We start from the raw sequence: 140670 nt of genomic DNA, 5'->3' as shown, positions 1-140670 counted from the left end.
CAACAGTGGACAATTCTGCAAAATATATTAACAAGCCTTTCACGACACAAGCACACAGAAGCGTAAACAAGTTACAGGAACGCAAACTGTAATACAACAGTCATCTACTCTAGAAGCGTATATGTACAACTCTGAACTTTTCCTTATTGTACCCAATGAAAATAAGTGTGCAAGGTTGATTAAAAGTGTTTGAGGTGACCAGAACATGAGAGTGTCCTAACAGGGTGAGGAGACAAAGTAGCCAGTGGTGGTTGTAGTTCTGGCAGGGCCTGACGAGCTTGCACAGCTAACTGGTAATTTTGGGTAAGCTGCAGCGACAAGGCCAGTATCCTTCCTGTTTGACAGTTTCCAATTCTAAAACAGTTGGGTGCAGGCACTCAGCAGATGCAGCTTGCATGTCAACAAGACCCATTGACTAACTGGAATGTTATCCCAGCCTGAAGGATGCAGGGGATACTCCAGTAGTGGAATGGTTGGTTGTCTGGTTGTGAAGGAGAGTCTGTGAAAGGGCTGTCACCAACAGACCTGCCGTTAGATCTTTTTAACACTGAATTGACCTGTTTTTTTATATTAAATGTGGCAAAAAGTCCTGCAGGTCACGTCCTACTTATTCCTTCATATTCCTTTGGAAGCTGGGTAGGATGATCATTTGGTCGATATTAACTGTGGGTGGTTGGCTGTTATTATGGTCTGGGGCAGGCCCAGCAGGACATAAGGAGAGTGACAACTGGTGAGGAAGACCTCAGGTTAACTAGAGGTTACTTGGACCTGGGTTACTTGGACCTAAGTGTTATGAGGGACGTAGCATATCTTCACACACATATACACTGCCTTCAGAAAGTATTCATATCCCTTGACTTATTCCACATTTAGTTGTGTTAGATTTATTTTCTCACCCATTGTTTTCTCACCCAGATTTATTTTCTCACCCATGTTTTTTGATATTTTTGCAAATGTATTGAAAATGAAATGCAGAAAGATCTAATTTACATAAATACTCACACCTCTGAGTCAATACATATTAGAATCACCTTTGGCAGCGATTACAGCTGTGAGCCTTTCTGTGTAAGTCTCTGAGAGCTTTGTACACTTGGATTGTACAATATTTCCACATTATTCTTAAAAAATTATTCAAGCTCTGTCGAGTTGGTTGTTGATCATTGCTAGGCAGCTATTTTCAAGTCTTGCCATAGATTTTCAATCCCATTTAAGTCAAAACTGTAAATAGGCCACTCAGGAACATTCAATGTTGTCTTGGTAAGCAACTCCAGTGCATATTTGGCCTTGTGTTTTAGGTTATTGTCCTGCTGAAAGATGAATTCATCTCCCAGTGTCTGGTGGAAAGCAGACTGAATCAGGTTTTCCTCTAGGATTTTACATGTGCTTAGCTCCATTCTGTTATTTATTTTGTCCTGAAAACTACTCAGTCCTTAACGATTACAAGCATACCCATACCATGATGCAGTCACCACTATGCTTGAAAATATGGAAAGTCGTACTCAGTAATGTGTTGTACTGGATTTGCACCAAACATTACACTATTCAGGACATCTGGAAATAGGAGACAAAGGGCTGTAAGACATAGGTTTAATCCTAGACACATGAAAAGTGGGATGTATACAGAGGGTACGGGGCAACAAAAGACAATCAGCAGAGGGGCTAATAATCTTGGAGATGGGGAAAGGGACGATAAAACGGGGGGATGTTTGCAGGACTCCACCCGGAGGGGCAGATCTTGAGTGGACAGCCATACCCTCTGCCCAAGACAATAGCAGGGAGCCGGGGTCCGGTGGCGGTCCGCTTGTTGCCGATACCTGGAGGTAGTCTTGAGGCTCTCTTCCAGGCACGGCGACAGTGGCGGACAAACACCTGGGCAGAGGATATGCCAACCTCTTCCTCCAGGAAGAGCAAGGGGTGATAACCCAGGGAACACTCGAAAGGTGAGAGCCCGGTGGCAGAGCAGGGGAGGGTGTTGCGGGCGTATTCAACCCACACGAGTTGCTAGCTCCAGGTGGTGGGGTTGGCGGAGATAAGGCAGCGAAGAGTCGTCTCCAGGTCTTGATTGGCTCACTCCGACTGGCCGTTGGACTGAGGGTGGAACCCGGAGGACAGGCTGGCCGACGACCCAATGAGTGTGCAGAACACCTTCCAGAACCAGGATGAGAACTGGCACACCGATCTCGACAAACCATTTCTGTATGGACCTCGCTTTGTGCCCGGGGGCATTGTCATGCTGAAACAGGAAAGGGTCTTTCCCAAACTGTTGCCACAAAGTTGGAAGCACAGAATAGTCTAGATGTCACGCTCGTCGAAAGGAATGGACCAAGGCGCAGCGTGCTGAGCGTACATTTTAGTTTATTTAATGTCGCCAACAAAACAAGAAAATAACAAACGAACGTAAAGCTACGTAGTGCTCGCAGGCCACTACACATAGACAACTACCCACAATCACAGGTAGGAAAAAGGGCTGCCTAAGTATGATTCCCAATCAGAGACAACGATAGACAGCTGTCCCTGAATGAGAACCATACCCGGCCAAAACATAGAAATACAAAACATAGAAATAAAGAAACTAGAATGCCCACCCTAGTCACACCCTGGCTTAACCAAAATAGAGAATAAAAGCCTCTCTATGGCCAGGGCGTGACACTAGAATGTCATTGTATGCTGTAGCGCTAAGATTTCCTTTTACTGGAACTATGGGGCTTAGCCTGAACCATGAAAAACAGCCCCCGACCATTATTTCTCCGCCACCAAACTTTACAGTTGGCAGGTATGGGGCAGGTAGACCTCCCGGTCGCGGCCGGCTGCGACAGAGCCTGGCCTCGAGCCTTAGACCACTGCGCCACCCGGGAGGMCCTAGCTATAGAACCTTTTGAGGATCTGAGGACCCATGCCAAATCTTTTCAGTCTCCTGAGGTTTTGTCGTGCCCTCTTCACAACTGTCTTGGTGTGCTTGGACCATGTTAGTTTGTTGGTGATGTGGACATCAAGGAACTTGAAGCTCTCAACCTGCTCCATTTGAGCCCCATCAATGAGAATGGGGGTGTGCTTGGTCCTCTTTTTCCTGTAGTCCACAATCATCTCCTTTGTCTTGATCACATTAAGGCAGAGGTTGTTGTCCTGGCACCGCACGATCAGGTCTCTGACCTCCTCCCTATAGGCTGTCTCGTCATTGTCGGTGATCAGGCCTACCACTGTTGTGTCATCGGCAAACTTAATGATGGTGTTGGAGTCGTGCCTGGCAGTGCAGTCATGAATGAACAGGGAGTACAGGAGGGGACTGAGCACGCACCCCCGAGGAGCCCCTGTGTTGAGGATCAGCATGGCGGATGTGTTGTTACCTACCCTTACCACCTGGGGACGGCCCATCAGGAAGTCCAGGATCCATTTGCAGAGGGAGATGTTTAGTCCCAGGGTCCTTAGCTTAGTGATGAGCTTCGAGGGCACTATGGTGTTGAACGCTGAGCTRTAGTCAATGAATAGCATTCTCACATAGTTGTTCCTTTTTTCCAGGTAGGAAAGGGCAGTGTGGAGTGTAATAGAGATTGCATCATCTGTGGATCTGTTGAGGCGGTATGCAAATTGGAGTGGGTCTAGGGTTTCTGGGATAATGGTGTTGATGTGAGCCATGACCAGCCTTTCAAAGCACTTCATGGCTACAGACGTGAGTGCTACGGGTCGGTAGTCAATTAGGCAGGTTACCTTAGTGTTCTTGGGCACAGGCATTATGGTGGTCTGCTTAAAATATGTTGGTAGAGGTTGAAAATGTCAGTGAAGACACTTGCCTGTTGGCCAGCGTATGCTCGCAGTACACGTCCTGGTAATCCATCTGGCCCTGCGGCCTTGTGATTGCTGACCTGTTTAAAGGTCTTACTCACATTGGCTGCGGAGAGCGTGATCACACAGTCTTCCGGTGCTTCTGGTGCTCTCATGCATGTTTCAATGTTATTTGCCTCGAAGCGAGCATAGAAGTAGTTTAGCTCGTCTGGTAGGCTCGTGTCACTGGGCAGCTCTCGGCTGTGCTTCCCTTTGTAATGGTTTGTAATGGTTTGCAAATCCTGCCACATCCAACGAGCATCAGAGCCGGTGTAGTACGATTCAATCTTAGTCCTGTATTGAAGCTTTGCCTGTTTGATGGTTTGTGGGAGAGCATAGTGGGATTTCTTCCGGGTTAGAGTCCCGCTCCTTGAAAGCAGCAGCTCTAGCCTTTAGCTCAGTGCGGATGTTGCCTGTAATCCATGGCTTCTGTTAGGGGTATGTACGTACGGTCACTGTGGGGACGACGTAATCGATGCACTTATTGATGAAGTCAATGACTGATGTGGTGTACTCCTCAATGCCATCGGAGGAATCCCGGAACATATTCCAGTCTGTGCTAGCAAAACAATACTGTAGCTTAGCATCTGCTTCATCTGACCACTTTTTTATTGATCTAGTCACTGGTACTTCCTGCTTTATTTTGCTAGTAAGCAGGAATCAGGAGATAGAATTATGGTCAGATTTGCCAAATGGAGGGCGAGGGAGAGCTTTGTATGCGTCTCTGTGTGTGGAGTAAAGGTGCTCCAGAGTTTTTTCCCCTCTGGTTGCACATTTAACATGCTGATAGAAATTTGGTAAAACGGATTTAAGTTTCCCTGCATTAAAGTCCCCAGCTACTAGGAGCGCCGCCTCTGGGTGAGCATTTTCTTGTTTGCTTATGGCGGAATACAGCTCATTCAATGATGTCTTAGTGCCAGCCTCTGACTGTTGTGGTATGTAAACAGCTACGAAAAATACAGATGAAAACTCTCTAGGTAGATAGTGTGGTCTACAGCTTATCATGAGATACTTAACCACAGTAGAGCAAAAGCTCGAGACTTCCTTAGATATCGTACACCAGCTGTTATCTACAAAAATACATAGTCCACCGCCCCTTGTCTTACCAGACGCCGCTGTTCTATCCTGCCGGTACAGCGTATAACCAGCCAGCTGTATGTTGATAGTGTCGTCGTTCAGCCACAACTCGTGAAGCATAAGATATTACAGTTTTGAATGTCCCATTGGTAGTTTAATCTTCCGCGTAGCTCTATTTTTTATATCTATTTTATTGTCCAAAGATTGCCCGTTTGCTAGCAGAATGGAAGGAAGTGGGGTTTATTCGATCGCCTACGAATTCTCACAAAGCAGCCTGCCCTCCGGACCCTTTTTCTCCGCCTCCTCTTCACGCAAATCACCGGGATCTGGGCCTGTTCCTGAGAAAGCAGTATATCGTTTGCGTAGGGCTCGTCAGACTCGTTAAAGGAAAAAAAGGATTCTGCCAGTCCGTGGTGAGTATCACAGTCCTGATGTCCAGAAGTTATTTTCGGTCATAAGAGACGGTAGTGGCAACATTATGTACAAAGTAAGTAAAAAAATAAGTTACAATAAATGCAAATAAAATGAAAAAAAAAACACAATCGGTTGGGGGCACGTAAAACATCTGCCTTCTTCTCCGGCGCCATTTTAGCCTGTGCATTACAATGTAATGTGATGAGTGACGCAGAATGTAATGATCCTTTTTCTCACGACTGGTGTCTCTTTGTTGACAGGAGTAGACCTCCCACTCAGTTCCTCATCTCTCAGAGATGGCCAGGTCAAAAGTGTCTCTCAGGTGCTACTTTTTCTACACCTTCTCCTTGTGAAGCACAATGTCTCCTGCTATTGTTCATTATTTTCCCTAGTCTTTATGTCATGTAGAAGCCCATACCAAAAACCTATACAGTATATTAAACATAACCACTTCCCCACGCTCAATTGCTAGAGAGAGCCAGCTGGTGGACAAGATTGTACTGAACATTAATTGAACATGTTTCTTCCTTATGTCAGGCGCCCTCCAAAGGTAAGGACTGTTATGCCAACCTGACTCTGAAGGCCCCCAAGCTGGTGTCTGGCCGCAGCTCCCCACAGCCCCAGATTAAGTACTCTGACATAGTGAAACTACAGGGGCCACAGGAAGCGGAGAAGGTGACCATGGCCAACAACAACGCTGACTCAGTCTCTGTGCTCTCTGACCTGTATACCTCAGTGAAAATAGACCGCACCAAAACCCTGGACACAGTGGATGGCAATGACGGCTATGCCAACCATGTCTGAGAGATAAAATGTTGGTGACATGCTTTTCAATTTGTTATAGATTTTTTCTGTGTTTTTGGTTGGCAAGATTTGGAGATGATGACGCTGGTTGTCTAGCTGTTTCACCTCACAACCACAGAGTGTCGCTAATTGCCAGCTTTAGAAAAATATTTTTTCTTCCTAATATAAAAATCTGCAGAGCAGTGTGTGTGTGACAACTGTGTGGTTTAACTTCAGTTCCCGCAGACTTTACAACTTGTTGAGGCCCGTACTTACTTAATTAATTCCCTTAAACCTTAGTCTGAATTTCAGACTCCAACAAGAAGCCAGTAGGAGGTAAGAGGCTACATGCAAGCAGTGGTGTAAAGTACTTTGAAGTACTGCTTTAGTCGTTTTTTTGGGTATCTGTACGTTACTTTACTATTTATATTTTTGACAGCTTTTACTTTTAATCACTACATTCCTATAGAAAATAATGTACTTTCTACTCCATACATTTTCCCTGACACCCAAAAGTACTCGTTATATTTGAATGCTTAGCAGGACATGAAAATGGTCCAATTTACGCACTTATCAAGAGTACATTCCTACAGACTCTGATCGGGTGGACTCTAAACACAGATACTTCACGTGTAAATGTCTGAGTGTTGGAGTGTGCCCCTGGCTATCCGTAAAAAAAGATATATACAAAAACATTTTGGTGCCGTCTGGTTTGCGTAATATAAGGATTTTGAAATGATTTATACTTTTACTTTTACCTTTAATACTTAAGTATATGTTAGCAATTACATTTACTTTTGATACTTAAGTATATTTTAAACAACATACTTTTAGACTTCTACTCAAGTAGTATTTTACTTGGTGACTTTCACTTTTACTTGAGTCATTTTCTATTATGGTATCTTTACTTTTACTCAAGTACTGTATGACAATGGAGTACTTTTCCACCACTGCATGCAAGGTATTTGGAGGTGGATTATTTCCTCTATTTCCATCACACATTTTCAGATGCCTATTAGGGTAGAGTGTCTGTAACGGCAGCCTTCCTCCTCTTCATCTGAAGAGGAGGTGTAGCAGGGATCGGACCAAGACGCAGCGTAGCTCGTGTTCAACATGTTTAATTAAACAAAACTGTGAACACTTACACAATACAAAATAACAAATGTGGCAAACCGATACAGCCCTATCTGGTGCAGAGAAAACACAGAGACAGGAAACAACCACCCACAAATCCCCAACACAAAACAAGCCACCTATATATGATTCCCAATCAGGGACAACGATTGACAGCTGCCTCTGATTGAGAACCATATTAGGCCGAACACAGAAACAGACAAACTAGACACACAACATAGAATGCCCACCCAGCTCACGTCCTGACCAACACTAAAACAAGCACAACACACAAGAACTATGGTCAGAACGTGACAGTGTCTACCATGTTGTTTGCGGTTTTATAATCTCCAGATCCTGTCAAACATTAAGGTTAAACTGAACATGAAATTTAAGGAGATAAAATTGTGAAGGGCAATACATTTCTATATTTTTGAGATATTAATTAATGTGGTTTATGTCTAAATTGTTGATACCTCCTTTTGTCATAAATAAACAAACGGTATTTTAGATTTATTTAAGTTCTGTGCACATGTACTTTGTCAGTTCATTTGATGGTCGGATTCTCCTGCAAGGGTAATAATGCATCATAGACCTTTTGATATGTTCATGTTTAAACCCAAAGAATACTCCACCAGTGATTGTGAGTGACTAGGCTTTGAGATACAGGCATGAGGCTTTGCAAGTTGTAATCACTGTCTTAACAAAGTGTTTGTTATCATCACTATAATAAAAACTTGATCAGTTTGTCTGAAATGTATTTTCTATCTAGGGTTAATTACTGTACTACTTAAACCATGCTCAAGCTTTTAATTTAGAGGGTACCAGGGAATTAAATCCCTTGGTTTTTGAAGTAGGTTTTTTAGTTTGGTTGAAACTTTTATGAAAATGTTAACGATGCAATTGATTTCAAATTATTAACACATTTGGGTTATGAAGTGTTTCTAAGGACAAATTATTGGGATATTTGCAACCAACATTGGCAGCAAGATCATCTGGGTCAGTGAATTCAGTAGGTGAATTGAATATCCTCATTTAACATAATCATAATTTTTCATTGTTGAATTGGAAATCCAATGAATCTCCTAAACGGATTGAATTGAAATGAATACCAGACGTACACTATAGGTTCCCAAAATATTCACCCAGTATTTATTAGACCAGATGTATTATTCGCATAGATAACTGTTCATAGATATAGATGTACTATAATGTTCTGCTTTCTTGCAGACGTTGTGTTGTCCAGCATTTTATCTCAGTCAGGATGTCAGAGGAGTAATAATTCAGCGATAGTTGTTCATGAGAAAATACTTTATGGTCAAAATGGTAAATGAATAAACAAGAGATAACGATAATCGATTATACCATATTAAGGAATTATTAACATTTGTAAAACAATTTTTGCAGATTATGCAACTAATTTATATGTGAAAGCTGAAATGGTCTATTCATTCCTTTTCAGTAGACAGGCTTATCCAGGACAAATTACAGTAGTGAGTGCATACATTTTCATACTGGTCCCCCTTGGGAAATGAACCCACAACCCCRGCAATTCAAACACCATGCGCTGCCAACTGAGCCACATCATCACATCTCATCATCACAAACCACTTGATGTCTCAATGTACTCAATTACTGTATTGTGCGTTATTTTTCTTCATGGTGATGGAAAGTGTATAGGTACAAACCTAGATGACCAGCCTATGTACAATACAGTAATGCACATTTACTTTAAGGGGTTTGTAAGGATGGTAAATTAATACTGCACAAATAGTGGTTGTTTTCCATGTCATTAGATCAAGAAAAATATTTAATTTGATGTAGATGTTTTGTGTCTTTGCATATAACTTTCCACCTTTTGATTTAAATGTTTGAGGACAGGGTTTTGTTCTTTCTGAACACATTAGAATGACAATCACACCGAACGGGACAGGGCAACAACTCTTACAATTACAACTATTGAATCCTGCAAGATACTGTTCTTAATTATACAACTACCTTTTTTTGCCAAAGCAGAGATGCTGCAAAAATATTTTTGCCTGCGCCACAGACAATATCGGTCCGCTAATACTAGTAAAGGCCCAGTACACTACTTTTGTGAAAAAATATATATTAAAAGAAATATTTAAAAAATGTATTATTTTTCTTTTTAATTCAGATTTTTCAGGGGGTGCTGCAGCATCCTCAGCACCCCTACTTCCCGCGGCTGTGGTAAGTCCACAAAAATGAAAGTGGACAGAGAGTTCAAAATAGTTTGAAGTGATCCTGCTCTGTACTCTCTACCAAAGATAATGTGTAACGTGGATGGTATTGTGTCGAAGCTCTGGCTGAAATCAACATTGCGGACATAGTACAACGTTTTGACCACTTTGACCCTGTGTATCAGGAAACCAGTAATCCTCCATGGCTCTGTGCACAGAGCTCCTGTTAGATGGGACCAGCAGCATAGGGCTTCACACTAGACTGCTTTATCAAGTGCAAAAGCAACACCACTAATAAAAATAGTTTATTCCTAATATCTGGGGCCAGGGGGTTTCCTGACCACGTAACCTGACCAGGAACAACTCTGGGCTTTGTAATGGAAATTAAAAGATTCAACACGTGATCCCACGACCTTGAACAGAATTGAAAAACAGATTTGTAGTTAATAACGCAGTTTACTTTTTGAGGGCAATTATTATTTTATTATTCAACCAAGACAGTCCACTCAGCAACAATAATCCCTAACTATTGGTGGCAGGTAGCCTAGTGGCGTTAGAGCATTGGTCGCTGGTTTGAATACCCGAGTCGACAAGGTGAAGTATTTGTCTGTGTCTTTGAGCAAGGCATTTAACCCCAATTTGCTACAGCAGTGCTATGGCTGACCCTTTAAAACAACACATTTCACAACACCTATCCGGTGTATATGGCAATATATATATATCATATACTGTACTTGTTGCCTTGAAGTTTTCCAACAGAACATCTTGAGCCGGTCAGCATTAGGTACAGATGTAGGATCTTAATTTGAGCCAGTTTTCTACAGCAGGAAAATAAGCCGGCAGAAACAGGAAATGTTAATTATTATGTGGATTATAATTAATGGACATTTTTGTAGGGGTTGACACATTTTTTTGTGAGGGAAAATCAACTCTGAAATTTCCAAGTTGAAATGACAGACTTCAGAAGCCTTTTTAAACTGCTAATACACTACAAGTATTACATTTCCTGCATTGCAGGGATGATCTCCTGCCACAGGGTGATCAAATTAAGATCCTACATTTATATCACAATGCCGGTCATAAATAGCTGTTAATCATCCATTATAAACCAACCAATCTTTATTTTCAGGGACAGGGTAGCCTTTCCTTGATCCTTCAACCTGTTGCATTCTTAACATAAGCTGCTGGTGCTGATATAGAATTGTATGATTATTGAGGTGCTGATAAAATAGTAAACCCTAGATTAAGATTGCAAACAGGAGATTGAGACTGTAAAAGAGCCAACACAAAGTTGAAGGATTGTTACTACCTAACAAAGCTTTAGTCTCTCCCTCTTATAATGGATGTTTCTTCGTATCCCTTTTGTAGGGTTGTTCATTAAGCATAAAAYGTTTCCTTTGAGCTTCACTTTTTATAATTCATCATGAACTGAACTTGATAGATAGGTCTTGTTTAAAGCCAGACTGAGTTCCACTACAGTGAGATGTTAATGGTGTATGATCTCTTGTCAGTAATTGAAATCAAGTATTACCCTATGTGACCTCTGGTATTTAATTTGAGAACAAAATGTACAGTGTACACTGTAAATTGAGTCAACTTAAAAAATCTAGGCAACCAGCTAACGTACATTCCTGAGTTGTCTCAACACAATGCCAAAGTTGAGCTAACTAGAAATCGTAATGCAGCTGGTTGCCTTGATTTTTCAAGTTGACACTTTGGATTTCAAGTCCTCTCAACTTAACGATGCAAGCCCACCCGCTCAGCTGAACTATTTAAGATCAATGGGAAAAGATTGCGAATTCGGTGGGTAGCCCCAACCGGGACTCGAACCCAGAGCCAGTGACTACAACACCTTACCATTGCTCTATAGAATTACCACTATGGAAATTATTTGGCTATTGATGGCTGTTATATTTTTTATTTAGGATGGAACAAGTATGTTAATGTTGCATGAAGGCTGCGTTTACACAGGCATCTAAATTCTGAAAATGTTTCCACAAATTGGTATTTTGACCAATAACATCAGATCTTTTCACATCAGACTAGTGCTGAGCGATTAGTGTTTTTAGGGCTCGGTTTGGTTTTGGTTCTGTTGTAAAAAAATTATAACGGTTTTAAATTATTATATATATATATTTTTACATCAAATGCATTATGAAATATGACCTTGAAATGATTTTAGAGCTTTTTCATTGAAATTCCAAGCCAAATATTGAGGACATTAAATTGCCAAAACACTGAAAACATAACACTGTCTCTAACACTGAATAAAGCAATTAATAAGAGCCCCATGATCGTAGTTTACTGCCCATAAAGTCTTATCACTTATTAACCACCATCATTTATTTACATTACTTTACTTAAATGAAGGCGTTGCTTCTACACCTGCATTGCTTGCTGTTTGGGGTTTAAATACAATATTTCAGTTGTGTATATATATATTTTTTTTTTTAAATGTATGACTTTATTATTTAATTTCTTGATGTCGTCATGTTATCTCTTCTCAGACAGCAGACAGACAGTGAAAATGGTATCCCGTGATCATTGGGTTACCACAGTTGCCCATGCTGCAGAGCTGTCTGACGAAATCACTATTTTAGTAGTTCTTCAAAGTAGATAAGGCATACTTTCAAGTTTGCTACAACTATCAATCGGGTCTCGTCACTGTGTTGTACATTCCTCTCATATGGTCTGTGTGCAGGGCCGGGAAGAATAGGAGCAATGGATTCTGGTCATTGTAGTTAATTATCACATTTTCTGCGCTGAACTAGGTTGAATATTTTCCCATTGAAAACAACAACTCCCTACACCGTCCGACAGTTCGTTCTGGATTTTATGTAATCTTGTGCTTGAAACGGCTCGTTGAGCTCACAAAAAAATGAACTAAATGGAATTCAAGTAATTGAACCAACGTTTAATAATCTGGAAAATCAGCACTACATCCAACCTTTTTCAGAGCTGATCTGATTGGTCAAAAGACCAATTAGTGAAAAATATCAGAATTGGGCTGCCTATGTAAAGTCAGTCCTTTCTAGTTTTGACTAAAATAAAGTAAAAACAACTTGCAGAAAGGTACACTGGGTAATATGTTAAGGAAACACATGGTTTTAAGCTAACACAGTATTTTACATTACGGGTCTCAGCAAACTAAACTCTCTTGTGTGATCAGCTCAACTCTTGCAAAATTAACAAAACAAATAATTGTATAACAATTGGCAATAACAATAACAGGCCAAAATTAACAGCCGCTATTCCTTCTGTACACAACAAACATTAAAATCATTATTTTGTTAATTGATCAAAATGCCAATGAACTTGAAAGCTGGCAAGAATGTATAAGATGTCAATCCCATCTTCTCATGTCATATAAGAGAGAGTGATGAGCTAACACTGTATGTGCAACATTTTGCAGCGTCACACCTTCACATTCATTCCTCAGTACTGCTAACCCAGTGTCCCCATACAAGGCTGGAAGCCTGAAATGTGAGTTCAGACCTTGGTATTGTCCTAAATGTCCTTTATGCTGGGGGGGGCCTTGTGCACCCCCATGCTGGCAAAATCAGAGGGCACGTCAAAGAACAGCTCGTCGTCAAAGCAGAACTCGTCAGACGGCGTAGCGAGACAGGGCAACTTCAGTGCAAAGCCGGTCAGCACCCCACCGACAGCGGCTGCCCCGATGGTAGAGAAGATAGCTGCCACCTGGTAGACGGCTTGCTCCTTGGCGGTGCGCCCCAGCCCGGGCCTCAGCCCTGGGATCAGCTGCTGTAGCTCTAGGAGCTTTGGATCTCCCTCCATGGGTGCACGGTGGGCGAAGATCTGGTACATGCTGGGGCCATAGGTTTCTTCGTTGGCCATGAGGATGGCACAAATGCCAGCCGTGCAGGATATGAGGCCAGTGAGGCCGTGGAGATTGTGGATGCCACACTGGTCTTGGATCCTGAAGCGGCGGGCCAGGAACGGGGTGAGGTACCTGTATCCCATGAAGCAGGCGGTGCAGCCCATGATCCCAAGGGCGTAGGCGACTGCAGGGGAGATCATCATGTCCACAGAGGCCCCAACAGTCACACCACCCGCCAGAGTCACATTTTGAATGTCGGCCATGGTGAGCTTGCCTCTCTTGTTGAATACGGCAGATAAGGCGAAAGCGGTCATCGTTGAGGAGCTGAGGCCTATGAAGGTGTGCAGGACGGCCCTGTGCTGGTCATCACCCTTTAAGGTCAGAGCCGAGTTGAAAGAGGGCCAGAACACCCAGAGAAACAGGGTGCCCATCAACGACAGGATGTCTGACTGGTAACTGGTAATCTCCTTGACGTGGCCGTCATTCAGGCTAGGCCGATACAGCACAAATGTGACCCCCAACCCAAAGTAACAGGCAAACAGGTGAATGAGGATGGAGCCACCTGCGTCATTGATCTTTAGGTACTTCAGCACAGCCCACTCTGTCACGGCAAAGACAGGGACCTCTAGCAGGGCCATGACCAGCAGCTGCACCGGACTGGTCTTTCCCAGCACCGCCCCGAAGGAGATGAGCACCACGGCACAGGCAAACTCAGCATTGAGCAGGTTGATGACCCCAAGGTGGATCTTTCCATCAGAGTAGAACTGGAAGTAGCCCTGCATCAAGATGGCCCACTGGATGGTAAAGGTGGCTGTTAAGAAGTTGAAGACCATCCCGCTGAAGCCATAGAGCCGCAGGAAGGCCAGCAGGCAGCCGAAGCCGACAAAGATCATCACCTGCACATCCGCGAAGAAGGGATAGTCCCGATACAGGGAGTTGTCCATAGGGTTGGTCTCATTGTTCTGAAACTTGGCGTTGGCATTGTCGTCGTAGGTGACAAAGCCGGCAAAGAGACCAAGGAAAACCACTTCCATCAACAGTACCAGCACTGGCAACCGCACCCTGAGGCTAGTGGAGTTATTCATGGTGGAATGGACACCTCACATAGGCCAATTACTCCTGCATCCGCACGCTTTATAGTTCTGCTGCCAGATAAAGATTGGCATTTGGCAGAGAGCAGAAACGCACACCGTACAGCTACACAGGACTCCACATCTCTACCGCTGAAGACAGGGTTGTACTTTGGTCCCTCAAATTACCCGCAGTAACATTTTTATAATCCAGCACGTTCTACAGTTTCACAGAACAATGTGTACTGATGAAATGATTACGGATTCAGATAAAATACATTTTTAGGTTAGTAGCCATGCAGGGTCTATTTTGAATAAATAAGGGAAATGGTTTTTCAGAAGTTTTAAATGTTTTTTTTAACTTCCCGACTGTTTGTTACTGTATGCCTCAAATGAGTTTCTATTGTACTGGAAAAAGAACTGAGCTAATGAGCTTATGCCTCAAAGGTATTATAGTATTGAACACGTTTTTCAAAACAAAAGATGCTCAAACAATTGACTTTGCATAAAAAATAACAAATAATGTTTCAGTAATTCTATATCTTTAGAATTCCCTTTACAAAAAAAGATTGCAGTTTTGAAACTGTAGTAAAAGTGCAGTAACTGCAGTCGACTGTGGCATTATGGAGGCAATTATTGCAGTATAACTGCAGTGTACTGCAGTTGATGCAGTTATACTGCACTTTTACTGCAGTTACACTGCAAAATTACTGCAGTAAAAAAATAGTGTTATTTTGGACGCAGTATTTGCAGTATACTGCAGTTATACTGCAATCTATTTAGTGAAGTACAGCACAATATATTCAACAAAACAGTCCAAATCAAATGGAAAAAGGGTTCTACCTCTTCAAGAAAGCATGTATTATTGCAGTGGATGAGAATGTACCTTTGCTTTAGCCCCTATCAGTGAAATTGTGCTGGGTTGGTTAGCAAGTGGTTTTACAAACTTCTACAAATGTGCTGTTTCCAAGTTGTGTCCTTCATTTGTGTGAATATGTTGATATCTAGTGGGCATATATAGACATTACAGGAACTCGATCTTTACAACAGTGGTCCTGTGGCCTCATTTATAACAGTTGAGTAAATTTCACACTACATTTCTGAATGAGCATTAAATGAGCAAGAAACAAATCCACTCACCTTTTATGGTGAAAAAACACCCCTTTATTTGCTGAATCATTTGGAACTCTTGGCATGTCGTGGCACGGCATACAAAATACTAATTGTTGTTTAATAGTGTATATATTCTACAAGGTCCAATTAAATGATAGTTGCACATGGTAATTTGTTGCATAGGAGATCTGTGGCTAAATTGAGGGTGCCTACTGCGCTGGCTAATCCGATAGCTACAACCACTGTGCCTATAGCTTCCACGACCCCGGCCACAGCAAAGTTTGATGCTAGCCTATATGATATGTCAGAGTACAACCAATATTGTCTGAGAATAACAATATTGTCAGGCCAGGCTTATAGCCAATATGCTGCTATAATGTATTAAGCCTACTGCACAAACCTAATTCCTACAGAATTGTTTTTATTAGGTTAATGTTACAATTTTTAAGTCGTGTTTAAAATAATTCTGAGAGGTAGATCTCTGCTAGCTTTTGACTGTGAAAGTGATCTTCATGCCAAAAAGGTTGGTGACCACTCGTCTAAAGTTTTCAGGGAGGTGAGCACATTCTCCCCTCAAGTTCATAAAAAACAAAAATCGAACTTTTGCGTGAAAAATGGGCTGGCACATTTTCGGGTATATTTTGTACTACGCATGGTTTATAAATGAGGCCACAGGGGCCTTGTCTGGTCCTCCACAACTAAGTATTCAGACCCTTTACTCAGTACTTTGTTGAAGCACCTTTGGCAGTGATTACAGCCTCAAGTCTTCTTGGGTATGACACTACAAGCTTGGTACACCTGTACTTGGGGAGTTTCTCCCATTCTTCTCTGCAGATCCTCTCAAGCTCTGTCAGGTTGGACAGGGAGTGTCGCTACACAGCTATTTTCAAGTGTCTCCAGAGATGTTTGATCGGGTTCAAGTCCGGGCTCTGGCTGGGCCACTCAAGAACATTCAGAGACTTGTCCCGAAGCCACTCCTGTGTTGTCTTGGCTGTGTGCTTAGGGTCGTTGTCCTGTTGGAAGGTTAACCTTTGTCCCATTCTGAGGTCCTGAGCGCTCTGGAGCAGGTTTTTATCAATGATCTCTCTGTACTTTGCTCTGTTCATCTTTCCCTCGATCTTGACGAGTCTCCCAGTCCCTGCCTCTGAAAAACATCCACACAGCATGATGCGGCCACCACCAGGCTTCACCGTAGGGATGGTGTCAGGTTTCCTCCAGACGTAACGCTTGGCATTCAGGCCAAAGAGTTCAATCTGGATTTCATCAGACCAGAGAATGTTGTTCCTCATGGTCTGAGAGTCCTTTAGGTGCCTTTTGGCAAACTCCATGCGGGCTGTCATGTGCCTTTTACTGAGGAGTGGCTTCCGTCTGGCCACTTTACCATAAAGGCCTGATTGGTGGAGTGCTGCAGAGATTGTTGTCCTTCTGGAAGGCTCTCCCATCTCCACAGAGGAACTCTGGAGCTCTGTCAGAGTGACCATTGGGTTCTTGGTCACCTCCCTATCCAAGGCCTTCTCCCCCGATTGCTCAGTTTTGCCGGGCGGCCAGCACTATGAAGAGTGCCTCGACACAATCCTGTCTCGGAGATCTATGAACAATTCCCTCAACCTCATGGCTTGGTTTTTACTCTGACATGCACAGTCAACTACGGGACCTTATATAGACAGGTGTGTGCCTTTCCAAATAATGTCCAATCAATAGAATTTACCACAGGTGTACTCCAATCAAGTTGTAGAAACATCTCAATGATGATCAATGGAAACAGGATGCACCTGAGCTCAATTTTGAGTCTCATAGCAAAGGGTCTGAATACTTATGTAAATGTGATATTTCAGTTCTTTATTTTTAATACATTTGCAAACATTTCTAAAAACCTTTTTTTGCTTTGTCATTATGGGGTATTGTGTGTAGATTGATGATGGAAAACCCCTCAATTTAATCGATTTTAGAATAAGGCTGTAATGTAACAAAATATGGAAAAGGTCAAGGGATCTTGAATACTTTCTGAATGCACTGTATAGGCATATATACTGAACAAAAATACGAACACAACATGTAAAGTGTTAGTCCCATGTTTCATGAGCTGAAATAAAAGATCCCAGAATTGTTCCACACACACAAAAAACATATTTCTTTCAAATCTTGTGCACAAATTTGTTTACATCCCTGTTAGTGAGCATTTCATCCTTTACCAAGATAATCCATCCACCTGACAGGTGTGGCATATCTAGAAGCTGATTAAACAGCATGATCATTACACAGGTGCACCTTGTGCTGGGGACAATAAAAGGCCACTCTAAAATGTGCAGTTTTGTCACACAACAATGCCACAGATGTCTCAACTTTTGAGGGAGCATGCAATTGGCATGCTGACTGCACGAATGTCCACCAGAGCTGTTGCCAGAGAATTTAATGTTAAAATCGTTGAAATTGTTGCATGTTGCGTCTATATTTTTTTTCAGTATATATAAAAGGTTATTTTCCTTGGTTCTTTAAAGCAAGGCTACCCCAGGAGTGTGAGTGGGCTGAGGTTGCACTTAACTTGCCACTGATGACTCTCCAACCACTCTGTATAGGATCATGCACAGTCTGTTTTTTGGCTCGTGGGGAGGGGTTGGCATGTAGAAATAGGTCTACCGGCATGTTGCTTGTTAGATCCAAATGGCTCATACGCCTCATATTTAGTTGCCTAGATTTCTCCACGACTACGAAAGCTTATTTTGAAGTGTTGCGTAATTTCCAATCGTTGAAGCAAAACAAAATATAGKATTCACACCCCTGTAGATTATTAGATATGGGTATTATTCTGATGATGTAAACCTATGTCTCTGATAAAGCTGTGGCTTTCCTTGATCTAACCTTATAAAAATTATTAGGCTTAGTTAGCTATTTCATTTGGGATGAAATGTAGGCTACATTGAATGTTAATTTGAATTGAGCAAGCAGTATTGACATAAATAAATACAGTAAAAAACGACCTATGCATAATTAGCCTAAGCTTGTTATCAATAGAGCTTGCCAACTTGTAGTCCTAAAAACCGCAAATGAATCGGGGAAAAAAATATGGTTTGGGGATAAAAGCTCAAAATAAGGTCTGAGGTTAACACAGGTTTAGTAGATCTAATACGTTTTGTTCTATGAGATAATATCAGTCAGTTAACATGACCTTAATGAATTAAGAAGCCTTTTATGTGCTTTTAAAAAAGTACATACATGCTTCAAAATTCACAAAAAGTTACTTTAGCTAATTAATCTAAACGTATGATATCTCCTAAGCCTGTGTTTACCACAGGCCTTATTTTCGGATTTGATCCCAAAACTCTCCAGAAACGACATTGATTTTCCCATAGGCATTGTCCAGCAAACCATGGCTGAGTGCCTACAAAAATATGCCATTACTATTGCAGTGATGAAAGCCTCATGACGCTAACATTTTGGCTCTGTAAGTGACATTTATCTTCAATAGACTAATATTGTAGCTAGCTATGTATGCATCCTGCATTTTAATAGGTACAATTACTCAGACAATTGGAATAATGCTCCACATAACAGTGTTTGTATGTCGGTGTCACAGTCCTTCATATAAAAATAAATAAATAAAAATACCCATAATGCATTGCAATGCCAACGTAGGCAAATCTGCCACTGGCTAGTTGTCAACATGGCCACCAGTGTTTGCCATYCGCTAGCATAGCTCTTCGCAATGGGTGTCAATTAACTCCACGTATTTAGCAAAAAGCCATATCGAACTAGCTAAGCACGAGAGACGCTTTAAACACCGCGTTCTTTAGTTTCTACAATACCCAGCCTGGTAAGAGACTACGAGCTAGCAGTAGCATAGTCGTAGTTAACATCAGTTAGCTACAGTAACTGTTGGATCAGATACACTATCATACATAGTATAGACTATTGAATGACATTCAGCTTTCTAGTTGCAGTCAGTTCGTATTTTCGAATATTGTTTATTTAACAAGGTATGGCTTTCAAAGTCTGTCATTGGCGTCCTACGTTAGCCGCTTGGTAGTTAGCTAAGCTATACACGTTATTGCTTTGATGCCGGCTTGGTTGGTGATAACATAAGCAGCTAGGACGTGATTTATGTGTAAGATTGCTAATAATTACTCTCTTCAGTGTCAGTCAAAATGGCAAGCCCAAGGACCAGAAGAGTTTTGAAGGAAGTGAGAACCCAGGAGGAAAACAACGTGAGTAGCTAGCTAACGTTAGTTTGCTGTTTGACCAGTAACGTTGTAACTGACTTAGTCACGACTTGATTGCCCAAAGGGCCAAGGCTGAACTGACGTTAGGACCTTGTGGGTGAACAATCTCTGTTGAGATATTCAATGTGATAGTGTCCACATCCATGTTTTCAATATCGACATCAAATAGCGAGCCAACATTTTCCCCTCTTCTCAGCTTTGCTTTGAGTGTGGGGGCTTCAACCCTCAGTGGGTGAGTGTGACCTATGGGATCTGGATTTGTCTGGAATGTTCTGGCAAACACAGAGGCTTGGGAGTGCACCTTAGGTGAGTAACTTCCATGTTCCAAAAGGACGATTTTTCTGATTGTGCTGGTATTTATGCTTGCCTGCAGAGGCTCGTCTGTGCATGAATGTCAACCCTCTACTGTTGAATCTCTTATCCTGAATAAGTCATTGTTCAAGCCTTCAACCATGCCCTTCTAAGATGATGATTACCACTTATATTCTTTAACCCACCATACCCACCTAGTCATCCAAATGTCTTCTTATATATAAGATCCCATGCCTAGTTAAATAAAGTAAAATTTCCTGTCAAGTCGGYTTGGAAGTATTTAACCCCTAATGTGATCTCTGTACTGTAGCTTTGTGCGCTCTGTTACCATGGACAAGTGGAAGGACATTGAGCTGGAGAAGATGAAGGCGGGAGGGAACGGAAAGTTTCGAATGTTTCTGGAACTCCAAGATGATTACGATGCCACCTGGACCATGCAGGACAAATATAACAGCAGACCTGCTGCACTTTTCAGAGACAAGGTAAGGAAGCCTCCCTTTTGAGTCATTAATTTAATGGTCATGTACATAATAAAGTTGCCGGGGACACTCCAAATCAACATTTCTGAATTTCCAATGCTAATATCAAACAGTACATCTATAATGGTCTCACTCACTGAAATGCATGCCTCTTTATTCTATTGACAGGTTGCAACCATTGCAGAGGGGAAAGAGTGGTCTATTGAAACTTCCTCTGCCAAGGACTGGACTCCGCCTCAGGCTAAGACCGGACTTTCGTCGTCTCATCGGTAAGGGTGAAAAGAGTGTTATTTCATATAGCTAAAGTATTCAATTACTTGAATATTTTCAAAGTACCCATTTCCAATATTATCACATCCCATAATAATCTGTGGTTGGTTTTCCAATGTAGCTCAGGGGGCCCTGGCCAGAACTCGGGAAACCCTTCAGACAAGGTGTTTGAGGACTGGTTGAGTGACGATGTGAACTCTTATCAGAGGTGAGACCATTGTATCCATGCCATGCTTGTCTCTGAAGCAGATACACACGGGAAATGGTTGAGCGTGAAAAAACAGGCATCTTTGCAGTTCTTGACACCAACTGGTGCGCCTGGCACCTAGTACCATACCCCATTCAAAGGCACTTAAATCTTTTGTTGCCCATTCACCCTCTGAATGGCACACATAGTCTGTCTCAATTGTCTCAAGGCTTGAAAATCCTTCTTTAACCTCACTCCTCCCCTTCATTTACACTGATTGAAGTGGATTTAACAAGTGACATCAATAAGGGATCATAGGGGTCAGTCTGTCATGGAAAGAGCAGGTGTCCTTAATGTTTTATGTGTATACAGTGCATTCGGAAAGTATTCAGACCCCTTGACTTTTTCCACATTTTGTTACGTTAGACTTATTCTAAAATTAATTAAATAAAAAATTTTCATCAATCTACACACTATATATATATATATTTTTTGCCTATTTACCTAAGTATTCAAACCCTTTGCTATGAGACCTGAAATTGAGCTTAGGTTCATCCTGTTTCCATTGATCATCCTTGAGATGTTTGTACAACTTGATTGGAGTCCAACTGTGGTAAATTCAATTGATTGGACACAATCCTGTCCCCTGGGGAAGGGATGCCTGGTTATTCTTTAAGCGCTTTCCTCGCCATCTTAAATAAGCATGCCCCATTCAAAAATGTAGAACCAGGGACAGATATAGCCCTTGGTTCACTCCAGACCTGACTGCCCTTGACACCAGCACAAAAACATMTTTGGCGTTCTGCATTCGCATCGAATAGCCTCTGCGATATGCAACTTTTCAGGGAAGTTAGGAACCATTATACACAGGCAGTTAGGAAAGCAAAGGCTAGCTTTTTCAAACAGAAATTTGCATCCTGTAGCACAAACTCCAAAAAGTTCTGGGACACTGAAGTCCATGGAGAATAAGAGCACCTCCTCCCACTGCACCGAGGCTAGGAAACACTGTCACCACCGATAAATCCACGATGATTGAGAATTTCAATAAGCATTTTTCTACGGCTGGCCATGCTTTCCATCTGGCTACCCCTACCCCTGGTCAATGCCCTGCACCCCCCACAGCAACTTGCCCAAGCCTCCCCGATTTCTCCTTCACCCAAATCCAGATAGCTGATGTTCGGAAAGAGTTGCAAAATCTGGACCCCTACAAATCATCTGGGATAGACAATCTGGACCCTCTCTTTCTAAAATTATCCGCTGTAATTGTTGCAACCCCTATTACTAGCCTGTTCAACCTCTTTTGTATCGTCTGAGATCCCCAAAGATTGGAAAGCTGCCACGGTCATCCCCCTCTTCAGAGGGGGAGACACCCTGACCCAAACTGTTACAGACCTATATCTATCCTACCCTGCCTTTCTAAGGTCTTCGAAAGCCAAGTTAACAAACAGATCACTGACCATTTCGAATCCCACCGTACCTTCTCCGCTGTGCAATCCGGTTTCCGAGCCGGTCACGGGTGCACCTCAGCCACGCTCAAGGTACTAAACGATATCATAACCGCCATCGATAAAAGACAATACTGTGCAGCCGTATTCATCGACCTGGCCAAGGCTTTCGACTCTGTCAATCACCGCATTCTTATCTGCAGACTCAACAGCCTTGGTTTCTCAAATGACTGCCTCGCTTGGTTCACCAACTACTTCTCTGATAGAGTTCAGTGTGTCAAATTCGGTGGTCTGTTGTCCGGACCTCTGGCAGTCTCTATGGGGGTGCCACAGGGTTCAATTCTCGGASCGACTCTTTTCTCTATACATCAATGATGTTGCTCATGCTGCTGCTGATTCTCTGATCCACCTCTACGCAGACGACACCATTTTCTATACTTCTGGCTCTTCTTTGGACACTGTTAACTAACCTCCAGACGAGCTTCAATGCCATACAACACTCATTCCGTGGCCTCCAACTGCTCTTAAATGCAAGTAAAACTAATTGCATGCTCTTCAACCAACCGCTGCTCATCCCCATATTGTTATTTGCACCCCAATATCTCTACTTGCACATTCATCTTCTGCACATCTATCACTCCAGTGTTTAATTGCTAAATTGTAATTATTTCACCACTATAGCCTATTTAAATAAAGGTGAAATAAATAAAATAAAACACCTGTCTATACAAGGTCCCATAGTTGACAGTGCATGTCAGAGTAAAAGCAATGAGGTCGAAGGAATTGTCCCTAGAGCTCCTAGACAGGATTGTGTCGAGGCACAATCCTGTCCCCTGGGGAAGGGCACATTTTTTTTTTTTTACAATAATTCTGCAGGATTGAAGGTCCCCAAGAACACAGTGGCCTCCATCATTCTTAAATGGATAAGTTTGAATCCACCAAGACTCTTCCTGGAGCTGGCCGCCCGGCCAAACTGAGCAATCGGGGGAGAAGGGCCTTCGTCAGGGTGGTGACCAAGAACCCGATGGTCACYCCCGACAGAGCTCCAGAGTTCCTCTGTGGGGATGGGAGAACCTTCCAGAAGGACAACCATCTCTGCCTCACTCCACCAATCAGGCTTTTGTGGTAGAGTGGCCAGACAGAAGCCACTCCTCAGTAAAAGGCACATGACAGCCTGCTTGGAATTTGCTTAAATGAACCTAAAGGACTCTGGTCTGAGGAAATCAAGATTGAACTCTTTGGCCTGAATGCCAAGCGTCTCGTCTGGAGGAAACCAGGCACCGCTCATCACCTGGACAAWACCATCCCTACGGTGAAGCATGTTGGTGGCAACATCATGCTGTGGGGATGTTTTTCAGCGGCAGGGACTGGGAGACTAGTCAGGATCAAGGGAAAGATGAACAGAGCAAAGTACAGAGAGATCCACTCAGGACTGGGGCGAAGTTCACCTTCCAACAGGACAACGACCCTAAGCACACAGCCAAGACAATCCAGGAGTGGCTTCTGGACAAGTCTCTGAATGTTCTTGAATGGCCCAGCCAGAGCCTGGACTTGAACCCGATCGAACATCTCTGGAGAGACTTGAAAATAGCTGTGCAGCAACACTCCCCATCCAACCTGATAGAGCTTGAGAGGATCTGCAGAGAAGAATGGGAGAAACTCCATAAATACATGTTTATTTTTTTGTTGTTTCACCKTTATTTAACCAGGTAAGTTGTTGAGAACAAGTTCTCATTTACACCTGCGACCTGGCCAAGATAAAGCAACGCAGTGCGACACAAACAACAGAGTTACACATGGAATAAACAAGCATACAGTCAATAACACAATAGAAAAAAATAAAGTCTATATACAGTGTGTGCAAATGGTGTGAGGAGGTAAGGCAATAAATAGGCCATAGTAGTGAAGTAATTACAATTTAGCAAATTAGCACTGGAGTGATAGATGAGCAGATGGTGATGTGCAAGTAGAAATACTGGTGTGCAAAAGAGCAGAAAAGKAAATAAAAACAATATGGGGTTGAGGTAGGTAGATTGGGTGGGCTATTTACAGATGGGCTATGTACAGCTGCAGCGATCGGTTAGCTGCTCAGATAGCTGTTGTTTAAAGTTAGTGAGGGAAATATAAGTCTCCAGCTTCAGCGATTTTTGCAATTTGTTCCAGTCATTGGCAGCAGAGAACTGGAAGGAAAGGAGGCCAAAGTAGGTGTTGGTTTTGGGGATGACCAGTGAGATATACCTGCTGGAGCGCGTGCTACGGGTGGGTGTTGTTATCGTGACCAGTCAGCTGAGATAAGGCGGAGCTTTACCTAACATAGATGAYCTGGAGCGACGAATATGTAGCGAGGGCCAGCCGACTAGAGCATACAGGTCACAGTGGTTGGTGGTATAAGGGGCTTTGGTGACAAAACGGATGGCACTGTGGTAGACTGCATCCAGTTTGCTGAGTAGAGTATTGGAAGCTTTTCTGTAAATTACATCGTCGAGGATCGGTAGGATAGTCAGTTTTACGGGGGTATGTTTGGCGGCGTGAGTGAAGGAGGCTTTGTTGCGAAATAGGAAGCCGATTCTAGATTTAATTTTGGATTGGCGATGTTTAATATGAGTCTGGAAGGATAGTTTAGTGCCAAGCTTTTATCGTCAATACCCAAGAAGACTCGAGGCTGTAATTGCTGCAAACGGTGCTTCAACAAAGTACTTAGTTAAGGGTCTGAATACTTGTGTAAATGTCATATTTCAGTTTTTTTTTGTAATAAATTTGCAAAACACTTTAAAAACCTGTTTTTGCTTTGTCATTATGGGGTATTGTGTATAGGTTGGTGAGGGGGGGAAACTATGTAATCCTTTTTAGAATAAGGCTGTAACGTAACAAAATGTGGAAAAAGTCAAGGATTCTGAATTCTTTGCGAATGCGCTGTTAACATATTGTACCCAGAAAGCACAGTCTAAACTAAAAGTAAGATGCCACAGAGCACGTTTTACTATTGTTCAAAGATAACTTGAATCAGATTTTTCTCTTTATATATATTCTTAACCATAATTTTAACTAACAACTTTCAAGACTTTATCTGTAAATGCTCAACCAATGTATAGCACAGGGTCTTAATCCAAAAGTAAGATACCACAAAGTACACATTTGTACTTTTGCTTTAAGATCAATTTCATCCATATTTGTCATTTCTTTTTCTTTCCCGCTGGGACCACCCATATGCGTATGCATGATTGTAAGTCACGTTACATAAAAGCACTTCCTAAATGTAATTTATTATRTAGGTTTTTGCTCACCTTTTATGAAGACTTATAATTTATGCAAACATATCATTTCCCCTGTAGTGGTGGCGGTTATAGTGGGAATCAGGAGAACCGCTATGTTGGCTTTGGGAATACACCGACCCCAGAGAAGAARGAGGATGATGTCCTGAACAACGCTCTATCTTCCATTTACTCGGTACGGCAGTAATATGGCACAGCATCTGGGAATCTGCATGGCCCTGAAGTAAAGGGGGGTTCCCAAATGGCACCATATTCCCTATATTTGGGACACAGACATGGAGTTTAAGGTATCTGTCATTGGTGACTCGTGTGTCTATTTGGGACGCAGAGTTTAAGATATCTGCTGTGGTGAATTGTGTGTGAATTGTATGTTTTGTTTGATAGGGCTGGAGCAATTTCACAATCGGAGCAAGCAAAATTGCAGCAGTCGCCAAAGATAATGTAAGTATCTCCAAGGAAAGCTGTTATCCTGTCACAGAACTTAATTTCACTGTTTATTAATAGCTTTTTTTCCATCTTTTCACTGGAACAGACTGCAAAACTTGCAACCTCAGCAACTCTAAAGGTATGACTTTATTTTATTAAACAGTTAATTAGTACCCGATTGATTAGCACCATCAAGTTTTTTAAACTTTTAGTTACTATTAAGATATCGTAAAGTTTTTTTTTACTAGCATCATTTTGCAACTTACTGTACTGCTCTAAAAACGTGTATTTAGATTAGACATTTTATATGAATGTGTAGATACAAACTCTTAACCTTACAGGTCTGAGATGCCATTTAACAAAGTTGATAAAGATGTGATTGTGTGAATCCCTTTTTGATGAAAAAGCAAACCATTATTATGCTCATGCTCGCATGACACAAGTAATAAATATGTTTCAAAGTTTATTCGCCACATGCACAGGATACAATAAGTGTAAAGCAGTACAGGGAAATTCTTACCTTCAGAGCTCTTTCCAACAATGCAGTGATAATAATAATAACTACGATGAGAGTTAAAAAAACACGAGAATGCAAGAGTATGTTTAGGTCAGTGCCAGTACCTTTATTCAATGTGCAGGTTTACTGGAGTGGTTGAGGTGGGTTTATGCATAAATAAATCAACTTTCTTGAACTGCATTATTGATTTAAGGGCTTGTAAGTAAGCATTTCACAGTAAGGTCTACACCTGTTGTATTCAGCGCATGTGACAAATAAAATGTAATTTGATTTAGTATGATAAACAGTACCAGTTAAAAGTTTGGACACGTACTCATTCAAGGGTTTTTCTTTTATTCTTACTATTTTCTAAATTGTAGAGTTATAGTGAAGACATCAAAACTATGAAATAACACATGGAATCATGTAGTAACCCAAAGTGTTAAACAAATCAAAATATATTTTAGGTTCTTCAAAGTAGCCACCCTTTGCCTTGATGACAGCTTTGCACACTCTTGGCATTCTCTCAACCAGCTTCACCAAGAATGCTTTTCCAACAGTCTTGAAGGAGTTCAGCACTTTTTGGCTGCTTTTTCTTCACTCTGCGGTCCAACTCATCCCAAACCATCGCAATTGGGTTGAGGTCGGGGGATTGTGGAGGCCAGGTCATCTGATGCAGAACTTCATCACTCTCCTTTTTGGTCAAATAGGCCTTACACAGCCTGGAGGAGTGTTGGGTCATTGTCCTGTTGAAAAACAAATAGTCTGACATTAGCGCAAACCAGATGGGATTGGGTATTGCTGCAGAATGCTGTGGTTGCATTTGCTGGTTAAGTGTTCCTTGAATTCTAAGTATACCACTGACAGTGTCACCAGCAAAGTACCATCACACCACCACCTCCATGCTTCACGGTGGGAACCACACATGCGGAGGTCATCCGTTCACCTACGCTGCGTCTCACAAAGACATGGCGGTTGGGAGCAAAAATTTAAAATTTAGACAACAGATTTCCACCGGTCTAATGTTCGTTGATCGTGTTTCTTGGCCCAAGCAAGTCACTTCTTCTTATTGGTGTCCTTTAGTAGTGGTTTCTTTGCAGCAATTTGACCATGAAGGCCTGATTCACACAGTCTCCTCTGAACAGTTGATGTTGAGATGAGCCTGTTACTTGAACTCTGAAGCATTTATTTGGACTGCAATTTCTGAGGCTGGTAACTCTCTAATGAACTTATCCTCTGCGGCAGAGGTAACTCGGGGTCTTTCTTTCCTGTGGCGATCCTCATGAGAGCCAGTTTCATCATAGTGCTTGATGGTTTTTGCGACTGCACGTTTTTGCGACTGAAAGTACGCATTGACTGACCTTGATGTCTTTAAAGTTATGATGGACTGTCGTTTCTCTTTGCTTATTTAAGCTGTTCTTTCCTGCATTCCAGGTGAATACCTCATGAAGCTGGTTGAGAGAATGCCAAGAATATACAAAGCTGTCATCAAGGCAAAGGGTGGCTACTTTTGAAGAATCTCAAATATAAAATATATTTTGATTTTAATACTTTTTTGGGGGTGTTACTACATGATTCCATATGTGCTSTTTCATGGTTTTGATGTCWTCTACAATGAAGAAAATAKTAAAAATAAAGAACCCTGGAATGAGTAGGCGTGTCAACTTTTGACTGGTACTGTACATGTAAACAGGGCTGAAAAGTGACTGGTAGCAGATATATATATATATATATATATATATATATAAATAAATAAATTAAATGCACACACACTGAGTTTACAAAACATTAGGTACACCTTCCTAATATTGAGTTGAAAGTCGAAAGCGTTCCACAGGTATGCTGGCCCATACTGATTTCAATGCTTCGCACAGTTGTCAAGTTGCCTGGATGTCCTTTGGGTGGTGGACCATTCTTGATACACACGGGAAACGGTTGAGYGTGAAAAACCCAGCAGCGTTGCAGTTCTTGTCACAAACCGGTGCGCCTGGCACCAACTGCCATACCCCGTTCAAAGTCACTTAAATATTTTGTCTTGCCCTCTGAATGGCACACATACACAATCCATGTCTCAAGACTCTGTAACCTKTTTCCTCCCCTTCATCTAGCTACACTGATTTGAAGTGGATTTAACAAGTGACATCAAACAAAGGATCATAGCTTTCACCTGGTCAGTCTGTAATTGAAGGAGCAATTTGTATACTCAGTATAAATACTTATGGTAATATACTAATGGTAAAATATACTGTACATGTAAACAAGAGTAATAGCGATCAGTAGCAGGACAAATAGGTAAATACTAATGGTAATCGCGATCAATAATCAATGGACGGCAGCGTAATGGAGTAATAAATCTAATACAATAATAATTTTAGCAGTTGTCTGAGGGGGTAGAGACCCGTGGATGGACATATAGTCAGTGTGGATAGTCATGATGATCTGCTAAAGATAAATAGTTCTAGCCCCCTCTCTCAGGAAATACMAAGCTAGGGTCATTTATTTGAGTAAGACATTTTCATGTATTGGTTAAGAGGTTCAACCTCCTAATTCCATATGATGTACCCACAGAAAAATAATTATTCCAGATATAACGTAATTCTATGGATGCACCACTGTATGTGATTCCCTCTGCAGCAGAAACAGCAGTGCAAATGTTTAGCCTTCAGAGCTCATGGAACATAGATTTTCTTCCAAAGGTTTCCCTTTTTATTTTTGCTCATAAATGAACTGGACAAATAACTGACCTTATTCTGTGAACATTACTGTAGTTTAAACTGTTTGTCGCTTCTTTAACTTCCTTGCTTTCTCTGGACGTAGTTAAGGGGCTATAAGCCGCCCCCAGAGCCGGTAAAATCATTAACAAATGCATGCTCTTTGTCCATATACCTGCATCTCCCATTTTACTCATTGTTTTCATGAATGTATTCATTCCCACCCTAAGCTTGTCGGCTGGTCATCGGAGTCCTGTCTGAAAATGTATGTGAAAATGACCAGACCCACCACTGCAAAATGGTGGATAAGTACAGTTAGCCTAACCAGTAGTGTTACATTGAGCTTTTCTTGGCTGCAGACAGAAAAACATATATTTTGCAGCTGATKGATAATCTTAATGTCAAGGGTTGTAGTAGTTTAAAATTATTAATTAATATGAAGTTCTTRATCACTTTCACTTTAGTGGCTCCTTAAGACAATGGTTGAGAAACCATTCAAGGAGTGTGAACATTCCTGTCATTTACAAAGAAAGAAATCTTGGCATAATAATAAACATGATGACCACTTTTGTACTCACCAACCATAGGGTTATATATCCCCGCATGACCGTTCCATTGCTCAGTTCCCATTGAGGGTCAGCCCTCGCTGTGCTGACTGTGCTTGTTTAATGTCCTAGTGAATGGAATGACAGTTCCCTCGCCTGCCTCAGCTGCCTGCTACTCAGAAATTCAGTCAGTGTCTTGCAATGTCGTGAATGTCGAACTGTTCTGTTTAATTCACACATCTTCTCCCTGTCACTCCCGACTAGGCCACAGAGTTAGGACAGACATTAAATGAGAACGTTATCAAACCTACCCACGAAAAGGTAACTGTTTAAAGTTAGTTAATAGGCTAATATGCTTCATAAAACCAGCTTTACATTTGATTTGCATTGTCTCCTTTGGAATGTGTCTGCTCTAGTGACTGACTATAGTGTGCACTGTGCATGTGTAATAGCTAATTGCTTGATGTAGAAAAATTCAACATAGCTTCTTAAAATGGGTGTTTTCAAATCTATCTTGACTGAGACTAACAGAAATCACCTACTGTCTCATAAGTAGGCTAATCACCACATTATTGTCCTCAGTAAAATAAAATCTAAGACTAATCACTTTGCGCACAATAAAATGTGCAACTGTTCACAATCAGAAACATTGCCTGAGCTAGTCTGTGTGGTGATGTCCTGATTTACACACCCACCTCTTGATGCTGTGAGTTGTCTCCATTTCCATTAACGGTGATTTGGCTTGTCCAGGTAAAAGATGGCAAGTTGCTAGATGAAATGTCCGTCGGCATTGCTGGGCTGGCATCCAAGGTAGGAGAAGGCAGACCTCTGCCACACTGCAAACCTACAACCAGTCTCCTGAGTAAGGGTCGTGTGAAGCTATGCATTCATTAGGAATTAGCCTAAGTTTAGCAAGGCAAAATACGTTGGTGTAGTCATCGCACTGCTTACTCTGAAAAGGAGACTGGTTTGGGTGTGTTGATGTACATTTTGAAGATATTCATGCACTTTTTATCTCCCTTTTCTCTTGCTGCTATTGTTTTTCTGGTGGTGAGTACTGTGTAGATTGAATTGTACTTATATTAACTTGTACAACCTAATACAACCTTTACTTTGGTCAATGAACTATTGTGAATCTGATAAACATGATTTGTAAACTTGTTTTGGTGAGTGTTGTAGACTTTTTATCAACATTTCATGTCTATTGATGTTTTCTCAATTTTGTTTGACATGTGTTCCCTCTTCTCAGGTTCAGGATGCTGGTGCAAAAGGCTGGAAAGACATGACTGACTTCTTTGCTGGAAAGCCAGAGGACGGGTAAATCAAAATGATTAAATTAATCTGGAATTTGGCATAGTGATGTGTCAGTTGAGGGTCTTTATTTCTGAGATAACCGTCTCCCACAGGTCAGAAGAAGAGAGCTACCAGAACATGGACGCCACTGAAGGTTACCAGTTCAACTCCTCAGGCCCAGAACTAGGCCAGGCCCCTGCGCAGGACTTCTGGACGTCCTTTGGCAGCACCAGCTCCTCCAAGCCCAAGAAGTCCCCAAGCAGCGACAGTTGGACCAACGTCGATAACTCTGCCGCTGAGAAGAAGAGCTCCGACAGCTGGGACAACTGGGGCTCGAAGGCGGCATCCAACAACAAACACAGCACTGGAGACAGCTGGGAGGCCTGGGACAACAACTGGGACAACGCTGCTGGTGGAGAGGCCAAGGGCAAGAAAAGCCCCGCAGCCGCCCCCGCCAAACCTGCTGAGGAAACCTGGGACAATGCAGACTGGTAGAGGCCTCACTCACAATCCTCCCCAGCTCTTTCTCCCTTTTCCTCTACCTTCACTGCCTTCTCTCTTTCCTTCCTTCTCAGAGGCACTTTTACAGTTGCACAGTTCTGTCTCTGACCTAGGTTGAGTTCAATGCCAGTTCAGTATGTATTTATCACTCAATAACAACTAATTGAAATGGAATTGAGCTCAACGCACACTGAGTATTCCTGAATATTTACACATTTTAAAGGAAGGTTGCAGTCTATTTAATTTTGCTGGATGTGTATACATTTCTTTAATTAATTACAGGAGTTAAATCTAAATGTAAGCAGAGTCATAATCATCTCATGTCACATTTAAAGTTGTCTCCATATTAGAAGGCAAGGTGCCATCTTGGTTTTATGAGTCTATAGTCTGACATTTTAATACATCATCCTCAACTAAAGATGGCAGTAGTCACCTACTCAACCAGAGTTTTTAGAGTGAGAGGAGCCTGGTCTGTCAGTGGTTATCCCTTGAAAAACGGGGTTTCCACACTCAATTTATGCATAATGAAATTGACAAGGAACTGGAATCCAGTTTAGTGTGCTGTCGTGTAAAGCCAGCATCCCTTGCACCCCAACAGTGCGGTCTGTGTTGACTTAAACTTACGGTCAAAATGTTCTGTTGTGTGTCAATTTACGACTGCAGCTAACCTTGGTATGATGATGCTTAGCATTGTGCAATGGCGTTATATGTATAAAATGTAGCTGCTGGATTCATGTGACGCAAGTACAGTATTTTACCAATATTTTTTTCTTTCCATGCTCAGCCGTCTTCATTGAAACCTGAAGAGAAAGCTCTTATGAGTCGGTACGACTTGGTTATTTTGATGAGGAACAGGTGATAAGTACATTTAGGTTTTAATACAACCTAGTCTAAAAAGCGGTTGACAGTGTAAAAGTACTATTCCACCACCCAATCAGTGGTTGTCGATCGCATGGCATTAATCTCAGCAGCTAACTGTAATATAAATGATAATGTGTTAATTTAATGTGATAAGCTGTACAATTATTGTGTGTTGAGAACTGGACACATTCGTTTTTGGAGTAGGGACTGTAACTCTGACTTATGGTTCTCATTGCATGTAATACTGCCGAACCTGTGGGACCACCACAGCAACCTTCTGTGACCTCAGTGGGATCTAGTATAGTCTAGTTGCGTCTGTTGTCCTCAACACACACTCCCAAAAAAAAAGACGCTTTTTCATTAAGCTGATTTTTTTCAGTCTCCATGTCCGTGTTAAGTGTTGCATCCAAGTTTTCATGACTTTTCATGTTAAAACAGACAACGGGCAAAGAACACGTCTCAGGCCAGTCATGTAAGAATCTTTGATACGAATTTCAGTTTGATACGGACAGTTGCTTCTCAAGGAGTGAGGTTGAATACTGCCAATTTTGAAAGAGCTTTTCGCTGGACTTCTAAGATGAGTCCGATGTTTTACATTGACATGCAAATTTCAGCCATGTAATCCCTTGCCCTTGTTGTTCGATTTGACATGTTTTTGTGTTCGAATGCAGGGGTTAAATGGCCATTTGTGTCCTCTGAATTGCTGGCTTTTCCATAGTCATTTTTCACAGATTAGCCTAGTTCCTACTGTTTACTATCTCACCTTGTAATGTCTCCCGTTGGAACTCTCAATTTCACCCTTGTATCTATGTGAGAGAGTGGCGGTGCCTAGATTATTTTTTTCACTCATGAAAAAGAGGAGATGGCAAGGCTACTATTTCTTAATTGCACCAGATTGTTGGAATTTCCTTCACCTGGCTATTTTTCTGGTGGAACCACAGCAATACGGGCTGATGTGGCGTGGCTTGCATCGTCTTGTGTGAACGAGAAGTGCTTCTGCTAAATGAGAAACAAAGACTGTCTGAGTTGTTTTCTACACACCAGGATAACTAATGACTAACTGCAACGCTTGTGTAGTAGTGCATGTTTTGCGGTATTGCGCTCTCCCCACCCTCTATTTTAATGTTGTGTTACAAGCCTTAAAGAGCTGTCGTCATAGTCTATCTATTGATAAACCGGTGTCAGTTTGGTTTTAAGTGTGTGTTTGGGTTTGTGTTTTCCGTTATTAGATGGACAGCATGTATGATCAAATGATAAACTATGAACGTAAAACGAGGTGCGGCTGTTTACAGTTTACCTCCATATTTCTGATGCTCTATGACTTTTTGTACTATGACTAATCACACAGCCTGGATGGTGAACCAGCCTGATGGTGAACGTAGCAATTGGGCTGTCTCCACCAAGCTAAAATACACATTCTTACAGTCCCAATTTAGTTCTTTAAAAAAATATATTATTCATCAATGAATTCCAGTGTTTTAATCTAAAGGATGTTCAATGTTAGATATTATGTTTTATAGATCTAAAAGTCTCACAGTGGATCATTAGGTATAAATGTGTTATGTAACACTTGCAAATTAAAGAATCTTCTCATATTTTTTTTACCATTGATGGTAATGAAGACTTTTCAGCAGTGCGGTTTAGTGAAATATAGGCCTAACGCTGAAAAGTAAAGTAAACCATGTGCTTTTATGTCCATTCATGTTTTGACTGCCACATTGGAGATTGCCACCCACAATCTTTGTAGATATCATTGTTCAGTCAACAAATACTATTTTTTGATATTGTACTTGTTTGCCTAATGTAGCTATGGTTTGGAGATAAAAAAAAAAAGGTAATTTCTTTATTTTGAAAAACAGTATTTCTAAGTACAGTGGGCGTTGGTGAGTTGAGTTCCACTAACTTATCTAAACAAGTATTCAATATTGGTGATTGATTAAAGGGAATTTCCTCCAATGCTCTTGAATCTCATGTGAACCATTACTTACTTTAGGCTTGTCCCTTATAGTAATGTAATATGTATAATGTGTAAAATGTACAGTTATGGGTGTATGTACAGTGGCTTCAGTATGTATTCATACCCCTTGACTTATTCCACATTTTGTTTTACAGCCTGAATTGAAAATGKTTTAAATAGCTTTTTTCTCTCACCCATCTACACACAATACCCCATAATGAACAATTGAAAACATGTTTTTAGAATTTTTTTCAAATGTATTGAAAATGAAATACACTACGTGACCAAAAGTATGTTGACACCTGCTCGTCAAACATCTCATACCAAAATCATGGGCATTAATATGGAGTTGGTCCCCCTTAGCTGCTATAACATCCTCCACACTTCTGGGATGGCTTTCTACTAGATGTTGGAACATTGCTGTGGGTATTTACATCCATTCAGCCACAAGAGCATTAGTGAGGTCGGGCACTGATGTTGGGCGATTAGGCCTGGCTCGCAGTCAGCGTTTCAATTCATCCCAAAGGTGTTTGATGGGGTTGAGGTCAGGGCTCTGTKCAGGCCAGTCAAGTTCTTCCACACCGATCTCGACAAACCATTTCTGTATGGACCTCGCTTTGTGCACCAGGGCGTTGTCATGCTGAAACTGGAAAGGGCCTTCCAAAACTGTTGCCACGAAGTTGGAAGCACAGAATAGTCTAGAATGTCATTGTATACTGAAGCATTACGATCTCCCTTCCCTGGAACTAAGAGGCCTAGCCCGAACTAAGAGGCCTAGCCCGAACTATTAAAAAAACRGCCCCAGACCATTATTCCTCCTCAACCAAACTATACAGTTGGCACTATGCATTGGGGCAGGTAGTGTTCTCCTGTCATCCGCCAAACCCAGATTCGTTCCTTGGAATACCAGATGGTAAAGCRTGATTCGTCACTCCAGAGAACGCCTTTCCACAGACCATTATTACGAGCTACACACTTCAGCACTCGGTGGTCCCATTCTGTGAGCTTGTGTGGCCTATCACTTCGCGGCTGAGCCGTTGTTGCTCCTAGACGTTTCCACTTCACAATAACAGCACTTACAGTTGACCGGGGCAGATCTAGCAGAGCAGAAMATTTTATGAACTGATGTTGGAAAGGTGGCATCCTTGGACAGTGCAACGTTGAAAGTCACTAAGCTGTTCAGTAAGGCCAATGTTTGTCTATGGAGATTGCATGGCTGTGTTGAATTTTACACTTCAACAACCGGTGTGGCTAAAATAGCTGAATCCACTAATTTGAATGGGGTGTCCACATACTTTTGTGTATATATAGTACATGTAATTTCCATAAGTATTCACACCCCTGAGTCAATACTTTGTAGAAGCAACTTTGGCAGTGATTACATCTGTGAGTCTTTCTGGGTAATTCTATAATATTTGCACACACTGTCAATTTGGTTGTTGATCATTGATAGACAACCATGTTAAGGTCTTGCCATAGATTTTCAAGTAGATTTAAGTCAAAACTGTAACTCGGCCATATTCAGTGTCTTCTTGGTAAGCAACTCCAGTGTAGATTTGGCCTCGTGTTTTGTGTTTGTCCTGCTGAAAGGGGAATTAATCTCCCAGTGTCTGTTGGGAAGCAGACTGAACCATGTTTTCCTCTAGGATTTTGCCTGTGTTTAGCTCCATTCCATGTATTTTTTTTTTTATCCTAAAAAAACCCTCACCACTTAACAATAACAAGCATTCCCATAACATGATGCAGCCACCACTATGCTTGAAAATATGGAGAGGTACTCTGTTGTATGGGATTTGCCCTAAACACAACACAAGTTAATTGCTTTGCCACATTTTCTGCTGTATTACTTTAGTGCCTTGTTGAAAATAGGATGCATGTTTTGGAATATTTTTATTCTGTACAAGCTTCCTTTTCACTCTGAATTAGGTTAATATTGTGGAGTAACTACGATGTTGTTGATCCATCCTCAGTTTTCTCCCATCACAGCCCTAAACTCTTAACATTTATTTAATTTTTTTGTGTACTTTTTACCCCTTTTTCTCGACAATTTTGTGATATCCAATTGTTAGTCTTGTCCCATCGCTGGAACTCCCGTATGGACTCGGGAGAGGCGAAGGTCAAGAGCCATGCATCCTCAAAAACACGACCCGCCAAGCCGCACTGCTTCTTGACACGCTGCTCGCCTTACCCAGAAGCCAGCCACACCATTGTGTCGGAGGAAACACCGTACACCAGGCGACCGTGTCAATGTGCATGCGCCCGGCCCACCACAGGAGTCACTACAGCACGATGGGACAAGGATATCCCGGCCGGCCAAACCCTCCCCAAACCTGGACGACGCTGGGCCAATTGTGTGCCGCCTCATGGGTCTTCCGGTCGCGGCCGGCTGCAACACAGCCTGGTATCGAACCCTGATCTGTAGTGACGCCGCTAGTACTGCAATGCAGTGCCTTAGACCGCTGTGTCACTTGGGAGGCCTCTAACTTTAAAAAAAAATCACCATTGGCCTCATGGGGAAATCCCTGAGTAGTTTCCTTCCTCTCTGGCAACTGAGTTAGGAAGGATGCCTGTGTCTTTGTAATGACTGGTTGTATTGATACACCATCCAAAGTGTAATTAATAACTTCACCATGCTCAAAGGGATATTCACTGTCTGCTTTTTTTTTTTTTTTTACACCCATTTACCAATAGCTGCCCTTTGAGAGGCAACCTCCCTGGTCTTTGTTTAATTTGTTTGAAATTCAGTGCTTGRCAGAGATGAGGTAGTCATGAAAAAATGGTTAAACACTATTATTCCACACAGTGAGTCCATGTGACTTGTTAAGCACATTTTTACTCCTGAACTTATTTAGGCTTGCCATAACAAAGGGGCTGAATAGTTATTGACTCAAGATACTTCATTCAGCCTTTTAATTTCTAATTTCCAAAAAATCTAAAATCTAAAAACCTAATTCCACTTTGACATATGAGGTATTGTATCTAGGCCAGTGACACATCGCTATTGTATCCATTTTAAATCCAGGCTGTAAAACAACAATGTGGATAAAGTAAAGGGCTGTGAATACTTTCTGAAGGTACTGTATGTGCACTACCTGTTGTCTGAATGGAAAATAAAAACATGCATGTATGTTGTAAATGCTGTTTTAGATTCCCCCCTCTTTCCTTGGTAGATATCATATTTTTTGAATATGGTGTCATGAGATTAATTATACCATGTACATGTCACATTACGATATGTATTAAATGTTAATTGCATTGCCCTGCACATGCACTGATTAAAATCAAAATGTTGAATGTATGTAAAAGACAGGATTATTGTGCAGTAGGCATGGACGTATATTTTATGTCCCGCCTACGAGGCGTGGTGATGTATCGTATTACCACAGATGCTGCATTGGTGGAAGTATCAAACGGCGATCCGGTCCAGGCCATGGGGTAGGTAACCGCAGTTACATGAACTATTTACTATCAGTAAATTAACAGTTTTGAGTAATTATAGAATTTTGTCGTTATATTGTAATCACTGTTGCGCGCCTGCAGACCAAAAAGCACATCGGCAGTAGCCTAGTGAAAAATAGATGTTTGCGAAGGAACAAATCGCTCTCCTATGGAATATCGTGTGTAGGCTTTTTTTTCTCAGTGATGATTCACTCTTGAGACGAATAACGTTACGTTCTATAAATTCATACATTTAGGATTTTATTCACTTGGAGGGGATTTCAGTGTTGAAATATGAATTCCCAGAAGTTATATTAAGCGCTGGCTACAATTTAATTCAAGCTAGCTGTGTTTCTCAAATTAGTAAATGGATTTACATGCCTTGCCATCCGATGTGGCTCATTTACAGCCCCACTGCCTTCGGTAGCTAGTAAATTATCAACGCTCACTAGGCTACATGTGAGGTTATCATTGTTTATAAAATGATTATTAATATCTATTTCACAATTTGGCCAGGTTTCTGAAAATACAGCGTTGAGAACAGGAATGTCATTTTATTGCTATGCATCCTGGCTGCAGCCCATTCTGTCTTAATTACAATGGTCTTACAAGGTGGTGGTCAGCAGTAATTGATACATTGTTACAAATGTATCCAGCTGCCTTGTGTGACACACTGAAACCACCCTCATCTGTCTGTGAGGGGGACTCTTTGTCCCCATCATTCCACAGAAGGTCGATATTTGTCCTCCTGCAAGCTTGGGGACCTGTCACTCAGTAACCTATCAGATCAGGTACCTACCTACCTGTCATACTATGTCAAGAGCCAGGATCATGCATGGGTCCTGAAAACAAACGATTTAACTAATTTCCCTGTAACATAAGATAACTGTAACATTGCCACTCAGGATTTGCAGTTAGGGCCAGTACATGGTAGGCTATGGGGTCTTTAGGATCAGYTATCTGAAGTCTCTCCTAACTTTCCCAGATTAGGTAGGTCAGTGGTTGCTTGAGTAGCTGAGCTCCACAGCAGCATCACCAGCAGACAGTATTATCCCTTATTTTAGTCAGGATGCCTTTGAAAATGTGTATTTTGTCTTGCAGTTTTTACATTCCCACATCAATAAGAATTGCAAGACAGAATCCCTCTGTCTATAAAATAAGAAATTCAATACACTCAAATGATGTCAGTTAAAAGCGTTCTGCAAGATTGGTTTCAATCTGAGATGCAATTAAAAGAGTTTTAGAAGGAATGTCTGCATGAAAGCAGGTTGTCAGTATTTGACTGGTTATTAACATCAAGAAAAGGATAAAGGGAACTTCTCAAGGAAGGGATTTTATAGGGGTGGAGAAGCATTAAAGGTGGAATGTTTGACTATATTTTACAGTTCCTCTAATGATACTTTCCCACTGTTAGGCTTTGCACCAGTGTTTGACCCAAAGATGCCTTGACAGTTTGTCTGTCTTTACAGGGGAGCTGATGCCATGGTCTGAAACGTGAGATTGAGAGAGCGAGTGAGGTGCCCACTCAACGCTCCAACAGGTGAGGACGGTCGCCATATCTTGTTAAGATAAGACCCAGGATGAGAGGAGACAACAGAAACAACGGCACCCACTTAACAGTTAACGAGATTAGCATTGCCGACTTGAGAGATTTGCCTTTTGGCATTAGAGAAGAGCCCTGGCTGAGATTCCTCTTCAAATGTGTGGGGGAAAGTTGTGCTAGGATGGAAAAGGAGTAGGGCTTTTTGTTTTGAATTCACGTTGAACAAGATGGCTGTCCAGACAGCATAGTCCTCGTTATGGGCAGAGGGAGAAGCCTACTAAATTAAGAATGTCTCTCAGGCTTACTGGGCATCTGTTTTCAATTCCCTCCCTTATTGCCCAGGCACATAGGTCCTGACATGTACTGACTGTCTGATTCGCCTCCCCCAACCTAGACACACACACACGTACTGTCTCTCTTAATAACCTCTTAGCCTTGTCCTTCATGGACTCTGGTTTCTTAGTGGTGCTTAGTGGTTTTCCCCACCATTGTGGCTGTAAGCACATGGCCCTCTGTCAACTACTGGAATTCTGAGTTAGTATTCAGACGGTATCCTCACTATGCTGGACTTAGTCTTTCATGCCATGCATATTGTTCCCCATGTAGAATATTGACTCAGCTCTTAATTATTTCCTTAATTTAAAATTAAATGATAGAGATCAGTCATGTTTGCTTGCTTTGGTTCAAGAATTTCATTGATACCCTAGTATTTTAAGATTTTTGTAGAGCTAGTCAGTGAACTGAGAAAATTAACACCATTCTTGCCAGCTCGTGGTATACTCTGTATGTGTGTGTGTATATATACACACACACACAAAATTATGTGGACCCCTTCAAATGAGTGGATTTGGCTATTTCAGCCACACCCGTTGCTGACCGGTGTATAAAATTGAGCACACGGTGATGCAATCTTCATAGGCAAATATTGGCAGTAGAATGATCTTACTGAAGAGCTCAGTGACTTTCAACGTGGAGCTGCCGTATGATGCCACCTTTCCAAGTCAGTTAGTTGCATTTCTACCCTGCTAGTGCTGCCCGGTCAACTGTAAGTGCTGTTCTTGTGAAGTGGAAATGTCTAGAAGCAACGCCGGCACAATCGCGAAGTGGTAGRCCACACAAGCTCGCAGAAAGGGACAGCCGAGTGCTGAAGTGCGGAGCTCGTAATAATAGTCTGTCCTCGATTGCATCACTCACTACCGAGTTCCAAACTGCCTCTGGAAGCAACGTCAGCACAATAACTGTTTGTCGGGAGCGTCATGAAATGGGTTTCCATGGCCGAGCAGCCGCACACAAGCCTAAGATCACCATGTGCAATGCCAAGCGGTGGCTGTAATGTTGTATAGCTCGCCGCCATTGGACTCTGGAGCAGTGGAAACGTGTTCTCTGGAGTGATGAATCACGATTCACCATCTGGCAGTCCAAGGAACGAATCTGGGTTTGGCGGATGCCAGGAGAACGCTACCTGCCTGAATGCATCGTGCCAACTGTAAAGTTTGGTGGAGGAGGAATAATGGTCTGGGGCTGTTTTTCATGGTTCGGGCTAGACCCCTTAGTTCCAGTGAAGGGAAACCTCAGCGCTACAGCATACAATGGCATTCTAAACTCAGCAAAAAAAATAAACGTCTCCTTTTTCAGGACCCTGTCTTTCAAAGATAATTCGTAAAAATCCAAATAACTTCACAGATCTTCATTGTAAAGGGTTTTAACACTGTTTCCCATGCTTGTTCAATGAACCATAAACAATTAATGAACATGGACATGTGGAACGGTCGTTAAGACACTAACAGCTTACAGACCATAGGCTATTAAGGTCACAGTTATGAAAACTTAGGAGACTAAAGAGGCCTTTCTACTGACACTGAAAGATGAAAGATGCCCAGAGTCCCTGCTCATCTGCGTGAACGTGCCTTAGGCATGCTGCAAGGAGGTATGAGGAGAGGTGATGATGAGATGTGGCCAGGGCAATACATTGCAATGTCCGTACTGTGAGATGCCTAAGACAGCGCTACAGGGAGACAGGACGGACAGCTGATTGTCCTCGCAGTGGCAGACCACGTGTAACAACACCTGCACAGGATCGGTACATCCGAACATCACACCTGCGGGGCAGGTACAGGATGGCAACAACTGCCCTAGTTACACCAGGAACGCACAATCCCTCCATCAGTGCTCAGACTGTCCGCAATAGGCTGAGAGAGGCTGGACTGAGGGCTTGTAGGCCTGTTGTAAGGCAGGTCCTCACCAGATATCACCGGCAACAACGTCGCCTACGGGCACAAACCCATCGTCGCTGGACCAGACAGAACTGGCAAAAGTGCTCTTCACTGACGAGTCGCGGTTTTGTCTCACCAGGGTTGATGGTYGGATTTGCATTTATCATCGAAGGAATTAGCGTTTACACCGAGGCCTGTACTCTGGCGTGGGATCGATTTGGAGGTGGAGGGTCCTTCATGGTCTGGGGCGGTGTGTCACAGCAGGCAATCTTAACGCTGTGCGTTACAGGGAAGACATCCTCCTCCCTCATGTGGTAAACTTCCTGCAGGCTCATCCTGACATGACCCTCCAGCATGACAATGCCACCAGCCATACTGCTCATTCTGTGAGTGATTTCCTGCAAGACAGAAATGTCAGTGTTCTGCCATGGCCAGCGAAGAGCCCGGATCTCAATCCAATTAAGCACGTCTGGGACCTGTTGGATCRGAGGGCTAGGGCCATTCCCCCCAGAAATGTCCGGGAACTTGCAGGTGCCTTGGTGAAAGAGTRGGGTAACATCTCACAGCAAGAACTGGCAAATCTGGTGCAGTCCATGAGGAGGAGATGCACTGCAGTACTTAATGCAGCTGGTGGCCACACCAGATTGTTACTTTTGATTTTGACCCCATCTTTGTTCAGGGACACATTGTTCCATTTGTTCGTCACATGTCTGTGGAACTTGTTCAGTTTATGTCTGTTGTTGAATCTTATGTTCATACAAATATTTACACATGTTAAGTTTGAAAATAAACACAGTTGACAGTGAGGGGACGTTTCTTTCTTTGCTGAGTTCAGATGATTCTGTGCTTCCAACTTTGTGGCAACAGTTTGGGGAAGAGTCCATACAGATATGGTTTGTCGAGACCGGTTTGGAAGAACTTGACTGCCCTGCACAGAGCCCTGACCTCAACCCCATCGAACACCTTTGGGATGAATTGGAACGCTGAATGCGAGCCAGGCCTGATCGCCCAACATCACTTCCTGACCTTACTAATACTCTTGTGACTGAATGGAAGCAAGTCCCTACACCAATGTTTCAACATTTAGTTGAAAGCCTTCCCAGAAGAGTGGAACTTGCTATGGCAGCAAAGGGGGGGACCAACTCCGTATTAATGCCCATGATCCTGGAATGAGATGTTCGACGAGCAGGTGTCCACATACTTATGGCGATGTAGTGTATCAGAAGTCCATTCACAAAGTGGAGCTGACAGCTGCAGTAGCACTTGTACAGGACTCCACTAGTGCTGTGGCTCAAACTGTTATCGTGGAGGCTGCAGTCAGTGGTAGAGGTCTTCACAGGTCCAACTTCCAAAATGGACCTGGGGTTTTCCCACCCTGACCAGATATAAATAAATGTTTTGAATATAGACCCGTTCCGAACGGAACCGGGGACAACTAGACCCGTTCCGTATAGACCGTGTTGGATCCATACCCAGTCTGATCTGAGTGAGGGAAGCAGCAGAAAATGCCTTTTTTTGAGCTACTGATAACCAGACCTGAAAGCGCAAGAGGGAGAGAGGTGCCGCTCTAGCAGGCAGGGGAGCTGTCGTTCTGTGAATGTACTGTGAGCGAGTGGCGCAGGAAGGGAGAGACGAGAGACAGCAACCAATCAAGCGGACTCGCGCTATAGTAGACTAATAGCTGCTGTAACTCAGTTATTTATCATCCAATATTATTGCTCAGTACCTGTCTTGACTGCGTCAAACCGGGAAACGCTAGTTAAGCTAGGTATCGTTTGCTAGTTAGGCTAGTTGAGGCTGCAGTGCATGTGCTTTCTCATCCTACAGTTACACAACAACAACTCCATTCAAAATATTAAGTAGCCTGTAGCCTCTCCTTCTCCTTCTCCTTTAACTTTTAATTCCTTCATTGTAAWTCCATCTTCCATTGATTAGATATCTCCTAACTTTTGCCACACATGGAGGCTCTGACTGTAGCCTATTGCCGCTTTGAATTATAATTGGCCAACAACAAGCTAAACGCGCCACGCTCCACACTCATGAAAAAGCAAGAGCAGCGGCATAAATAATACAATTTCTCTTTCTACTGCAGCGGTCTCGTTCGAACCTGTACGGCCCTTCTGGACAAGTCAGTTAAAATTACACATACCCGAGACCCGTGACAATCAGATCCGACCCAGACCCATGACATTATTTAGAATTCTGGATCCGGTCCTGCGTTGGGTATTCGGGGACAGGTGGATCTGTGAAGACCTCTAGTCAGTGACCTTTGGACTAGGAATGGACGATTGTGTCCGAAATGGCACCCTGTTTCCTATGTAGTGCACTACTTTTGACCAGAGCTCCAAGAGGCCCTAGTTATTCCCATTTGGGACTGGGAATGGACTTCTCTTATTTATACCCCCAGACAATGGCAGCATTGTGGCCCAGATGATGTGTCATGGCAGGAGTTCCTGTCTGGCAAGGTTAAGTTAGCCATTACATGTGCCTTGTCTTCCGGTGTCTATTTTCATGTTGTTGTTGATGTTTGGCCACAAATGCACTGACGGTGTGGCACTGTGTCAAGAAAAACATGTCTGTGAAATGAAAAAAAAATTGAAATTACTTTTAGAATGAAACCCTCACAAAGAATCCCCAACGCTTTTGATGTGTTCTTATAAACCGTTTGTGTAATTGTATGCAGCAGTGAAACATGGTTCATCAGCATATGCTTTTGTGTATAACAGTGTGGTTAACTTTACAGGTCTGTTTTTCTTGCTGTTCTTTCATTTGTGGATGTGGTGGGTTATAGTGAAGTCAGAGTATCTGAATGTGCTCTGATGAGCTGTCCTGCACTTGCCAGTCTTGGACTAAATTCTACTCAGTATTTTTCTGCAGCTTTTTCACAGCCTGTTTAGGCAGCCTGTTGCACAATGCCCCATTCATCATTCCAAGCCAAGTCTCATCACTGATTGTTGTTTGACTTGGTGTTCTCATTTAGCTAAATTCTCCTATCCCGCCTACCAGGCAAGTCTCCTCATGTATGGATATTATTGCCTGATTTGAGAGCAGAGAAAATACTTTATCCAAAGGCAGTATTGAATTGGATCCAGCTTGTTATTAGAGGTGTTACGATTGGAATTACATTTTCCTCAAGAAAGTAAACGAGTGTTTTCACAGACCATTTAAGAGTTGATCATTAGGCTACTACTGCAGATGATGAATTTAACTTTGTCTTTGCAGTACAGGATATTTTCAGTAGAATCAATCGATAATCAACTGAAATGCTTGAATTTATTAGTTCATGGTCCCTGAAATTGTTTGCTGTGAAAATATCCGTATTGAAACTCATGTGTTCTCAGAGAACCAAGGCAAGCAAACAGACACTTTTAAACCCTGTCCACACACCATCTGATCCCCAGCCAGAGTCCGGGCCGGATTACTGAACAGGCACGCAAAGAAAACAATTCTGAAGTTTTGGGGGGCCCAGATAGCATATGATAGCAAAATGTGTACAATTGCAGGAAAGTAACTTTATAACTGCAATGTTTTTCATGGCAAAATGTGAACAAAAGCATGAACTGAGCTATATAACAGCCCCCGGAGACAGGAGAAGGAAAGCCCCTTACCCTTCTCTTCTCCCCCTACCGCCCAACACTCAACAAAAAATGTTGGTTACAGCTATTCGGCATCTGCCCAGTGCAGTGACAAGCACTGCTTGATTATGTGTTGTGTGGTTCCCCAGTAAAATGCCCTCTGTTGTCACTGATTTCTACTGCTTTGACGCGCACTCATCTGTCACACGACGCCAGCCGAGTGCAGAGCAAAGAATCCCTGTGGATTTAGAATAGGGAGGCTAGCAGGGGTATACCTGAGCTCCATGGTGCTGTTGTTATCTGCAGTAGATTGGGAAGCTGTGCTAAACCAACCCCAGCCCACGTACAGGTTCTAGGGCTCCTGAGTGGGAGGACTGAGCCCGCCAGAGATGTGGATGTATGAAACTTGCTGTTTCTCACTACCCCAGATTGTGTGTGTGTGTGACTGCATTCACATTTTCTGTAAAGAAATGCGCAGAAAGATTCTCAGTCCGTAGGCGTCTGAATACAATGTCGATGAATGAGAATGTTTAGATTTTTCTGGCAGCAACACCARAGAATACCACCCTATAGTGGAGTTAACATAGACCAGTGTTTCCCCTATATTCATTTAGCTGCAGCTTTTAAAGGAATAGTGCGATGTTTTGGCAATTCAAGCTCTTTTTTTGACTCATGGATACCATTGTTATGTCTTTGCATCAGTTTGCAGGAAGTTGCTAACTAGCATTAGCGCAATAACTGGACGTCTATGTGAACAGCTAGCATGCTGGATGTGGTCAGCAACAGGCGAGGGGGGGGTATTGTTTTGTAAAAATATTAAAATCACCAGGAATTCAGCAAAAAATTTGTTTGATTTAGTTAATCTGTTCACCTAGTATTCCCACGAATAAAAGAGCCATGTGATTGTGTCTCAATGCAATCAAGGTGTAAAATTATTACTTTMAAATACAATCTTTTTTTGAGTTTGGTGGTGGTCAATTTGAGTGTACAAATTATTATAACTGTTCCTGACCCCCGACCTTCCGCTCCATCAAAAATCGTCCCGTGGCTGAATCAGTTGCCTACCGCTGGTCTACAGGAACAGCTAGCATGCTAGCTTTTCCCATAAACTTCCAGTCATTGCGCTAACACTAGTTAGCAATGGCTCGCGAAACTACCTTCAACTTCATTCAAGTTGCACGCAGACAAAAATGGTATCCATGAGTTAGTGACTCTGTAAGTAGAAAAAATGCTTAATTGCCCAAATCTTGTACTATCCTTTTAAGATCAGTGACAAGTCACGATGTATATTTGTAGCAAACAGAGCGACCAGGGTGGTGAATGAGAGCCACAAGCACACAGCCATTGCTTTTTCCTCATCTCCCTATAGTGTAGTGGTGTGCATCCGTTATATTTCAGATGGTGTCAACATAGTTACATTTTCATGCATTTTGGAGTAGAATRTATTTTTCAAAAGTCACCAGAWGTGACCTTCTCAGTCGTTCTACAAAAACAAATCTCCCAGGATACATGTGCCCTGACCCCCGCAGGAAAGAGCACAAACCTCACCCCCCTCCCCTGCTGTCTTTGCCACCGCTGCTGAAAAAAATCCTAGAGGAAACTGCATCGAAAGACAGACAAAACGACGTGTGTTTTAACAAGACATGGGATGTTTTTCWTTGTCAAATCTGGTTGGTTTTAGTGCGTGTCTATTTCTGGCAGCAACAGAGCCTCTAGTTCAGGCTACAAGATGCATAATATCAGACTGTTTTCTACTCGGTGGTGCAGGGCTTTGATGTTGAAAACCCCTGGGCACTGATATTTAGAAGACTTTTTCTCCCCATCGTTGGGCTTGTCCATCAGGCTGTTAAAATGGCTCTTTTGAAGTGGGTGTAGGTAATAGCTAAACAAAGTGTGGCGCTACCTACCACGGGTAATACATCTGAGGATTTAATGGCATTGATAGCTGATACCTTAAGCCCCTGCAGCTGTAAAAGCTGTCCTGGGCCCATCTTTTTACCCTAACATGTYCTCTTAAAAACAACATTTTGTCATGTGGGGAAAGCTTTACCAAAGATGGGCTATGACAAACTGGACTGTAATGAGACTACATTGAATAGATGTTGTTGCTAAAATGTACATTTAAGAGAAGTGTACTTGTGTGACCTTGTGCCAATGATAAGGAACAGGCTTTTCTAGAATAAGACTTTTCGACAGGCGTCATGGTGTTTTTAAGCCACAATTGTCTTTTAGAGTGATTTAACTATGAAATGTAAAAATTGCTGTCAAACCTTCATACCAACATAACGTGATCATGGTGACATATGTAATAATGTAACATGGTGGCAGACATGGGATCCCTGTATCTAACAGTGTAACAGTAATAAAGTGCTCTCTTCTTCTCTGTGATGTCTGTCCTCCAGTGGCGTGTGAGAGGACAGCAGCCATGCCACCCCACTCTGACATCGTCAAGGTGGCCATCGAGTGGCCCGGCGCCAACGCCCAGCTCATCGAGATTGACCAGGTCAGTGCCCGTCTAAAACCCCCCCCCTAAAGGACAAGACATACCAACATGAACGTCGGTCATGCGCAGTAGAATACCTGCTTGGTATCGGCGAACGGTGTCGATTCAATGTGTAGAATCGTTGGGAAATTAACTGAAAAATGAGAGCTGATGTTCTGTGGTCAGAGGCGATAGGACGGCCAACCACTGTGCTCGGCTGCTTATTGTGTTGGTCTTGTCCTTAACAGCATCAATCCTCCACTCTGTCTACTCAACCAAACGTTTTATAGAAGTCTATTTTCCCTGTGCCAGCGACTTTAAACTCCAGAGACTCCATGTTAAATAATTGTAGGGAAAAGACAGCTACAGTATGTTTCTGCTCAGACCAGCATGAACTACTGAGCATGAACTTACCTTTGTTGGTAAGTCTAGCACATCTCTCGACTCTCAGCATATTTTTTACATTTTACATTTTACGTCATTTAGCAGACGCTCTTATCCAGAGCGACTTACAAATTGGAAAGTTCATACATATCATCCTGGTCCCCCCGTGGGGAATGAACCCACAACCCTGGCGTTTCAAGCGCCATGCTCTACCAACTGAGCCACACACAGCATGAACTGTAATGTATGTCGCCGGCAATGACATGAAACCAAATCCATCAACGTTTGTTTTCCACTGAATACCAAGCTAGGCAAGGAATGAGAGCCATTGTTGAAGTTACTTTAGGGCAGCGTTTCCCAAACTCGGTCCTGGGGACCAACAAGGGGTGCACGTTTTGGTTTCTGCCCTCGCACTACACAGCTGATTCAAATAATCAAAGCTTGAGTTCATTATTTGAATCAGCTGTGTAGTGCTAAGACMACCAAAACGTGCACCCCTTGGGGTCCACAGGATTGACTTTGTAAAGCTCTGMTATAGTGTCTTTTATGACCAATCGGCAACTTTCCTGTGATTCCAGTGGCTTTGCAGAGTTTGACTGGTTTTGTCTGTTGTGTGTTTGCAGAAGAAGCCTCTGTCCTCTATCATACGGGAGGTGTGTGATGGGTAAGCACCAGGTCCACACCCAGCTGTTTTTGCTCACGCTGGAGATGATGGCCGCACAATGTTTCCGACTGATTTATATATGTGTGTGATATGAGCACACACGTGAACGCACACACAGACACACACACACTGCGTTCACTTATGTAAGATTAGTGCTAGCTAGACAGACTTAGTTGGGGCCAAATGTATAGCAGGTCCATAATGAGAACACACAAAGGAACATTAGTAAGAGCCATTACACATGGACTGGATCACACATGAGTTTCATTACAATGACAGAATTCTTATTATAAAATGACTTTTTTAAGGGTCTATCTATATTCTATATTATAATATATTACCCTGTGTAGAAATGGAACAGTTTGTGCCTGTTGGCATACTGCAGAACGTTCTGCTCACAATACAAAAAATGTCATTTGAATGCTTTCTACATTCTTGCTCCATCATACCCATTGATTCACTATGCTATATTATCCGCACAAGTTTAGAATGCTATTGCATTCAAAGATGTTGGATATCATTCTTCAGATATTTCTACAATAACATACGAGGCATTTCAGTGTTATCTCCAGATACACATAAATGCTGCGGTACTCCACCTTTTGCTTGGCTCCCGAGTGGCGCTGCAGTCTAGGGCACTGCAGTCCCTGGTTCGAACCCAGGCTTAATCACATCTGGCCATGATTGGGAGTACCATAGGGCGGCGCACTATGGGTTTGGCCGGGGTAGTCCGTCATTGTAAATAAGAATTTGTTCTTAACCTACTTGCCTAGTTTTGTTGCGCTTACTCACATACCACTGCCAATAAACACACACCTCTAGCCAATACACTAAAGGAGGTCTAATGGGGTCCAGACTTGAACTTTTAATGTACTTATATAACCATTCTGACCCCCCCCCCCCCCGAGTGCCTCCTCTCATTGCCTTTCCATTTCCTCTCTTTTGTCTCCTGGTCCACCCTGTCTGTCTATGAATACTGAGACTTTTCCTAACTAGCTACTTCTCCTTATCCCTCTCTCTCCATCTCTCTCCAGTGCTTCCTCCTACTCTCTTGCTCTCCCTCTCGCATCTGAATGTATTTTTTCCCCTAACACTTAACGCCCACTGAATATCACCCTGTACAATCTTCTCCATCTGCTCCTCTTGCAAATAGAAATGCTCGAGGCTCCGATAATGACTTTTATTAACCTTATGCACATGGTATGTATTTTCTGTAGGGTGGAAAAACAAACGCACGTCATTATAGTAATAGGTCTTATTGAGAAATGTGTGGGTTTAGCTTCTGTCTCATGCCTTATGTTTAGGGAGGTCAGTGCGTTCTGGTATTAAGTGGAAAATTGGTGAATTCGGTCACCTACTTTTCAATAGATTTTGTGCGTGTGTGTGTCCACAGCTGGTCTCTGTCTGGCTCTGAGCAGTTTGCCCTGCGTTACGCTGACGGTCCTCAGCTCTACATCACTGAACAGGTGAGCCTCAACACCTTGGCAGAATTAATTACTACAATACACTACGTGGTTCCTTAGTTAATATGTTACTGTTAGTACACCACATGACCAAAAGTATGTGGACACATGTTCGTCGAACGTCCCATTACAAAATCATGGGCATTAATATGGAGTTGGTCCCCTCCTTTGCTGCTATAGCAGCCTCCAATCTTCTGGAAAGGCTTTCCACCAGATATTGGAACATTGCTGCAGGGACTTGCTTCCATTCAGCCACGAACATTAGTGATTAGTGCTGGCTCGCGGTCGGCGTTCAAATTCATCCCAAAGGTGTTTGATGGGGTTGAGGTYAGGGCTCTGTTCAGGCCAGTCAAGTTCTTCCACACTGATCTCGACAAACCATTTCTGTATGGACCTCGCTTTGTGCACGGGGGCCACTGTCATGCGAAAATATGGCCTTCCCCAAACTGTTTGCACAGAATTGTCTAGAATGTCATTGTAACCTGTAGCGCTAAGATTTTCCTTTACTGGAACTAAGGTGGCTAGCCCAAAACATAATCCTCCACCAAACTATACAGTTGGCACTATGCATTGGGGCAGGTAGCATTCTGGCATCCGCCAAACCCAGATTCGTCTGTCGGACTGCCAGATGATGAAGCGTGATTCATCATTCCAGAGAATGCGTTTCCACTGCCCTAGAGTCCAATGGTGGCGAGCTTTACACCACTCCAGCTGACGCTTGGTGATCTTAGGCCTGTGTGTGGGTGCTCGGCCATGGAAACCCATTTCATGAAGTTCCCGATAAACAGTTATTGTCCTGACTTTGCTTCCAGAGGCATTTTGGAAATTGGTAATGTGTGTTGCAACCGAGGACAAAAGATTTTATGCGTTTCAGCACTCAGCGGTCCATTTCTGTAAGCTTGTGTGGCCTACCACTTCGCGATTGTGCTGTTGTTGCTCCTAGACGTTTCCACTTCACTATAACAGTTGACCAGGGCAGAAATTTTATGAACTGACTTGTTGGAAAGGTGGCATCCTATGACAGTGCCACGTTGAAAGTCACTGAGCTCTTCAGTAAGGCCATTCTACAGACAATCTTTGTCTATGGAGATTGCATGGCTGTGTGCTCGATTTTTATACACCTGTCAGCACGGGTGTGGCTGAAATAGCCGAATCCACTTATTTTAAGAGGTGCCCACATACTTTTGTGTATATATAGTGTATGTCATATCACCAATATGAAGTTTTTGTTGTTGTTGCTACAGCATCATGCTGTGGTAGTAGCAATGTTCACCATCTTTCTTTCCAGAGCCGTAGTGAAATCAAGAATGGAACCATCCTTCGATTAGCCATATCTCCTGTGAGACACTTTCTCTTTTTGTACATGCAGTTATTTTCATTTTTTTGAAGTAAATGACCAGTATTTCTTAGGTATATTTTATTAACTCTATATAGTGACTGAAATGCTCATAGTTTCACCAATGATAAACAGGGAGAGGCTATACAGACACGCCTGGTGCCCAAAATTGATAACCTATGTCGCGCAGTGAGAGTTGAGTGTGGACTAATGGATTCGGTTCAGTCAGTCGTCCTGATGAGCCCTCCTCAGCTAGCTAGTTTATGCTTGTGGCTAGAAACTTCAGTGAGAATGTGAAACTTGTTTGGCGAAGTTGGGACTTGGGAGTGTTCAGAATGATTCCGTTTTTATCGGACTACAAAATCAACAAATGTGCTTTAGCTGCCTGTCACCCTTGCCTGATATTAGCTACACTATAGCTACTTCCCTAAAAATGAGTTACTGCAGAACAGCCAGAAGGTACCGACCCTACCTTTACGCTTGTGTACACTGAGCTGCACTGGGGTCGGAATGCAATCATGCTTACATTAAGACACCGTGGAGCCGGCGTGAGATATGGGTCGGAAAATGTACCTCAATTCAGGGATGGGATGTCAAATATAAAATGTATTTGCCACTGTACTCCACACTGCCGYATAGAGAAGATTGAAATACTGCTGCTTTTCCCGGAAAACTTCCCTTTTCGTCCTCATGCTAACTAGCAGTAGCCACCGCTGCCAATTTTGGAATGGCAGTGTCAGCCAAGCAGCTCCTTTGTTGTTTGTGACGTATCATTCCATTATGGCTGCTGTGGCTACTGGTAGCTAGCATGAGGATGCAAAGGGCAGTTTTCGGGAAAAACTTGCAGTATTTCAATCTTAGCAATGGAGCAGTGTAGATAATTGTAAAATTTTGGAGTACCGTGGTATATCCCATCCCAGCATTAAGGTACGTTTTTCAGACTCATATTGCGCGTTGGCTCCACGGTGTCTTCATGTAACCATGAATGCGTTCCGACCCCAGTGCAGCTCAGTTTAAACAAGCGTAAGGGTAGTGTCGGTATCTTCTGGTAGGCTTGGGTGGTATATTGTATACCGGGTTATTTGGGGAAAAAATTATTTAGACATTTTTGAATACATTTAAATATTTGTAGCTACTTTTTAACTTAATACCTGCAGTCAACTTGTGCAATACTTTAGGAGATAAAGCAGGTTGTGTTCTTCATTTCACCTGTCACATTATTTTACATTATGAATCTTACCRTAGTTTCTCAGAACAGTTGAGCCAGTCTGTTTGTAAATAGCACAACGGGAGACGGCGGAAGCTGGTGTGTCCATAGTGTTCTATACCGGTGACGCAACTGTTGCCCAGTGGGAAGCATTGCATTGGTCATTCACACAGGCTTGCGTTAGCTAATTGGCATGTCACGGTGACATCCAGATTCCAGATGGTGATCAATACTAAGTTATTTCTCCCTCGCCCATCAAAAATAAACATAACTTTCTTTTACAAGTTTTAACTAGTGCTGTTATTGTTGCCAGATAGCCAGCATAAACTAGCTAGCTGGAAAGGGCTTATCAGAACGACTGAACTGACTGAACTGAATCCATTAGTTTCCACTCTGCTCTCAGCTGAGTGACATGTCATCAAGTTGGACACCCGACGTATCCGTATAGCTTCTCCCTAATAAACAGATCAAAAACATGGCAGCTGCTTTCGACTAACCCTATTGCTGAGTTATACGTTTCGGTCGCTGCCTACATGTATCAAGCTAATGTAGTCGTTGAGGTGAACCAGGTTTAAAGAAAAGTCAATAATGGCCACCATTGCCTTGCCTGACCCCCCCCACTCCCACCCACAATAGGCCCGTGCAGCACGGCAGCTCCTGGACAGGATCCAGTCTCATGGCATAGACGCCCGCCTGGAGGCCCTGAAGGAGCTGGCCAAGCTGTCAGCTGACCCCACCTTTGCCACCGAGTTCATCAACATGGAGGGCATCGGGACCCTGGCGCGCCTGGTGGAGAGCGGCACCCAGTGAGTCTCATACAGTGTATGGTGAACTGCCACAAGACACTGATCTTGGGTCAGTTATGCATTTTCCCCACTAATGATTAAGGTAAGAATTGGGCGAGGGGAAGCTGATCCTAGATCTCTACCTACGGGGAAACTTCACTCCGGAGCAAGTCTCATTATAAAGTCATAGGTCTCGTACAGACAGACAAACCATGGGTCTACTGTTGGGTACATACCACACCACAGCCATAGACATCAATGTGTACGTGTTTAAAGGTAGCTCAGCCCTTGGGCTACTTCTACTGGCTACTAGAAGCCTTTCTGGATATGGTTGCTGTAGGCTAACACTGATTGCCCTATACTGATACCTTGCTGTTTGTGGCTGCAGTTGTCTTGTTTCTTTTCCCCTTCAGTTGGTGAATGTTGTCCTCTGACTCTGTCTCCTCTCTCCTCATCAGCTTTGGGGAGATGCTGGCCTTCACTCTCACTGCCTTCCTGGAGCTGATGGACCATGGAATAGTGTCCTGGGACCTCATCTCTCTGTCTTTCATCAAACAGGTCAGATTCCATACCTGCCTCAACTAAACAGTTCAGGCTGCATCTATAGGAAATGCTATTCCCTATACAGTGCACAACTTTTGACCAGGGTGCATAGAGCTCTGGTTAAAAGTAGTGCACTTCATAGGGAATATGGTGCCAGTTCGTACGCAGACACACTCAACGTAACACTTGTCATATAAGGAAGCCACTGTCAGATTCCTACACCATCCACAATGGAAGTAAGACGCAATGTATTTCTGACTTATTTTGATGGAACTTGGCCCTATACAGTATGTGAACTATCTTTCTCAGTTTAAACACTGGTAAATGAGTTTGGGTGGGTTCAGTAGTTTGAGGCCTATCTCGAATCCTCCCCCATGTTTTTTAAAATCTTTTCTTTTATTACTTGACCTACAACCCCTCACTGGTTGCCAGAACTGAGTGGGTTGCGGTTACCTAGCAACCCCCCATGTTATTTGGAGCTCTTTCAGCTGAATTGTCTGTGAAGTTTTCACCCTGATGAAGTCCTCTGAAGTGCTGCACAGCAACAAGCACTGTAGAATTTAGATACCTAGTTTTCTATAGGCTGTACATTAATGCACAAGTTTGGATMTTTTTTTATATTTTTTGGCAACTATGTCATTTGATAGACCTACTTTTCAAGTCCTAGTCTCGAGTTTTCAAATCTACCTCCATAAACCAAGTTGTAATCAAGAAGACCCTAGATTTATGTGTCCATTTTAATGGAGTATTTCCCTCCTCTCCTGTCTGGTCAGATTGCGGGCTACGTGAACCAGCCGATGGTGGACGTGTCAATCCTGCAGCGCTCTCTGGCCATCCTGGAGAGCATGGTCCTCAACAGCCACAGCCTCTACCACCGGGTGGCGCAGGATATCACTGTTGGACAGCTCATCGGACACCTGCAAGTGTGAGCACACACACACGCACTGGGGCCTCCCACATACAGCTATGTGGGGGATGTAGTCTAAGTTAGTGTGTAGAAATGTAGTGGCGTAACTTACTAATGTCGGTGGAATCAAACGTAGATGACGAGCCTTGCCTTGCTACGCAACCTTGTGATTATGACTAAGCTTAGAAGTGTAGAACCCCAGACTAATACTATCTGAGTACTGTATTAATACATTTAACCAGTTGCTACTTTAGTTTTTGTAACCATGTGAGAATTCCTAGAACCAGATGCTTCTAACTGGTGTTGCTGTGTCTGATGTGCCTTTTTAGATCCAATCAGGAGATCCAGACATATGCCATCGCACTCATTAACGCCCTCTTCCTCAAGGCACCGGAGGATAGACGGCAGGTCAGTACAGTACCTGCTCAGCAATACACCGAAAGGGTACCCTTGCAATATACACTACATGGCCAAAAGTATATGGACACTAGGGCTCTTACGGTGACCATATTACCGCCACTCCGGCCGTCAAGAGTCATGACTGCAGTCAAATTCCACTTGACCGTTTAGTCATGGTAATTAGGCTTCTCCAAGCTCTGATGCTGCTGATGGTTATTAGTAGCCTATCAAACATGCTAACTGCCTGGTACTCAGCTCTCTATAGTCCCTCTAATCACGCTGACATCGATGCAAATGTAATCAAAAATCTAATTTAACACTTCATGAGAGCCCATGAGCTCATGTTGTGCAACATTTCTGTAGGCTATGCAATTGCGTGAGAAAACAGAGTGATGGCCTCTACTAAAAAGAGGATCCCATCAGATTTCTATAGACTAGACCTACTATATTTATTTCTCAACTTTTCTAATATTAAGCACATTGCTTCTCTTTACAACAGGAGTATAGCCAACCTGCCTGGCATGAAAATTAACCACGGAAAAAGCGTCCTCCATTCGCTATTTAAGTGCACAGATGACGTATTTTTTTTCCACTGCCCCAGTTTCGAAACAGGTTCATGATAATGGTCCATTCTAAATTTAAAACAAATTTCACACACATATTATTTAGTATATGTAAAGACAATTTTGATTTAAGAATATTGTGATGGGTGACAATATTAGCCTATCACTTTGTGAATGATATATTATCACTTGTGAATCATGCCCAGCTGTTGCGCATGCTTTTTTTGGGCGACTTTTCCCAAATCAAAGTCACACACCTCATATAGCCTAGCCCATAGGCCTACAGTGCCTTCGGGAAGTATTCAGACCCCTTGACTTTTTCAACATTTTGTTGAGTTACAGCATTATTCTAAACTGGATTTAAAAAAATCCTAAGCAATCTACACACAATACCCCATAATAACAGCGAAACAGGTTTTTAGAAATTTTAGCAAATTTATAAAAAATAAAAAGCAGAAACCTTATTTACATAAGTATTCAGACCCTTTGCTACGAGACTCGAAATTGAGCTCAGGTGCATCCTGTTTCCATTGATCATCCTTGAGCTGTTTCTACAACTTGATTGGAGTCCACCTGTGGTAAATTCAATTGATTGGACATGATTTGGAAAAGCACACACCTGTCTATATAAGGTCACACAGTTGACAGTGCATGTCAGAGCAAAAGGGGTCGAAGGAATTGTCCGTATAGCTCCGAGACAGGATTGTGTCGAGGCACAGATCTGGGGAAGAGTACCAAAACATTTCTGCAGCATTGAAGGTCCCCAAGAACACAGTGGCCTTCATCATTCTTAAATGGAAGAAGTTTGGAACCAGCAAGACTTCCTAGAGCTGGCCGCCCGGCCAAACTGAGCAATCGGGGGAGAACAGCTTTGGTCAGGGAGGTGACCAAGAACCTGATGGTCACTCTGACAGAGATCTAGAGTTCATCTGTGGAGATGGGAGAAACTTCCAGAAGACAACCATCTCTGCAGCACTCCACCAATCAGGTCTTTATGGTAGAGTGGCCTGACGGAGTTGGAGTTTGCCAAAAGGCACCTAAAGCCTCTCAGACCATGAGAAACAAGATTCTCTGGTCTGATGAAACCAAGATTGAACTCTTTGGCCAGAATGCCAAGCGTCACTTCTGGAGGAAACCTGGCACCATTCCTACGGTGAAGCATGGTGGTGGTGGCAGCATCATGCTGTTGGGATGTTTTTCAGAGGCTGGTACTTCCAATATCTGAATTGAAAGCATTAGTGAGTTCGGAACTGATGTTTTACGCGATTCAGCACTCGACGGTCCTGTTCTGTGAGCTAGTGTGGCCTACCACTTTGCGGCTGAGCCTTAGTTGCTCCTAGACGTATCCAGCACTTACAGTTGACCGGGGAAGCTCTAGAAGGGCAGAAATTTGACGAACTGACTTGTTCGAAAGGTGGCATCCTATGACGGTGCCATGTTGAAAGTCACAGAGCGCTTCAGTAATGCGTTTGTCTATGGAGATTGCATGGCGCTGTGCTCGATTTTATATACCTGTCAGTAACGGGTGTGGCTGAAGTAGCCAAATCCACTAATTTGAAGGGGTGTTCACATACGTTTCTGTATATATAGTGTATTTACACTGAACCATGGTCACACATACATGCATAACACCTACAGTGCCTTCAGAAAGTATTCACACCCCTTAACTTTTTCCACATTTTGTTAAATTGAGATTTTTGTCACTGGCCTACACACAATACCCCATAATGTCTAAATGTTTACAAATCAATTACTAATGAAAATCTTGAGTCAAGTATTTCATCCCTTTGTTTATGGCAAGCCTAGGTAAGTTCAGGAGTAAAAATGTGCATAATAAGTTGCATGGACTCACTCTGTGTGATATTAGTGTTCAACATTMTTTTTGAAAGACTACCTCATCTATGTACCCCACACATACAATTATATATAATGTCAAGCAGTGAATTTCAACCACAAAGACCAGGGAGGTTTTCCAATGCCTTGCTAAGAAGGGAATAKATTGGTAGATGGGTAAAAAAACAAAAGCAGACAGTGAATATCCCTTTGAGAATGATGAAGTTATTAATTACACTTTGGATGGTGTACCAATACACCCAGTCACTACAAAGATACAGGAATCCTTCCTAACTCAGTTTGCCAGAGAGGAAGGAAACATCTCAGGGATTTCACTATTAGGCCAATGGTGACTTTAAAACAGAGTTTAATGGCTGTGATAGGAGAAAACTGAGGATGGTTCAACAAAATTGTAGTTACTCCACAATACAAACCTAATTGACAGAGTGAAAATAAGGAAGCCTGTACAGAATACAAATATTCCAAAACATGCATCCTTTTGGCAACAAGTCACTAAAGTAATACTGCAAAAATGTGGCAAAGCAATTACGTTTTTGTCCTGAATACAATGTGTTATGTTTGGGCCAAATCCAATACAACACATTACTGAGTACCACTCTCCATACAGTGGGGCAAAAAAGTATTTAGTCATCCACCAATTGTGCAAGTTCTCCCACTTAAAAAGATGAGAGAGGCCTGTAATTTTCATTATAGGTACACTTCAACTATGACAGACAAAATGAGGGGAAAAAATCCAGAAAATCACATTGTAGGATTTTTAATGAATTTATTTGCAAATTATGGTGGAAAATAAACTTTTGTTATTGACCAAATACTTATCTCAATACTTTGTTATATACCCTTTGTTGGCAATGACAGAGGTCAAACGTTTTCTGTAAGTCTTCACAAGGTTTTCACACACTGTTGCTGGTATTTTGGCCCATTCCTCCATGCAGATCTCCTCTAGAGCAGTGATGTTTTGGGGCTGTTGCTGGGCAACACGGACTTTCAACTCCCTCCAAAGATTTTGTATGGGGTTGAGATCTGGAGACTGGCTAGGCCACTCCAGGACCTTGAAATGCTTCTTACGAAGCCACTCCTTCGTTGCCGGGGCGGTGTGTTTGGGATCATTGTCATGCTGAAAGACCCAGCCACGTTTCATCTTCAATGCCTTGCTGATGAAGGAGGTTTTCACTCAAAATCTCACGATACATGACCCCATTCATTCTGTCCTTTACACGATCAGTCGTCCTGGTCCCTTTGCAGATAAACCAGCCCCAAAGCATGATGTTTCCACCACCCATGCTTCACAGTAGGTATGGTGTTCTTTGGATGCAACTCAGCATTCTTTGTCCTCCAAACACGACGAGTTGAGTTTTTACCAAAAAGTTATATTTTGGTTTCATCTGACCATTGACATTCTCCCAATCTTCTTCTGGATCATCCAAATGCTCTCTAGCAAACTTCAGACGGCCTGGACATGTACTGGCTTAAGCAGGGGGACACGTCTCTGGCACTGCAAATCAAATCAAATTTTATTAGTCACATACACATGGTTAGCAGATGTTAATGCGAGTGTAGCGAATGCTTGTGCTTCTAGTTCCAACAATGCAGTAATAACCAACAGTAATCTAACCTAACAATTCCACAACTACTACTTACACACACACACACAAGTGTAAAGGGATAAAGAATATGTACATAAAGATATATGAATGAGTGGTGTACAGAACGGCATGGCAGATGCAGTAGATGGTATAGAAGTACGGTATATACATATGAGATGAGTACTGTAGGGTATGTAAACATAAAGTGGCATAGTTTAAAGGTGGCTAGTGGTACATGTATTACATAAAGATGGCAAGATGCAGTAGATGATATAGAGTACAGTTATATACATATGAGATGGGTATGGTAGGGTATGTAAACATTGTATTAAGTGGCATTGTTTAAAGTGGCTAGTGGTACATTTTGACATAATTTCCATCAATTCCCATTTTTAAAGTGGCTGGAGTTGAAGTCAGTATTGTTGGCAGCGGCCGCTAAATGTTAGTGGTGCTGTTTAACAGTCTGATGGCCTTGAGATAGAAGCTGTTTTCAGTCTCTCGGTCCCTGCTTTGATGCACCTGTACTGACCTCGCCTTCTGGATATAGCGGGTAGCAGGATTGAGTCCCTGGCGGCGTAGTGTGTTACTGATGGTAGGCTTTGTTACTTTGGTCCAGCTCTCTGCAGGTCATTCACTAGGTCCCCCCGTGTGGTTTCTGGATTTTGCTCACCGTTCTTGTGATCATTTTGACCCCACGGGTGTGAGATCTTGCGTGGAGCCCCAGACCGGGGAGATTATCAGTGGTCTTGTATGTCTTCCATTTCCTAATAATTGCTCCCACAGTTGATTTCTTCAAACCAAGCTGCTTACCTATTGCAGATTCAGTCTTCCCAGCCTGGTGCAGGTCTACAATTTTGTTTCTGGTGTCCTTTGACAGCTTTTGCCATAGTGGAGTTTGGAGTGTGACTGTTTGAGGTTGTGACAGGTGTCTTTTATACTGATAAACAGTTCAAACAGGTGCCATTAATACAGGTAACGAGTGGAGGACAGCGAGCCTCTTAAAGAAGAAGTTACAGGTCTGTGAGAGCCAGAAATCTTGCTTGTTTGTAGGTGACAAATACTTATTTTCCACCATAATTTGCTAATAAATTTCATTAAAAATCCTACAATGTGATTTTCTGGATTTTCTTTTTCTCATTTTGTCTGTCATAGTTGAAGTGTACCTATGATGAAAATTACAGCCCTCTCTCATCTTTTTAAGTGGGAGAACTTGCACAAATGGTTGTTGACTAAATACTTTTTTTGCCCCACTATTTTCAAGCGTAGGTGGCTGCATCATGTTATGGGTATGTTTGTAATTGTTAAGGACTGGGGAGTTTTTCAAGATAAAAAATAAACTCTGGTGCTAAGCACAGGSAAAATCCTAGCGGAAAACCTGGTTCAGTCTGCTTTCCACCAGACATTAAGAGATAAATGTACTTTTCAGCAGGACAATAACCTAAAACAAGGTTTCCCAAAGTCGTTCCTGTGCAGTCCCTAAGACGACCAGCCCTGAGAGGGTGGAGAGGAGGATTTCATGCTTCATGGTGTCAGTCTGAGCTCTGTCATTTAACCTCTAGAGCAGGGTTCCAGCCCGCTGGCCCAATTTTATTTGGCCCCCAAATGTTTTGAGCAAAAACCAAGTATTATAAAAATATATATATAATATTTTTTATAATTCTAGTTTACGTTGTTGGACATAAACTCTAAAATCATCAAGAAATCAGCTCAAAGTGATTAGGAAATCTGTTCCCAAGTATTCCCATTAATAGAGGCAAAGGCCTATGTGATCGTATCCAAATGTTATCAAGGTTTGAAATTATTCTGTTTTTGTCATGCTATATCTGTTTGGGATTCTTGAGGTCAATTTGCAGTATGCGAATTATTTATGACTATGTTCCGGCTCCCCCGCAATCCGCTCAAGGACAACGCTGTGTCATGTCACATACTGTACTGTTGTGCTCTGCGTCGCCATGCCATATCGTGCTGTACTTTACTGTACCATGCTGTTACTGTGCATGCTGTATCTCGTGAACCATGTATAAGTGTGCATTATTTGTTTCCATTGCCATCACCGGGAACCCCTCCTCCCAATCCACCCCCCCTCAGGAAGAGCATAATAACCCCCTGGACCAGCGGCTCACTGTAAGTACACATCATCCCACAATCCTTTGCTCCACCCTCTCCGCCCCCTCTTCTCTCTGATCCATAGAGAACCATGGGCTGCCACCCTCATAGTTCAATCCACTCAGATGAAGTCAGTGGGGAAGAATACAGTATGCAATCTTGTCATAGTAACTCTGAGTCCCTCTAGTGGTAGCAGCTGCGTTCGGCACTATTAGACATGTCTCACTGGTGATGACGTCTGATGATGTGACCCCCCCACACACACATACACACACAAAATACATATGGAATTGTAACAGTTATCAACCCATTCAGGGCCAAGTGATATGACTGTGAGCCTTTCCTCAAATTAGCCTTTTGATATTGTTGTCTGGTAGTAAGCTTATTGCCTACCTGTTTCCATACTGGCCTTGCTTTTGAGGCTCACTGTATTTGTCTATATCTCCCTCTCAGGAGATGGCGAGCACCCTGGCCCAGAAACACCTGCGATCCATCATCCTCAATGTGAGTTTCGGGGAAAGCCTGAGTGTACTTGTCTTGGATAACCAGTCACAACCAATCAGCCCTTCATAATAACATGATGCTTTCTAAACAGTACAGATGGATAGCTTCTACTGCTCCTAATATGTGTGTCATCTCTCGCAGCACGTTATCCGAGGCAACAGACCAATCAAAGCCGAGATGGCGCACCAGCTCTACGTGCTGCAGGTTCTGACCTTTAACCTTCTGGAGGAACGCATGATGACCAAGATGGATCCCAGCGACCAGGTAAAACGACCAGAAGCAGTTTTTCTTTTTGTATTCCCTGAGTCTTTTACCTCAACCCTTCTGACCCTCATATCATTTGATGTTTTTAAGTTTTGCGCTCCTCCATTTTCAGGCCCAGAGGGACATCATTTTCGAGCTGCGCAGGATTGCGTTTGACGGGGAGAACGACCCCAGTGGCACTGAGAAGAGAAAGGCCATGTACACCAAGGACTACAAGATGCTGGGCTTCACTGTGAGTCCAGCTAGTGGGTTGCTTTCATCTGTATAACTGCTCTCTAGAGAAGTTGTTTGGGTCGGAGAGTGAGTGGATGTGTTAAAATGGTTGTTTGGGGTCATAAAGGGATTGTTATGGGTCTGTCTGTGTCATTGACTCTCCTGTCGGTTGTTTCTCCAGAACCATGTGAACCCTGCCATGGACTTCACGCAGACCCCTCCAGGGATGCTGGCCCTGGACAACATGCTCTACCTGGCCAAGCTGCACCAGGACACCTACATCAGGGTGAGTGTGTGTGTGTGCCATTTTTAAGACCGAGCCTGTACCACACTCCAGTGAAGGTTTTCTATGGCAAAAATATTTTTCTGTACAAATAAAATGTTATATTTCAAATGGTAGCACTTGAGTCTTCCCCGAGTGTGACCATATGTGTGTGTCACTCACATCAGATTGTTCTGGAGAACAGCAGCCGYGAGGACAAACACGAGTGTCCTTTCGGTCGCTGTGCCATTGAGCTCACCCGTATGCTGTGTGAGATACTACAAGTGGGAGAATTGCGTGAGTACACTTCTCGCAGATGGACACCACACATTACGACGGCTTTAAGGCTGACGTGGCATTCAAGGAAGCCTTCATCTYTTTAGGGCTTTTCCAAGCTAATCAGAATGGCCAACCTCATTTTTATTATACATGTATCCTCAGAGAGATAACTGATGTATAATTTTTCAAGACAACCTCATGCGTTAAAGTAAGTTTTCGACGGTGTGTGTGTTCCTTCTCTCCAGCCAACGAGGGCTGCAACGACTACCACCCCATGTTCTTTACTCACGACCGGGCGTGGGAGGAGTTCTTCTGCGTCTGCATCCAACTGCTCAACAAGACCTGGAAGGAGATGAGGGCCACGGCTGAGGACTTCAACAAGGTCAGAGTTCATCCACCAGAGTCTGTTGACCACTTGGTTACTTAGGCCATTGATTACTCCTATCCATCCCACTTTGTTTATCTGGTTGACTCTGGTTGATAAAGAAAAGCTGATAACTCTCATGGCTTAGATGTAATAAATGTAACAAGTACCTACGTTTCGACAGCTAAGCTGCCTTCATTTATCAGGGTTTTCACTAAATGTTTGACTCTGGTTGGCCAGGTGATGCAGGTGGTTCGGGAGCAGATCACCCGGGCTCTGGCCATGAAGCCCTCGTCCCTGGACCATCTTAAGGGTAAACTGCGAGGCCTCAGCTACTCTGAGATCCTGCGTCTGCGCCAGTCGGAGAGGATGAGCCAGGACGACTTCCAGTCACCACCCATTATGTCAGTCCCACATCCACGTTAACTGTTTGACTTTGTCCATCAGATTAGTCTGCCTCTGTGTTTGGGTTTAACCCCTCATGTCAGTATTTTAGCCTCTCTTCAGACTTAATTTCCAAAGTTTCATGGTACTGTATGACAGGATTGGGGTCAATTCCATTTAAATTTGGGAAGGAAACTACGGAGCCCCTTAGGGGTCAAGGTGGAGAAAAAAACTGCCAGGCTAATCCATTCCCTTGTTTTTTTAAATCTATTCCTTCGGATTCTATATTCGTTCCTTCAGTTTTTTTTAATAAGTTACTCCTATTCCTGATTTGTTCAGCTCTAGGCCTAAAAACATCATTCTCATAAGGCGATGCAAAAAATTATCTGTGAACGGATACAAAAACAGAGGGACAGGATTAGCCTGGATGTTTTTTTACTTTCTCCACCATGACCACTAACGGGGCTCTGTGGGACACTGAAATTCCAATTCCACTTTTTTTCTCATTGAAAAGCATTCAGGAAAATTGGAATTTYAGTTTACTTTCTGAATTGACTGAATTGAAATGGAGCTGACTYCCACCCTGCTCTATGAACAATATAGGTTAGTTAGAGTGTGTGTTTTGTTTGCTGTTCAATGCTAACAGACCTAATGTATGTGAGTTTTGTGTTGCAGTGAGCTACGTGAGAGGATTCAGCCAGAGATCCTGGAGCTGATCAAGCAGCAGAGGCTCAACCGCCTGTGTGAGGGAAGCTGCTTCCGCAAGCTGGGCAACCGCCGCAGACAAGGTGGGCACAAACACTTAAATAAACAAGGTGATAGGAGCAAGAGCAGTGTGCGGGTTTTCTTTTAAAAAGCATTATTCCTACGCACCTGCAACAAGATACTTTTTTGAATATTTGCTGAGCACTACCTTTCTGCCGTCATCTTTTGTCCTCCTCAGAGAAGTTCTGGTTCTGCCGTCTGTCTCTGAACCACAAGGTGCTGCACTATGGAGATCTGGACGAGTCTCCCCAGGGGGAAGTGCCCCTTGAGCTGCTCACCGACAAGAGTGAGTCTCCTGGCTGCAACTCTGTGTCTCCCCCCACTCACTCAGCGTTGGGGTCACCCGTGACCTGTGCACTCGTGACTATTTGAGATTCTAGTGAGGTTGCCTATCAAAAGGCAAAAGCTAATCAGGTGAAGTCTCATAGCACATGGAGAGGCATCAGCTCTGAGCTGATGTTGCACAGATTCACTTGTCGTCTGGAGGGCAGACGATCCAGTCAAGTGTTACGACTGACACTGACTGATCCACATCACACCTAGGTCAGTGGAACTGTGCAGTGGTTGACTTAGATAAATGCCTGTTCATCTAGTCTTAATTTCCTGCTCTTTGTCATCTTCCCCTGCAGTCCCCGTGTCTGATATCAAGTCTGTGGTGACTGGGAAGGACTGCCCCCACATGAAGGAGAAGAGTGCACTGAAACAAAACAAGGTAGGCTACTGTGGCGTCCTATCAGCAGAGGGCATCCCAAATGGCAACCTATTCCCTATATACTGCACTACTTGGATATAGGGTGCAATTTGGGACATAGACCTGTTGGCGTGATGTCTGTTAGCATGACTGATATGTAGCTACGAGCCCTACCTCTTCTTCAGCTCAATGGTTATGGAGTATCTAGGGAGTTTCTCACTCCTCCGTCCTCTCCTCGACTCCTCCGTCCTCTCCTACGTGACCTGGAAACCAATAAGTGGTCGCCATATGTATGAGAGTGTCAGTTCGTTAATACGCCAACGGAGGACTTTGCTCCTCTTCTCGATTGCAATCTCCAGCAGAGGATACTCCGGTGTATCCTACTGCGGGAAGACTTTTGAAATCTGCCACCTCCCCTTTGAAACAGCTGTTTTCTCGGATGAGAAAAGCATGTACACATTTAAAAGCTATATGTAACAGTGTTGTTTCCGTCCCACTCCTTGCCCCGGCCTGTAACCAGGAACCCTCTGAACACATCAACAACTGCCGTCCATGAAGCATCGGTACTATTCACTCCACAAAAGCCACGGCCCTTGCAGAGCAAGTGAAACAACTACTCCAAGGTCTCAGAGCAAGTGACGTCGCTGATTGAAACGCTACTAGTGCACTCTGCTAACTAGCGAGCCATTTCACACCGGTTACATATACGCTACTTATCCTTTTATCTATAAAATAGCACAACTAGCTACATTTAATTTTATATCTCTTTACACATGTTTTGGGATTCCACCTCCTGTAAACGTCATTTGTCTGCTAAGGGAGTCTCATTTCATACAAGGCCATTTGTTTTCACGTTTCTTCACCTCCTCTCCTCGATTACCTTTTTCCAAAAGGAGGCGAGGAGAGGACAGAGAGGAGGCGAGGAAATCCAATTGAGATTCTCCACATCATCCTAGTGCACTGTATGATGTTTATATTAGAGGTTTGGACATGAGGTGTGCTCTCTTGTTTGGGTAGGAGGTTTTAGAGCTGGCCTTCTCCGTCCTGTACGATCCTGATGAGAACCTCAACTTTGTGGCCCCCAACAAATATGAGGTGAATGGCATGATTAACTCCTTAGAATGAATAACTCTGAAGACATGATCTGCGTTGTATGTGAGGGCATACCGCAAATGTACTGTATGTTATCTGACCCGTGCTCTCTCTCTGCTTTGTGTGTTGTGTGCGTGCATGCGCCTGCCTGCACTGAGCAGTACTGTGTCTGGACTGATGGACTGTGTGCGTTGCTGGGCCGAGAGATGGGCAGTGACCTCACCCGCAGCGACCTGGACACGCTCATCTCCATGGAGATGAAGCTCCGCCTCTTGGACCTGGAAAACATCGCCATACCTGAAGCCCCTCCCCCTGTGCCAAAAGAGCCCAGCACTTACAACTTCACCTACAACTACGGCTGAGGGGTGTGTTTAAGGCTGGTTTGTGAGAGAGAGCTGGGCCGTATGTGTGTCGGTGTGTTTGTGGGGCACGGTTGCGTGTGTGTATTTGTGTGTAATAAGACGAAGAAAACCACTCATCCCCTAGCCACTTAATCTTGAACACAACATCACTTGTCTGATGCTCTGAAATCCAACTGCCCACAAATAATCCAGGCAGGCTACGTAACACTAGACAACAAAATGTTCCATTGTATTTTTTTTTGTTTTAAATCGCCGTTATGGTACAAGCTTGACACCAACCTGAAAGTTAATATTTTGTTTCGTAACTCATCACTTCATGGCCTTATCAACTTTTTTTGTTAAATAAGCTCTGTGTGTTTTGAATAGTTACAGCTGAGCCCCACTATTGCTTCATGCATCGTCATAACAACAGAACCAGATCTGTTTGAACTGACACATCACGGCCCAGGGTCTTTTCCAAGGTGTTGTATTCTAGTCACTGCCCGTGTCTGCTCATCCTCTAATTCAGTACTAATCAATATTATTGATGTTTGTTATGCAGAATCTGATTATATTTTTGTAAATGACTGTGAACTCCGTCTCAGCTTTGAAGAGAAGGAACATGAACTTTCTAGCAACCTACTAATTTGAATTAAAAAATGGTGGTTTAGGGCACAAAAGATTGAGCTAGGTATTAAACTGACAGAGGTATCAGAGAAAGCAGTAAGCCATTTGTAGGCTTATCACATATTTGTCTTCTATAATTATTATACTTTGCACAGTCAAACTCAGTTGCCAAATGGTGATCTGTATGTGGAGACATTTAACACTAAACAAAATGGAGCTTTCACCACGCAAGCACTCTGAAGTCACATATTCTCTGGAATTATTAGGTTAGGAGATGGCCAAAATGCCTCGTAACATGAATCCTCAATGGTCAAGGTGTCAAATATTGGATAATGTGTTTTTGTTGTATCTTGCACTGCTAATGAAAGTAACAAGAAATGTGCTCAGTATATGCTATTGGAGTTTGGTTACACTGTACGTAAATTAATAGGATTCAGTGGTCTTGTATTGCAAGTTATTTGTAAAAAGGGTTCTACCTTTGTAAAGGGGTTCTGATATTTGATGTCCCATTGTTCATAGTACACAATCTGAAAGGGATGTTATGTCAAAGACATCACTGTCAAAAGCTTGTAGCTGCTTAGAGAATTCTACAAAATGCCACATTGAACAAAGTCGGGTTGCTAATGGATACCCCAACAGTAGGGAGACTTCTGAAGAGGCTTAAGCATTAGGTACTCTTTAACATGACTTGCTAAACCATGACCGTGTTCAGGCTAGTGCTGGTAGTGAATGACATGTTAGTCATGAAATACATTTACAGTTGAAGTCGGAAGTTTACATACACTTAGGTTGGAGTCAACCACTCCACACATTTCTTGTTAACTAACTATAGTTTTGGCAAGTCGGTTAGGACATCTACTTTGTGCATTACACAAGTAATTTTCCCAACTATTGTTTACAGGCAGATTATTTCACTGTATCACAAATCCAGTGGGTCAGAAGTCTACATACACTAAGTTGACTGTGCCTTTAAACAGCTTGGGAAATTCCAGAAAATGTCATGGCTTTAGAAGCTTCTGATAGGCTAATTGACATCATTTGAATCAATTGGAGGTGTACCTGTGGATGTATTTCAAGGCCTACCTTCAAACTCAGTGCCTCTTTGCTTGACATCATGGGGAAATCAAAACAATTCAGCCAAGACCTCAGGAAAAAAAATGGTAGACCTCCAAGTCTGGTTCATACTTGGGAACAATTTCCAAACGCACGTGAGGGTACCACGTTCATCTGCACAAACAATAGTACGCAAGTATAAACACCATGGGACCATGCAGCCATCATACCTCTCTCTTAGAGATGAACGTACTTTGGTGCGAAAAGTGCAAATCAATCCCAGAACAACAGCAAAGGACCTTGTGAAGATGCTGGAGGAAACCAGTACAAAAGTATCTATATCCATAGTAAAACGAGTCCTATATCGACATAACCTGAAAGGCCGCTCAGCAAGGAAGAAGCCACTGCTCCAAAACCTGTCTCTTATACACATCTAGATGTGTATAAGAGACAGAGACAAGATTGTACTTTTTGGAGAAATGTCCTCTGGTCTGATGAAACAAAAATGGAACTGTTTGGCAATAATGACCATCGTTATGTTCGGAAGAAAAATGGGGAGGCTTGCAAGCGGAAGAACACCATCCCAACCGTGAAGCACGGGGGTGGCAGCATCATGTTGTGGGGGTGCTTTGCTACWGGAGGGACTGGTGCACTTCACAAAATAGATGGCATCATGAGGAGGGAAGTTATGTGGATATATTGAAGCAACATCTCAAGACATTAGTCAGGAAGTTAAAGCTTGATCGTAAATGGGTCTTCCAAATGGACAATGACCCCAAGCATACTTCCAAAGTTGTGGCAAAATGGCTTAAGGACAACAAAGTCAAKGTATTGGAGTGGCCATCACAAAGCCATGACCTCAATCCTATAGAAAATGTTTGGGCAGAACTGAAAAAGCGTGTGTGAGCAAGGAGGCCTACAAACTTGACTCAATTACACCAGCTCTGTCAGGAGGAATGGGCCAAAATTCACCTAACTTATTGTGGGAAGCGTGTGGAAGACTACCTGAAACATTTGACCCAAGTTAAACAATTTATAGGCAATGCTACCAAATATTAATTGAGTGTATGTAAACTTCTGACCCACTGGGAATGTGATGAAAGAAATAAAAGCTGAAATAAATCATTCTCTCTACTATTATGACATTTCACATTCTTAAAATAAAGTGGTGATCCTAACTGACCTAAGACAATTTTTACTAGGATTAAACGTCAGGAATTGTGAAAAACTGAGTTTAAATGTATTTGGCTAAGGTGTATGTCAACTTCTGACTTCAACTGTACATATGGTATTCATATATAAATCATTGTCTGTATATATTGTGTTGCCTTACTAAAAAAAATGTATTTTGTTTTGTGTGAATAAATATGTTAAACTGGTATGGTATGTTTGTTCTGGAAAAGAGGGTTTTGAAATGACTTTTCACACGTTTACATTATCTTCATGCAACCACRTTTATTGTAGTACACATTTGTGTTGTAGCCCTGGACAAACATACCTCATTCAGCTCATTGAGGGCTTGTTGACAAGTTTAATCAGGTGTGCTTGTCAAGGGTTATAATAAAAAGGTGTACTGTTGGGGGTACTCGATGAGCAGGGTTGGGAAACACTACTATAGGATCTATTGAACAAAGCTCTAGTCTGTTGTGTAAAGCCTCATTTTAACACGGTTGTCTTTGTGGTGGTGACTGTCCCGGTCAAATGTAAATGTATTGGAGCAACAACGGCTCAGCCGCAAAGTGGTAGGCCACACAAGCTCATAGAAACGGGACTGCTGAGTTCTAAATCGTGTAGCGTGTAAAAATTGTCCTCGGTTGCAACACTCACTACTGAGTTACAAACTGCCTTTGGAAGCAATGTCAGCACAATAACTGTTCGTTGGGAGCTTCATGAAATGGGTTTCTATGGYCGAGCACTCAAGCTTAAGTTGACCATGTGCAATGCCAGGGGTTGGCTAGAATGGTGTAAAGCTCGCCGCCAATGGACTCTGGAGCAGTGGAAACGCGCTCTATGGAGTAATGAATCACACTTCACCATCTGACAGTCCAACGGACGAATCTGAGTTTGGCGGATGCCAGGAGAACAGTACCTGCCCGAATGCATAGTGCCATCAGTAAAGTTTGGTGGAGGAGGATAATGGTCTGGGGCTTTTTTTCATCGTTAGTTCCAGTGATGGAAAATCTTAAAACTACAGGATACAATGACCTTTTAGATGATTCTGTTCTTCCGACTTTGTGGAACAAAACAAGGTCGATACCCTGTGCACAAAACAAGGTCGATACAAAAATGGTTTGTGGAAGAACTTGACTGGCCTGCACAGAGCCCTGACCTCAACCCGATYGAACACCTTTGGGATGAATTGGAACGCCATCTCTGAGCCAGGCTTAATCGCCCAACATCGGTGTCTGACCTCACTAATGCTCTTGTGGCTGAATGGAAGCAAGTCCCCACATATAGTGGAAAGCCTTCCCAGAAGAGTGGAGGCTTTATAGCAGCAAAGTTGGTACCAACTCCATATTATTACCAATGACTTTGTAATGAGATGTTCAACGAGCAGTTGTCCACATACTTTTGGTAATGTAGTGTAGGGCCGACAGGCCAGGAAGATAGGTCCGGCCGGCTGGCCAGGTAGGTAACCTACCTGTCTTACCGGACCTACCTATCTGACCGGCTGGCCGACCAGACCCAACTATCTGTCTGGCCGGACCTAGTTATCTGGCCGGACCTAGTTATCTGGCCGGACCTAGTTATCTGGCCGGTTGGCCGGACCTAGTTATCTGGCCGGACCTACCTATCTGACTGGCAGGCCGACCGGACCCAACTATCTGTCTGGCCGGACCTAGCTATCTGCGTAGGTAGGTTCGGCCGGCTGGCAAGACAGCTATCTGGCCAGCCGGCAGGCCGGACCGTGTTCTCTGCCCAGCCGTTTGGAATTAGCCAGGTCCGGCAGGCAAAATAGCTATCTTACCGGCCGGCCTGCCGAACCTAGCTATGTGGCTTACATTTCTGACCGTCTGGCCGACCGGAACTAGCTATCTGGTTGGCAGGCCGACTGGACCTACCTATCTGGCCGGCCGTCTGGACCTATATATGTGGCCGGCAGACACAATGCCACAGATGTCTCAAGTTTTGAGGGAGTGTGTAATTGGCATGCTGACTGCAGCAATGTCCACCAGAGCTGTTGCCAGAGAATGACGTTTTAGAGAAATTGGCAATATGTCCAACCGGCCTCACAACCGCGGACCACGTGTTTGGTGTTGTGTGGGCGAGTGGTTTGCTGATGTCAATGTTGTGAACAGAGTGCCCCATGGTGGTAGTGGGGTTATGGTATGGGTAGGCATAAGCTACGGACAATGAACACAACTGCATTTTATCGATGGCAATTAGAATGCACAGCGACACCGTGTTGAGATCCTGAGGTCCATTGTCATACCATTCATCCGCCACCATCACCTCATGTATCAGCATGATAATACACAGCCCCATGTCGCAAGGATCTGTAAACAATTCCTGAAAGCTGAAAATGTCCCAGTTCTTCAATGGCCTGCATACTCACCAGACATGTAACCCATTGAGCACGTTTGGAATGCTCTGGATCAACCTGTAAAACAGTGTTTTCCAGTTCCCGCCAATATCCAGCAACTTCGCACAGCCACTGAAAAGGAATGGGGCAACATTCCACAGGCCACAATCAACAGTCTGATCAACTCTATGCGAAGGAGATGTGTTACGCTACACTCCAGATACTGACAGGTTCTGATCCACGCCACTACTTAAAAAATAAAAAAAAGGTATCTGTGACCAACAGATGCATAACTGTATTCTCAGTCATGTGAAATCCATAGATTAGGGCCAAATTAATGTATTACTCATTACCCCCACCAATTTATGCTGGGTGTAATAACTGCCGCGGTTGATGCTTTTTGCCTACTCKGARATTACGATATGAAACGTTGATTTGAACCTTGAACCGCCCCTCTGATTCATATCCCGTGACTTCTGATGATAGTTCTCGATTATATCGACTGATTGGGTCTGTATGTGGTAGGAATTACAACCCTTGTTGAAAAGGGCAGTGGCTTCGGCTAACCTCGTATAAAAAATATTTAAAAAAGACGGGTTCCAGCAGCGTCCTTGCTCTGTACGTCAACATCACCTGTAGCGTATTCATTACGCCGATTCTGTTGGAAAATGTTTTTTAACAGAAGCAAACTAAACGAAACGTGGAGGGACTTACCAAAAACGGTCGTCTTGTTATGTTTGCTTCCGTTTGGTTCTTAAACGCTAAACCATAGACAGTACTCTGTAAGTAAACGGTTTCCGTAATGAATATGCCCCTGCTCGACAGCAATCAGCGCGGGCACCTTCACCAAAGCATCGAATCACAGAGTTTCTAAACCCAGAGGCGCAACATTACGAGACTTCCGGGAATGCTGGCTAAACAGACGAGACGGGAAGTCAAGTGAACAATTATTATTTAGTTTTTAATTTTCTCTAAATCTAAAGGCACAACTTAGATTCGAGCCAATGTTTTAAGTAGTCGAACATGGTATTACCCCAATCTTGTGAAAGTAACAAACGGACACGTTTTCATTTTCGTCAAAAACTACTTGATATCGAAAGATTTCCGTTGATTTGACGGCCTGYACATGCGGAGTTCGGTGCTAGACGACCGTTAGTCCCGATTACATGTTGATACGCATGAGCCTTGCTATCCAACGTCGCCATGACATCGCCTACAAGTGTGATCGGGGAATTMTATTGGAGAAGCAGTTTTAGCCTGYCTTCATACTGTACCGTCTTTGATCAAATTAATTGTCCGGCAAAAGCATAACGTAGCTAGCTGGCTAGCTAAAATGTATCTCTCTAAATTATTACGTTGTTAATTATGTGAGTAATCAAATGTTTGCAATTGGCTATACTTTGCGATAAAATAACCAATAGCTGAATGACGTCGATAACTGATCTATTTAGCTAGCTAGGCTAGCTTGGTATTGGTAACATTTGTCATGTACAGCTAATCAGTTTGTTGGAGAAAGAAAATGATATCTATCCAATAGTATAATCTACGATGACGAGAAGATTGTAGTGTGGAAACCATGAAAAGATCTAGAAGTGTTGGTGCGTCTTCACCTTTGAATGGGATTGGGAAACAAGGTAACGTTATTCTAACGTCATGGACATTCATAGGTTTTTCGTTTAGCTAGCTAGTTAACGTTAGCTAGCTGTTAGCTAGTTACCCAATTAGTTGAGAGGATGTGACGAATGTGTCTGGCTAGCTAACTAGTTGTCATGTCATGACGCATGTTTGCAAACTTGTTTTAACTAGATTAGCTAGCTAATGTTTACGTTAACAGCTGGAAAACGAAATGCATTAACGTTAGCTAACAACACACCATTGACTGGTAGTTACCCAGGCATTATTTGACATGGTCTCCTTAAATCTTTCACCAATCACCGGAACAGTACTAGGAACGTATAAGAGAACGGGGTTATACTACAGGCTTCCTTAAAATACATAGCTAAATTAACTGTAATAAATATTTAATACTCCTGAGAGCACACAAGTATTGCCAGTTTGTGTGGCACAGTGACATCAATATCCAGCAAAGGCACAGTGCAGGGGGACTGTCAAAAGGTCATGAATTGGGCTAGCCAGGTACTAACGTTACATTACATGATGGTTGTAACTCCCCAACCCAGTGGTTAATTTACTGAAGTACTCCCTCACACTTCAGTCAGCTGGGTGTTTTCAGTTCAGTTTTGTCAGGTATGTACTTGCTTGTCTGATGCAGTGTTTCCTAAACAAAATGTTTTATTTTATTTTAAGAACTCAGTACGGCTTTCAACTTATTCTTGAAAGTTTTAATAGTAGAATGCACAAGGTGCAATTTCGAAATTGGGTAGTGCATCATCAGTTTTCCTCTTGTCATGTTAGTCATTGCCAGTGGTGGGAAAAGTACCCAATTATCAAGTGAAAGTCACCCAGAAAAATACTACTTTAGTAAAAGTCAAAAAGTATTTGGTTTTAAAAATCTACTTGAGTATCAAAAGTGAAAGTATAAATCATTTCAAATTCCTGATATTAAGCAAACCACACAGCACCATTTTCTTGTTTTTATGTATTTTTTTTTTTACAGATAGCCAGGGGTTATCTCCAACACTCAGACATAATTAAGCATTTGTGTTTAGTGAGTGTCTTATATATGTTATAATAAGCACATCAGACTGATTTTTTTTTTACAGATAGCCAGGGGCACACTACAACACGCAGACATGATTTACAAACAAAGCATTTGTGTTTAGTGGGTCCTACAGATCAGAGGCAGTAGACATGACCAGGGATGTTGTCTTGATAAGTGAGTGAATTGGACCGATTCCTGTCCTGCTAAGCATTGAAAATGTAACTAGTACTTTTGGGTGTCAGGGAAAATGTATGGAGTAAAAAGCACATTATTTTTCTTTAGGAATGTAGTGGAGAAAAAGTAAAAGCTGTCAAATGTAAATAGTAAAGTACAGATAGCTAAAGAAACTACTTAAGTAGTACTTTATTTTTACTTAAGTACTTTACACCACTGGTCATTGCATACCTTAGAGAGCTATTTATAACTTTTCAGAAATGTCCAGATCAACTAGCCCATGTCAGCTAACGTTTTTTAGCCTATACATTTTGTTGTAATGTTTGAGTCACTCAAATATCACATAAATAACCAATAAATATGACAATGTGTAGAATTGCACGAAAATTWGCTTTTAACCTACAAAATGTTCTCTACGTCAACAAGAGGGTTGTGAACAGTGCTTGTGCCTATAGAAATAGACGTGGCGTGGGGGGGTTCGGGATGTTCCCCAATGCTGGAAGGGGGGCCTGAGTAAAAAAGTTTGGGAACCCCAGGTCTGATGGATACTTTGCCTGTCGCCTTCTGAGTTTAGCTATCTCAGGAGGATGTTCTGGCTAATGGCCACTGTGCTACTGTAACTGCTGTGAGTTGAGACCTCACCTGAACCGTTGTCATGTGGTAAGATGGGGACTCCCGGAGGAAGAGGAAGTTGGCGGAGATCTCTCAGGCCCTGAACGTGACGCCAGTTGACGTGGCAGTGCTGAGGAGGATGGCCATCAGCGAGGGGGGGCTGCTCACTGATGAGATCCGCTGTAAAGTGTGGCCACGGCTGCTCAACGTGCCCACCGACATCCTGCCTGAGAAACCAGGTGAGCTGCCTGGTCATTGACAGACCAGGGATGCCACTAAGGCTACAAAGGGTAATAGTCCTGTATCAAGCGTAGGGGCATGTATTGGGGTCTGAGCTTAATTGACAGCAGATTTTGTCACTTGAGTTAGTCATTGCTGAACCTGATAGTTTCATAAATTACAGAAGAGTCCACATCCCCACTGCAATTGCCTATATATCTTCCATGCGCCCAACAACAGTTGGTGGTTAACAGTAGTAATGCACCGATATKACATTTTTGGCCAATACAGATATCCAATATTTTCCTTGCCAAAAAAACCAATACCGATATTTTGAATTTGTGTCCTTTTAAGCATTCTTTCACAGTTAAATAATTACCACACACACATGGATGCAGCGGTCTAAGGCACTGCATCTCTGTGCAAGAGGCTCCACTACAGTCCCTGGTTCGAATCCAGGCTGTATCACATCCGGCTGTGATTGGGAGTCCCATAGGACGGTGCACAATTGGCCCAGCGTTATTCGGGTTTGGCCGGGGTAGACCGTCATTGTAAATAAGAATTTGTTCTTAACTGACTTGCCTAAATAGGTTACACACACACACCACACCACACTGACCAAAAAGTTATTTTGTTGGCATTTACATATGTCCCCATTACCAGTAAAACATAATCAAATCCTATTTCTTTCACTTGCTGTGCTGTTTCGTTGTTCAGTCGTTTCATTCTCAACCAGGATTTCTATGGAACGCCGTTTGGGTCTTTTCGTGTCTTAAGATATACTATTTAACACTTTGACGTGTCGATTAAGCTTGTTGACCAATCAGGACCTGAATATGACTGCACGTCATATAATAATTTAACGCGTTGGTACATTTTTTACGTCATGTACCACTCACTCGTATTTCATAACAATTCATTGTTGTATGCTATGATGCTGGTAAAGTTGTCTMGTGCACCTACAGTGCTGGTCATTACATTTTTTTTGTTGTTGCTGAAACTGAAAACTTCCTCTTTCAAATGACTGCTCGACTTGTTGACTGCTCGATCCACGCAGCAGACATTGTGGGCTAAGTTAGGAATGCTGTGTTGCACGTTTAGCTCCAAATTTTACGTGGCGTCATTACGTCATGTACCTACGTTTATATAGGTATGTACGTCAGCTTTGACATCGGTTTTGCACATCGGTGTTAAACTAGACATCGKCCGATACCGATGTTGACATTTTTAGCTAATATCGGGCTGATTCCGATATGTTCACCCGATCTATCGTGCATCCCTAGTTAAGTGTGACCTGATCTCTCTCTCTCTTCTCCAGAGGAAGTAGAGCGGGAGAATAATAAGGACTATAACCAGGTGCTKTTGGATGTCCAGCGTTCCCTGCGAMGATTCCCTCCTGGTGAGTGACACAGGTCTTAGAATAGCACTAAATCATGTGAGGCAGTGGTGTGGTTTGTCATCATTGTCTGATCTGCCTGCTTCCCGCTTGAATTTGACTTGTGTGATGTAGGCCTACAGACTACGCAACCCTGTCAGTTTGTATTTGTTTCTTTTGGAGAGTGTCCTAGATGTCTGTATGTTACTGCTTTTATTTATTAAAGCAGCAGAAAGTCCCAAAATGGAGAAAGCATAATCTGATTACTGGGTGCTTTGGAATTCATTGGAATTCTGCCATGCTTGTGTTTCACTGGCCAAGAATTCAGGACAACCKTTTTGCATGCGAAAGTTTGGTCATTGTGTCAGGAAGGGTGTGACCGTCTTCTTTTCCAGTTGTATACTACAGAAGCCTAATTTRGGAGCTGCCTGCATAACTCAAGTCTCCTGTTGACATCAGTGCATAAGATACACAAAGGCCAAGTTATACATGCTTTTCCCTAGTTAGGATTTGGCCCATAATGAGGAAATCAGCTGGGCCTTTTGACTTGTGACCTTTTTGACTTTTGACTCATCTCCCTGTGTAGGCATGCCAGACGAGCAGCGTGAGGGCCTYCAGGAGGAGCTGATTGACATCATCCTGCGGGTGCTGGGAAGGAACACTCAGCTGCACTACTACCAGGGCTACCATGACATCGTGGTCACCTTCCTGCTGGTGCTGGGCGAGCGGCTTGCTACTGCTCTGGTGGAGAAACTCTCCACGCACCACCTCAGGTGGGTCTCTGTCTCTCTAGGTGCTCCCCTCCCATAGGAGCTTGGCTTTCAAAGGGGTTTTAAGTAGACGGGAAGCCATGTAGAAAAGAGAACGTAGCCAGTTACAATACAAGATCAGCACATCCTGTTAGTTTCAGCATTTTATACTGTGTGCAGGTTTAAATAATTGTAAACTGCGCACAGTTGGCTAGATGAGTCATCCTATACAGTTGCTGGTGGAGACGAGGCAAGTCTCGAAGCATTTAATTTAACAATACGCAGTGCCACTTTCTATTTTTATGATTTGACAGACTGTCTTGTTGATTATCTCTTATGGCTGCAGCCCGACACCGTACACTTATGACAACATCCAGCTAAGTGCAGGGCGCGAAATTCAAAATCTATTTTTTTTTTTAAATATTTAACTTTCACACATTAACAAGTCCAATACAGCATATTAAAGGTACACATCTTGTGAATCAAGCCAACATGTCCGATTTTTAAAATGTTTTACAGGGAAGACAAAAAATGTAAATCTATTAGCTAACCACGTTAGCAAAAGACACCACTTTTTTTACTCCATCAGTTTTTTACTCCATCAGTAGCTATCACAAATTCGACCAAATAAAGATATATATAGCCACTAACCAAGAAACAAACTTCATAAGATGACAGTCTGATAACATATTATTGTATAGCATATGTTTTTTAGAAAAATGTGCATATTTCAGGTATAAATCATAAATTACATTTCAGCTACAATCAGAAATTGCACCGAAAGCAGCCATAACATTTACAGACACCAACGTCAAATACCTAATTACTCATCATAAAACATTTCTGAAAAATACATACTGGTGCAGCAATTGAAAGACAGGCATCTTGTGATTCCAGACAATATTTCCGATTTATTAAATGTTTTACAGCGAAAACAAAATGTAGCGCTATATTAGCATAGCCACAATAGCCAGAAACACTTGGAAACACCACGACCAGTTCACATGCACGACAGATATATGAAATAACATCATAAATTGGGTCTTACTTTTGCTGATCTTTCATCAGATGTTGATCAAGGTGTCCTTTGTCCAGATGGTTCGTTGTTTGGATTCAGAATGGCAACTTTCCCTCTTCATTTAGCATGGGCACTAGTCGAGTGGCACGGATCTCTCCAACGTAAAAAAAAGTCAGAACGGAACACGGCAAAACTCCCGAAAAAAATCAAATCTGATTAAACTATATTGAAAAAAACATACATTACGATGATATGGTCACATTTATCAAATAAAATCCGAGCCGGAGATAGTTGTCGTCCGAAACGGCAGCAAAACAGAACGCAATCTCACTTCCAAGTCGCGCGCTTCAGAGTTCCGGAAGTGGACGGTCACGTCAAGAAAAGCTTTTTATTCCACCTCAGAACAAGTATGAACACAAAATTTCTTCTCTCACATCCTCTTGACACCCAGAGGAAGGCGTATGAAGTGTACGTAGGGTCCTACGTATCATGACCATGTATAGGCAGAACGTTGAAGAGAGCATAGATTTCTGACATTCTACTTCCTGGTCAGGGAAAGTGCTGCCAAATGACTTCTGTTCCACTCAGAGAAAGAATTCAAACGGTTTTAGAAACTAGAGATTGTTTTCTATCCAATAGTAATAATAATATGCATATTGACGAGCAGAGATGAGTACGAGGCCGTTGAAATGGGCACCTTTTATCTGGCTACTCAATACTTCCCTGCAGCCATAACAGGTTTTAACTGATTCTGGTTCAGTTTGTCAAGTGTAGCCAGTTTGTCTCTTCTGTTCCTTTACTGCAGGGACTTTATGGACCCCACCATGGACAACACTAAACACATCCTTAACTATCTGATGCCAATCATCGAGAGGGTCAATCCAGAGGTGCATGACTTCATGCAGCAGTAAGCATCTTTTCTCTTGTTCTGTTAGTACAATCAGTAATTTGTTCAAATAACTAATGAGCACAACTAATGTAGCTATAATACCAATAATTTGACGTATTGCTAAATGGGTGTCACTACGTTTTGTGTCCTCAGGGCGGAGGTGGGCACCATCTTTGCCCTTAGCTGGCTCATCACCTGGTTTGGCCATGTCCTGTCAGATTTCCGACACGTCGTGCGGTTGTATGACTTCTTCCTGGCCTGCCATCCCCTGATGCCAATCTACTTTGCTGCTGTGGTGAGTGTTCTTTTTGGGACTAAAGTAGAGCATTTTTCTAAGTGTCTCCAAACATAACCCTCTTTTTCCTTTTGTCAGTTGACATGGATCTGATATTTAGAAATGTGCCTTTAGCCATCCTTAGAGTTCAAATGTGCCTCACAACTAGTGTTTTATAAAAATATATATATTTTTTTTTTCCAGCAGCAAAGAGCTTAGCTGACCACTTATGCTGTGTTCTTTTCTTCGGACAATGTCYTCTAAGTTGCCGTAGAAGTTTGATAACATTTTATTGAATTCAATAGATGTTGTTAACTGTTGTTAGCCGTTTGGTCGGTGTCTGTTCCAGATTGTGCAGTACCGGGAGGATGAGGTGTTGGACTGTGAGTGTGACATGGCATCGGTGCACCACCTCCTGTCCCAGATCCCCCARGACCTGCCCTACGAGACGCTCATCAGCCGCGCAGGAGACCTCTTTGTCCAGTTCCCCCCCTCCGAGCTGGCCAGGGAGGCTGCCCAGCAGTACAGTCAACAGTAAGCCTGCCTCCTTTCTCGCTTGTCTCTGTCACGTAGTCTCTCCCATGGATTCTCTCTCGCCCGCCCCCACTAGATCCTCTACCTCCTCCTACATCTCCTTTCCACAAGCCTCTTTTTCTGTCTTTCCCCCTTTCTTTTTCTCTCTTTCTTTCCCTCCTCCTCTTTTTACCTGCTGTTGCGAGTCGAATTCCCTCATTAACACTGAGATGAGAGAGTGTAATCTGACAGAATAACCTTCATCTCCCTTGACAGGTGAACTGTGCGCTAATAACCTGACACTGAGCTAATTCTGTCTACTCCTTCACACTAGCCTGTACGACTATTATCATGTACTTATTTCCAGCGTATTTAAACAATAACACAGGAATTTGAACATGTACATGTGTCTTTCTATAAATAATGGGGCCAATGTGTGACATTGGGATAAACATTTCTATATAGTTTGAAACTAAACTAAAATACATTTTATGCAGTTCCAAATGTGTACTTTGAGGAATAAATGTGAATATATGCAAATTGGCCCAYAACTCCAGCTATACAACAACATAGGTCTAGGACTATACATCCTTTAAGCCGGGTTCATTTATATAATTGTACATATAGGGCCTAATATAGAACSCTCCCTCCCCCAAAAGCATGCAAAAAGTAGGCCATAACCACTTTAGAAATAATGAATTCTTTAGGCCTTGCTTAGGCATTGATATTCAATTATTCCGTTCTAAAATATGAGAATAATGTGGACATTGCATGACTACATAGATTGGAGTAAGACTGGCGACTTTTCTGTTTCCTGTGTGGCAGACGCAGGCAYACATAAAGCCATGTGTAGCATTAATCTCACCATTTGAATCTCACCATCCCTCTTTTTATAAAGAGAAAGCCACCAAAAACCAGGTTGCTTTTTTTTWATGGAAGGATTTGTATGGAAAGCCAAGTTGAAGCCAACATTAGATGTTGTTGTCCTCATAATAACCGCACATGGTTTTACCTCAACAGAGTAGAGTAACACCCTTCAATTAAAGTAGCGGGAAACAAACAAAAGTGGCCACATCTCTCACAAAAACGGATAAAAATGAAATCACAGATAATTATAAGGGAGCATGAGAATTTATCAATTGACTACAATAATTACAAGGACTTTTCAACCACCACATGTTTAAGGTAGGCCTATACCAGTACTTGAATTTCTGAGCTCCAARTTCAAGTAGGCTCCTTGTATTGTTTAACATTGCAGGTRTAACATGGAAGCCAAAATGTATTTATMATGTTGTTTAATTGAAAAACAGAAAKGAAAACRCTGCACACTGCTGCTCATGCTCCATGGTGATATTTATCTACAACAACGTTTCGACCCTTAGGTCTTCATCAGGCATTGTTGTAGATAAATATCACTTGGGAGCATAAGCAGCAGTGTGCAGCGTTTTCCTTTCTGGTTTCCATGAGTTTGCCTACAACTCCAGCACCTGCGGAAACTACCTGGATGTGCTTATGTTCTTCAGCTTTTGTTCATGTTATTTCATTACCAGATCATATTGTCAAATAAGCCCACTAGGCTATGTCATTTGTTGCCATATATATCCAGAATAATTATTAGGAATAGCGTTGGGTGTTGCGCAATAGTCTATCCTACACAAYTGCGCACACAGACTGTGTCCAATCATGAACTCGTTACCGTGACGCATTCTCTGTTTAAATCTAACGAGATCCTGCTGTAAATCAAACCGACGACAACCGGTGATCAACAACAATTCACTCGGGATATTCGATCCAACGTGGATCCAGRCACAACTGTCTTCACCAGCGTAACGAATGAGAGACAAATATTCTTGACATTCCTTGCGAACACTTGGGCTGTTTTAATCGCATGCGCTATCACAACAGCTTTTTGTCACTTGACTATCATTCTGAAAATTCCTTCCTGGATCAGATGATGTGTGAAAATATCGCTGCGTAATTAAACAGCTCGACACCAAATACGCATCCAACAAGTATTATGCATAATTATTGAAGAACCACGGTGTTGATTTAGGTTTTAAGTATAAAGGTAAGGTGACTCTCGGTTAGAAGCATTAGTTTTTTGCAATCGCATACATTATTTTGGATTTGTGTGCCCATAAAAACTGTTTTCACGCCGTAACATAAGGAGACACAAAATGTTACACTGTGGCGTGGTAGGAAGGCCCGGAAAATCATTAAGACTCCAACCACCCACCGCCATAGACTATTCTCTCTGCTTCCGTATGGCAAAAGGTACCGGTGAATCAAGTCTGGCAACAACAGGCTCTTGAACAGCTTATACAAGCATTAATATTGATAAATAGCTACATGGACTAATTCATTTAACTTTGTATTTTTATTTGTGCACTGTCTCTGTGCACACTCACGGGGCCCTACACACTTCCACACACACTTCATCTGTTCACTCACACTTAATATGCACAATTTAATTTCTACTGACCCTACACACGCACACTCACTCGCATACAAACTGCTGCTACTCTGTTTATCATATATCCTGTTGTCTAGTCACCTTACCCCTATACATATCTGCCTCCATCACTCCAGTGTCCCTACACATTGTAAATATGATATTGAAACTGACCCTGTATATAGTATGCTTGCTTACTTATTGTGCTCTTCATATTTCTTGTTTTTTCCCCCTAGTATTACATTGTTATTGATTATTGCATTGTTGGGTTTTGAGTTTGAAAGAAAGGTATTTCACTGTACTTATGCATGTGACATTAACTTGAAATGGAAAATTCTGAGATCTCCATACAAAAAAATCAAGTTCAATGTCTAATTTAACTGTTTCATGCATAATATATTATATAACGACAACTTACATTGCCATAAATGCAAGGACCGACAAGTTATGTTTTATGTCATACAATTTTGGAGAAATCCGTCAACACAAACCATGAGAAAGGGTTAAAACAGGTTTTAAATCAACTCTTGAATTTAGTTGAATATAGCTATGTTCCCCCCTTATATCTTAATATAAAGACATGAAAAAAAATTGGCAGATTATTATCAATTACTTCTCAACAGCTGTAACAAGTTGTCCAGCTTAGGAAATCCTCACGGGTATCTTAGTTTATAGGAAATACACACATACCCCAAGCRAAGGTTCTGTATATTTAGGAAAATACATGTCCTTCCTTCTGATGTTTGTTCTCCTAAGCTATACCACTAGTATGGGAGACCAATAGAACTAGTTTGTACTCGAACTCGTTTGTACACGGTTAGCCCCAAACAGCCATGAAATCATGCAAATTCCTCTGCGCTGTCCCAGCAGTAGCTGCCTGGTGTTAATAACATTGTCCTCTGTCTCCTCCTTCATATTAGCCTGTAGGTCTGTTATCATGTACTTATCAGCATATTAAGCAATGACTCTTGAATTTGAACATGGCTGTAGCCGCCTGGTATTAATAACATCGCCATCTGTCTCTCAGGATGGCGCCCTCCACCTTTAAAGACTTTGATCTGACCCCGGAGCAGCAGAGGCCGGACACGGTGCTGCGGAGGCGGCGGAGAGAGAAGCAAGCGCTGAAGGGAGCTGCTGCAGGTGCTATGGTGGCGACCGCCCAACCCACCGCGGCTCGGCGCTTCGTCCGACTAGCYGTCATGGGGCTCACTGTGGCCCTGGGGGCAGCCGCCCTAACCCTGGTCAACACGGCCCTAGAGTGGGTGCCCAAACTGGACCTACACCTCTTCCCCTGAGAGAGAGAGAGAGAGAAGGGGACTTGTAGGCGAGCGAAGGGGACTTGTAGGCGAGCGAAGGGGACTTGTAGGCGAGCGAAGGGGACTTGTAGGCGAGCGAAGGGGACTTGTAGGCGAGCGAAGGGGACTTGTAGGCGAGCGAAGGGGACTTGTAGGCGAGCGAAGGGGACTTGTAGGCGAGCGAAGGGGACTTGTAGGCGAGCGAAGGGGACTTGTAGGCGAGCGAAGGGGACTGACGGCCATTACAGCAGAAGACATCCACGGGAAGGAGAGAGAATAGAGATCTTTGTAAAGAGAATATGGAGTTCTTTTCCACATTTTAATATGAAGGACGTGAATGGGACAGAGACTTGACTGTCGACGTTGTATTTAATTTATATTTGTTAATAAAATAACCGAATGGTGATAAATGTTGTGCTGAGAGAGATTAAACTATTAGCAGTGATGGCAAGCGACAACTTGTAGCAAAGACAGGTTTCCTAGGTTGAAGAGTTGTCACCGGGGTCGAAACTGCTGCCAATGAAGAGCGTGTGTAAGAGTGTGGATGTGTCTGAAATGGCTCCCTATGTAGTGCACTGTATAGGGAATAGGGTTTCATTTTAGACAGTCTGCGATCAGGTTCAGGGGTGAGTTAAATGTCCCTCTGAACCTCACATGGGCCATGTTGGCACAAGGACAGAGATCCCGCTAGCCCGCCACTGGTATGGTACCCCCCCGGCAGATCATCAAGTTGAATCCTCTGCCTTCAACACATCATGTCCCGCTTCCTTTCATTCTGTACCGAGACCAAATACACATGTCTTAGTCCCGTCTTTGTATGTATAGCACTTAATTTTCTAAAGCATCATTATTATTGTTAAGTAAGTTATAGGAAATATACATTTTGTACAAACACACCCATGTTTAACATTATATCAAATTAAAGGAATCCATTTGAGTCTTCTGACCTTATGGATGACAATTTGCAATAGTTACTTTCCACAGCATGCCTAAATTAGGTTAGGTTTGGAATGGGTTAGCTTTGTGATCTGTGACAAAGCACCGATAGCACTCCCAGACATCCCATGAGCCTTGGCTTGATCCCATGCTTTTATTGCACAATATTGATGTCCTATTACATTGTTTGCACACCCTATCCTCACATTTCAACCAAACTCACCAAATGGCCTGGTCGTAGAAATGACAAGTTTTTTTGCACATTTAATTTTAAGAAATGTTGCTTGAGCTTATTGACTACAGTTGACATGATTTGAATGTGTCGCATTGGACCTACTAAAATTTGTTCAACAGAGATACATGAGTAGAATCATGTGTAGTCGACTCGATTGTGACACGCAGATACTCAGCGGTGCCTATTGACTCCCATCGGTGTTAGCCATGGATGGTTTTCATTGCACTGAAATAGCCTCATTCTGTATCATTGCAATGGTTTTTATCAGCCTTTTATGTTGAATTGTTATATTTGTCATGAGAATAAAAAATATATTAAAAAAAGATCAATGCAAACTGCATAGGTTGAGTGGACATATTTGTTTAGTTCCTATGTATTTATCGCTACATATAGAGTATTTCATTAAGGTGAATGCAGTAGTGAAAAAATTAAGGAAACGTTGAAAATCACCAGTCTATTTAAGGTTTCTACCATCTTTGTTTACGCTAAGGGCTAAAAATTACTCAAAGCAGCAGACAGACAACACAAACCTTCAAGCAGTAAGAGTTAAACCCCTTTATTCTGGATCATTCATCAAGAAAAGTTGTGTTCTTTTCCCTAAAGTAAATAATGCTTTACATTCGCCAAACAAAATAGTAATTGTGCCCTGCAATGGTATCATCCTTCGAAAAAGTAGCTAATGAACATAGCTAAGACTTGCATTATACTGCACTGTATGCAGTGTTAAAACAAGAAATTGGCTACGCTGAACAGATCGGTTTAGTTGTAGTCATCAATGATGAAAAAGTATGGATGGCTTCTGCTGGGAGTGTTCAAAAAAACACTTCCAATAAGGCTGGAGGAGTGGTCAAACCAAACTACAGAAGAATTGTGATTGTCCATTACCGCCTTTGATAGCTTACAAAATCTAACAGAACCAATGAATATGTTAAATATCCCTTCATTACAGTTGTACATGCTCAGTCCAAAGGAAAGTAAATAGTTATCCCCATTACAAGGTTACAATATGTATCTGTTTTACARTATCTCTAGTGTTAATGCTTTTAAGGTCATGACTAGAACCTTACTGCTGATGAGAAGTTAAACAATTAGCCAACATTATATTTATTTTATACATGAAAGACAATATTCAATATTCTTCCAGTGTCTAAGACTCTTGCCATTTAACAAAACAGAAACGTGCATCTCAAAGAAAACAATAAGCGTCTTGAATTTATATCACAACCCTGTTTTGTTTAAATGGAGTGTCTCCTGTCAGATATAGGTGGTTATACGCCTCTAACATAATATTTAACAATTGTCCTACATGTAGAGAGCAAAACATTTATATAAATCTTCTAACTAGGTAATAAAATGTGTGTTACACCAACGTCAATTGAACCATCAATTAAACACCGCCCAGGGATAATTTGTGTTCAAAGTAATATAAAAGGCCTTTGGAAGTAAGACTAGCCAGTGTCTTCACAAAGGACTGAATAACTTGAGATCCATGTGCAGAACTAAAGTTTTTACCCAAATCACCCCTTAACATCAGTGCATGATTTTTTTCAGGGTAGTCCAGGTTAGGATTACTGAGAGAAAAATAGTCTCCTTGCCTCACAGGACACTGAGTGTGCCCCGATATGGACTACCCATCCAGCACCATGTTGAGATGGAGTGGGGCCCCTCAGTGGCAGTTCTGGCAGTTAGGGTGGCAACGCGCCCCATCGAATCGACATCCACAGCCTCCTGAGTTGTCCCCAGAACCCTGCAGAGAGGCATCAGATATGTAAGGAATAATCAACGAGTTCCAAGATGCACTAGCGGAGTGGAACTGACCAACACAAAGTTGCATTATTTTCCAGAGAACGCATTGAGCCCCGAGTTGATTATCCCTCATACCATGGCTATAATTTAACACATTAGTCACTAGAAATGAGTTTGTTTACAAGAGTGTGACAGTAGTTGCCTTGGTAACCAAACAACAGACTTGCTAGTTTAGCTAACTAAACCATCAATCAATTAAATGTATTTATAAAGCCATTTTTACATCAGCTGATGACAACGTGCTGTATAGAAACCCAGCCTAAAACCCCAAACGGCAAGCAATGCAGGTGTCCTAGCTTGCTATTATGAAAATTGAATTCAACAATGCCAATAATGTTTTCAATTATACTTTTGCTTTCAAAAGCAGCTCAAACATAGAACATGTAGGAACGAACTATAGCCATTGAATTCTACTGCGCAAATATACCGTGCATTATGGGGAAATAATGCRCGCTCTAGAATGCCCTTCAAGCCAATCAGAAATGAGTATTCAACAATGCCATGGTACAAACTTTTCAATACACTCAGTTCTACAGGATATGCAAAGCCTTATAGTACTGTACCATGTATTTAACACCAAAGCAGTACTGGATTGAGGTAGGTCAGTTAATAATATATATTTTTTGTATTATCACTATATTAAAATCTGATGGATTCTATCTGACCTGAGATATCTGAATGACTTAATAAAGAGTATAGCATTCAAACTGGGCATGGTAACTTTCAAATCTTTTGGTGACCATAGTGATATACTGCAGTGCTTTCGGAAAGTGTTCAGACCCCTTGACTTTTTCAAAATGTTGTTACGTTACARCCTTATTCTAAAATAGATTAAAGAAAAAGAAATTCAGCAATCTACACAGAATATACCATAATGACAAAGCGAAAACTGTTTTTTAGACATTTTTGCAAGTATACAAATTATTTTTTAAACCTTGAATGACTGGTACTGTAAGTATTCAGACCCTTTGCTATAAAAGTTGAAATTGAGCTCAGGTGCATCCTGTTTCCATTGATCATCCTTGATGTTTCTACAACTTGATTAGAGTCCACCTGTGGTAAATTCAATTGATTGGACATGATTTGGAAAGACACACACCTGTCTATATAAGGTCCAACAGTTGACAGTGCATGTCAGAGCAAAAACAAGCCATGAGGTCGAAGGAATTGTCCGTATAGCKCCGAGATAGGATTGAGTCGAGGCACAGATCTAGTGAAGGGTACCAAAACATTTCTGCAGCATTGAAGGTCCCCAAGAACACAGTGGCCTCCATCATTATTAAATGGAAAAAGTTTGGAAACAACATGACTCTTCCTCGAGCTGGCCGCCCGGCCAAACTGAGCGATCGGGGGAGAAGGGCCTTGGTCAGCGAGGTGACCAAGAACCCAATGGTCACTCTGACAGAGCTCTAGAGTTCCTCTGTGGAGATGGGAGAACCTTCAGGCCTTTATGCAGTGGTGTAAAGTACTTAAGTAAAAATACTTTCAAGTACTACTTCAGTAGTTTTTTTGGGTATCTGTACTTTACTATTTATGTTTTTTACAACTTATACTTCACTACATTCCTAAAGAAAATWATGTACTTTTTACTCCATACTCCATTTTCCCTGAAGAACTTCTTACRTTTTGAATGCTTAGCAGGACAGAAAAATGGTCCAATTCACACACTTATCAAGAGAACATCCCCGGTCATCCCTACTGCCTCTGATCTGGTGGACTCACTAAACACAAATGCTTAATTATGTCTGAGTGTTGGAGATAGCCTGTCTATCTGTAAAAAAAAAAGACATAAAAACAAGAAAATGGTGCTGTGTGGTTTGCTTAATATCAGAAATTAGAAATTATTTATACTTTTACTTTTGATACTTAAGTTAAGTAGATTTAAAACCAAATATTTTTAGACTTTTACTCAAGTAGTATTTTACTGGGTGACTTCCACTTTTACTTGAGTCATTTTCTATTAAGGTATTGTTACTTTTACTCAAGTATAACAATTGGGTACTTTTTCCACCACTGCATTTATGGTAGAGTGGTTAGACGGAAGCCACTCCTCAGTAAAAGGCACATGACAGCCCGCTTGGAGTTTGCCAAAAGGCACCTAAAGACTCTCGGACCATGAGAAACAAGATTCTCTGGTCTGATGAAACCATGATTGAACTCTTTGGTATGAATGCCAAGCACCACGTCTGGAGAAAACCTGGCACCATCCCTACGGTGAAGCATGGTGGTGGCAGCATCATGCTGTGGGGATGTTTTTCAGCGGCAGGGACTGGGTGACTAGTCAGGATAGGGTAGTAATGGCGCTGGAGGAGATGGCTTCTGTTTTATGGGCTCTTAACCAACTGCGCTATTTTGTTAGTTTTTTCGCATTGTTTGTAACTTATTTTGTACATAATGTTGCTGCTACCATCTCTTATGACTGAAAAGAGCTTCTGGACCCTAGAACAGCGATTACTCACCTTGAACTGGACAAATAATTCTTCTTTAATGAGTCGGACGAGAGGGATTTACTCCAGACACCCGACGAGGCCCTCATCCMCGTCATTCGCGGGAGAAAAAGATGGAGATATCGCGGAAGGAGATCGGGGTGCCTTGTAAGGATCCGGCGACGAGTGGCTAATCTGCCWTTGMCATCGGTACTATTGGCCAACGTACAATCGCTGGATAATAAAGTGAACGAACTACAAGCACGTATATCCTACCAACGAGACATTAAAAACGGTAATATCTTATGTTTCACCGAGTCGCGGCTGAACGATGACATGAATAACATACAGCTGGCGGGTTACACACTGTATCGGCAGGATAGAACAGCAGCCTCTGGTAAGACAAGGGGTGACGGTCTATGTATATTTGTGAACAACAGCTGGAAAACGATATCTAAGGAAGTCTTGAGGTTTTGCTCACCTGAGGTAGAGTATCTCATGATAAGCTGTAGACCACGCCATCTACCAAGAGAGTTTTCATCTATATTCTTTGTAGCTGTCTATTTACCACCACAAACCAATGTTGGCACTAAGACCGCACTCAATGAGCTGTATTCCGCCATAAGCAAACAGGAAAACGCTCATCCAGGGAAACGTAAATCCATTTTCACCTCATTTCTACCAGCATGTTAAATGTGCATCCAGAGAGAAAAAACTCTAGACCACCTTTACTCCACACACAGAGACGTGTACAAAGCTCTCCCTCGCCCTCCATTTGGCAAATCTGACCATAATTCTATCCCCCTTATTCCTGTTTACAAGCAAAAACTAAAGYAGGAAGCACCAGTGACTAGGTCAATAAATAAGTGGTCAGATGAAGCAGATGCTAAGCTACAGGACTGTTTTGCTAGCACAGACTGGAATATGTAATGGGATTCTTCCGATGGCATTGAGGAGTACACCACATCAGTCAATGGCTTCATCAATAAGTGCATCGATGACGTTGAACCCCCACAGTGACTGTACGTACATACCCCAACCAGAAGYCATGGATTACAGGCAACATCCGCACTGAGCTAAAGGGTAGAACTGACGCTTTCAAGGAGCGGGACTCTAATCCGGAAGCTTATAAGAAATCTTGCTATCCCCTCCGACGAACCATCAAACAGGCAAAGCTTCAATACAGGACTAAGATCGAATTGTCCTACACCGGCTCAGACGCTCGTCGGATGTGGCAGGGCTTGCAAACTATTACAGACTACAAAGGGAAGCACAGCCACGAGCTGCCCAGTGACACAAGCCCACCAGATGAGCTAAGTTATTTCTATGCTCGCTTCGAGGCAAGTAACACTGAAACCTGTATGAGAGCATCAGCTGTTCCGGATGACTGTGTGATCACGCTCTCCGTAGCCGATGTGAGTAAGACCTAAACAGGTCAACATTCACAAGGCCGCAGGGCCAGACGGATTACAGGACATGTGAATGAGCATGCGCTGACCAACTGGCAAGTGTCTTCACTGACATTTTCAACCTCTCCCTGTCTGAGTCTGTAATACCAACATGTTTCAAGCAGACCACCATAGTCCCTGTGCCCAAGAACACTAAGGTAACCTAACTAAATGACTACTGACCCGTAGCACTCACGTTTGTAGCCATGAAGTGCTTTGAAAGGCTGGTCATGGCTCACATCAACACCATTAACYCAGAAACCCTAGWCCCACTCCAATTTCCATACGGCCCMAACAGATCCACAGATGATGCAATCTCTATTGCACTCCACACTGCCTTTCACACCTGGACAAAAGCAACATCTATGTGAGAATTCTATTAATTGACTACAGCTCAGCGTTCAACACCATAGTGCCCTCTAAGCTCATCACTAAGCTAAAGACCCTGGGACTAAACACCTCCCTCTGCAACTGGATCCTGGACTTCCTGACGGGCTGCCCCCAGGTGGTAAGGGTAGGTAACAACACATCTGCCATGCTGAGTGTGTGCTCAGTCCCCTCCTGTACTCCCTGTTCACTCATGACTGCACGGCCAGGTACAACTCCAACACCATCATTAAGTTTGCCGATTACACAACAGTGGTAGGCCTGATCACCGACAACCACAATACATTGTATAGGGAGGAGATCAGAGASCTGGCCGTGTGGTGCCAGGACAACAACCTCTCCCTCAACGTAATCAAGAMAAATGAGATGATTGTGGACTACAGGAAAAGGAGGACCGAGCACACCCCCATTCTCATCGACCGGGCTGTAGTTGAACAGGTTGAGAGTTTCAAGTTCCTTGGCGTCCACATCACCAACAAACKAACAYGGTCCAAGCACACCAAGACAGTCGATGAAGAGGGCACGRCAAAACCTATTCCCCTCAGTAGTCTGAAAAGATTTGGCATGGKTCCTCAGATCCTCAAAAGGTTATACAGCTGCACCATCGAGAGCATCCTGACTGGTTGCATCACTGCCTGATATKGCAACTGCTCGGCCTCCGACCGCAAGGCACTACAGAGGGTAGTGCGTACAGCCCAGTACATCACTGGGGTCAAGCTTCCTGCCATCCAGGACCTCTATACCAGGCTGTGTCAAAGGAAGGCCCTAAAAATTGTCAAAGACTCCAGCCACCCAAGTCATAGACTGTTCTCTCCATACCGCACGGCAAGCGGTACCAGAGCTTCAAGTCTAGGTCCAAGAGGCTTCTAAACAGCTTCCAAGCCATAAGACTCCTGAACATCTAATCAAATGGCTACCCAGACTATTTGCATTGCCCCCCCCCCCCCCCCCCTATTTTACGCTGCTGTTACTCTCTGTTTATTATCTATGCATAGTCACTTTAATAACTCTACCTACATGTACATATTACCTCAATTACCTCGACTAACCGGTGCCCCAGCACATTGACTCTGTACTGGTAACCCCTGTATATAGCCTCACTATTGTTATTTTACTGCTGCTCTTTAATTATTTGTTACTTTTATTTCTTATTTTTTGGGGTATTTTTCTTAACTGCATTGTTGGTTAAGGGCTTGTAAGTAAGCATTTCACTGTAAGGTCTACACCTGTTGTATTCGGCGCATGCGACAAATACAATCTGATTTGATTTGAATGAGGGAAAGATGAATGAAGCAAAGTACAGAGATTCTTGATGAAAACCGGCTCCAGAGCACTCAGGATCTCATACTGGGGCAAAGGTTCATCTTCCAACAGGACAACGACCCTAAGCACACAGCCAAGACAACTCAGGAGTGRCTTWGGGACAAGTCTCTGAATGTCTTTGAGTGGCCCAGCCAGAGTGGCCCGGACTTGAACCTGATCGARCATCTCTGGAGAAACCTGAAAATAGCTGTGCAGSGACGCTCCCGATCCAACCTGACATAGCTTGAGAGGATCTGCAAAGAATGAGAGAAACTCCCCAAATACAGGTGTGCCAAACTTGTAGCGTCATACGCAAGAAGACTCAAGGCTGTAATCGCTGCCGAAGKTGCTTCAACAAAGTACTGAGTAAAGGGTCTGAATACTTATGTAAATGTGATATTTCCATTTTTWGTTTTTTATAAATTAGCAAAAATGTCTAACATCCTGTTTTTGCTTTGTCATTATTGGGTAATGTGTGTAGATTGATGAGGGGGAAAAAAYTATTTAATCAATTTTAGAATAAGGCTGTAACCTAACAAAATCTGGAAAAAGTCAAGGGGTCTGAATACTTTCCGAAGGCACAGCCCTTCAAATTAGTGGTTTTGGCTATTTCAGCCACACCTGTTGCTGACAGGTGTATAAAATCAAGCACACAKCCATGCAATACACAAACAATGGCAGTAGAATGGCCTTGCATGCTGACCATACCGGCCGCGTCRCGTGAGCGATGCAAAATAAATTTACACAKCCATGTTATTCAATCATTGCACCCACACTGCTCGCGCGTGCCAACGCGTGTCTGCGTTGCCAGACGCTAAAATAAAAGTTGATTMTATTTGTGACGCAGAACGCGCTGCAAGTCCTGCCTCTCCCATCTCCTCGTTGGTTTTTAGAAGCATATAYCCACRTGCCATCTTCTCATTGGTTTTTAGGAACATATACCCACGGGGGTGATTGAAAGATGAACTGAGGTCGGTTGTGGTARTGCACCTTATTATGAAAGTTAGTTGCCAAAAGCCATATAGTCCAAAGAAGAAAAATAATCCTGGAAGTAGGAGAGATGACTAAAAACGATTCAGTTGACTGTTTTATGTGTAGATKAATTGTCTGAGTAGAGGACCTTGTGCATTTCAGGTAAAATAACAACTCAATGTTTATATCCCAGGACAAATTAGCTAGCAACAGCAAGCTAGCTAGCTAAATTGCCATAAATGTTTAATGCTTTTCGACCTGTCCCCAAATTAATATAATTGGTTCAGAGTTTGTTTTGATATTTCAACCTGCATGTCGTGATCACCTTTGATGTGTGGGGACAAAATCAATTTGCGCACGTTGGCGCACGCACGCATGCGTCCGGTTTGGGCATGGTGTAACTGAAGAGCTCAGTGACTTTCAACATGGCACCGTCATTGGATGCCACCTTTCCAACAAATCAGTTCGTTAAATTTCTGCCCCGCTAGAGCACTATAAATGCTGTTATTGTGAAATAGAAACGTCTAGGAGCAATAAAGGCTTTGCCATGAAGTGGTAGGCCACACAAGCTTACAGAACGGGACCGGCGAGTGCTGAAGCGCGTAAAAATCGTCTGTCCTCGGTTGCAACACTCACTACYGAGTTCCAAACTGCCTCTGGAAGCAATGTTAGTACAAGAACTGTTCGTCGGAAGCTTCATGAAATGAGTTTCCATGGCTGAGCAGCTGCACACAAGCCTAAGATCACCATGCGCAATGCCAAGCATCGGCAGGAGTGGTGTCTAGCTCACCGCCATTGGACTCTGGAGCAGTGGAAACACGTTCTCTGGAGTGATGAAACACACTTCACCATCAGTCCGACAGACAAATCTGGGTTTGGCGGATGCCAGGAGAATTCTACCTGCCCCAATGCATAGTGCTAACTGTAAAGTTTGGTTGAGGAGGAACAATGGTCTGGGGCTGTTTTTCATGGTTCGGGCTAGGTCCATTAGTTCCAGTGAAGGGAAATTTTAACACTATAGCATACAATGACAATCTAGACGATTCTGTGCTTCCAACATTGTGGAACAGTTTKGGGAAGGCCCTTTTTTGTTTCAGCATGACAATGCCCACGTGCACAAAGCGAGGTCAAGCCCATCAAACACCTTTGGGATGAATTAGAACGCAGACTGCGAGCCAGGCCTAATCGCCCAACATCAACGCCCGACCTCACTAATGCTCGTGGCTGAATGGAAGCAAGTCCMCGCAACAATGTTCCGACATCTAGTGGAAAGCCTTCCCAGAAGAGTGGAGGCTGTTATGGAAGCAAAGGGGGGACCAACTCCATATTAATGAGATGTTCGACGAGCAGGTATCCACATACTTTTGGTCATGTAGTGTATGTTTGAAATGGAGCCATAGGGTAGGTCTAAGAAGAATGGTCTAGCACGGCGAGGTATTAGAGTGGGGAGGAAGTARCTGTAAGAGTACAGTTCGGTTTAACTGAAGGGCAAATCAAACGAAACGCCAACGAGTGTTTACAAGCTGGAATTAGAATGCATGGTAGTGAATGACAGAAATCAGACGGGCCGCGAGCGTCGATGCCGTCAAAATCGTCATGCGCTTCAAATTAGAAAGCAAATATATTTTCCTCGCGTCGAACGAGCAACGCTCATTCGTGTTTCGTTTGATTTGGCCTTAACTGTCTTACGTTTGGTCCCCAGCGAGCCTGCTTGGTGACCCAGCAGATCTCCGTCTTACACATCAGGCAGCAGATCCAATCACAGCCATCCTTCTTCTGAACTATGACCTTACACTTAGGACAGTGCATGGCCTCCCCGTTCTGCAGTAAGGACTATCGAAGAAGACAACACGAGCTCCAGGTTAGGTTTACCCATAGATATCATATCACAGTGCAGTCGTATAATAACCCAATAGTGGGTTTAATCAAGATTAGGTATACCTGTAGACTTCACATATGGTTTCGGTAGTGTAATAGGCTGACAGTATGTGTAATCTAAACCCATAAGCTTCATATTTCAGTTCAAAACTATAATAGGCCAMTACTATGTTTCACCCCCAAAAAACAGACTTCAAATAGCAGTTCAGTAGTGTAGTATGTCATGTTCAATCCAAGACAGTGCTATATCACTGAAAGGGAATACTATCTGCCTGTTACCACATTACCTCCAGCATCTGTGTGGTCTGTTTGGCAGCAACGTCGTTCTCAGCTCTGATCCGGAGATCATCTTGATACTCCTTGCAGTTCATGTCTTTGTGGATGGCCTTAAAAAGAGGTTGACAAAAAGGTTGTTGGCCAAGCACCTATTGTTATCGTCATAATTTATTTTAGCATTCAAGGGGGGACAAAGGAGGAAGAGTAAGAGAGAGAAAGTTGACATACCTTGCAGAGGAGGCAGTTGGTCTCTTTGCAGAGCTCACAAATAAACTCATTGACTTCGTCCTCAAAGATGCACCAGCCAGCGCAGTCGGGCGTTTTGCAGTGGTAGCTGTTCTCACTCCGCGTCTCAGCAATACTGAGCCTCAGCTCTAGAAGCTTCTGGTGCTCCTCCTGAGAGAGAAGCTAAAGAGACAAAGAACAGGACACTGTAGGGTACAATGGAATGGATTAAATATATGTTATGGTGATGAATATCTTTCACAAAAATCATCTTTGGGTCTTTGAAAAGCACTATATAAATGCCATGTATTATTTGTATTATTTATTATTATTATAAGCACCCTACATAAATGATACAAGGCATTATCATCACTTGATACAGAGAGCTATAGTGAGATAGCCTGGGTACAGTTCTGTTTTTCCTTTAGCCAACAAAGCATAAACTGACTGGCTGCCAGGCTAATGGCGAGAGCACCAGCAGGACTCACAGATTGGATCTCCCTGTCCTGCAGCTTACGATCACAGCTGTAGTCTTCATCCCCATAAGGGCAGGTCACCTCTGGATCCATGCTATTCACTATGGTTCCTTTAAGACACTCCCTGTTTAGAGAAAACACGCAAATAAGAAGGCATTTAACCTGTATATGTCTCAAATTATTTAATTATTTAGATGGTYGTTTTTTATTTATTATAGATAAAACATTTATGGGAACATCTCTAATATTGATACAAGGTCAGTAAGTATTTAATTTCTATATTATTAATAGCAGTGGAGCGACAGTGATCTACTCCAGAGAGTACCAGCCAGGGCTGTGTCTCAATAGTTGTAGCTTTGTTTCCTCGTGCATGAGGATGTGCATGTATACATATTCTCTGCTATCTACTTTGTTTTAATTATTATTTTGGGTATAGGGGATGGTCCCTTGTTTTTTTTCAAGCGTTCACAGAGGGTTTAAGTAAAATATATTTTGCTGAAGGGAGGGCCGTCCATTTTCATTTCAGAGAGGTCCGATTTTCTCCATGTAACCCCTATTATAAATAATGTTTACTCCCTTACTTAGATGTAGCCAAGATGTGTTATACCTGCAGAAAACATGCAGGCACTCCCGCAGTGTGGCTCCCTCCCCTGGCGGAATGGAGCAGAGGCAAATAGGACAGTCCAGCTCCTCTGTGTTGGGGACGAGGCTGTGGGCGTCTGTTTCCACCAGACTCAAGAAATTCCTCTCCCGCTCTTCCTCCAATGCCTTCATCGTCTCACAGCAACAGAGCGGTAAAATTAAGGGAACGCTGTCTTTCTCATTTAATAAGGTGGCTACACACATTAGAACAGTCATACCAAGTGTATTTTTAKCTATATGTAATTATGACATGATTGTCACGAAAATCTGAGTAACACGTGTATATCACATATCTTGCAACTCATATCTTGTTTAAAGCATACCTGCTGGTACTGTAGATTGGCAATCTCCTCTAGCTGGAGTCTCTGGACCTCCTGCTCATCAGGCTGGTAAACCTCAGGTACTTTATAATCTTCTGGTCTTTCAGACCCACACATCTCACAGCCCGGCCTCGTTGGCTTGTTAGCATAGGTGCAYACAGAGCATGACCAACCCACCTAGTTGTCCCCACACACATATGCAAGCACACATTATTGTAGAAACGGGCATGGTTATCGTATATGTATACAATGAGTCATTGCACAGTTTGCATTATAATCTTACCTGAGGCTTTGGTTGCAGAGGAGGAGGTGCTGGGTGTTTAGTTTTGGGAGGTGGGGTTGGTCCAGTTGCTCCCCTGGCCAGTAGAGGACTCAATGACTCAATGATACCTATACCATGATGGCAACAAGTCAAAATAAAAAACATGGCYGTCTATAATGGGGGGAAATATTTTAAGGTATAGGTTGGTGTAAGTGTGCATGTGTGTGTCACAAGCTGATATGTTGACAACCTGTGCCTTGCTCAGTATACTAGGTTCTTATTGGAAGACTAAACAGTGCTGTATGACAGAGTATCCTTACTGTCTAGCCGACGGTGTTCCTCCTCCTGGTTCACTTGCTCCCGGCTGAGGTTGGCAGCCTGGGCAGACTTGATGTACAGGTAGGCTTGGTCTCCATTCTTCCTTACCCCATGGCTGTACAGAGTTTTAGAGTCCCATGCCAGACGCTTACCGATCACCCAGCTTTGCAGAGATGGATGAAATCCATAGTCAGTATTGATCTGTAGAGAGAAATTCAAGAATGCATGGGGTCTCGGTCTCTACTTTTTTTCACTGCAAATATGTGTGTTCAAGATAATGAGTAAATATCAGAGCTGTTGGTGAAAATGGGTTGCAACAACTATTTATTTTACCTTTTCTTTCAGATCTGAAATGGTCATGTCAAGTGTTACCAACAAAGTAACCGGAATATAGTTTTCTGACTGTGCATCCCCGACTCCCACCTTCAACCTGCAGCAAAGTAACCAATAGAGGTAACCKGGTCTGAATTTCTCAGCACTAAAACAACACAGTTACAAAGGTGTTACAATTKATTAAAGCTGCAATATGTCACTTTTTGGGCCAACCAACCAAATTTACATAGAAATTGGGGTTATAGATGTGTCATTCTCATTGAAAGCAAGTATAAGAAGTTCTATGTGCACTATTTCTATGCTTCACGTGCTCTTCGTATTTCCATCTTTTACTTTCGGTTTGGTACACCAGCTTCAAACAGCTTAAAATGCAATAATTTYGTTTATGGAAAATATATTTCATAGCGGTTTGAATGGTACAATGATTCTCTACACTCTACTTGTTTGTTTTAACTATTAGAATTGTAGCAACCAGGAAATGGTGGCGCGATTTCTGCATAGTGCATCTTTACGTTTTTCAAGGTAGTGAGCGATAAAGAGTAAAGTAAGTAATCCACAATCGCTTGTACCTAATAGCTTGTTACAGCCTAATTACATGTTGATTATTCCACTTGCGTTTATTCTGTTATAGGCTAATCCTATGTAATTAATGTAAAGTATGACCCAACAGAATACTACTAAATGATTCCACCTACTGAATAGAGTCTTGGGAGTAAGCCTTGCGGGAGATCATGACAGATACTGGTACACACAACTCTGCCAGCTGCTCTGAACACCTTTTGGCTTCCTCTTTGTCACCACAGCTGATGGCCTCACTCAACAACTGGGCTAGCTCCTCCGCTGCAATAGAAAAATGACATTTTCATCAATGCACAGAACACTCGATACTCAATTAAACTTGGTCAAAATTAGACCAGATATTGTACGTTTCACGTTCATATGATGTCATACTATCATTGCTCTTTGGCCGTTTATTGACCTGCCCATTTAGACATGATCAGGAAATCGGATAGGAGACTATTATGAAAACTCTTTATTCTTACCCTCTATTAAGTTGCTTGTGAAGACCTCAGGAGATGTCATAGTTAGACCTATTTTAAGAAATGACAAGAATAAGAAAGTAATGATGCAGAGAAGAATAACACACAGTGAAAAACAACATCATGTGAAACGGAAACGTTCACTTTGACAGCACTCTATCCCATAAGGAAGACCATTACTATTAATATTGTAYTGTATGCTAAACGACATGTGATACTTTACCCATAAGTATCCAGAGGCTACCAAAATTGAGAGGGAAATTTGCATAGAATGGGTCACACACAGCACAGAGTGAAGGTGGTAAAAGGCGCTCGAGCTTCAAGTTGATAAAACTGCAAATGGGTTTCTCACCTGATCAGCGGGCAGTTACGTAATAGGGCTATCAGGCTTCTTCATAGAGTTTCCTCATCTGTTGACAATTAACTTAYCTTTCTCTTGCCTCAAAATTTTACGTAATTATAGAACTTGAAACCACTTCTYTTTACGTGTAGCTACTTCATTATCAAGATTAGAAGGCTAGCTGAATGAAAAGGGAAACGAAACTTAGCTAGCTATATTCAGGAAGTACGTTTTTAAAGGATTAATTTGCATATTGCAATTTATGACATATCAGTACTGTACATAGATAGTGATGAGAGACTGCCGTTTCATAACATCCAGATAGACCAATATGTATTTTAATAATTTATGATTTGATATTTGCTTTTTGTGTGTTAACTTTAATGCAAGTGTAAGTCTACTATAAATGGACGAAGAGGGGGTGTTATTATAATACGTCATTGCATGTTTATATGGCCCCATGGCGCCCCCTCGAGGCAAAATGCGCTAAAAGAGGAAGGGCTTGTAGGGAAGAAGGAAGTGCAGTTACACTGAGGAAGGATCAAAACAACCAAATTGTTTTGCTGTTTTAATAGACAAATTCAGGTGCATATCGAATGCGAAAGGCTTCGAGAAGCCTGGGATTTCTCTTTAAGTTCTGATACAAAAGCTGGGATGAAGATTTTTGTATCTAATTTCAGTTTATTTAATGGCAGGTATTGGAAATTTCACAGTAAAAAGGAAGACATTTTTATCAGAAATATAAGTGCCTTAAGCCATCGACAAAGGTATTTACATCATCCGTAAATGAATCGTGCAATATTGAATTTAAAGTGTGTGATTGAAATTGGTTACTTTGGTGTTGAATTAAGCGAGCGCAAGATACACCGAACTGTTTTGCGCGCGCGAGCTGAGGATCTTCATTCTCCACGGCCCGTTGTCTCGGAGGTATTAAATGCAAGGCAAGCTTTGTTGCAGGATTAGCAAAATGGCTAGCTCCATTAGCTAGGCAGCTTGATAGGCCTGAAAAGTTTATGCGTTCGCTGTTTTTTTGAACGACACATTTGACCGAGTTTTTTTGTTGTGGGCCAGTGCATAGCTAATTGTTAGCCTAACTAAATTAGTACGACCATTGTTGAATATCTAACTAAAGTGTACAAAGCAAGACAGGGGTGTAAAGACAAGTGTAATTTTGTTTATCAGAATTGATGACCTGCCCTCCTGGTGGTGACAAATAGCAGTGTGGTATTCAAGCCTAGGTGCTAAACAGGGGATGAGTGCATTTTAAACAATTTATATTTTGCATAAGAAAACAAACTCAAGATGAAACTCTTGGAAAATTCAAGTTTTGAAGCCATAAACACCAGACTCACCATTGAAATGGGGGACTGTCAGATAATAGGAAGGTAAGTTCTCAACACTTCAGTAGTGCCACCAACCCATTTGGTATGTAGACCTAGAAATGGGAAAACATTTGCACAGAATTTAACAGACCTAACACAACTTAACTTTGTTACACAGGAAGTCGATTTTCACAACCACATCATTTGCTTAAGTAGATGCATGATGTGATGAACCGTTCTTTGTTTTGCACTGTGTCTTTCCTCAGGATCGAAAGCTACTCTTGCAAGATGGCAGGCGAGGATAAGCAGATGTTCAAACAGTTCTGCCAGGAGGGACTGCCTCATGTCCTGGAAGCCCTGTCCCCTCCACAGTCCTCAGGAATCAGCCCCAGCAAGTAAGACTACAGATCTGCAGAAAAACATTGTTTTGAGGTCAAGAAGCAGCAGTAGTAGTAGTATGCAAATCAGAGAGCTAAATGAACAGCTCTTTCACTGAGGTGATTCGGTTCCAGACGTTCACCGAAAAGATCCCTTCAAAAAGAGCCGTTCGTTCGCGAACGACCCATCACTAGTTGTTATCAGACCTCATGCTCCGATACCGCCTGCCTGACGGTAAGGGAGAGAASAGCTTGTGTATGGGGTCCTTGATGATGTTGCGTGCCTTCCTCAGGCACCGTTTCGAGTAGATGTCCTGGATGGGTGGGAGCACGGTCCCAGTGATTTACTGGGCCGTCTTCACCACCCGGTCAGGATGCTCTCGATGGTGCAGCGGTAGTATTTGGAGAGGCCCCGGGGCAGCATGCTGATTTTCTTCAGCCGCCTTAGGAAGTAGAGATCTATTCAGTACTTGGGAGAAATGGTCAGTGTTTTTCAGATAAATGTAACTAATGCATGTAGAGTTCACACACACTTTAAAGTAGATGTATAATATAGTGATTAGAGGTCGACCGATTATGATTTTTCAATGCCGATACCGATTATTGGAGGACCAAAAAAAGCCGATACCGATAATCRGMCGATATAGAAAATAAATAATAATAATACATTTATTTTTGTAATAATGACAATTACAACAATACTGAATGAACACTTATTTTAACTTAATATAATACATCAATTTAATCAATTTAGCCTCAAATAAATAATGAAACATGTTCAATTTGGTTTAAATAATGCAAAAACAAAGTGTTGGAGAAGAAAGTAAAAGTGCAATATGTGCCATGTAAGAAAGCTAACGTTTAAGTTCCTTGCTCAGAACATGAGAACATATGAAAGCTGGTGGTTCCTTTTAACATGAGTCTTCAATATTCCCAGGTAAGAAGTTTTAGGTTGTAGTCATTATAGGAATTATAGGACTATTTCTCTCTATACCATTTGTATTTCATATACCTTTGACTGTTGGATGTTCTTATAGGCACTTTAGTATTGCCAGTGTAACAGTATAGCTTCCATCCCTCTCCTTGCCGCTACCTGGGCTCGAACCAGGAACACAACGACAACAGCCACCCTCGAAGCAGCGTTACCCATGCAGAGCAAGGGGAACAACTACTCCAAGTCTCAGAGCGAGTGACGTTTGAATCGCTATTAGCGCGCACCCTGCTAACTAGCTAGCCATTTCACATCGGTTACACCAGCCTAATCTCGGGAGTTGATAGGCTTGAAGTCATAAACAGCGCAATGCTTGAAGCATTGCGAAGAGCTGCTGGCAAAACGCACGAAAGTGCTGTTTCAATGAATGCTTACGAGCCTGCTGGTGCCTACCATCACTCAGTCAGACTGCTCTATCAAATCATAGACTTAATTATAACATAATAACACACAGAAATAAGAGCCTTAATATGGGCGAATCCGGAAACTATCATCTCGAAAACAAAACGTTTATTCTTTCAGTGAAATACGGAACCGTTCCGTATTTTATCTAACGGGTGGCATCCATAAGTCAAAATATTCCTGTTACATTGCACAACCTTCAATGTTATGTCATAATTACGTAAAATTCTGGCAAATTAGTTCGCAATGAGCCAGGCGGCCCAAACTGTTGCATATACTCTGACTCTGCGTGCAATGAACGCAAGAGAAGTGACACAATTTCACCTGGTTAATATTGCCTGCGAACCTGGATTTCTTTTAGCTAAATATGCAGGTTTAAAAATATATACTTCTGTGTATTGATTTTAAGAAAGGCATTGATGTTTATGCTTAGGTACACGTTGGAGCAACGACAGTCCTTTTTCGYGAATGCGCACTGCATCGATTATATGCAACGCAGAACACTCKAGATAAACTAGTAATATCATCAACCATGTGTAGTTATAACTAGTGATTATGATTGATTGATTGTTTTTTATAAGATACATTTAATGCTAGCTAGCAACTTACCTTGGTTTCTTACTGCATTCGCGTAACAGGCGGGCTCCTTGTGAGGCAGGTGGTTAGAGCGTTGGACTAGTTAACCGTAAGGTTGCAAGATTCAATCCCTGAGCTGACAAGGTACAAATCTGTCATTCTGCCCCTGAACAAGGCAGTTAACCCCCCGTTCCTAGGCCGTCATTGAAAATAAGAATGTGTTCTTAACTGACTTGCCTAGTTAAATAAAGGTGTAAAAAAATAAATCTGCGTCCAAAATTACCGACTTCCAATTGTTATGAAAACTTGAAATCGGCCCTAATTAATCGGCCATTCCGATTAATCGGTCGACCTCTAATAGTGATAGTGAATTGAATGTGTTTAGTCATTACACTTCTATCTKTATTCTGTAATGCTCATGSCCTGGTCACTTGAAGACCTAGAAGAATCCATTAGTTCCTGTCAAGCAGACAGTTGAAATGACAAGTATTCACAAGTGTGCACTGAACATCTTCATRACACTAACTAGGGTGTGGTTTTGTGCTGTGGTTTTAGGTTGAGCCAGAGTCAGAGTGGAGACGAGGGGGAGGGGCCTCTCTCTGACAAGTGCAGCAGGAAGACCCTCTTCTACCTGATTGCCACCCTCAACGAATCCTTCCGCCCCGACTATGACTTCAGCCGCACCAAGAGCCACGACTTCAGCAGAGAGCCCAGCATAAACTGGGTGAGGATTTAATATCTCCTACCTACACAACTGTGCCCTGTACCTGCCTCACGTTGCTGGTAGGAATTGCTTACACCAGAACCAGCGTATTCTGATGGTTTTGCGTCGTGGCTTTCACTACACAGTAGCTGGAGTTGATTGGGCTTGACGTGCCGAGGCAGCTTGTACACGACCCAAAGCCTGTCTGGTCTCATGTGGTATGAGACTGTAATCCATTACCTGGAGGACAAAAGGCTTGGGAAGGGGACTAACAGATCAACTCCAAAATGAAAAGTACAACACACTGTGCTTGAATCTATTAGTTGATGTCTAGACATGGTCAGTGTTGGCTAAATCCTAACAGGGCCTGATATACACGAAAGTTCTGTGTTTGTATGGCATTATTAACGCAGTGTATGATGTTAGGTGTTCAATGCGGTGAACAGCAGTCTGTCGGCGGCGGCTGGGGAGGAGTACAGTCGGCTACAGCCCCAGCTGTGGGAGGCCATCGACACAGAGATCTGCCTGTCGGAGTGTGACATCTACAGGTGAGCAATGCCATTTTTTCTTAAAGGTAGAGAGGGTATGTGTGGTAGATAGCGGGTATTTGTGGTCTGGAGTTTGCAGCGCTATCACTACACCAGACTCCGGCACGAGCACCGCCACCTTTAAACATATGCGAGGAGACATACCGGTAACTGACAAAATAAAGGAAACACCAACATAGTGTCTTAATAGGGCATTGTGCCACCACGAGGCAGAACAGCTTCAAAACACCTTTGCATAGATTCTACAAGTGTCTGGAACTCTATTGGAGGGATGCCACATCATTCTTCCACAAGAAATTCCAAATTTTGTTGTTTTGTTGATGGTGGTAKAAAACACTGTCTCAAGCGCCGCTCCAGAGTCTCCCATAAGTGGTCAATTGGGTTGAGATCTGGTGACTGAGACAGACACCCTTTAAACCCCCTATGCTCCTTTGAGACCCCTCTGTCAAAGTCACTGAGGTCTTTTCTTCTAGCAATGGTAGCCAAAATAATGGGCAACTGGGCATTTTTATACATCAACTTAAGCATGATGGGATGTTAATTCCTTAATTAACTCAGGAACCACACCTGTGTGGAAGCACCTGCTTTCAAAAATACTTTGTATAGTCATTTACTCAAGGGTTTGCTTTATTTTGGTAGTTACCTGTACATGTCATTTGTAAACCAGAATGTAAAGGCCATTTTGTTTTGGATGTTGCAGCTACAACCCAGACCTGGACTCTGACCCGTATGGAGAGGTGGGCAACATGTGGTCCTTCAACTACTTCTTCTACAACACGAGGCTGAAGAGGATCGTCTTCTTCACATGCCGCTCGGTCAGGTAAGACTGAAGACTGCAAAACACATCATTATTACAGTTTTGTGCTCTGTATTGAAAGTCCTAMATTTTAATCATCTTGATTGATGTGCACAGTTCTTTGGGGTTGTATTAAAAATGGACTAATTAACAAAATATGAATGTATTATTTTTGAGTGACCATTACCTTTAACTTCTCATGTCCATTTGACGTGACAGTTGTCTGGGTATGGTATTCTTTTATCTGAGTGGAAATCATCTGTTTACGATCTGAACGTGGTTGGTCAAAGACAATATAACTGCATACTGGCAATACGATCAACAAAATAAATACTTATCTTTTGCTCAAAGGTCAATGCATGGATAAATATCGTTGGCAGTCAGTCAACATAGCCAAAGAACCAGGGAAGGGATAGAAATTAAGCTAGCCCGCTAGCCTGAGGCTAGTACTTTTCAGACTGGGCTGTTAGAAACTAACCCGGCAGTGATATTTTGTCTTTTCAAACATCGCATGGCACAGATTTTGGACCCGAATGTTACCTGGACCATTAGAAATCTGTCTACTACTCCGACTGGCGAATGCCCAAAATACTTCTATTCCATCCCTGAAAGAATTTCTTATACATTGAAATGGTCTGTGGTGAGCAACATTTGATTTTGTCTCCGCGTGTTAGTTTATTCATGGCCCCACGGGACTCTGGCATTGGCAACGAACTGGACCTGGAGCTGGATGAAGATTGTTATGATGAGAACATGGATGAAGAGAGGTGAGGAGGACACACTGCCTGCATTCTTCACAGAAAGGTTTCCCCAAATAGAAAATGTGATTGGTATGGAAAACATAGAGAATGAAACTGTTTTACAGTCTTTATGTTGAATTASTACTGTTCGTGGATGCATCGTTTGGGGCGGTCTAATCTTCTAATCTGAACCATGTATTTCTTCTCTCGGTAGGTATGGTGCCCTGTGTGCCCAGTGACGCGCCAGTCCCATTCTCATGCAGGAGCAGACAGCATACTTGGATGTCTGTCTGTACCCACGTCGCCACCATTTYTCTTACAATCTTAAACTTATTCGGGTTGGGATTTTATTTCAATTTTTTTCTAATTCATTTGTTTGGTGGACCTCATGTTTTACTGAAGTCAGACTGTGAGCTTGGAGCTCTGTTACTCGGTTACTTTACTTTGTGTCTCGTTTTAGTTTTCCATTGCTATGTTCTCATTACCTTGTTTATCAGAAGCAAAAGCTTTTATGTTTGGCGTGTGTTGTTTGACCTGGTATTGGAGCAAGTTCTGGCACTCATTAATTTGCAACATATTTCACATTCTCTATGCTGTTGTTGGTAAACACAATTTGTGATTTTTATGATCATGTTCTGTTTTTCAAGCTTTACCGTTCCAAAGTGTGGGCTGTTGTAGAACCAAATTGACTCAACTTAGGTTTAGGACCATTCTCAGACTGCATGCTTGAGGGCATGTTTGAACACAAGGGGGCATACTCAACTTAGCTGATGGAAAACTCACATACCAGCTTGAATTAGTCTGCCTCTTGGATATGTTATGCCTTCCATACCAATGCTACTCAAACCTACAATGTTTTTATTTATTTAGCGACAGGACTCAGTGCAGTCTATAGTTTTATTGGTCAAGCCAGCAAATACAGTTCTTCTGCATCGCTGTTCCAAAAGTACTCCAGAATCTAGTTCTGATTCTCAATTCTATGATGTTTTAAGGACAAGTGTGACGTGTGAATTCTCACACCAAATACAAACTCTGCCTGTAGAGTGTACTGTTTGAACCTAATTTACATATCTTGTATTTTAATAACTTTAAAAGTATTTTTAGGTATTGCTTTAGTTGAATAGTTTTTAGTTTGTCTGAAGAGTTTATGATAGCAGAAGTCTAGCTATAGAGCCGTTTTCATTTAGTCCAACTGTTGCCCTCCCACCGTGTGTGGTGTTTTGAAATGTCATTTTAGACTTTTATAGTTTCAAAACAAATCTAGCCGTGATGCCTATCGTCCAACTTTCCTTATCAAATGACGCATGATGGAAATGTACTTAATATAGAATAATGCATTTGTGATTAATGGGAGGACTGAAGGCTACCTATTTAGGGCTAGTAGTGTGAGTGGTTGGTTAGCTGGATATCGATCCTCACAGCTACTGTATCAGTATTGTGTTTGTCCTACTGAATACCAGCTGGACAGTGTTACTGTAACAGATGTAGGATATTAATTTGATCACCCTGTTGCAGGTGAACTTTCCTGCAATGCAGGACATTTTAAACTTGTAGTGTACTTAAGGTTTAAAAAGTAATTTCCACGTTGAAATTTTAGACTGGATTTTCCCTTACAAAACATGTCAATTAATTATAATTCACATTTCCTGTTGCTGCAGAATTATTTTCCTGCTGGAGCAAACGGGTTCAAATTAAGATCCTACATCTGTATGTGGCATAAKTCTTGCTCTTGGCTGTTTTTGTTCAAGTAAAATGTGACAAAGACTCGTCCTTTGTACTTCGGGTACATAATAGTAGAAATATACAGGTGGGTATTCTAAAGTTGCATCCAGTCCCTTCTATGTGATGTATATCTATCTGCCTCTAGTGTAGAACATGCTCCCTAGAGATGTTACCGCAAACCTGTCCTGAATTTACTCAGATATTGATTTCAAATGTCAACAACATCCAAAGTGATCAGTGTATTAGCTTTAGACATACATACTTTGTGCAGGTAGATATGGATACAGTACATATTTCCTTGTTGATTGTCTTATTCTTTGTCTACTTAACAGAGGCTTTAGACGTACTGTACATTACCAGTCAAAAGTTTGGACACACCTGCTCATTCAAGGGTTTTTCTTTATTTTTACTATTTTCTACATTGTAGAATAATAGTGAAGACATCAAAACTATGAAATAGCACATGTGAAACCATGTAGAAACCAACAAAGTGTTAAACAAATCAAAATATATTTKAGATTCTTCAAAGTAGCCACCCATTGCCTTGAKGCCGCTTGGCCATCGCTCATCCATATATTTATATGTTCATATTCTTATTCCATCCCTTTACATTTGTGTGTATGAAGTAGTTGTTGTGGAATTGTTAGATTACTTGTTAGATATTACTGCACTGTTGGCACTAGAAGCACAAGCATTTCGCTACACTCACATTAACATCTGCTAGCCATGTGTATGCGACCAATAAAATGTTATTTGAATTTGAAGACAGCTTTGCACACACTTGGCATTCTCTCAACCATCTTCATGGGGTAGTCACCTGGAATGCATTTCAATTAACAGGTGTGCCTTGTTAAAAGTACATTTGTGGAATTTCTTTCCTTATTGTGTTTGAGCCAATCAGTTGTGTTGTGACAAGGTAGGGGCGGTATACAGAAGATAGCCCTATTTGGTAAAAGACCAAGTCCATGTGATGGCAAGAACAGCTCAAATAAGCAAAGAGATACAACAGTCCATCATGACTTTAAGACATGAAGGTACGTCAATCCGGAACATTTCAAGTACTTTGAAAGTTTCTTCGAGTGCAGTTGCCAAAACCATCAAGCACTATGATGATGAAACAGGCTCTCGTGAGGACCGCCACAGGAAAGGAAGACCCAGAGTTACCTCTGTTGCACCTCAGATTGCAGCCCAAATAAATGCTTCACAGAGTTCAAGTAACAGACACATCTCAATATCAACTGTTCAGAGCAGACTGAGTGAATCAGGCCTTCATGGCCGAATTGCTGCAAAGAAACCACTACTAAAGGACATTAAATAATAAGAGACTTGCTTGGGTCAACAAACACGAGCAATGGACATTAGAYRGGTGGAAATCTGTCCTTTGGTCTGATGAGTCCACATTCAAGATTTTTGGTTCCAACTGCTGTGTCTTTGTGAGATGCAGAATAGGTGAACAGATGGTCTCTGCATGTGTGGTTCCCACTGTGAAACATGGAGGAGGTAGGTGTGGGGTGCTTTGCTGGTGACACTGTTGGTGATTTATTTAGAATTCAAGGCACACTTAACCAGCATGGCTACCACAACATTCTGCAGCGATACCCAATCCCATCTGGTTTGCGCTTAGTCCCACTATCATTTGTTTTTCAACAGGACAATGGCCCAACACACCTCCAGGCTGTGTAAGGGCTATTTGACCAAGAAGGAGAGTGATGGTGCTGCATCAGATAACCTGGCCTCCACAATCACCTGACCTCAACCCAATTGAGATGGTTTGGGATGAGTTGGACCGCAGAGTGAAGGAAAAGCAACCAACAAGTGCTCAGCATATGTGGGAACTCCTTTAAGACAGTTGGAAAAGCATTCCTCATGAAGCTAGTTGAGAGAATGCCAAGAGTGTGCAAAGCTATCATCAAGGCAAAGGGTGGCTACTTTTGAAGAATCTCAAATATATTTAGATTTGTTTAACACTTTTTTTGGTTACTACATGATACCATATGTTATTTCATATTTTTTATGTCTTAACTATTATTCTACAATGTAGAAAATAGTAAAAATAAAGAAAAACCCTTGTAGCTGTTTCCAAACGTTTGACTGGTACTGTACATGTCACTGTTGATTTGTTGTGATCAGTTTGGCCCATGTGTGGTAACCAGGTGGTTGTCATGGTAAGGACAGGCAAGCTTTTTTTCTGACTTTCTGATGATATGGTCCAATTACRTACTAAGAAGCAAGATAATATTATTGCTAAAGAAGGCTAATGCTTTTGTATCAGAGCCACATTTATTTTAGTCTGTGTTAAAGACCAGGATATATTATCTGTCAAAACATTTGGTTTTAAATTCCCATCGCAAGGTTGACCTATTTAATACATTGCAGATGAGTTGAATTTTCTTTCTGGCACCTTTTAAAGACCTCATACTTGTTTTTTYTCTCAACTTGTATCATTTGTCACCAACTCACCATGTACAACAAAGGTCTTGACTAAAACATGTTTTTATAACACTGATTTAAATAATGTAGATGTGTTATTCTCTTGACAAACTCAGGTGAGTGTTTTTCTTTCAAAATCGGTGTAATCCAACCAGTACAAGACTTGGAATGAGGCTAGGTAGTGCATCATTACTATTGTCAGCCATAGCAGAAACCCGACAATCTTTACTATTAAGTATGAATTGGTCATAACCTCGGTCCTTGCACGTTACATCCTGGTATTAGTCCAAGCTGAATCAAGGCGTGCTTATAGTTAAATAATTTCTTGATTCCTGCAATAATTTTTCTGACCCTGAAAATAGAGATTGTGTAATGAAGTGTTACAACCATCTCTGACAAAGTTTGGTCTTATCGCAAAAAAAGCTGATTTGCAAACAGTCAGTTCAAGGATTTATTTTTACTGGCAACAAATACTTGTTCACAAAAGTACATCCACCAAACCAACATCAGAAAAAGTGTGTACTTTTCTTACAAAAAAGTATTTACAAAGTCACAATAAGAGCTGTGGCTTAGTGTAGGATCTTAGATCTATTTAGGGTCAGCGAACTGCATGCAGGCATCATCACGAATAACACACAGTACTGTGTAATGTATGTGATGCCTTTGTTTCTTCAGGTCAACAGATACTAACACGATTTCACCATTACATGGGTATTCAAGATGTTTAAAGTACACTACAGCACTGTATTCTTCAGGATCTAACCCACTGCACTATATACTTCTACAGACATTAACTCACACCTGAGGTAATGACTACACTTGTCTAGGGATCTAGGACACCATGCTAACTCTGACATACGTTTGTCAGAAAACATACAAACCGAGGCGAACGATTACTGAATCACAGATGACTAAAACTATCGGCACACCATGAGTGATGTGATGATTGAGGGTAGCCTAGTGCTGCGTTCATAACCAAGTGGGAAGGTGGTAATTACCAGTTRTCAAGTTGTAAATGCTGAGTTGGGTAATGTCCAACAAGTTGTCAACAACTAAAAGCACAGCTATCATGCTTGTGAACAAAGTGTTCAAAAACTATATTAATAGATTGCTTTTTATAAATGTTTTGTTGCATTTAACTGCTGAAAATGCAGTTAAAGATAATTTCCTTAGTAGGTGACCTCAGATCAGCATGTAAGAGAAGTCTGAACTCCGGGGTGATAGACGAGTTTCCCACTAGTAATTACCAGTTGGAGGGGCGTTCAAGTGGATTTTYCCCAGTCGTATGTGGTAAATACCACCTTTCCACTTGGTTATGAATGCAGCCTTAGTCTTTGGTAAAGCAAAACTCAACTCCTGATAGGGATATAGGGAGGTGGACTAAACGTAAACTGTGGTTATGAAAACAAGGCACTTCAACGGTTGGTAGGATCCACCGGTCACTGAAATATATAAACAGTAGGCCTACATAAAAAGGCACAAAACGTGCATCAAGTATTCCAGGATTTCATCAAGTTCGGAGGTATCAGGTATCAATCCTGTCAGATATAGATCTTCAATTTAGTGTTCCCAACAGAGTTGCTCAACAAAAAAAGTAAAATTACTGCTTTTTGTGAGGGGGAATACAGCTCGACAGACTGCTTCTATAGGGCATGTTATCTGAAGACTTTTCACCTGCTCTTCCCAGTGAGTCAACAAAACATTTATTGGTTAAAGCACAAAAGTTGGGTAGCTTTTGAAAAGCACCTTTCTTGATGTTACACTGCAGTGTGGGACTAACTGCATTGGACCCTACCTCAGAGGTAGGTGTACACGTTGCCAGGAGATACAGTATTTGGTAGTTACTGCTTTGTTGTCTGCAATGCCAACAGATGCTTCGACACAGAACTATGTTATACATTTGGTAACACTTCAGATTAACGGCCATGCATAACATGTTCATAACTTCTTCAAAAGCACAACTTCAACATATATACATGCTAATGTCTAACAGCAGGTTAACAACGCTGCAGTTATAGACATTTGCAATGCCTTATGACTATGATATGTTTCTTAAATGTCACCAAACATTTCAGGTAGGGAGAAAAAAACCTGCATTACCAGTATTTCCTATATGGAGATTATGCCGCTGTACTTGCATCAGTAGGACAAAGTGGACGATGAAGGACAGAGGATATTTAACATTTTTATTCTAGAAACACATGTCGTCGGTGTAGCTGGGGACCACTTGGTCAGTGTAGTTCCTAGGATTGAGGTGCGTGTTGGGAGGTGTTGTGTTGTTGGAACAGTTCAGCCACGGGTGGAACAACAGCTCCGCGGCCTCCAGTCTCTCTGAGGGAGCTTTTCGCAGCATGCAGCACACCAGCGACTTGGCCTGCACTGAGAGTGACTCTGGCACTGTGAATGCCCCCCGGCGGATCTTACTGAAGAGCGCAGCAGGCTCCACGTCTTGGAAAGGGTAACGTCCCACCACCATGGTGTACAGCACCACACCCAGGCTCCACACGTCGGCAGCCTTCCCTGAGTAGGAGTGGCGCGAGTTGAGGATCTCAGGGCCCACGTAGGCTGGGCAGCCGTGCTTGTCMGTCAGAGAGTCATCGTCCCCATGGAGCAGACATGAGTCTTCCAGGTTCTGAAGAACAAGCTTGGTCCTAAGGAAAACCAGAGAGAGGTTGAGTCATCATAGTAATCAAACCCCCATGTTGTCTGCTTTGTGTGATTTACAGGTGGTGCACTGGGTCATATGCATGCATAATACAGTGGCTTACATAACTGCCAGGAATAACACTGGAGTTTACAGGGTTGGAGAAATTGCAGTCCTATATGACAGTTATGATGGCATGATTAAGGCATTATGAAGATCTTTAGAGTCATTTTAACAGTTACCCAACTAAAGGGCTTTCTTTAGCAGTGACATAATGGAAGTGAACATAGTCCACATATGCCTGGCCGTCTAAACATTCAGATGATGAATTTGGGCCAGGTCTCAGTCACTACTGTAAGGCAATCTAACCTGCAAACAGATGATCATGTTCCTCAGCTAAAACTCGATTAAGTTAAGAAAAGTGTCAACTACTAACCTCTGCTGGTCCACAAAGACAAACTTGCGCAGCTTGAGGTCACGCAGGACAACACCGTGCTCGTGACAGTGGGCCACCGCCGCTGCCATCTGGCCGAAGAGACGGACCGCCTCCTCCTCCTGGAGCCGCTTGCACGTGCGCACGTAAGAGTGCATGTCACCGTAGTTATGCTGAAAGAAGACGTAGACGCTGCGCTCGCCCATCACCACCTCTGCGATGCGGCAGATGTTGTCGTGGGGCAGTAGGCGGGCGTAGGGGGCGATGAGCTCCTGGTACCGCCTCATAGAAAACACCTGGTAGAGGACATGGGGTAGAGTTAGGTTACAGTTCATAAGTTCATGGTCAAATTACAGACTGGACTACAGTACAGCTATGCATATTCTTTATCGCCTGAGGATAATGTACCCTTTCGAGTGTCAAAGAACACCATGTGTTCCTGTGSATATGACAAATAAGCTGAACTTGAACGGCACAAAAGGGATGTGTGTGCATAGGTCGATTTCAGGCACAGTATCAAGCAAGTACCGACAGTTGGGCGACTTCATTAAGCAAACAGTCACACCACTCTATCTGGTCATGTAGCTACAATACATACCTTGCAGGTGTACTCCTGCTCTGTGACCCTATGGATGGCCCTGTAAGTCTCTGTTCCCTCTGTGGGTTCAAGGAGGACGTAGGGCCCGATGCAGGACACACAGTGGTGGTCGGAGCCCACGGGACCCGGGCTGTGTCTCAGGGGCCTCAGGCATGGGGCCAGGCCGGGGGATGAGGGTGACAGGCTCAGTCGAGGACGCTTGCATTTTAGGGCCTCTGTGTAGTCCTGGGGGTCATCCAGCTCCAGCCGCTTCAGCCGCAGGGGACGAGTAGGCGCAGGGGCGRGAGAGATGTTCACACTCATCTGAAAGAGTCGCATGGGTTGTTTTAGTGGGTTTCATTGCAATATGTGTAGGACGTGCCTGAACCACATGGTAACCTGTAGGGCTATCCTAGTGGGTTGTATGATTCGTGTTTGATTGGATATGCTGATAACCACATTTCAAATGCACAGTGAAATAACTACCTATAAAAACTTACTGTGTGCAAATACTGTATTTTTTATTGCACATACAAAGCATAATTTACAATTTGGGGAACTTGGAGGAGACATGAATCATATCCACCATTAAACAGTGCTAAATAACAGGCTAAAAGTTATTGGATGACACCATGGAGCCTTGACTGATGAGCAATGTTGTCTGTCATATGCATTACTCAAATTACTGACGGTTTCTTTCGAAATGTGGCTAGTGAGTCAGTCATTCTCAGCCAGCCAAATGAAAAAAAAAGTTAAATACATGGACGACGTCATGATAAAAGTGACGTCAGGCTTCCCTTAGCTTGCGCCAAGGCCTGAAGTTTTACAAGTAAAATAACTATGATAAAGTTACATTATAACTAGAAGAGGTCACATGGGGGTCATGTTATAAGTCGAAATAAATATTTGTTGAACCAGGTAAAACTGGTCAGACCGGCGAGCAATTCTGAGAAATAGAGCGACCTCGGGATATTTCACTGAGCGCCGAAGAGTGGAAGGGAGAGTTGCACCATCACTTTCTAAAAGTTTAACATTGTTGTTTCACGACAACATACAAGTAAAAAATGTATGCATTTTCAATACATGTCGGGACTGCAAGCAACCCCTTCAACTGTATGATAAAAATATGGATACTGAGGTAGGGTGAAAATTGTGAACAAGTTCTTACCTTGGCAGTGGAAGACAAAGGGGTCAGCTTTCCAGAACAGAACAATGGTATGGTAACTCCAGCTTTTGGTGTAGTGTTTTGCTTGTCAAGAAACTCGAAATGTGCAGTAAACGTAGCAAAACCCTTGCTGTGTAGAGGAAACCAAATAATTTTGAGAGCTTCGGACAAAATACGTTTTTCTTCCTTCTAAAAGAAAGTGGTTCAAGGGAGTCTAACGTATTTACAGTTGCATGTGCAAATTATGTAACCATAAAATACGAGTTCAAATTAGCTTTCGTCGTTTGTTGTGCGGGATGTCTGTTCACATATCCAAAGCAAAATATGTATTAAAGTCCTTGACAAATTGAATAGGTTATTTTGCTTTGAAGAGAGGCGGCAACACTGGTGTCTACTGTTGTTGGTACAGATGCCTTTGTTCCATTCCCGGTGTGTAGCGACTTGTGTATCCAGTGTTTTCCTTGCGAAAAAGCCAGARGCTTTTAGTAAAAAACCAGCAAAACTTTCTATAAATAGAGAAAATACACGTTTAAAGACTCTTGCACAATAATGAAGAAAGAGCGCCTACTTGTCCGAAGTAGTTATGGAAACTCGTGGACGCGTCCAGATAAATAATTGGTCATAGGGAAGAGTAAGCTACACGTCCCCTATTTGGTCAATTGCATAGTAAACCTTTAATTTCCAAATGGAGTCCCTAAAAAGTAGATTTCTAATCAGACGTGCCCCCACCGACTGATTGAGAATGGACTGGACAGCACATTGGCTTCAAATATCCTTTCTGTTACAGCAGTGAAGTTGGTGATGCGCGACTGAGCATGATTGCAACATCGTAGCTCCACCCCCTGGTCTGACGACATCAGCGAGGGAACATCGCAATAGTCACCCAGGCAGTTTACATCTATTGAATGGAACAAAAATAATCTTGCAATTTAAATCTGAAATTACAAGGTGTGCTGCAAGTCATTGATCATAAAGTAATTATGTTACACAATCCAGTTGAGGTGGAATACATCCAAATGTGCACTGACCAAATGAATTCAAAACGATTTAGTCTACATGCAAGAGTTGCATATATATATTTTTCTTATTTTTTTCCCAAAAGGACATTGGGCATGTTATTTAATAATATAAAACAAATTGTCACTATAAACCCAACCATATGTTGGACAGGGATTGCCACACCCCTGCTATGACTCAATAGCAATGATTGTATTGCACCATTCTTCACGATGCATGCTCTCTGGATGGCATGCACATGGGGATGGGTTAATATTAATCATGTATGTAAACCATGGATTGCTGATGCTATGTATTGACCAATGACAGGCTTTGAAGCCACTGGTCGGCCATATTGGCACTCCTCAGAGAAGCAGACCTAAATAGAAATTAATGGAATTCTACAGTATTTCAATTAAATGTTTCAAGGACAAAATGTATTTAAATATGTTTTGTTGTAGTGGGGACAGTAACATTAGTACATAAAAAAATATATACTTTAAGGAAAAGCTATATATTTTTTTTAATTATTAATATATATATTGTTTTAGGTTTAGCTCACATAATATCATTTAAAAGTATGCATTAAGGTGTCTGTAATAGCATAAAAGTGGCAAAAACAAATGTAGAAATTAAATAAATGCATTTCTATAGCTTCCAAAATATTTTTTTACACCTGCCAAGATGGAGGCGCGGTGGCTTCAAAACAGATGGCCCTGTCAAGTCATCTTGTGTATATGTAAATCATTGGTTATTTTGGGTTAGAAAATATCTGTTTGATTGTTGTGGAAAAGTAGAGAAACTATGGAAAAGTAGAGAAATTGACTTTGAAAGTAGAAGTGTGTTGTCCTCACCATCTATGTTCAACACATTGCAAGTATCAGAAAAAAAGTGCCTAACATTGATTACAAAGCTAAACAAATTCAGTAGCCTGGAAATAAAGTGGGCAAGGATCAAAAAACTTTTATCCGGCTATTGATACAACTTACGGCATGTGTCACATACACACGTATGTATGCCTCACTAACACACACGTAGAGGACAGTTTCACATTATTAATGTCAATGAAACACATGGATCATTAGTCCTGCATAGGTAGCGTTTAATGGCCTGAGCTTGTGCTTGAGTTGCACAATGTTCCCTTCAAAGTCATGTCTTTGTGTGACCAAAGATAGGATGTAATGCTTCATTACTGGTGTTGTCCTGAGCTGAGTCAGATGGTGTGTGTTTGTGTGTGGTCTCATTTGACTATGCTTTTGGGTTCCAACAGTCCTCACAAGGATAGTAATTCAAGGAAAATTTGTGGGGACATTTTGCTGGCACCCTAAATAAAAAGTTACATTTTAGGGTTAGGGTTACAATTAAGGTTGCAATTAGGGTTAGGGGTTAAGATTAGGGTTAGGTTAAGGATTAGGGTCAGGGTTTAGGAAATATATGATTTTGAATGGGAATAAATTATTTTGAATGGGAATAAAGTTTTGGTCCCCACTTGGGTAGTAAAACCACCCCGTGTGTGGGTGAGSGAAGTGTCCTGTGCCTGTGCTGTGATCACTCCTAGTCAGACCTATGAGTGTGAGATCATCCTTGCCTTAATATTGAAGCATTTCAGTCGCACACACAGCGTTGCATGACTGGTAGAGACATTGCCTGAGGCTACAGCCATGAAATTGTCACGCGTCGCAATGTAACTTGGCAGCACTAAATATCCTAAAATATTCTCTGGGAGCCTTTCTCCCCCTGCCTGCCTGCTGCCTCAATCTCCTTTCATTAACTCTGTGAGTCACATTTTGATGTTGAATGAATCACCCTCTGTATTAACATTTACATGGAAGGATTATGAAACAGTATAATTTGTGTTGGCACCATAGCAGTCTGCAAATAGTGCAATGATAAACCAATAACTATCTCAGTACAATAGATTGCAATCAGAGGAAATTGATTAGTGGGGGGAAATGACTGGATTTCTCTGAAACTCTCAGCTGTGTTGAAGTCATACTTCCTGGGTTGAGCAACAGTAGGCCTATCGCAATGGGAGCATAAGTCGCTGTTCTCACAGTGGCGTGCCTTGATGCTGGTGTCATGTAGACTTGGCTGTTCTGGTAACCCATGATACAAAATGTCCTGGTAACCCCTACACAATGTTCTGTGGTGACAGACTCTCAGCCTGGGGAACATGGATTGGAGAGGGCTAGCTCAATTAGCCTAGCTAACAAAGAGGTTCTAGCTTTTATTTCTGTGGTTAATTGGATTATCAGTACTTCTAGGGGTTTCAATGGCTCCTTTGGAGTTTGGGTCTTCAGCTATCAGACCACAGAGTTCCTGGCATTCACAACAGACAGACACTACCATGAATTGGGCCTCTTCCCATTACTGTAATGATTCAGTCAGGGGAAAGAAAAGGGCAAGTTTGGGGTATTGCATCATAATGCTGCTTTTGTGGTGGATCGTTCTCTGTTAGGGAAAATATCTGCAGGACTTCTTAACTGTGACCAGGAAGATAAATAACAGCAGAGCCAACCATACTCGGCTTGGCCTCGTTCTGGCACGGCCACAGCAATGCAAGAGATTACGAAAGCAGAAATTCCATTGCAGCGACAGGTCTTTTTGCATAAACAAGTTAGACAGTGGTGTTCTTCTCAGGCAAATGGTACCTGCTGCTCTGACCGTGCTCCTGTTTTCAGGCTCCATAAAAAAACCTGCTCATGCTCCCCAATGACATTTGACAAAACTTCTATTTCAGTTATAGCTCATTGTTCTTAAAGATATTTAATGAAGACAATAATTTGTGACATCAGCTGATGTAAAAAGGGCTTTATAAATACATTTGATTGATTGATTAGACAGATTAAAAGAAAACAGGACCTAATTTACCCCATTAACCAAACAGAACAGTTATAATACAGCTTCATAATTGTATTAATTTATCCACTTAACCTGATGATGCCATCTGGTTTGCTCTTTTATTAATCACATTAAAGATTTGTCCTTTGAAGCAGGAGCAACAAAGTACCTGTCACCTTCCTCTAGCCTTTCAATGGAGAGGAGATTCAATTAACTGGCATCTGTCAATGTATGCTTCTTTCTAGAATTGAATTATAAGAGGCTACACTGCTGCCGCCGTCCCTTATGGCCTGTCCTAAGGCCTTCATCCAGACATTGTATTGGGACCTATCGTGACCTATTTAGCCCTGTTGACTGTAACTAGCTGTGCACTGACAGACCTCCCCCTCATTAGACACTGAGCGCTAATCTCTTTACAGATCAAAAGTCGCAGGCGTCAGGTTCCATTATGACTGGCCTTTAACGCTTCTTACTGCTGGCTGTGGTGGAGCAGCTCCACCACTCATAACTGGGCTGTGGGTGTTTGTGTATTGCGTAGGGAGGCACAGTTTGTGTATTGTTTCTAATGGCTCATTAATGTCTAATGCCCTTTGAGGAAGCAGTAAATCCCCATGGCCTTCCCCTTCTCCCCTCCTCCCCCCCATCACCGGTCCCTATTGATTTCTTTATTCTAGCTCAGTGACGACAGAGTTTTGCTTTCAGTCCTTTGTGCCTACTGTATTACCTGCACATTACTTTTAATGGCAGTTCAAACCATTTCTAAAGAGTGATGCATCCAAAATGCTGTTGGGCAAACAAGGTCCCGAGACTATACAGTTTTAAATAGATTCCATGACCTACCCCAAATATTTATATTATCCCCTAAACAAATCATCAGAGACATTTGATCCTTTTAAACCAACGCCCTCTTAAGAAAGTAAATGTACACTGAACAAAAATATAAACGCAACATGTAAAGTGTTGGTCCCATGTTTCATGACCTGATTAAACAGCATGATCATTACACAGGTGCCCCTTGTGCTGGGGAAAATAAAAAGCCACTTTAAAATGTGTAGTTTTATCACACAGAACAATGCTACAGGTGTCTCAAGTTTTGAGGGAGCTTGCATATGGCATGCTGACTGCAGGCATGTCAATCAGAGCTGTTGCCATAGAATTTAATGTTCATTTATCTACCATAAGCTGCCTCCAACATCGTTTTAGAGAATTTAGCAGTACGTACAACCAGCCTCACAACCGCAGACAACGTGTATGGTGTCGTGTGGGCGAGCGGTTTGCTAATGTCAACGTTATGAACAGAGTGCCCCATGGTGGGGTTATGGTATGGGCAGGCATTTCTACGGACAATGAAGACAATTGCATTTTATTGATGACAATTTGAATGCACAGAGCATCGTGACGAGATCCTGAAGCCCATTGTCGTGCCATTCATCCGCCGCCATCACCTCATGTTTCAGCATGATAATGCACGGTCCCATGTCGCAAGGATCTGTACACAATTCCTGGAAGCTGAAAATGTCCCAGTTCTTCCATGGCCTGCATACTGATCAGACATGTCACCAATTGAGCATGTTTGGGATGCTCTGGATTGACGTGTACGACAGCATGTTCCAGTTCCCGCCAATATCCAGCAACTTCGCACAGCTATTGAAGAGGAGTGGGACAACATTCTACAGGCCACAATTAACAGCCTGATCAACTCCATGCAAAGGAAATGTATTGTGCTGCATGAGGCAAATGGTGGTCACACCAGAAACTGACTGGTTTTCTGATCCACGACCCTACTTTTTAAATKTTTAGGTATCTGTAACCAACAGATGCATATCTGTATTCCCAGTCATGTGAAATCCATAGATTAGGGCCTAATGAATGTATTTCAATTGACTCCTTTCCTTATATGAAATGTAACGCAGTAAAATCTTTGAAATTGTTGTCACACCCTGTGACTAGGGTGGGTCATCTAGGTAATTATATTTCTATGTTGGCCTGGTATGGTTCCCAATCAGAGGCAGCTGTTTATCGTTGTATCTGATTGGGGATCATATTTAGGCAGCCATTTCCCCTTTGTGGTTTGTGGGATCTTGTTTTTGTGTAGTGCCTGTGAGCACTGCATTTTCTTCACGTTTTGTTTGTTCGTTTATTGTTTTGCTGTGAGTTTCACCTAGAAATAAAAGATGTGGAACCCAGATCACGCTTCGCTTTGGTCCAGTTATTATGACGATCGTGACAGTGTTGCATTTATATTTTTGTTCAGTATAGTTTTGGCTAATAGATGTTCTGGGTATTGACTGAATTKAATGCTTCTGTGTGGTGGGAGCTTAGTGTCTACTAGCACTTGTTGTAGGAGGAATGTTTAAGGGCACTGCCCCCTCTGGCTAATCCACAATCAATTATATACTGTGGTCATGTTTCTCTTGACCTGTTATTTTTGAAAAGGTTAACCAGAGGTGGGTAGAGTAGTGAAAATCTGTACTTAAGTAAAAGTAATGTTACTTAAATTGTAATTTACTCAAGTAAAATTAAAAGTAGCTATTCAAGGAAACTACTCAAGTACTGTGAGAGTAACAAAGTATCCGGCCTGAAGTACTAGTTACACATTTTGTTTGGTATTTTTTTACACCTCATAGTAAACTGTGACAGCAAACAAAAATAACAACTTGACATTCATTTATTATTTAAGCCTGCCAGCACCAATTTGCAGATGTCCACCAGCACAGATAGTCTCCAATGAAGAGTGATATCAAACAAAGTCCGTAGGCTGTACAGTTTCAATTATGGTCTTATTCAAAGTTGACTTAATATCTATCAATGTGCTCAATTTCATCAAAAAGGTAAATGGTACTCGATACATTGGAATAATTTCACAATTTCAATAGCATTAATAAATATCTATCATAAACATTTATTTCACAATATCATTTCAAGTACATGTGATGGTGAATGCGTGCTAAAAAGATTTACACCAAGTGTGACGTTTCATTTTTTACTCCGAATGAAATATCGAGGATCAGGTAAGTAAACACTTGGTGGAAGCACCAGCCTCAGTCTTCTGAAAACCTAACCCTGGGAGTGAGTTGTATTTTTCAGAGAGACAATTACACACATTTATGCCAAAGACACACCTGAATGGCTTTCCAAGAGGTGTTGCGTGTTCCTGAGTGGTCTAGTCTCAGTCCTGACTTAAATTAGCTTGAAAATCAGAGACAAGGTTTGAGTATTGCTGTACATCAATGATTCCCAACTCAATGTACCTAAACTTGAGCAATTTTGACAAAAACAATGGACATATATTGCCCTAAGAGTTGTGCAAAGTTTGTATAATATTTTTTCTAAATGATCACAGCTGAAATGGCTGCCAAATGTGCTTCCACCAAGTATTAACTCTGGGGTGTGAAGACATGCAATCAAGACATCTTTGTTTATTTTTGATTAATTAGGAACATTTCTATAAGCAGGTTGTAGGTTGTGTAGATCTGTAGAAAAATAATCTAATTTGTTCCCTTTTCAGATTCAATTTTGAGGCAGTAAAATGTGAATACTCCAAGAGGTGTGTAGACTTTCACTAGGCACTGTAACACAGTATTTAAATGAGTTATTTTATACAGTCATTATTGCACATCTTTATCAAGGTTGTCATTTTCGGACCCTACTATATATCATTAATTTATAAGTCCACAAATGGATTTAACAACTAAGGAATCTAGCTTTTAAATGATTGTGAATGCACTCCATAGAGTGTGTACTACATGATGAAATATTTAAGAAATGATTGGGAGGAAAGATGGGAATGCTAATTTAAGTGGTGTATGATTATAGACTTGAGAAAAAAGTTAAACTCAATCGCTCACATTGATAGCATAGCATGACACCCAATAACCTATTATGGACTTCCCTGTTCATTCCCCTTATTTGTTTATTTCAGATGAAATGTGTGGCATAACTTAACTCAGAAACAAAGCGGAAAATGCTGAGTTAAGCAGTTCTTGTGAAAGATTTCACAATTATAAGTCACGTCCCTAACGATGCAATAATTATTCGGAAGTGATGACCATGAAGAAAACCGAAAGTCAGAATCGTTAGGGATTGCCTCAGTCTCTCCAAGCTGTTGGCAAGTTTTTTGGGGGTTAGCTGGGTTTTTTCTGGTTAATAATAATGACGAATTAACACAGACTTTCTTATATTGTAACTTATTTTGGTACCATCAAATGAAGAAAAAAAATCTATGAACATTGAACAGCTGTTTGAACCAGTTCATTCTCCTGCTGTAGGCTATTGCCTAACGTTAGCCAATGGAAAGGTGCAGACAATCTATCTTTGATCCCCTCCCTAACGTTAGTTCAGCTGTTTAGTGCCCTTTTCTATCAAAACAATAAAAAAGCCTGTCTCCACAATGAACTCCTGCCTTTGTGTTTATGTGAGTCATGTAAAACACATATCTTCGAGTCTTGTGTAAACATAGAATGGGGCCTCTGAAACTGAAATGACCTTTCACAAGCGAACAGAGCCGGTAGCCGAGGGCAACCAATACAATCTCACGAGAGCCTTATGACTGTAATGAAATCAAGGTGGGCTAAGTGAAATCCTACCGACCTGGCATAGAAGCCGAGGAGCCTGGGTGTACATGAACAGAGCCAGTGGATGCCCAGGTCAAAAGATAATTAATAACTAAGATCCTGTATGCAGTGAAATACTAAGAAATGTATTTTGGTTTTTGCTGATAAGGCCACACACAATGAGCCCATTCTCTTTCCTATAGTCTACAGTATGTGTCTCTTTACCATTAAGGCAAACCACTAACAAATACATAAGACATTTACACATGACACATCAGCAATTTCCTATTTTCAACAGAACACTAAATTAACATGGGATTTTCACTGGTACAGTACAAGGCAGGATTTGGGTCAACCAAATGCTGCATTTTGTGTCCAATGCGGAATTATCATGTAAAAAGGAAAATAAATGAGGAAAAGGATTTATACATTTGTAAAGAGTAATGCTGTATGTGTTGCTGTATGTGTTGCTGAGTGTTGCCATGGCTCACTGTAGCCTTCAGTCCAAGCTAGAAGTAAACCACTAGGGCTGGCATCCTATGCACTATATAGTGCATGACTCCTGACTAGGACCCCAGAGAATAGGGTGCCATTTGGGATGCAAATAGATGTTATTCTTAAAGGCCTCCAACCCACTGTGTTTCATGTCGTTCCATCGCTGCTAGCTGCTGCAACGGATCTATCTCTATATTGAGAACGACATTTCAGATGCATTTCCACACCCAGCCACAAAAGTGGCCTTTTTGAGTCAGCTGCGTTTTCTCTCTGAATCACATGCCTTTCATAACAAAATGTGATGAAATCAGAGGCCAAGTGCTCTGACTCAACGGTGGTCTGCCATTAACGCCAGGCTTTGCCCAGAGACAGAGCACAGCCTGGTCTGGTCTGGCTACACTCAACACATACATACAGTATGGACCAAAACAGCAGGGTTCTCCTTGGCCTATTGTTAAGCTCTGTTTTCCCATCCAAGATGAAGGTCTGATCATCAAAACAGAGTCTTATTTGCTCTCTCTCACTCACTTTAACTTCCTCACAGTATCACCTTTTAGGCTTGTTTTGTCAGGCTATATTTCCCAAAAGATCTATTTATTGGATGAGGATTGTACAATCAATCCATGTTGAAAGCTAAAGCAAAAGTACGAAAGACTATACAGACAGAGACACTTGACTTGACTAGCACCTTGACACAATTGACAGGTTGATATGTCTACCACATGGAGATCAATCAAAAGTCAGATTCAATAGGCTTAACCTGGGGTTTCCTTCTGTTTGATTTGGAAGAGTCTACTGTATATTGAGTGGCTAGTAGTGAGCTATTGAGTTCACAGATGTTTTCAGCTGTCAAAGGTATAAATGACTCAGTCTTTCTGTGACTGTGGTACAGATTACACGGTCTCTAGTGTGGGTAGTAGGGTTTGGTGTTGACTCCATAGTGACTGTTTGTGTGTTTTCTCACTGGCTTGGCGTGTCACAACCTGTGGGATTCCCCAATAAGAATGTTGCTTTAAAGTAAATTGTTCTGTAGTTTTACTGATCATTTTACACCTGGTACCTTGCCCTCTGCTGGCTCCTCTCTATCACACCCTTATACATGTGTTACTAACAGGTAACATCTTAGTTGCTTTCCAAGCTGTATTTAGGAGAGGGAGGACTATTTTGACTGAACTGATCTCTGTCATTCTGATAAACTAAGACAGTGGGTAGCTAGATGTAGATCTAAAGGGGTTCCATGTGATTGATTCTCCACCAGGCAGCTTCTTGAAGTTTTGGAGTCTAAAATAGTTCTCTGTGATCAAGGGATTTCACTACGGACCCTGGAGACAGGGCTGGGACGGTAGTCAGGAATCAGGATGCAATTATCTGGGACACTTCCCATTGGATTGTCTGAGAGGATTTCCCATCTCAGCCCCCCATCAAAGTCCCACACAGGTCCACTGGCAACAACAAGGCCCTGCCTGCCTTCCAGCAGGAAAGGGTGAAACTACTGTCGTGAAGTGGTGGGGCTGAGGTCTGTGGTTTAGCCAGCGTTTCCGCTCCCCACTCATATGACTCCTGTGAGTAACCAGACCCCCTAGACCATGCAGCTGCGGGTAGAACAGGCCCCAGAACTGCACGTGGAGTATGAATACTACGCAATGAGGGTTGTGAAATCCATGTCGAAAATTCACTTGACTTGACTAGCACCGTGACACATTTGACAGACTGATATGAGTCTAGCACATTGAGATCAGTCAAAAGACCATTTGATATCTCTCATGACAAGGTCATTCAAATGTAGATAAAATAATAATGCCGTTCATTAGAAAATAACTCTTATCAGCAGTTGTCAACTCATCTCAGTGTCGGGAGCTTCATCCTGCTAGGAGCAAGAAACTGATGGGACTGTCTGTGCTTTATCTGAGCTTTGATTGATTTCCTCATATCCTCCTTCGTCCTAGTGCTTTCCCCTCGGCCACCACAGCATCCGTCTCCCTGTCGCCCATGCAGCCGAGTCGCACACCAGGAAGGAAAGGGAAGCCAACACGTCGTTTGCATAGCTGGGTGGGTACAGACAGATACATGAGAAATGTCCTGGAACTGAAGGAGTTCATCCAGTGTGCAACTTTAATGAGGACTAGTCAGCGTGGTTGTACAGTATTCATACCCAGTCAAGAATGAAATATTGATTGATAGAGGGGATTTGATATACACTAGATACTGATTAATGCAGTGGTATGAATAGGTTATGATATACTTCCGAGATTACAGTTGATAAAATAGCAATAGCACTGTACTGTAGTTCTCATATACAGTGCATTTGGAAAGTAATCAGACCACCCCACATTTTAAGTTACAAACTTATTCTAAATTTGATAACATTTTATTTTTTCCCTCATCAATCTACACACAATACCCCATAGTGACAAAGTAAAAATGTTTTTTATTTTTATTTGGCAAGTTTATTAATGATAAAAAACTGAAATATCACATTTACTTAAGTAGTCAGTACTTTGTTGAAGCAACTTTGGCAGCGATTACAGCCTCGAGTCTTCTTGGGTATGATGCTACAAGCTTGACACACCTGTATTTGGGGAGTTTTTCCCATTCGTCTCTGCAGATCCTCTCAAGCTCTGTCAGGTTGGATGGGGAGCGTCACTGTACAACTATTTTCAGGTCTCTCCAGAGATGTTCGATCGGGTTCAAGTCCGGGCTCTGGCTGGGCCACTCAAGGCTATTCAGARACTTGTCCCGAAGTCACTCCTGCATTGTCTTGGCTGTGTACTTAGGGTTATTGTCCTATTGGAAGGTGAACCTTCGCCCCAGTCTGAAGTCCTGAGCGCTCTGGAGCAGGTTTTCATCAAGGATCTCTTTGTACTTTGCTCCGTTCATCTTTACCTTGATCCTGAGTAGTCTCCCAGTCTCTGCCGCTGAAAAACATCCCCACAGCATGATGCGGCCACCAACATGCTTCACCGTAGGGATGGTGCCATGTTTCCTAAAGACGTGACGCTTGGTATTCAGGCAGAAGAGTTCAATCTCAAATCTCAATCGCAATTGAGACGGCTCAGACACGAGACCTATGTGGCAGGGTCTACAGGCAATCACGGACTGCAAAAAGCTTGACATTCAGGCCAAAAAGTGCAATCTTGGTTTCATCAGCCCAGAGAATCTTGTTTCTCATGGTCTGAGAGTCTTTAGCCTTTTGGCAAACTCCAAGCAGGCTGTCATATGCCTTTTACTGAAGAGTGGCTTCCATCTGGCCACTCTACCATAAAGGCCTAGTTGGTGGAGTGCTGCATAGATGGTTGTCCTTCTGGAATGTTCTCTCATCTCCACAGAGGAACTCTGGAGCTCTGTCAGAGTGACCATCAAGTTCCCTGACCTTCACCCCTGAATGCTCAGTTTGGCCAGGAGTCCAGCTCTAGTAAGAGTCTTGATGGCTCCAAACTTCTTCCATTTAAGAATGATGGAGGCCGCTGTGTTCTTGGGGACCTTCAACACTGCAGACATTTTTTGGTACCCTTCCCCAGATCTGTGCCTCGACACAATCCTGTCTCGGAGTGCTACGGACAACTCCTTCGACCTCGTGGCTTGGTTTTTGCTCTGACATGCACTGTCAACTATGGGACCTTATATAGACAGGTGTGTGTCTTTCCAAATCATGTCCAATCAATTTAATTTACCACAGGTGGACTCCAATCAAGTTGTAGAAACATCTCAAGGATGATCAATGGAAACAAGATGCACCTGAGCTCAATTTCGAGTCTCATAGCAAAGGGTCTGAATACTTATGTAAATCGGGTATTTGTGTTTTTTTATTTTTTATAAATTTGCAAAATGTTCAAAAAACCTGTTTTCACTCCATCATTATTGTGTATCGTGTGTAGATTGATGAGGAAAAACATTTATTTAATCAATTTTAGAATAAGGCTGTAACGTATCAAAATGTGGAAAAAGTCAAGGGGTCTGAATACTTTCTGATTTAACTGTAAATATGCATATTTATACAGGAATTCACTTATAACCCCAACCCCATTCTTCTTAATATTTCAGGCTTATATCACCCTCATTCCTAATACAACACCTAACTCCCCTTGCCCAGATGACTGCTAGGGTAGTGGCAGCCATTTCAGTGCATGCAGGCTTGGGATTGGAACTCTGATGAAACACTATGTAATGCTGCATGTCGGCATGACAATTCAATAGAGGGTCATACACCAGGGTCAAAATAATCTTCCTCTACCATCGGCACTCTGTTTGGTTCAAATTGCAGGCATTGTTCGCTTTTGACAGTTGAATAAAAATAACTTTAAATAGTTTATATTTTTCTTGTGAACTCCCACTGGGGAGAGTGTGTACAGCGCTGCATGATGCAATTCAGACATAATCACATGCACTTAATGAAAATGACACAGAGTCTTGTGAGAACTCTGGAGAAGTAGGATTCTGAAAGGTAGGGTTTCTGTCACGAGTTAAAGCCTGTGATAATATGAGCCTTCTTTCTTCCTGATAAATTAACTAGACGTTTTTGCAATCGGCGGTAGGAATCAATTGTGTCGAACATCCCTATTTCAAAGAGCATGCTATGAGAAAAAAGCGACCTTCCTATTACCTCAGTCTCAACATAGTTCCACTGAACTTCTGGGTTTAAACAAAGAGGCAGTGTGTAACTGTGTCAATGTCATATTTCTAACAACAGAGTAGGATCAGATGGGTTTGGGTGTCCTCAAGGTGGCCTCTGCCTCAGACCACTGTCATGTGGTGTATTCTTATAGCTCAGTGTGACTCTCCTGAAATGTTTTCTTGTCTGAGATGATGATTAGCCTCATAAATTCTGTGAGATCAGGATAGTTGTACGAGGCTAGATGATGATGGTGATGATGAGTATTTCTCACACCACACACTCAGATTTTCCATAAAGATGCACCACAAACCAGCACAGACAATGAAACCTGTATATAATTAACTACAGTAACATGCCTCAGGCTAATCTGGGAGTGCAGCAACCTCTCTCAACGATTTGTTTTGGGAAGAGAGGAGGAGGGCCCCATTTTTGAATATTTAATTGCTGGTAGCATGTGTTGATAGTTACTATAGTGACTTCTTTGCTTGGACTTTTGTTTTCACTCCTGGTGTGTCGACACAGTTCCTGTTGGCGGTGAGGGAGAGGTTGAGCAATCCCCTGGGCCATTGCGTAAGCTGGCCCCCTTCACTTTCAGGTACGAGCTAGTGAATCTGTCTGTGTGGCTGAAAGTCAAGCCTCTTCTAGGAATGTGATACGTGTCAGAGGAGCGGGATTGAGGTAATGCCATGCAAATACTGCTCCAGCTCCACTGGCTGCACAGATACACAGACAGACAGGCAGACAGACAGCACAGCACACAGGGGAGGTTGCGCAAGACCTGACACCTGCTGAACAGTGGCAGGCAGGCCCACATGAGGGGGTGAGAGAGAGAGAGGAAGAAATAGAGAGACAGAGGGACAGAGAGGAAGAGTGGAGAAGACTAAACAAGAGGCAGATATAAAGAAAGGTTGAGAGAAAAGGTTAAGGGAGGAAGAGTAAAGAAGAGGGGAAAGATTCAAAGGGAAGACAAGCATTGATAAGAAGTGAAAGAGAAACCAAGAGATTGACAGGTATTGAGTCAGACAGTGTGTGACTGAGAAGCAGCTAGGGACATAATAAAAAAGTGAGTGAGAGAGAGTAGATGGGCTAAGAACTTGGCAAGGAGCATGATTGACAGGCAGAAAGGAGAGAGCAGAGAGAGAGAAAGTAAAAAGAAACAGAAGCAGACAAGCAACAGGTTGAGAAAGAAGTAGAGGCACAGAAAGTGAGTAAAGGAGAGACTGACTGAGAGGGAGAGAATGGGAAGCAAAGAAAGTGAGGAAAAACGTGGAAGAGAGAGAGAGAGAGAGAGAGAGAGAGGAACGTTGTTTAGACCAATACTACACACCAGGCACCTCTATAATTGTCAGTCTGATCACTGTACCGGAGGTGAACTTTTTCACTCAGGAATTATTTTTCTTCAGACCTCCGTGTTAGAGCCCTTTTTCTGACCTCAGAGCGCCACAGTTAAGGTGTGTGTGTGTATGTGTATGTGTGTGTGTGTGTGTGTGTGTGTGTGTGTGTGTGTGTGTGTGTGTGTGTGTGTGTGTGTGTGTATAAGCTTTTAGGGATGACACAACTGCCCAGACAGGGCTGTGTACATACTGTAGTGTACACCGTCAAATGCAATGCCAGGCAATAACAGTGTCTCCATTGCAACAGATGGAGCAGAGCGGGACTGACTGCTATCATGCCGTAACGAATTGCAATCAGTGTGCAATGATGACCAACACTTAGGCATCACCTCTCCCCACACATAGTCTGCTTGCGTGTTTCAAGCGGCACCACAGGAGTCAACAGCATTGGAAAATGCAGTTCTATTCATAGATTGCATGAGAGTTGCAGGAGGTGAGCGTGTATGTTGGATCATGAGTTTTCAGTGCCAGGTGCTGAAGAGGAAAAGGATAGACTGGAAACGCTATGCTTTTTTCTTTATGGGAAGGATGCTAAAATGCATAACATATTCATGAACTATGTGTAATATATTCATACATGCTACATACTGTAAATGCATATAGTAGTTATGCATCCATCAGTAGGGATGTCACAGTCATTGTTTGTTAACCTGTGGTTGTTGCAACAACATGACCTAAAATGAGCATTTATGAATGTTTAGTGCCTACAGACACAATAAAATACATTGAGATCTGTCATCCTTATATTGACTCAATTAACCATGGAGATCTAGTTTGTAGACTCCCAAGTTTAACAGGTTTGATTGGGCGCCAACCGTACAGTAACACCCACAGGAAACAACAACAACCCCCCAGAAATTCACCCCAAGCGAAAGGGAAGTGCTTATCTGGTGTTCACAGCCTCGTTGGTGACTCTTTGGTTTGGTTTCCACAACAAAAAAAAACAAGAAAAGAAATAAAGGAAGTGCTGAGAGGTAAATCTTTTTCTGTGAAGGGAGTGTCTGATAACATTGGTATTCCCCTACATACACACACGCACGAGCAACACACGCACGCACGCACACGCTCTCTCTCTGACAGAGCTAATTGTGGAAGGGCAATGTCGTAGCAAGTTCTTCTTGCTGGAAAAAGTGACAGGCCCGGGAAAGGGGGCGTAGGTACGCTACAAACGGCTGAGAAGTGGTCAGAAAGCATTACTCATTACCAGAAACAGAAAGTCATATTGGGTGAACAGATAGCCCAGCATTTTTCCCTCTCAAGGGCATTTCCATGTTTTTTGCTGACCTTTATCAAAAAAGGGTTTCACTATTACGTAGACATAATATAAACTAGGGTACCAGTGATTTCCTACACTGGACAACTTGTTACATCTGTTGATACGTCATTGATAGTAATCTGCCATTTTCTTTATGTCATTACATTAAGATTTAAGGGGGATCATAGCTATATTCAATCAAATTTACAAGTGGATGTAAAACCTGTGTTTAACACTTTATCATGGTTGTCTTGACAGATTTGTCCTAAAATCGTGTGGCATAAACAAATTCTGTCCTTGCATTTATGGCGGTGTAAGTTGTCGTTGTGTAATATATTAAGGATTAATCAGTTAAATTAGACATTGAACTTTAACCCTGTAAGAATCCTGTATCTAGCTGTTGGACAGTTTTTGGTATAGAGCTCAGAAATACATTGTAGCTATGTAACATATTGTGTCTCCTTATATTACATGGTGAAAAACGTTTTTATGGGCACACGAATCCAAATAATAAATGCAATTGAGAAATGAAATACTTCTAACCAAAAAAGTCACCTTACCTTGATACATAAAACCTAAATCGATACTGTGATTAACGTGGTTCTTCAATAATTATGCATAATACTTGTTGGATGCATGTTTGGTGTCCAGCTGATTAGTTACGCCGTGATATTTTCACGCATCATCATCTGATCCAAGAATGAATTTTCCCGAATGACAGCCAAGTGAGGAACAGCTGTTGTGATGGCACATGCAATGCAACAACAGCCCAAAAGGTATTAGCGAGGAATGTCCAAAATATTTTGGTGTTTCATTTGTTACACTGAAGACAGTTGTGCCTGGATTTGTTTTTATTTAACCTTTATTTAACTAGGCAAGTGAGTTCAGAACAAATTCTTATTTACAATGACGGCCTACCCCGGCCAAACCATGACAACGCTGGGCCAATTGTGCGCCGCCCTATGGGACTCACAATCACAGCCAGATGTGATTCAGCCTGGATTCTCAAACTCAACCAATTTTTTAAGATGGTGCCAGAAAAGCCACTACATAACAGAACACTAAACAATAAATTAATTGCACGATAATGGTGACAAACGGTGACCACAAACTTTTAGGGCTTACATAAARCTGACTTGACAGCGGAACTTTTCTTTCAGCCTCCAGTATTTATGCTGCAATAGTTTGTGTCAGGGTGCTAGGGTCAGACTGTTATATCTGGAGTATTTCTCCTGTCTTATCCGGTGTCCTGTGTGAATTTAAGTATGCTCTCTCTAATTCTTTCTTTCTTTCTTTCTTTCTTTCTTTCTTTCTTTCTTTCTTTCTTTCTTTCTTTCTTTCTTTCTTTCTTTCTTTCTTTCTTTCTTTCTTTCTTTCTTTCTTTCTTTCTCTCGGAGGACCTGAGCCCTTGGACCATGCCTCAGGACTACCTGGCCTGATGACTCCTTGCTGTCCCCAGTCCACCTGGTTGTGCTGCTGCTCCAGTTTCAACTGTTCTGCCTGCGGCTATGGAACCCTTGAACATTTGAACATCTTGGCAATGTTCTGTTATAATCTCCACCCGGCACAGCCAGAAGAGGACTGGCCACCCCTCATAGCCTGGTTCCTTTCTAGGTTTCTTCCTTGGTTCCGGCCTTTCTAGGGAGTTTTTCCTAGCCACCGTGCTTCTACACCTGCATTGCTTGCTGTTTGGGGTTTTAGGCTGGGTTTCTGTACAGCACTTTGTGACATCAGCTGATGTAAGAAGAGCTTTATAAATACATTTGATTGATTACAGCCTCAAGTCTTCTTGGGTATGATGCTACAAGCTTGGCAATGATGCTACAAGCTTGGCACACCTGTATTTGGGGAGTTTCTCCCATTCTTCTCTGCAGATTCTCTCAAGCTCTGTCAGGTTGGATATGTAGGTCACTGCACGGCTATTTTCAGGTCTCTCCAGGGATGTTTGATCGGGTTCAAGTCCGGGTTTCGGCTGGGCCACTCAAGGACATTCAGAAACTTGTCCCGAAGCCACTCCTGCGTTGTCCTGGCTGTGTGCTTAGGGTCGTTGTCCTGTTGGAAGGTGAACCTTCGCCCCAGTCTGAGGTCCTGAGCTCTCTGGAGCAGGTTTTCATCAAGGATCTCTCTGTACTTTGCTCCTTTCATCTTTCCGTCGATCCTGACTAGTCTCCCAGTCCCTGCTACTGAAAAACATCCCCACAGCATGATGCTGCCACCACCATGCTTCACCATAGGGATGGTGCCAGGTTTCCTCCAGACGTGACGCTTGGTATTCAGGCAGAAGAGTTCAATCTCAAATCTCAATCGCAATTGAGACGGCTCAGACATGAGACAAAAAAATTTAAACCAGCCACATCACGGACACCGACGTCTTGCTTCCAGACAAACTATACACCTTCTTTGCCCGCTTTGGGGATAATACAGTGCCACCGATGCAGCCCGCTACCAAGGACTGAGGGCCCTCCCTCTCCTTCTCTGTGGCAGACCTGAGTAAGACATTTAAACGTGTTAGCCCTTGCAAGGCTGCCGGCCCAGACAGCATCCCGAGCCRCGTCCTCAGAGCATGCGCAGACCAGCTGGCTGGTGTGTTTACAGACATATTCAATCTCTCCCTATCCCAGTCTGCTGTCCCCACATGCTTCAAGATGGCCACCATTGTTCCTGTACCCAAGAAAGCAAAGGTAACTGAACTAAATGACTATCGCCCCGTAGCACTCACTTCTGTCATCATGAAGTGCTTTGAGAGACTAGTCAACGATCATATCACCTCCACCTTACCTGCCACCCTAGACCCACTTCAATTTGCATACCGCCCCAATAGGTCTACAGACAATGCAATCGCCATCACACTGCACACTGCCCTATCCCATATGGACAAGAGGAATACTTACGTAAGAATGCTGTTCATTGACTACAGTTCAGCATTCAACACCATAGTACCCTCCAAGCTCATCATTAAGCTTGAGGCCCTGGGTCTCAACCCCGCCCTGTGCAATTGGGTCCTGAATTTCCTGACAGGCCGCCCCCAGGTGGTGAAGGTAGGAAACAACATCTCCACTTCGCTGATCCTCAACTCTGGGGCCCCACAAGGGTGCGTGCTCAGCCCCCTCCTGTACTCCCTGTTCAAAGCTGGGACTGAGAGACTGAAAAACAGCTTCTATCTCAAGGCCATCAGACTCAAGGCCATCACTAACACAGAGAGGCTGCTGCCTACATACAGACTTGAAATCATTCGCCACTTTAATAAATGAATCACTTGTCACTTTAAAAATGCCACTTTAATAATGTTTACATATCTTGCATTACTCATCTCATATGTATATACTGTATTTTATTCCATCTATTGCATCTTGCCTATGCCGCTCGGTCATCGTTCACCCATATATTTAAATATATATATATATTCTTATTCCATCCCTTTACTTAGACTTGTGTGTATTAGGTAGGTGCTGTGGAATTGTAAGATTACGGTTAGATATTACTGCACTGTCGGAACTAGAAACACAAGCATTTCACAACACTTGCAATAACATCTGCTAACATATGTATGTGACCAATAAAATTTTATTTGAATCTTGGTTTCATCAGACCAGAGAATCTTGTTTCTAATGGTCTGAGAGTCCTTTCTGTGCTTTTTGGCAAACTCCAAGCAGGCTGTCATGCCTTTTAGTGAGGAGTGGCTTCCGTCATGCCACTCTACCATAAAGGCCTGATTGGTGGAGTGCTGCAGAGATGGTTGTCCTTCTGGAATGTTCTTCCATCTCCACAGAGGAACTCGGAGCTCTAGGCAGATGTTTGCCTTTCCAAATAATGTCCAATCAATTGAATTTACCCAGATGGACTCCAATCAAGTTGTAGAAACATCTCAAGGATGATCAATGGAAACAGGATGCACCTGAGCTCCATTTCGAGTCTCATAATAAAAGGTCTGAACACTTAAGTAAATAAGGTATTTCTGTTTTGAATTTTATGCAAAAAATTCTAAAAACCTGTTTTCGCTTCGTCATTATGGGGTATTGTGTGTAGATTGATGAAGATTTTTTTTTTAGATTAAGGCTGTAATGTAAGAAAATGTGGAACAAGTCAAGGGGTCTGAATACTTTTACGAGTGCAAGTGCAAGCAAACAAGCTGCAACAAGGTAGGCCTTCGTTCAGCACTTTCAAAATGGACACCTATGTGGTCTAAAAAGGGAAAAAGGAAAATACAATCACAAGGATCAACTTTTATAGACAATATACAAATGCACAGACAGCGCATTGCACAAACAAAGCAACCCTTGCAATATCAACTAGAATTACATGGGTCTATTACTTTTGAAATGGACAGCTACAGAATTCAGAACATGGGCAGTTCTTAAAGTACTCTAGAACGAGGCCTGAGTTCCCGACTTGGAATTCCGAGTTGGATGACCATTCAAAATGTATTTTCCCAGTCGGAGTTCATTTTTTTGCGAGTTCCCAATTGTCTTGAATGCACTGAAGTTGGAGATTTCGGAGTTCCACGTTCTGAGTTCCCAGTTGTTTTGAATAGAAGTCATCCTGAATTGACAGCATGGACAATGTATTAAACCTTTTCTGTCCGATGGTGCTGCGTGTGAATGTTTAACCCTTTAAGCTTGGAAAAGAGACCCTTTCAGACATGTTTTAAATCCTTAAACCCGGACTTGGAACACACACTCTTTCAACCAAATAGCTGGCAGGGGAAGCAAAATAGTGATTGCTTTGCAATGCTTGCAGTTAGCCACTGATTCCTTCCAAACCACWCATTGTTGAATTTTCGATTTCCGTCTTGTTGTGTGATGTTTATGTCCAATGGCCGATGAGCACCAATACGTTTATTTGTAATTTCTCTTCATAAGACAAGGATTGAAAATAATTTTCCAGTATATAGTTGACTTGATTCATGATGATGACTGCTTGTTAGCTATCTATCTAGCTTGATAGCTAATATTTGAAAGTAGCCTATGATGTTGACATGATCAGTCTAATCAAAGTTACGGTAGATGTAACGTTATTTGACGTAATTATATCTGTGGTCAATGTCCTTGAGCGTTTTTGGACAGGCACTTTTAAGGTAAATATATGGCAGCTCCCAATGGGGCTTGAAATGCCTAGCCCCCCCTTTATATTCTGTGGTGATGTAGTGTCCCCATGAGTGACAGAACACTGAGCCAATCATGGCGCAGCTAGAGAAGATTACCCACGCCTATGCGCTGTGCTTTCCTGGCTTCCCCTCCGTCACAGAAACATCTGCATTTCGGAGCTGCCTTACTCTATTGTCTGCTTGCCTGGAACCACGTCAAATCTAATATCCCTAGCCAATTGAGGATTATTGTCTGTTGTCTGCTTGATTTACAGCAGTGTCTCATTAGATTTAACAGAGAAAGCATCAAGGTAATGAGTACATGTTTTTGTGCTTTGGATTGGACACTAAGTCTACTGTGCACAATTGTGTAGGATAGACTATTGCGCAACACCCAACACTCTTCCCATGCATGTTTCTGGGTATAATGACAACAAATGACATAGCCTAGTGGGCTTATTGACAATATGATCTGGTAATGAAATAACATGACAAATACATTTTGYTTTCCATGTTACACCTGCAATGTTAAACAATACAAGGGGCTTGAAGTAGCCTACTTGAATTTGGAGCTCAGAAATTCAAATACTGTAAAAGGCCTAGCTTGAAAATCTGACATTTTCTCAATTTGGTTCTTGAAACGTCCTTGTAATTATTGTAGCCAATTTATAAGTTCTCCTGCTCCCTTCTAATTATCTGTGTTTTTATTTTTGATCAGTTTTTGCGAGAGTGGCCACTTTCGTTTGTTTCCCGCTGCTTCAATTGTAGGGTGTTGAGCTACTTTGTTGCGGTAAAACCACATGCGGTTATATGAGGACGACAACATCTAATGTTAGCTTCAACTTGGCTTTCCATGCAAATCCTTCCATTAAAAAAGGAAACTGTTTTTTGGTCACTTTCTCATTATAAAAATGGCGATGGTGAGATTAATGCTACACTATTCATGGCTTTATTATGTGTCCCTGCATAGGCCACATAGGCTAGAGAAAAATGGCCATGCATGCAACATTCCTGCAGTCAGCATGTCAATTGCACGCTCCCTCAAAACTTGAGACATCTGTGGCATTGTGTTGTCTGACAAAACTGCACATTTTAGAGTGGCCTTTTATTGTCCCCAGCACAAAGTGTACCTGTGTAATGATCATGCTGTTTAATCAGCTTCTTGATATGCTGCATCTGTCAGGTGGATGGATTATCTTGACAAATGAGAAATGCTCACTAACAGGGATGTAAACAATTTTTTGCAACATATTTGAGAGAAATACGCATTTTGTGTGTATGAAAAGTTTCTGGGATCTTTTATTTATGAAAAATGGGACCAACACTTTGTATGTTGCGTTTATATTTTTGTTTAGTAGGGTATATATAAATTCTACAATTGCATAACATTGAGGTCCTTGAAAATTACGATTAAATGCTTGAAAAAGTCYCTGAAAGTCCTTGAATTTGACTTATCAATGTCTCTATGAACCCGGCTTAAAGGAAGTATAGTCCTAGTCCTGTGCTGTTGTATAGCTGGGGTTATTGGCCAATTTGCATATATTCACTTTTATTCCTCTATGTACACATGAACTGCATAAAAATATATATATTTTTTGTTTCAAACCATTTAGAATTTTTTATTCCAATGTCACACATTTGCCCCATTATTTATAGAAATACCCATGTGTTTGTGTGTGTGTGTAGAATAATAATATAATTTGGTGGGTTTCACAAGTGTGTATTATACGCATGTATGAAATGGAAATGTGTTTTTTTGCATATCCCAACTCCTCCTGAGACACCCTCGGAGAGTAGGGTCACGGCCAGGGTCATATACGTGAGTCATACAGAAAGCATGTGGGGGGACCTGGCTGTAGTCATGACTACGGTGCCGTGTGTGTGTGTGTGTATGTGTATGCCAGTATCGGCCCATGGTTTCATAATGGCATGGTTGTGTTGAATTTTACACAGCCATGTTCTCAACGTACAACTAACCCTCCAGTCACGCAAGTTTACTAGATACCATTCGCCACCCACAATAGGGTTGAGTATAACACTTTTGTAGAGAAATCATGATTACACTTTATTTCGATAATCCATCTGTAGATGCTCTAGAGACCATCAGTAACATTTCAACTAACCCTAAACTTAACCCTTACCTTCATTTTTTAAAACTAGGCAAGTCAGTTAAGAACTAATTCTTATTTACAATGACGGCCTAACCCGGACGACGCTGGGCCAATTGTGTGCCGCCTTATGTGACTCCCAATCACGGCCGGATGTGATACAGCCTGAAATCGAACCAGGGTCTGTAGTGACACCTCTAGCACTGAGATGCAGTGCCTTAGACCGCTGCGCCACTTGGGAAYCCCAACATTAACCCTAACCGTAACCTTAACAAGCAGTTGCTKGTCAACAGAWAGTTTGTTGATAGTATGAAATCCTGACTATCCAAATAAAGTGTGACCAAAATGATGAATAGTATTGTATGTAACATTTTGTGGCATGTGCATTTCTTGTGTTTGTGTGTATGCTTACATATTCTTGCTGCTCTCTTTCCTTCTGTTCCTATTGGAGAAGCTGTGGATGCAGTTGAGACACATTTCATTGGAGTTTGTTTTCTTTTTCTATCTCTCCATGCAGGTACCAAATATTAAAATCCATCCAGACACAAGTGGTGTCATCCTTGACTTCACATGCAAGGCCAGAGTGAAACCGGTTGCATACAATCAAAGCAAAGATAACGGATTAGATTTTCATTCAAGATATGAGATGAAAGGAAATACATATTACTGTACATCCATATACAGTGCATTCGGAAAGTATTCAGACCCCTTGACTTTTTCCACATTCTGTTACCCTACAGCCTTATTCTAAAATGTATTAAAAAAAAAAAAATCCCCCTGTTTTCGCTTTGTCGTTATGGGGTATTGATGAGAACATTTATTTAAAAATAAATTTTAGAATAAGGCTGTAACATAACAAAATGTGCAAAAAGGGAAGGGGTCTGAATACTTTCCAAAAGCACTGTATAGCTACCTATTTATAAAACATGTGCTACTACAGTATAGATTTGATCCTGAAAACGATGAAGCCCTCAGAATGGATTTCTGAGACCTACAGTCATGTGATGTATCCAGTTACCCATTCAGCTCCTGAACGCTCAGCTGAGAGTGGTCTCACTGATGCTCATTGAGATAGGGAGAGAGAGAGACATTGTTAAATGTCATACCCTTTAGCCATGTAGAGTGAATTGGCGTGACACCCTATACTCATGTAGATGGAGAGCGGTGCTCAATTTGACAGCCTGTGTGTTTGTATAAATACAGAGACTGTGTTACTAACACCATTTTCAGTGAGATACTCAGTGTAAACCAGCGTCCCAAATGTCACCCTTGCACTCCTTTTGACCCTATTGACCCTGGTTCAAATGTAATTCCACTATATAGGGAATTGGGTGCCATTTGAGACGCTACCTTACAGATTGAGAGATGGTGTTTGATACCCCTCATTGCATAGCCTGCGATGTGGATTGACCTTAAATTGTACTCTTGTCTGTGCTGAGGAAGTCAGTGTTCACACATTCTTGGACCGGCTATTAATACAAGGAATTTGTGTTTCCCGTGAAGGAGAGAGCTGTGGCTCTGTGGTGTGTGTGTGTGTGTGTGTGTGTGTGTGTGTGTGTGTGTGTGTGTGTTTGTTGTGTGTGTGTGTTGTGGTTGTGTGTGTGTGTGTGTGTGTGTGTGTTGGTGTGTGTGGTGGTGTGTGTGTGTGTGTTTGCACACATCCTAATGTGGTGGTGTGTGTGTCACTTTATGCAGCCTTGACCTCTCACTTCCTAACACATCTGACATTTAAGTGGAGCCGTTCCCAGAGCAGAGCATGTCAAAGACTTCCCGGGTGAGATGGGGTAAAAATGTTTTTCTAGCTAGGTCTGTGATCCTGTAACTATCAATCCCTGAGCTCAGACAACAAAAAACAACAACATAGATGTTCTGGTTAGGTCTGCTCTGCTGTGTGGGCTTGAGGTAATGTTTTGGTGTTATTCAACAGTGGATGTTTCATTTCCCCCTTCATTCAAAAAAAGGAGAATAGTTCATGATGAGAAGGGGGAGGTTGGTTCTTTCCTTAGGGTGGCTAAATTCTGGTAATTCTTTCCACCAAAATCCTTGGTTTGACAGAAATCGTATTCCCTTCTTATTCTGGGAAATTTTCCAACTAGTAATTCTTCAAAACCTGGGTATTTTGGGAAAGTTATGAGATTTTTGCAACCCTAATCCTTCTGCTTTGTAACATGAGGACAGTCCCATTCCCTGTGGGCCACACCACAGAGCCTCTAACATCCTCCCAGTCACACACAATGAGGCTG

The 140670-nt window shown here is 42.3% G+C and overlaps 6 protein-coding genes and 1 pseudogene across 22 annotated transcripts; 4 read left to right on the top strand and 3 right to left on the bottom strand.

Annotated features, from left to right (window-relative positions):
- Positions 1-12325: 12325 nt before the first annotated feature.
- LOC111964952 (ammonium transporter Rh type B pseudogene) lies at positions 12326-14373 on the bottom strand (annotated as a pseudogene).
- A 4684-nt stretch (positions 14374-19057) lies between these two features.
- LOC111964958 (ADP-ribosylation factor GTPase-activating protein 1) lies at positions 19058-37541 on the top strand. Of its 8 annotated transcripts, XM_023988859.2 has the most exons (14): positions 19058-19239; positions 19560-19630; positions 19842-19951; positions 20268-20439; positions 20605-20705; positions 20828-20914; positions 25671-25785; positions 25995-26051; positions 26143-26175; positions 29350-29379; positions 30053-30109; positions 30539-30598; positions 31038-31105; positions 31195-37541. In XM_023988859.2, the coding sequence occupies exons 2-14, from the start codon at positions 19571-19573 to the stop codon at positions 31574-31576; spliced, it is 1332 nt and encodes a 443-aa protein (XP_023844627.1). In that variant the 5' UTR covers positions 19058-19239; positions 19560-19570; the 3' UTR covers positions 31577-37541. The 8 variants fall into 8 exon arrangements, with proteins under 8 accessions (XP_023844627.1, XP_023844634.1, XP_023844641.1 ...); XM_023988866.2 differs by lacking the exon at positions 29350-29379; XM_023988873.2 differs by lacking the exon at positions 30539-30598 and having other exon boundaries at positions 31044-31105.
- A 225-nt stretch (positions 37542-37766) lies between these two features.
- Positions 37767-67457, top strand: LOC111964912 (engulfment and cell motility protein 2). 7 transcript variants are annotated; one of them, XM_023988810.1, is made up of 23 exons: positions 37767-37835; positions 39308-39378; positions 47572-47672; positions 48659-48699; positions 50093-50165; positions 51451-51501; positions 53342-53511; positions 53949-54048; positions 54807-54952; positions 55270-55348; positions 61431-61466; positions 61902-61952; positions 62094-62216; positions 62329-62448; positions 62611-62715; positions 62880-62988; positions 63216-63352; positions 63575-63738; positions 64394-64506; positions 64662-64769; positions 65113-65195; positions 66192-66269; positions 66428-67457. In XM_023988810.1, exons 3-23 carry the CDS (start codon positions 47595-47597, stop codon positions 66626-66628), a joined length of 2166 nt encoding a protein of 721 aa, XP_023844578.1. In that variant the 5' UTR covers positions 37767-37835; positions 39308-39378; positions 47572-47594; the 3' UTR covers positions 66629-67457. The 7 variants fall into 7 exon arrangements, with proteins under 7 accessions (XP_023844578.1, XP_023844555.1, XP_023844604.1 ...); XM_023988787.1 differs by having other exon boundaries at positions 54807-54958; XM_023988802.1 differs by having other exon boundaries at positions 37817-37839; positions 54807-54958.
- A 4981-nt stretch (positions 67458-72438) lies between these two features.
- tbc1d20 (TBC1 domain family, member 20) lies at positions 72439-85551 on the top strand. Of its 2 annotated transcripts, none has more exons than XM_023988769.2 (8): positions 72439-73444; positions 75312-75497; positions 76796-76876; positions 77439-77625; positions 79425-79526; positions 79662-79803; positions 80132-80316; positions 83775-85551. In XM_023988769.2, the coding sequence occupies exons 1-8, from the start codon at positions 73387-73389 to the stop codon at positions 84040-84042; spliced, it is 1209 nt and encodes a 402-aa protein (XP_023844537.1). In that variant the 5' UTR covers positions 72439-73386; the 3' UTR covers positions 84043-85551. The 2 variants fall into 2 exon arrangements, with proteins under 2 accessions (XP_023844537.1, XP_070300040.1); XM_070443939.1 differs by lacking the exon at positions 72439-73444 and adding an exon at positions 73451-74646.
- A 202-nt stretch (positions 85552-85753) lies between these two features.
- On the bottom strand, positions 85754-99881 carry rbck1 (RanBP-type and C3HC4-type zinc finger containing 1). Of its 2 annotated transcripts, none has more exons than XM_023988755.2 (13): positions 99677-99881; positions 99328-99375; positions 98980-99124; positions 98285-98381; positions 97954-98152; positions 97655-97761; positions 97375-97548; positions 97017-97177; positions 96422-96533; positions 95937-96116; positions 95720-95818; positions 95244-95387; positions 85754-86960 (listed from the first exon to the last, which is right to left on the bottom strand). In XM_023988755.2, exons 2-13 carry the CDS (start codon positions 99365-99367, stop codon positions 86880-86882), a joined length of 1539 nt encoding a protein of 512 aa, XP_023844523.1. In that variant the 5' UTR covers positions 99368-99375; positions 99677-99881; the 3' UTR covers positions 85754-86879. The 2 variants fall into 2 exon arrangements, with proteins under 2 accessions (XP_023844523.1, XP_023844507.1); XM_023988739.1 differs by lacking the exon at positions 99677-99881 and adding an exon at positions 99548-99670.
- Positions 99882-100168: 287 nt separating this feature from the next.
- On the top strand, positions 100169-106744 carry LOC111964869 (repressor of RNA polymerase III transcription MAF1 homolog). Of its 2 annotated transcripts, none has more exons than XM_023988710.2 (7): positions 100169-100431; positions 101253-101381; positions 103888-104056; positions 104462-104583; positions 105284-105403; positions 106054-106146; positions 106334-106744. In XM_023988710.2, exons 1-7 carry the CDS (start codon positions 100319-100321, stop codon positions 106356-106358), a joined length of 771 nt encoding a protein of 256 aa, XP_023844478.1. In that variant the 5' UTR covers positions 100169-100318; the 3' UTR covers positions 106359-106744. The 2 variants fall into 2 exon arrangements, with proteins under 2 accessions (XP_023844478.1, XP_023844487.1); XM_023988719.2 differs by having other exon boundaries at positions 100347-101049.
- A 3965-nt stretch (positions 106745-110709) lies between these two features.
- On the bottom strand, positions 110710-115910 carry LOC111964864 (tribbles homolog 2). Its single transcript, XM_023988701.2, has 4 exons — positions 115094-115910; positions 113947-114249; positions 113352-113644; positions 110710-112922 (listed from the first exon to the last, which is right to left on the bottom strand). Exons 2-4 carry the CDS (start codon positions 114247-114249, stop codon positions 112463-112465), a joined length of 1056 nt encoding a protein of 351 aa, XP_023844469.1. The 5' UTR covers positions 115094-115910; the 3' UTR covers positions 110710-112462.
- Between the last annotated feature and the right edge of the window lie 24760 nt (positions 115911-140670).

The sequence above is a fragment of the Salvelinus sp. IW2-2015 genome, linkage group LG1 (genome assembly GCF_002910315.2).
Source record: "Salvelinus sp. IW2-2015 linkage group LG1, ASM291031v2, whole genome shotgun sequence".
NCBI classification, from domain to species: Eukaryota; Metazoa; Chordata; class Actinopteri; order Salmoniformes; family Salmonidae; genus Salvelinus; species Salvelinus sp. IW2-2015.
The sequence above is the reverse complement of the archived record's forward strand: the minus strand, read 5'-3'. Positions and strand labels throughout refer to the sequence as shown.

Excerpts from the sequence above, each read along its gene's own strand:
- LOC111964869 (XM_023988710.2), top strand. The coding sequence starts at position 100,319 with ATGAAGATTTTTGTATCTAATTTCAGTTTATTTAATGGCAGGTATTGG. Across the intron at positions 101,382-103,887 it reads TCAGGAATCAGCCCCAGCAA|GTTGAGCCAGAGTCAGAGTG; the intron begins GTAAGACTACAG and ends CTGTGGTTTTAG. Across the intron at positions 105,404-106,053 it reads TTCACATGCCGCTCGGTCAG|TTTATTCATGGCCCCACGGG; the intron begins GTAAGACTGAAG and ends TCCGCGTGTTAG.